The 144,179-nt window shown below is 45.1% G+C and overlaps 1 protein-coding gene across 1 annotated transcript; it reads right to left on the reverse strand.

Annotated features, from left to right (window-relative positions):
- Nucleotides 1-24,196: 24,196 nt before the first annotated feature.
- LOC138579632 (zymogen granule membrane protein 16-like) lies at nt 24,197-69,773 on the reverse strand. The gene is made up of 4 exons (XM_069649886.1): nt 69,703-69,773; nt 66,381-66,433; nt 26,710-26,842; nt 24,197-25,529 (listed from the first exon to the last, which is right to left on the reverse strand). The coding sequence occupies exons 1-4, from the start codon at nt 69,720-69,722 to the stop codon at nt 25,034-25,036; spliced, it is 702 nt and encodes a 233-aa protein (XP_069505987.1). The 5' UTR covers nt 69,723-69,773; the 3' UTR covers nt 24,197-25,033.
- Nucleotides 69,774-144,179: the final 74,406 nt, after the last annotated feature.

Here is a 144,179-nt window from a genome sequence, read left to right on the forward strand (position 1 = left end):
CTCTATTCTCAAAAATATCTGAGTGTCATCAGCGTAAGAAGGGAATTTAACTCGATGTCTCGACCATCGTTCTTCGCTTGCCAAGCCATTACAAAAGGGCAAAGACAAAATGCAACTCAGGCTTGGTCCCACTCCAAAAGGGGCAGTCCAGCCCAAATTGCTGGGTCACATCCATTCTGCACAAGACTACCAACACCCCAAAATGTTTCAGCCTTGTTGGGCTTCATCAGTGAGGGGTAACTTGGATCTTTAGGCCCAGCATGCATGGGGCCCATGCCTGGGCATACCCGTCCCACTCGGGAAGACTTATGCAAAACTAAAGAGGTGATGGCTGGAAGGTTTGAAATTAATTCTAACCTCTGGCATTGCTCTGGCAACCCTCCAGAACATTGTTCTTCACCTGCAAAGCCATTAAAAAAGAGGAAAGACCATTTGCAAATCAGGCTCTGTCCAGCCCCAAAAGGTGCAGTCCAGCCCAGCCTGCTTTGTCACATTCCTTCTGCATGAGACTACCAGAATCCCAAACATGTTTCGGCCTTATTGGGCTTCGTCAGTGAGGGGTAGCTTCGGTCTCTAGGCCTAGCAGGCACGGGACCCACGTCTGGGCATACCCATCCCACTCAGAGTGTCATATGCAAAACATAAGAGGTGATGTCAGGAAGGTTTGGAATTAATCCTGACCTCTGGCATTGCTCTGGGCAACCCTCCAGACCATCGTTCTTTGCCTGCCAATCCATTACAATAGGGGAAAGACCATCTGCAAATCAGGCTTGGCCCCACCCCAAAAAGGGCAGTCCAGCCCGAACTGCTAGGTCACATCCCATCTGCACGAGACCACAAGCATCCCCAAACATGTGTTGGCCTTATTGGGCTTCATCAGTGAGGGGTAGCTTGGGTCTTTAGGCCCAGCGTTGCCCGGGGCCCACGCCTGGGCATACCCGTTACACTCGGGGTGACTTATGCAAAACAAAAGAGGTGATGTCTGGAAGGTTTGGAATTAATCCTAACCTCTGGCATTGCTCTGGGCCACCATCCAGACCATTGTTCTTTGCCTGCAAAGCCATTAAAAAAGAGGAAAGACCATTTGGACATCAGGCTTGGTCAACCCTTAAAAGGGCAGTCCAGCCTGAACTGCTTGGTCACATCCCTTCTGCACGAGACTACAATCCTCCCCAAACATGTTTCGGCCTTGTTGGGCCTCATCAGTGAGAAGTAGCTTGGGTTTCCAGGCCCAGCAGGCAGAGAACCCAGATCTGGGCATACCCGTCCCACTTGTAGTGACTTATGCAAAACCAAATAGGTGATGGCTGGAAGGTTTGGACTTAATCCTCACCTCTGGCATTGATCTGGGCAACCCCCCAGACTAGATAAACACCCTTGGAAGCAAAAAATAAAAATCCACCCCATAAATAGGAAACCCTATCTATACTCCAAAACAAGTGGATTTGTGGCTGTAGCCTGCAGGGATTATAATTGCCTAGTGAGATGGTACACACTTCATAATAGTTCAGGGTATAATATGTTTTACCTTACTTCCCAGCAGGCAATCTCTGTCCTTTTCCTTTGTCGTGTTTCAGTATTGTACCTTGTGTCATATTGTTAACAGTGTGCTGGTTACTGCTTCAGGAGGCAGTCATTGTTCAGTTCCTGCTGGACCCATACAGACTTCATTCTTGTGAGTACTGTTTCCTTATTTGTGCCTTTGGGTCCAGACACAGACACCCACGCCTACTGCTCCTTTCCATGAACATTCAGAGTGGGGCCCTGTAACAGTAACCACCTCAGGAGGCTAGAGTTTCATCAGACCTGTTTCCCACATTCTGTGTCCACTACAATTGGGAACCTAAAGTGTTTGTCTTACTTGTACTCCCTGACCCTTTTTGTTCACTGCCTTTGTTGCCTGTCTAAAGTGCTTGCCTATACTTTCTTGTCTGCAGGATTCCTTACACTCCTGTCTGTTGTACACTTTTCCCCCCTCAGCATTGTGGGCACGTCTCTGCCCTCAAGCCCCTGACAACATGGCACGATAATTTGGATTTATTGTTTGGCAAATCATGTTGAAACATTAACTTAACGTATAAGCTCTTAATCAAATATGAGCTCTATTACACTTACAGTTTTCCCCTCTGTTGTTTCGGAGCGAGATTGATACAAGATCCCTAATGTTTACATCTATACTCTGGTGGACACACACCATTTCTTCAAGGTACCTTTTCATCATCTTTCACTTTTTAATTATGCCAAATGGCTTTACATTCTAGCTAAATAGATTTTATACTTTTAGCAATTTTCTGTTTTTTTTACTTTTTATTAAACAGTGGGTGAACCATTTGTCCCTTGCAACCACCATTTGAAGGTAATTACTATTCTATACAATTAATGTAAAAGTTTATACAAGCCTAAAATGAGCGGCTTAGGTTATTTATAAGATAGAGGTGACTATATTTTCTGACAATATTTAATTTATCTACTCTACTTGATAGCTAACAGATTTTAAAATAAACAAGCTCCCGATGAAGAGATTTGAATATCCCGAAACGCGTTGAGTGCAGATTTCAACAGAGCAGTGGAAATAACTGTTCTACACTGAAAATTAAACACTTTGGTTACAAAATACCTTCTAATTTACCAGTCATAAATGTGTTTATTATGAATATGTGCTTATAGTTCTCTATAGAATTAATTCTTTGAATTTATATAACAAATTTCTCGAATTGACTAAGCTCATCTACCTTTGACTGATTTCAGATCATTGGTGTGCAAGGGGGCTGGAGTATCCTCACACACAGGATACTATTTCATGTGCTTGTCATGACAACCTAGTCCCAGGGTTGATTCACGCCACCACCCCCATTCTCAATTGCTTAAACTACTTTAAATTGCTGCATGTCTTAGACAGAAACAGTAATTCAGGTGGGTGTTGGTGGCCAGTCACTGGGGTACCCAATATAGGCCAACCAATAACAAGCCCCTGTCCTAAACCAGAACCCTAGAGAATCCCCTTCCCTGATTGTCAAGAACTGTGGGATGAGATCTTCCTGAGCCTAGGAAGCTGCAGTGCCACTACTCATGAGTACGACAAGATGTGCATGCCCGACAGCTTCGATAGACCAGCAGACGAAGTCTACGAGTCTGCAGTATGTGGGAAAACTGTAATAGATCAGCGCAGAGCCAGAGACTCAAGGTAAGGACACCACTCCTCATAACTAATCAGAATCCCAACCGCAGCTTGTCTCTGACACCTGCATTTTCCATTAGTTCCACAAATATGCAAATAAATTCCAAAATGGCCACTACGGTAAACATAGACTACGCCTGCCTCATCAGCCTCCCTCTCAGGAAGCCACGATCCACAACTAATCCTGACCCTAAACTCTTACAGTTACATCTGAAAATCCTTATCCACAGTACCACCCGTAGTGAGGGGATATGATATGATATGATAGATCATTTATAACCCACCTGTACACAAGTGTTTCTAGGCACGACAAGACAATGCAGGGAAGACAGAGAGAGGACAAGGGGAATCTTTCTATATAAGCCAGGCAGCCCAGTGAATTAGTGTGGGTTCCTGGAGCAGGTTGTGCTTGACAGTCAAAGAACTTTGGAGAGCACGAAGAGGAAGGTGGAGCATTGGCAGTTTTGTAGGTCAAATGGGGAGAAGCAGCTAGAAGGGGGAGGAGGGAGTTTTTGAGAAAGAAAAAGTAACATGAAAAGGAGATGTGGGAATATCTTGGAGGAAGAGGAGGTAACATAAAAAGTAGGTGGTACAAAGCATTTGGAGGAAGAGAAGGTAACAGTCAATGGAGGTAGCAGTGATGAGTCATCGTCAGGAGGAGATGAAAGAGTGGCGGAAGGAGGGTTTTCGCCAGAAGAAACCGGTGATACTTGCAGGAAGCATTTGTATTTGTATTTATTTGGAGAACAGGGATGTCAATTTCGACCAGAAATGAGTTCCAATGAGCCATTTTCATATGGCGGAAAGATTCCCTAAAAAAGTGGCTGTACAATAAAACAAATATATGAAAAAGTGGTGAAGCTGTAATTAGGGGTGTGATAAAAGTGGGACATGAATTCGGAAGAAAACAAAGGTGACTAATAAATACACAAAAGTACATTATGATAAAGCACTGTATTGAGTGGTTGGGCCAGGTATGGAGGAATGGGGAAGAGGTTGGGGGCGGAGCTGTCACTTTTGCCAGTAGGAGCAAGGTTAAGTCACGCTTTGTAGAGATCCACATTCAGGCTGATTCTGATTGTAATGTGCACAGAGTTCCAATGGCGCTGGGCGAGTAGCGAGAAAGAGCAGAATGGTGAGGAGGCATGGGAGCTTGGGACAGTGAGGTTAAGTACAGAGGAGGAGCCAAGGGAATAAGATGATGAGCACATAACGATGCAGTCAGCCAGGTACTGAGAAGCAAGACCATCCATCGCTTTCTAGATGCCCCCCCAGATCTAGAAAGCGATGGATGGTCTTTCTGCACACCATCTGCATTGTAATAATCATCAGGAGTGGAATCACTCTCCTGATCATGATGCCACTGGAGAGGCTGGCCAGTGCATGTGGACGAAGACGTTGTGGTGAAAGGGGAGAGGTAGGGAAGTGGCAGAGAGTCCAGCTGACGGGGCAGTCCCCTTGTGATAGCAGGAGTGTGGGGAATGTTTGCCTCGGTCTCCACTGCCACCCTTGTCGCTGAGCTGAGCATTGGCACGGACAGTTGCATCGGTGCCAGTGGTCACCACTGTGGCTGTTGACTGTGGCTGTTGTGAAGGCACATTTGGCTGTGGTGTGGTGACTCTGATGGCAGGAGCATCACAGGTGCCGGAGGTGGGGATGGCTCAGCTGTCACCAGTGCTGGCAGGCACAGCTGCTATTGCTGTCAGGGCATTGGGCACTATGGTGGCTAAAGCAAAGATCCTGCCTTTCTTCCATTTGCCAGTTCTATGGCCTGCATCCCTAGAGGTGTGTCTAGAGGGTGGTGCTGGGGTTGTAGTAGTGGTGCCAGTGGTGCCTGCTGTGCAGCTTCCTTCCTGTTGCACCTGGCTGTTATGGCTACCTATGATGACATGAGTGACATGCCATCTGATGAACTGTGCATAAAGGGTTGTTTGTGCATTGCATTACAACTTTGTCCTTAGCCCACCCACTCAATACAGTTTACATTGGGAAGGGTGTGGGTGTTTCACATGTGACACCAGGCACTTGATGGCAATGCACCATGCAACTGGTGAATGCATATTGACTGCCTGAATGCAGTAGGTGGTGTGGCCCTGAAGGGATTGTGTAGTGGCCACGGGGGGGTGATCATGGTGGTCAGGCTGGTTGCAGCATTTCATTGAGAAGGCCACAGATGCATGCAGCACCCCTACAGTCCCTCATGTTACTTGTTTGTGTGTGGACGGGTGGCATATGCCAAACATATGCCTTTCTGACCCATAGCATTGTGTGTTTGCCTATGCCTATGCATGTGAGGGCGATGCTGTATGCCCATGGACACTAGAGTTGTTTGTCCATTCAGGGTACATATGGCTACTGTCCTCTCACTGCACGTCAAGTGTGCTTGGGTGTGAGTTGGCAGGTGGCATGCTCATTGATATGTGCGATTGTGATTTATTTTGCCAGCCACATAGTAAGCAGGTTGACTAGTAGTGGAGGCCCTGTGCCCTTTGTTGTGAATCTGTTTCACATTGCACTTAACAGTTTCAGATTAGCGGCCAGCTCAGAACTCAGCTGCTCCTACTCCCTCCAGACCGGCCAGGCGGAGGATGGTGCTGAATGTCTCCTCCTAGTGTGCCAGGACCAGGGGTGCCACAGTGCCTACTTGTGTGGCAACTGTCTCACTGTGGTGTTGGGCAAGGAGACTGTGCACCCTGGCTTTCAGATCATTCCACATTTTTTTCAGATCTTACACATCCCTGGGTACAGTGCTCACTGCCACCACCTTGTCACGGAACTCTGACCAGATCGTGGAGTTACTTTGATGTGTGTCCTTTAAGCTGCTGACCCCATACAAAGCATTACCGCTGGCCACCACCTCACCGGCCAGGACTGTAAGATCCACCTCTGTGAATTTGGGATTACAATGCCTCATTTCCAGGACACAGATTTTCAATTCCTCCCCTGACATACATAAGTCTTCAGTTTCCTTGGATGGCTTCTGCATCTTGAGATATTTAGTGGATTGTGTTTTTCAAAATGGCGACCGATCAGCTTCTCCTTTTCAAAAGGAGGTTAATTACACCTGTCGGTAAATCAACTGATTTTTAGCAGGATTATCCTTCAGTTATTTCACCATTCTTGATGGTGGTAATGGTAATTCTGCCGATTCTGGTGGAATTACCCTCGGGAACCCATTTACGGTGGAATAGAATTACCGCTACTGCCACTGGTCTGTGCGTGCTCCTGGTGACTTGTGATACAATCATATTTCCGCCAGACACCAAAGCGGTAATGGTAATTCTGCCAGGTCAGAATTACTGCCTAACTCGTGATGAGGCCCTTTGTCTAGAAGGAGGAAGGAGTAAAGAGGAAGGTCAAGGACTAGGTATAGATAGTAGCCGAGTTTGCTGAGCATGAGGGTGGAGAATAGGGTTTTCATTGAGTGGTGTGTAAGAAAAGTCCGAATTTTCTGAATTTTGAGAAGGTTGATATGCTGAGCAGAGATGCCAGTAGTGATGAACTGTTGCAGTTGGAGGTCGTTGTCAAAGAGGACCCCAATTTTGTTACCCTTGCGTGATGGCACAAGAAGGTCAGGTTAGACAGTGATATGAGACGGGAGTGGAGGGATGGTGCTGGATGCCGGGAGAAAGGTGAATTTCCTTTCCAAAGAAGTGGTAAATGGAGGAGGTGGCAAGAGTCAAAGTAAAAGCAGAAAGGCACAAAGAGGCCGGGTTGGCCGAATGGCAGGTGATAAAGGTGGGAGGAGACAAAATACTCTGGCTTAGGGATCCTTGGACAAACAGCAAATTACCTTTTGTGGCTATCCTCTTGGTGCCTTTGTAACAATTGCATGCCCATAAAATAAAATAAAAATCATAACATAAGTTGGGTCACTCCTCGCTCTCCTTGCCTTCATCAATCAGCCATTCATTGCTCTAAACATCCATCATCTCCTCATCACTTCGCTATGTGCTCATAATTCCTCCCATCTCTATGGGTCCACCAGGTGTGGGGTGTACATGGGACGCCATCCCTTTCCGATCATGCCTGCCCGGGCACCTTTCTTTCTCGTCTCCTTTTCTCACAGATATTTGTTACCTCCATCATTATTTTTTTCTCTTGCTGAGTTTTCTATATTCTCTCCTAATGCCCCTTTAATCCCAGCCTCTCAGGGTGTTTCTTCCCTCTCTTTGTTCTCTCACCTCCCTCTTTGGCACTTTCAACGGCTCTTTCTATGCTTTCTCCAACTGTTCTCTCACCATGTCCTCCTATTCTTTGACCACTCTCTCCATCAGCTGGTATATTTCTCTCCACCTCCACTTAGTCATTAACTGCCTCTTCCCCTTTAGTTCCACCAGCTCCTTGTCCTGATGTTATCCACCTTCTTCTATCTCCCCAACCTCCTGAGTCTCTATCTTTCTCTAACTTCTTCGGTCTGTTTCCTCGGTCTCCCTCTTCACAGCCTACTAGGTCTCTATCACATCAGCCCCCTCGACTTCTTCCTCTTCCTCCAACTCCTTAATCCTAGTCATCCCCTCCCTTCTCCCACAACCACCTCCAAAGCAGCCTTCATTTGTCCGCACTTTTCATCTCCATTATGATCCATCTCTTCACCTGTGTTCTTTTGAAACTTGCACAATGGTCAGCCAAACCTGACTTCTTTTATATGGGCCTGGCTTCTCCCCTTAGGACCTCTCATCTTCTAGGTGTCTTATATATTATTTTGCTGTATTAGATTGGTGTATTTGAACGTGCATAAAGTAATCTGCCTCTATCCTAGCCTCCTACCTCCCTTCCTGCTTCCTAACCACCTCTGCAGGAAGCACCCATATCCCCATAGCTATGGTAGTGGACAACCTGTCTGCACATGCATGCCGTGGACCCCACTGAGCAACGTGCTTCACAGGGTTTCCATGTTTCCAAATCCCAGCCCCTATAAACAGCCATGCTTGAATGCAGGGCTCATTATTTTCAACTTGGTATGTGTGCATTTGGATACCTCTTACCCCAGTGCCAATCTTCCCGCAGAAGTTGCTCTCACGTCAGCCTATTGCTTTGGAGACTGGATTTCTAAAAGGGGCAGCATTGATAGTTAGATGCATGCAATTTTTCCTGCCATGCTCTTGGAAGAGGATTGGATGGGCCAGGGGATCCTCCTCATGCCTCACCCGTGCCATGCATTATATAGCAGGTTGAGGTGCCAGGTGTCCTTGGTCAACCTATACTTAACTCTTACAGTAAGAGAGGGTGCTTAGACAAAGAGCGCATTCAGTATCTAACTGAATATGTTGTCTTTTAGTGGATATATCATATAGTATTAATACTAATAGTATATTTTATGGATGGGAGGAGATATATCCAGTGACTGTTACTGAAGGTGTCTTCCTTTAGTAACCAGGCATAATACTTGTGGAAGTGAAAACGTTTTATATATCATATATAGGAGGAGATTATATTTAGTATTGGTCACTGAGGGCAATGCTATTTAGTGACCACACCAAGCACTAGTTACTGGGAAAATGTCTTATAATTGTCAGAAGGTGGAAGGATATTGTTTTCACTTGCTTTAAGTGACTGTGCCATCTTTTAGCGTCCATACTAAACACTAGTTGCTTGTGATGGTTCAAATAACAAATATTAGAATTCATTTGAGGTTAGTGAGTGCATACAGTGTCTTTAACTGACGACATCATATTTTGTGGTCCAACCAAATACTAGTTGCCGAGGAAAGGCCTTATGATTCTTGGCAGCCAGGAAAATATATTCAGTGCGTGAAACTATGTGTATTGTCGTTTATTTTTCAAACAAAATGTGAGTTTCAGTGAAGAAGTTGTACATTTTTAGTAGGGACGAGTGGCTTATATTCATTGGCTATAGGTGACTGCACCATAGCCACTAATACCTGTAGCTTGGGAAGTTGTGAATAACAAGACATACAATTCCTTTGAGATGAAAGTGCATTCAGTGCCTATAACTTTGTATGTTGTCTTTTAATTGGTCATACCAAATACTATCTGCAGATAAATCTATATTTATAAAAGTAAAAATGTGTGGGTTTGTGGCTGGGTTTGTGGTGGAGCATTGTTCCTTATACAATTCCACACCATTCCACCAATCTGCACCAGATTTTGCATAGTTACCTGTTAGGACCCTCCGGACATTACTGGCTACATGACATGTGGACACCCGACCCCTTTCCCCAGATTTAAGCACAAGTCAAAATGTGTTTGTGGGTTTGTGGCTTGATGAGGTGTTGTTCCTTATACGATTCCACACTGTTTCACCAATCTGCACCAAATTCTGCATAGTTACCTGTTAGGACCCTCCAGACCTGACTGGCTACATAACATTTGGACACCCTACCTTCATTCATGAGACGGTTGCCTGAAATCAGGAAACGTCAATGTGGTCGTAGAAGGACTCAAATGCACAGTTTCTGTGACATTTGCACCGTAATGCACCGCAACTAACTGCATCATGCCAGGGTGGTGCAACAGGTGGGGAGAGAGCAAAGTAGGTCCCAGTATGCAGCAGCACACCAGCTCTCGGCTCTCCCAATGTCTGCTCCGGGTTATGTAAGCCAGCCACACAAGCCCATTCTCAGTGCAGTTTACTTCAGAGTGCAAGGCACATCAAGTGATAAGCAAATCGGAACAGCGACCTACAGGATCACCGATTTTCGAAAATTGATGAATGTGTTGGCATGTCTGTCCACAGAACCCACTTGGAGAATGGGTACTTTTTGCTAGTGTCTCATATTTCTTGGTTGACAAGAGGAGATAATCTCCAATGTCGTTAACTAAGTAGGTCATCCTTTAGTGGTCCTACCAAATGCTGGTTTCAGAAAAATCTTATATTTTGGGAAGACAAACAGATATTATATACTCAGTGGGCCAGATTCGTGGAATATTTGCCCGGTTCAAAGTGAAGTTGCACTGCTGAAAAGTCACTTTTCAATTGCAACACAAGCCCTGATTCATGGAACCGTGCAAAGTGTATTTTTGCAGTGCAAAGTCTGGGCAAAGTCAGTGCATAGTCATTTCTGCAGTACAAAATGACTTTGCCCAGAGTTTGCACGGCAAAAAGACACTTTGCACAGTTCCATGAATCACGGTGTGTGTCAGCAGTGCAAAGTCACTTTTCAGCAGTGCAAATTGACTTTGAACCAGGCAAATGTTCCATGAATGGGGCCCAGTGGCTATAGTGACTGTACCATCATTAAGTGGCCATACTAAATACTAGATGCAGCAAATAAGTTTTATTTTCGATAGTACGCAGGAATGGGTTATATTCTGTGGCTGTAAGTGGCAGCACTATATTTTAATGGAAAGACCAAATAATTGCTGCATGCAAAGTTGTGATGCAAGGAAGTACATTCAGTGTTTGCAACTGAGTCTGCAACATGTCATCTTATTGTGGCTATGCAGAAGTGACCATTTTGAGTGACAACAGATGCTGATCACCTAAAAGTGCTACGAGGAGAGGGCAGAATGTCGAGGAGGTTGAGCACACTGTTTCTGGGTTCGAAGCGCGAGTGGAGGTACAGCCAGTATTTACGGGTGAGCCAGGAAAAACAAGTGCAGAGGTGCAGAATTTGGGATGCTCCTGGTATTGTCTACTACCACCCACATACACTTAAAATGAGTCTGAGGATAACAATAATGATCAAGATAACGGTGGTGAACCATCTGAGACCAATCCACTACACATGAGTTTGGGAAACCGACCTAAAATAGGAGTGGAAGGAGGAGAATAAAGCCACAGTCAGAGCGACAAGAGGCAAGGACAAAGCTACTCTTCCACCTCTCTTCAGATTCTTTCTAAAACATCATGTCAGTTTTAAAAGTGGAAAATGTCAGCTTGTGGCAGGTGCACAAAGAAGTGGGAATACAAAAGGGAACCCGTTTTCTTAATCTGCTTTAATTATTTTTTAGTTTTAAAGGCAGGTTAACTGGAACAAATTGAAGAAATTACCCAATGCCTCGAAGGACAAACACACAGACAAATGGGATTAAGAACAAGAAAAGGAAAGTTGTTTAAGATTATTTAAACTGTTTTGGGTGCCACAAAGAGGAAAAGGGGAAGGAAAGGGAACGCGTTTTGCATTTTTTTTCACTAGATAAAGTTTGGGTAAAAGGAAAGACGACAAAGGGGGGTGCATAATAAACACACAAACAGACAAAAAGGCGGCAAAAAGACACTAATGAGCCCTCACATCTAATGCACAGCCAAGAAAAATCACCAAAATAGCACACTAAGAAACTGTGAAAATGGAGCCTATGAATTTCAAACACAACGGGTGTGGTGATACCTATACAGACCTCCTAGGCTACGGACGGTGCACCATCAAATTGAAGGGATGCTTAGTGTCAAGGAAGGTCTCCATAGCAAATGATGCGCCAGCCAAGAATCCTGAAAATGAAGGTGGACCCCTACTGGATATCACAGGTACTGAATGTGGACAGAAACCCGTGAGGACATTGTGGAACAGCACAAGGAAGTGTTCTCAGAGTCAGTGTCGTGGCTCCCAAGGGCCTGTTCAACGATCTGGAAGCCAAAGGAATCACAGAACCAGTTGCAGCAGCGGAATGGCTAAGGGTATTGCTGGACTGGAGTCGGAAGCGGCTGTGGGAAGTTCGTGTTCGTTGAGAGAGACAGTGCGGCTGGACTCAGCAGTGTGTCTTAGATCGCTTGGTCCATTCCTCTAGCTATCTCGAGAGGAAGTCATCGGAAGAGAGTGTACATGCAATGAAAGCCTTGTGTAGGTGCCAGGTCCAGAGCTTGGAAAAGCTGCGAAAAAACTTTGTGGAGGTGCCAGGAGCTACGAGGGTCTGGGAAACTGTGGAATGATTCTTTGATTCCGGCGGCACAACAAGAGGAAAGATCTCTTCATTAAGAGCCCAGTTTCAAGAGAAAGTAATTCTGCATTTTATAGTTATTTAGCTACCGGGAGTCTGTGGTAATTTCTTAGATCCCGGTTTCTAATAAATAAGAAGGGTTTTATTATTACTTTTGTAAACATTTTCAAGAATAGACATTGTTTTGTCAGTTATCGAGTTGATAATAGTATTACATTGAACTGGGTAGTGACCCAGGAGAATATAGTAGACTGTGCTGTATTACACTATAAGTAATTATCAAAATGCCATCAAACAAGCCGAGTGTCCAGTGTAAATACAACCTCCGAAAGCAGAAAAATAAAGCGAAAGAACAAGTTAAAAAGGGTGCTATAACATCGTTCTTTCCAACTAACGCTCAGCCCACTAAAAATTCAACAGTGCTGGAGGAACCAGAACTTGCACGACATAATAGCAGTAACCCTCGTGAGGAAACCACCTTTGGTGATGCAGATAACAACTCGCTGCTCGACCTTTGCCTTAAGATGCAAAAGGCAATGCCGCCTGCTCAAGCAGAAATCTCAGAGCCATCTCATGATAATCAGGAAATTAATGCAGAGGCATATGTGCATATGTCCCCACAATCAGCTAGATTGTCAGCATCACCCAATCTGGCTATAAGCATGACTGGAGCAGTTGCTGCAAATACATCGGTGACCAATGATGACTCAATCCCTTGCAATATGGAGATAGCAGAGTTGCAGTCGTCAATGGCTTCAATGCAGTTTGCAATGAAGATTTTATTAAAAATGTGTGGTCAGATTTTGGACAATACAAGACATAAAGTAGCTGTTGATGAAGGTAACAACAATACTAAAGAAGATGCGGAGGGGAATCCATCAGTAGCTATTTGAATACTGGAAGATCCTGTACTCACACCGGAGCCTGATGAAATTGCTGAGGATGACTCTGTAGTATATTTCTCCAGGAAGCAACGTAAACAGGCAAGGAGAGAGGCAATGAATAGGCGTAGAAAACTCTTGCCGCATCACTCCCTGAAACAGCTAATGAAACTAAACGGAGTAAAAAGTCAAAGAAAAGAGCAGCAAGAGCCAAGAAAAGTGCAACCAAGGGTGTGGGTTGTCTTACTAGCTGGCTAATTTCAGATAAAGTCAGTATACCCGTTGGAGAAGTAAGTATCAACTCTGTGCTGCCTCGGGCTGTTGATGCCTCAGACGCAAACTTGACCACCCTAAATAACTGCCCTGAACTGGCGCCGTTGGAAAGGGTGCCAGATTTATTGACAATGGAAAAGAAATCTGATTCTACTAAGCAAACTGGCAATCGCATCTGTTTCATTAAGAATTTATATCAAGAAATGGTACCCGGATGGTTAACAAGAACTGAATTACCCACCAGATTGCATTCAGTTCCACAACTTAGGGTACTTAAATCGGATGACTTTGAATATGTGGAGCCCCTTAAATGCCCTAATCCAAATGTATCTGCTATACAGTGTAAATTTTTGGTTACTGCCCAGTTACTGCGTAGCTACAAAGAGAGTTTAATGGCAGTTGACATTGAGCTTGATGCAGACCCAGAGAAAGAAGATCCGAACTGCATTAAGAATGATGACAATGAGATCATAGAGGTACAGGCTTTTCCTCTGCTTGTGCAAGGAAAAGAGATCAAGATGACAGAAATTCAGAATGTTTTACAATGGTTAACAGAATCATTGTCGATCATCGTGCACAAGCCTTGAGATTATACCATTGTCTCTTGGAATTGCAGGGGGTTTACTCACCTTTTTACCCCAAGGGATCGCTTCCACATATTGTGAGCCATACCTGCTTTTGTCTGCAGGAAATATGGTTGACTGTACCCATGATATTAGATGGGTATCGGATCTACCAATCAATGGCACAAAAAAGGGATAGGAGGCCGCCCATATGGGGGCCTAGTGATTGGTGTTTCGCAAATGGTCAAATCATGTCGTAAAACAGGTGGTTGCAATGACAATATGATAGCTGTTGAAATTGAAGGATGTATTGGGGGAGTACTGCAGAAGATTTTGTTGATTCATCTTTATAACCCTCCTGGGGCTACTTGGAGAGAGTCCTTGCAAGATGCTATACATGAACTTTTGGCACAGTGGTCTTTAGTCTCTGGGAACAACGCCATCATAATAATCGGAGATTTTAACTGTCATATTGGCGGGATGAAGGGGACATCGACTAATTCCCTATTAAAAACCAAGAGCTCAATGACTCACTCCATAGTTGACCCGGAGGGACAGTGTTGGCTGAATCTCTTTCGAATTTGGAATCTAGAAGTGGTGAATGGGAGAACAATGAGTGATTGCCCGGGGAAACATACGTGGGAAATTGTTAACTCTCAGAGTACGCTGGACTATTTTATCATAAATCCAGTAGTTGCCACCTGTGTAAAGGATATGAAGATCAATCCGAATGAGTGAAGCGATCATAAATCATTGACTCTCACGTTTGAAGTAAATAATATTCTCCCTGATCCTAAACCAATGGGTGATCTGGTAGTAAATCATGCTGCATCTTGTATACGCTGGTCAGAAGGAAATATAATCAATGCTGCAAATGCAGTAACATTTGAGAATGTTCCTAAGTATGGTGTGTTTGGATCTATGTCGATGGTTGCCATAGAACATTGTATCGCACTATTTTCAAGTGCTCATGCAAACTCAGCTGTAAGGAACATAGGAAATGATCACTCCAAAGAAAATCCTTTTGATCGGTATATAAGAGATGTAAAAAGAGAGCGAAGATCAGAAATCCGCTTGGCAAAGAAATCATGTCCAACACTTAAGGACTTCCTTTCTGCCTGCAAAGTTATTAAGAACAAATGTAGATACCTTATTAGGGGAAAGAGACATCTAGACAAGATCAATCACTGGCAGAAGACGGTCCATATACTATGTACCAAAAATACCAGGAATATCTGGGTGCTCTTGGGAGAGGCAAGGGGAAAAGGAAAAACACACTTGATCAATCCCATAGGAGCACAACAGTGGGAATATTTTTTGGAAAACCGAAATGACCCTGTCAGGAAAGACAGTCAAGTGGATATGCTTATTGCACCACTTAGACCTCCCTTTAAAGTGACCTATGACATGTTGTTAGCTAAGATTAAGAGACTCAAATCCTCACGTGCGCCCGGGCCTAATGGCCTGGCAAATGTAACACTTAAGAGCAAGCCAGAGTTCTGGGCTGGCTTGTTAAATATCCTGTTTGATAAGGTTTTAGCCGAAGGCATTATACAACCGTCATGGAAGACTGCCTTCTTAATACCTATTTTCAAGAAAGGCAATAAAATGGACCCTAGCAGTTATAGACTGCTCTCCATGCTTGATTGCACGGGCAAGATTTTTGCATCAATATTGCTCGATGAACTACAGGCATGGGTTGATAAGTCGGGTCTTCACTGTAAATTCCAATCGGGATTTAGACGTGGATATTCGACCTCAAATAACCTGATCATTATGGATAAATTACTTACGAGAGCGAGATCAAAGGGCAATCCCCCTCTGCATGCCCTATTTGTGGATTTTAAAGCAGCCTTCGATCTTATTCCTAGAGAAAAGTTGTGGGCCAAACTTAAGTTAGTGGGCTGCCCAGATGGTCTGTTATATTATCTTTGGCTACTGCACCACAATATTAGTGTATCCCTCAAATTAGATTCGCAAGGGAACATGACCAAGCAAATGATCCAAAATAGAGGGGTCAAGCAAGGGTGTGTTACAGCCCCACTGGCATATAATTTGTTTGTATATGACCTACCAATTGCTGTAAGGTCTGTTCATAACTGTCCACCTATGATTGGCGCTAATCATTGCCCGGTCCTGGCTTACGCAGATGATTTGATGATCTTGGACCACACCTTCAGTGGCCTACGTAGATCTACGGAAGCATTATGGGCATACGCAGACTCCAGTGGCCTAATTATCAACTGCGAAAAAACACAGCTGATGGTTTTCAGCAACAGGAGGATCGCTCGCCTGAGGTTGACTATCAAAGACTTAGAGATCTCTTATATTCCGCAGTACAAATACCTGGGTGTAGAATTTGATGATAAGGGAGATTATCCCTCTTGTAAACAAACGCGCATTATTAGAGCTGCGCAGATTACGGCCATGGTGCATCGATTCACCATTGACTATGGGGGATATACCATTTGGGCTGCACGACAGCTCTATACCCAGGTATTGGCAGCTATGATAACCTATGGTTTGGAGTCACTTTTATCTTTTGATTTAAGGTGGCTACAGATCATAGAGGGCAAATATTGGAGGAGGATTTTAGGTCTCCCGGGTTGTATCCCAATGGCCATAATCAGGTTGGAGTTAGGCCTTATGTCATTTAAATCAATTGTGTTAAAGAAAACGGGCAGAACTGTATATCACAATGAGTAATGACACCAATAACAGTCTGTTAAGGGCCATGAAACAGGAATCACTAAAAGAATCTACAACTTGTCAATTGAAAAAAAGCATGGAAACGCTCTTTAAGGAGATATGTTGGATACGGAGTAAGGGGAATGATATCATCAAAAAGAAACACGCCCTTGTTAGGCGTGTTGAGCTATGGGACTGGCTTGAGAACTATGCTCATCTGTATAGTTTGGAAAAGTATAAATCTGGGTCCCATTTGCTATATACTTTTAAGAAGCCGCAGTTGTATCTAAACCTATCTCCGTCTCCAAGACTGAGACGCTTTATATTGCTTCTGAGATTGGATCATCTGCCGGTATTGTCAGTTATGGGGACAGTAAGTCAAATACCATGGATTGATCGATGGTGTCGTATATGTAAAAACAGGGACATCACGGAGACTGCTAAGCATTTATTATTTGAATGCCCCGATTTGGCTGAGTTGTAGCTCAAATCGAATGGTAGATATGTATATAATGCAGACATGATAAAAGATCTGGCATTTTGGCAACAGTGCATTAATACAAAGAATATGAAAGTGTATATTTCAGTGTATAATGTCTGGCAAAAAATAGAGAGGTTTGTGGGAATTACCATATAGAATCAGAAACAGGTCACCATTTTCAAAACAATAGAATAGTAAGGAGTTTGTAAAACTTGGGAAACTGTGAATATATATTTTGAGAATATTGTATGTGTATATAATTCTTATTGATCATTGGATATTGATTAATTTGTGTGACTGATTAGATGATCTAGTGTTTAAATATTGCAAATGTATGTTTTTTTAAAAATTTGGTATCTTATATTTTATATTACTCTGATGAAATGTATAACTGAATGTCTTTAATATTCATGTAATGTGAAAAGTTTACTTGTAAACTGAAACACATGAAATAAATAATAATAATAATGGAATGGCTAAGTGCAGTGATCCTTCTAGAGCAAGCAAACCGGAGCAAACTCTGGTTGAGTGTTGATCTCCACAATTTGAACAGAGACATCCTCACTAGAGCGTGGTAACATAAAACAACCCAACTAACAGCTGCCGCCATGCCAGAGTATCTGAGCTGATGCTCATGCTAAAAAAAATGCTACCGTCTTCACCAGCTCAATATGCGTGTCTCATCAGATAAGGCTGCGCGAAAGAATCTGGGTCACTGACAGTATTCATCACCGAACTTGGAGTATGGGGATGTACTTGCACAATGGTAGTGTCTCAGAGGATAATGGGCATGTTCCTGAGGGATGTCCAAAAGGTGTCCTACTTCCATTACAATATCCTCATATCCAGGGAGGATGAGCACCAACCCAAAAAGTCATGAAGACAGTATTGCACTGGTTAAAAAAGAGTGCACCTATGGGAATGTTCAAAAGAAGAACTCAAATAGTTATAAGCCCTCTTAGAATACAACCTAGAGCTTGCTCCAAAGTTCTTTGAGAAAATAGAACCCATCTGGAGGCTGCTAAATAAAGGGTCAGAATCAGGGACATCATTTGGAGGTCGCCAGGGGTCGCAGGTTCGACCCCTGAGGTCTCCCTTGCTACCCCTAATGAAGAAAAACGTTTATTTTTTATTTTATTTGAATAAATGTAAAAGCTCCTGGGCTGTGGCCAGCACCATGTGGCTCTTTGTTTATGGAGTGGCTGGCTTTTTTGTTCAGGCCTTTTAAAAAAACAAGGTTCCACAAACCACCTTGAGCAGTGGCCCTAAATAAGAAAGAATAGGAATAACAAATAATGTGTCTTTCTGTAATTCTGTACAAAAATTGCTAGACTCATTATAGGTTTTTTTCAGGCACACTTCAAGGGTTGAGTCACTCATTTAGTCTGTTCTCAAACACAACTCAGTCTTTCATCCTTCTAAGGTCAATAAATGAGTTGCACCACAGGCTGGTTGTAAATTTGTTCTATATAAAGCGCTTAAGCGTAAGTGCTATATAATAACACATCATCATCATTTGGCCTTGGACATCTGCTTGCATTCACAGTAATTTGGTCATATGGGCCTATGCACACTGATATTAATGATACATATGGTGATCCATTCTTGTATGAAATGTATATCACATTATAGCGATAGTGTAACCATATTTTTAGTATTTTTCCAGTTTTGTCAAGGGGTGAAAGGTTGTGTTTCATCGCTTCCCATGATGTCACTTCGGGGTGAGGTCAAATTACATCACTTCCTGTGATGTCATCAGAGGTCAAGGGTGGTGTGATGTCACTTCTCCTACCCCTGGCATTTTGGACTCGAAGCTGCATTTGCAAAAATGAAGTTCTACATTATAAACACAGTGAAGCTGATTTCCGTGTTTGGCAGTAATTCAGAGGTAATTCTGCCAAATTACTGCCAAAATCAGATAAAGTTACTGCCACTTGGTCCCATGTGTTTACTACTTGATTACAAGTGATGGGTGGTGTGAGTCCTCATTTATTGGGGTTTTTGGCAGAAATAACACCTTCAGAATTACTGAGTGGTAAATTGGATGCTTTTTGGAGGAAAAGTGGAGGTAAATCCCCCACTTTTCCTCCAAAAATCGGTGAAATTACCACTCACTAATTCTGCCGGTGGCAATTCCATCAAAATGTGAAATTTAACGGTGCTGGAAAAATTGGGTAATTCCGTTACCGCCCTAAAAAGTGGTGGTAATGGAATTACTGCCACTTCTTTCTGCACCAACAAACTCAGAATGATCTCCAGGATGCCATTTGGCCTCAAGCTGGACACATTGATCACAGTTGAAGCCACCGTTTAGAGAACAGTGGCGTCCTTGGCCGATGAAAAGAAACAGAATGAAATCCCAGTTGACTTTGGATCCCAAACACTGCATCAGAAAAGAAGAATTCAGTCATACTGCCTCCTTGCGAGTTCTGCTGTGTGACAATATTTTGGTGGCAATTCTATTATCACCACTTTTTTGGCAGTAATGTGATTACTGACAAGTTTACTGCAACGCTGAATACTGACTTTGCAGGTGAAGTGGAGGATTTACTCGAGTCACACTACTGGAGGTAAATACTTCCTACAGACTCCAAAAACGGGCATTAGCACCACCTCACCAGCACTCCACATCATGCAGTATTGAGTGGTGGTAACGGTAAATGAGTTTGACAGTAATTTCAACCATCCATAGAAAGAAATGTTGGCCTGTGTATTGGCAGCGAACAGGTTTAGAATGTATGTATGGGCCTTGACATTTCACCGCCACACTAAGCACAAAACCTTCTGTACAAATACTCAGTCTCGGGGGTCCATTGATAGACACCAAAAATATAATTCAAGCATTCGGCTGCTTATCGATGCTAGGTCTGCGCCCAATAAATACCACAATAATAATAATGATAATAACATATCAAGATTTGTTGCAAAATGGTATGAGTACAGATTTACAGTGGAGCGAGGTCCTGCATGACGGAATGATCCGGGCACCCTCGACTGCCTGTCAAGGAGCCAGCACCCAGTTCATTCCTGGAAGACAAGGGTTTAGTAGCCTCCCTAAAAGACATCGCCAGGGAATGAAGCAGGCAAGCGGAGTGAAAGGCAGTGGCGTGATATGATGGCCTTCAACAATGTGCTACAGAGGGTTTGGCACTAGGGCGTTCATTACAAGTTTGGTGGTATCAAGCCCGTAAATCCGGCAGAATATCACCAAACTGTATTACCGACACCGGCACTCAGTCTGCCGGTTTCAGTGGTAAATCCCCATTCCATGGAGTCCCATTGGACTCTATGGGGGATTTGCCAATATTACCGGCTATGTTTGCCAGTAAGCTCTTAGCTGTAGTTGAATGAGGCACCTCACCGGCAAGCTTGTAGTTTGCCGGTGCGGAAACATGCTGGTATACATTAATACCGGCATGTTATTTCCACACCGGCCAACTTGTAATGAGGCCCTATGTGGTGGTGGGTTGGCCGAATGGAAAATTTGCCTACTCCAGCTCTGCAACCGTACAGGCAGATCGCCTTGTGAGAGAGCAAGTGGTATTCAGAGGTAACAAAGTGATCTCTGCCTTCGGACTGAGGCTGGTCGTTTTTGCTATGGTGTTTGAAGGGTATTTCGGACTAATCAAATATAGAACGAAAGAAGCGTATAGGTTGCCTGATGTGGATGATGACATAGAGAGAGCATTCAGTGCAATGAATGTTACACCAGTGACAACATACTACACACCAGGCAGGATTTTACTTTGTTTAAGACATGACCACAAGAACACTGATCCGCGTTTTGGAAGACTGCATGAGAAGGTAAGGATTTCCCAAAGAGCTAATTACTGATAGCAGAGTTCGGTTAGTACTGCAGACAATGGTAGCTTTTCTAAGAGAATTGAATGTAAAACAACCACAAAGCAGGTCTCCATCACCCCCAAGGTCAATGGCAAAGGTTTTGAGAGTAAATAGATAAATCTAAGGAAGCCTCTAGGTGGCTGTGCCATTCAACAATCACTTCTACTTACATGCCCTAGAAGAGGCTGCGACCCACAAGCTGAGACCCAGTATAGTTTCAAATGATGAGAGGGGGAAGAGAAGGGCCCACCCACGTTTTATGCCAACCCAGAATCTGGATGCGATATAAGATATTAGCATGCCAGTGGGAGATATACTGTGGCGTTAAAAAAAGAAATAGATTAAACAAAAGCACTACTATGATGACATGCATGAGGCGAAGTGTCCCTGCAAACACACAGGGGATTGAGTCAAAGCGAGAATGAACAGCGACGACGGAGACAGTATCCAAATCCACCCGTCATCTGCAGGCGCTCAGGGCAGGAAATAACTATGTACGCAATGAGAAAAACAGAGTCTGCAATTTGGAAAGAGTAGCTCTTCACTAAACGAGAGCAGGAAGCGAGCTGGCAAAAAGGGGTACTCGCCTCCTGCTGGAAGGCTGAGAAGCCCCACAAAGATGGAAGACCTCCAGAGGGAGGACACCAATCATGGTGAACAGACCAACATCTCACCTCACGATGAAGCATCTGGAGTGAGCGAGCAAAGCAGTCGTGCAGCTAGACATCATTCAGAGACCCATGGTAGTCTGAGTCCTTCAGAAGGATCTCTGTAGCCCTGCAACTAGACCTCATTCAGAGACTCATGATAGCCAGAGTCCTTCATAAGGATCTCTGTAGTCCTGCAGCTAGACATCATTCAGAGACCCATGGTAGTTGGAGTCCTTCAGGATCATCTCTGTAGTCCTGCTGCTAGACCTCATTCAGAGACCCATGGTAGTCAGAGTCCTTCAAAAGGATCTGTGTAGTCCTGCAGCTAGACATAATTCAGTGACCAATGGTAGCCGGAGTTCTTCAGAAGAATCTCTGTAGTCCTGCAGCTAGACATCATTCAGTGACCCATGGTAACCAGAGTCCTTCAGAAGGATATCTGTGGCAGCCTGTACGTGAAAGACGTAGGGCAGAAAAATACAGAGACAATGGTCTATAAAAACTGGACTGTCATTCCTCATGCATTTTGTGTAAAGGAGTCCTGCCGTGCACCACGCTCTACCTCCGCATCGCGCAAAAGAGTCAGTGTGCATGTGCTACAACCGTGCATGCTCCAGGAACCGACTATGCAAGAGATGAGAAAACAGGATACCAGCCACAGCTCTTCTCCTTCAGGGCTCCACGTGTGGCCCTTTATGTATATAGGAAGCACATTTCTTTTCAACACCAATAACAGTACTGTTTGCAGTTCACTGCACCTCCCTCTGATTACTAAGCGTGACTCACACTACTACAGCTGTGCAGCCTCTCACTCAGCCAATTTATTTATTTAATTAATGATTTATTTCACTCGAAATCTTGGACACCTCCATTTGCTAACTAGCTGGGCAGGGGATGGAACCCATATTGCAAATTAGTACCTGGCGCAGGGTTTTTCGCTTCAAACAAATGTACCGATTGGTACATTTGCGAGCCGTACCACCTTACCAGACGATAATCCCACATACTTATTTGTGGGTCCCTTGCGCTGGTCGGCTTCTTTTTATTTATTGTTTATAGTCGACCATGGAAGGGAGAAGTGACCACACGTATTCCCTTCTCCCTTTTCCATGGTGGCCATTTTCTCTGTTTACATTCTTTTCCAATGTAAGTGAATAGCCGCCATGGAAGGGAAGAAGGGACTACTTGTCGTCCCTTCTCCCCTTCCATGGCAGCCATTTTCTTTGTTTACTAGGACCGCCACGGAAACAGAAAATGGACTATGTTTTCTGTCCGCGGCAGGCATTTTTTGTAACCTTTTTATTTTTATTTTTTTACTGCGAAACATAAAGCGTCTCGCAGCCAGGGAAAAGAAAACTTTAGTGCCCCAGTCTAATGGGCCGGGATACTAATGGCAATAAGCCCCTCGACGGAGGGCCATTACCTTAGCGGGTAATGGCCCGCTGTCTCAAGACTTATTGCCTCAGTATCACATTGTTGGCCCCTGCTCTACCCTCCCAGCCCATTGCATGATTCCTAATGTAAGTTATGTGGTTATTAACTCATCAGCAGCAATAATAGGTTTTTATTCAGTGCTTCGTGCTATATTTGTCTTGCTTCTTAGCACGTAATCATTTCTGGCAAGGATTTTCCACGTATCTTTCTTGGAAGGAAGAAGGGTCGGTGTAGTCTTGCCGGAATTCGAACATGTGAAGTGCAGACTCGCGGCCTATCATTGGCGAATTATCAACCTATGAGCAGAGAAGTTTTTGTGGGAGGGCAAAAGGGGCACTTGCCAGGGGTCCCAACCTTGGACGGGGCCCACAGGGCTGCCTGATCTGAAGAAGTAAGATTCCATTGTTCACCAGTCTTAAATAGCACACGTCAGGATATTTTATGGGGTGCTGCTGAGGCTCTAAACCCATTGCCTTTCTGTTTTGACAAGAACATTCTGCCTTGATCAATTCATCATGTATTGCTTTCTGCGTTCACTGTGGTATGCATAGTTTGTGTGTTCCTTATGGCACAACTCTGTAGCATTCTTTCCTTCCTGTGGGAATTGTGTTGATCATGTGCAATAGGCAACAGTGAAATGCATATTGATAAATTGAGTGCCACAATTGTTCAGAAGTTAGCTCAGTGTGTTAAGCACTCATTGCAGACATATGTGTTCATATGCAACATTAGAATATCACATTCCAGCAAGGCTGGCTGAGTCTTTCCTATTTCTGACGTTTATAAACCTGCCTGCATATGTACTTGGTTTTGCAGAACAACATCTGCTTTATTAGCAATGTACCTGCACCAGATAGGGGTTGCTATCAAAAACTGACATATTATCCGTATGGTGAAGGTCTAGAAATTGGTTTGTTCAGTTGTGGTGTTGTAAAACCTAGGCAATCGCCTCCAACGATGAGCATAAACTTTTAGTCCAAGAGGTGAATCATTATCCTAATACAAGACTATTGAATGAAAGCATTGATGAAGATGATCCAGTGAACCTGGTCAAATCATCTTACTCATTTTACATTACTGTGCTGTCTTCTGTGAGGTTTGTCTTCTCGCATGCTGGTATCGTTTAGCCCATTACTTGATCTTTCTTCTTATGTAGGCCATTTGGGTGGAAGGGCTGGTAGAAGAGAGCGGACCAGATGTTGCAGGCCTCAGGCAAGCACATTGTAAGGTCTGCTTGTTTGACACAAGAAATAGTTTGTTTTTTGGTAAAAGTCAAAGGTTTTTATGCACATTTACACATGAAAATGTCACAAGCCATGGTTTTGGAAGTATTTAAAGCTTTACAATACAAAAGACAAACCCAGATTCATTTTTTTAAATCACATAGATTGGTATATTGATACCTATAGACTTCCCTTTGATGATGGAGAGAATGAAGCTAGAATCATTTCCATTTTGCATAACACCCCTCTAAAATAATTTGTTTAAAAATGGACATGTTTGATAATGTGCTGGTCTTCAAATGCTACTTGTTTATCATTCTGATTAGAGCAAGAATGAAGAGGGTAAGGGGACTTAAAGGGAGTAAACATGCTTATTATGCTGCGAGAAAGCATAGCAACCTATAGGTTGTGAGCGCGACGGGTGTGGGGTAGGGAGCACAATCCATATTCTTGAACCCTTAATTCCTTTGGTTTGGTGGAGGGGGGCCCTAAATATGTCCATGCCAAAGGCCCTAAAAGTGCTTAAGATGGCCCTGCCCATGAGCTAGCCACACAGGGAGGTGATATACATATAAAATGTTAAAAGTAAAATGGGGTTCTTTATTCCTCAGTAGAATCAAGTGAAGCATGTGGGTAACGTTCATAGAGTATGCGTGGTTAATGATCCTCGGATGTGCTGCACAGACCTTCCCACAGACCTCCTCAAGGATCCAAGGCGTCTAAACACAGTTAGAGGGAAGTAGAAGACCACTCCTGTGAAACGGTTGTACAGGCATTTAAAGAGCACAGAGACTGAGCTCCCCAGTCACACCCTAGTCATGATCTCCACAGAGAAAAAATCCCACCGTTGAAGGGACAAGGGCACGGAACTGCAACTCGTGTCTTGCTCGCAGGCATGATCCCTTCCGAGTGAGAGGATCATGAGCAAATTTCGCCAGGAAATTGGAATAACTTTCCACTCCCTGGGCCTGCCCACCTGTCACCCACCCACACCAGAGAGAGGAAGTCTGCAAATGCAGACCAATGATGCTGTAGACACCATATTGAATTTTATTGCATTTTCAGACAAAGAGATGACTTCTGCCTCTCTCCCCGCATCTGGAAGATCAGGACGTTCACGCTCTTCAGTTTGCCTCCACCTGGGCCAGCCGGTTATGTTTTGGTTGGAGGTTAAGCCACGGGGACGATCCCAGTGGAACCCAATGCTGGTAATGACAGAGACTGAGTAGCGCCCACTGATGTAGCGCAGGAATGTGTTGCCGTGGAGCGGGAAGCTGTTAAAGCTCGTGCCGGAGGGCTGGCCAACGCGGAACATGCGGCCCTGGTTGGTCAGGAAGATCAACTCGTTGACGTAGCTGCTGTACTTCGCGGAAACTTGCTTGATGTACTCCCCAGAGTCAAGGAGGACCTCCAGGTAGGGGCTTGAGAGAAGACCATAGATTGGGCTCCAATAGTTGCCATGCTTGATCTGGATTCTATAAATAGAGTAAGAAAATATTATGCAACTTTTGCTATGCTTTGTTGTGCTATTGTAGCGTGGAAAGGTAACTTATACTAAATATTGCCTGTATGCAAATTCCGTCCTGCTTAGAAGAAAGGCGTGTTTACAGAACAAATTAGTTTAAACCTAGATAATAATTTTATGTAAAACGTAAATGAGTAGATATGAACAGAAATTACATTTTTGTACCTTATTTCAGAGTTTTTTATTTATATCTGAAGCAACTGACTTGTGTGGAACTATAGCCCATTTCCTTTCAAGAAAAATGAAAAAAGTAAGAGATGTTACAATAAAACCGGAATTTTCACCTTTCAAAATGCTGGAGTCTTATTTACCTATGATAAAATGGTATGCAAAGCAAAACAAGAGGTTTTGTTACATTATGAGTGGGCATTTGACCCTGTCGGAAAGTGATAGCCCCAGTATTGGCTAAAAAAACAAAAGAAGAACTGATAAACACAGTGAGTGGCATTCATGCCGCCATTATGGGGCATTGGCCTCCTGCATGGGTACAAAATAAGCAAAGCAGGACGTTTTGCAACATTAAGAGTGGGCATTTGACCCTGTCAGAAAGTGTTAGCCCCAGTATTGGCTAAATGAAACAAAGGAAGGACTGATAAACACAGTGAGTGGGATTCATGCCGCCATTATGGGGCATTGGCCTCCTGCATGGGTACTAGGTAAGCAAAGCAGGAAATTGTGCAACATTAAGAGTGGACCAATCGACCCTGTCCCAACACTGACTACATAAAACAGAAGAAGGACTGATAAACACAGTGGGTGGGATTTATGCCACCATGATGGTGCACAGTACCCAGGCATGGGTACAAGATATGTAAAGCAAACCAAAAGGCTGATGGTGGAGGGCTGTTTGGTTCTGTGCTGCTGCACTAGTCACAGACCAGGAAGTATTAGATGTTCTCGGGTATCTTGGACAAAGAGTGGTAGGAAACAACTCAGCACCCACATAAGTGTTTTTTTCTTTTAGTGTTCATATTTGATTGTTTAGCTCCAAACAGGTAAGCAACACTTTAATATTCATTGCAATCAGGCCCAAATAGCACAGGTATTTGTTTTAAAAAGCTGAGGGAACAAACCTATTGAAGGGCTACTAGGACGCCCCTTTGCCTTATGAAAATGCATTTGAATCTTACCCTTGAATGTAACTGGTGCTCTCACGGATGCGCAGGCCTGTGATTGGACCATATATGTGTTGGCCAGAGAGCGTGAAGGCCGTACCAGATCCGCCGCCAAACTCTCCACTGAATGAAGAAATGCGCAACGTGACTGCAAGAGAAAACAAAGGATTTAAGACGGTCTGTCACATACTGGCGGCATACTCTCCACCTCCCTAGCTCAGTAACTCTCCCATACTTGCGGCATACGTCCCGGGAGGATAGCTCGGGGGCAACATGTTCTCACCTTGCAAGCAAGACGACACAGAACCCCACAAGTTCGATCCCCGTGTCCGCGCTTAGAAACCTCTAGGTATTAAGCATGTTATAACTAACCTACCATATCATAGTCTCTACCTCACTAGCTTACCCATACTGGCAGCAATCTCTCTATCTCTATAGCTCAGTAACTGTCCCATATTTCCGGTATACTCTCTACCTCGCTAACTCTCCCATACTGGCGGCATACTCTCTACCTCTCTAGCTCACTAACTCTCCCATACTGGTGGCATACTCTCTACCTCACTAACTCTACCCTACTGGCAGCATATTCTCTACCTCACTAACTCTCCCACACAGGGGACATACTCTCTACCTCTCAAGCTCACTAACTTCCCCATACTGGCGGCATTCTCTCTAACTCACTAACTCTCCCATTCTGGGGGAATACTCTCTACCTCTCTAGCTCAGTAACACTCCCATACCAGTCAGGATACTCTCTGCCTCTATAGCTCGCTAACTTTCCCATACCGGCAGCATACTCTCTACCTCACTGTCTGATGCTGGCAACATACTCTCCACCTCACTAACTCTCCCAAGTTGGCAGCATACTCTCTACATTATTACCTCAGGCTCACTAATCATCCCATACTGGCGGCATACTCTCTACCTCACTGACTCTCCCATTCTGGTGGCCTAATCTCTACCTCTCCAGCTCGCTAACTCTCCCATACTGGCAGCATACTCTTTACCTCACTAACTTTCCCATACTGGCAGCATACAATCTACCTCTGTAGCTCACTAACTCTCCCATTCTGGTGGCATACTCTCTAGCTCACTAACTCTCCCATACGGTTGGCATAATCTATGCCTCTCTGGCTCTTTAACTCTCCCATATCGGCAGAATACTCTCTACCTCTTTGGCTCACTAACTCTCCCATACCAGTCAGCATACTCTCTGCCTCTATAGCTCGCTAACTCTCCCATAGTGGCAGCATTCTCTCTACCTCCCTAACCCTCCCAAGCTGGCAGCATACTCTCTTCCTTTGTAGCTCAAACCCACTAACTCCCATACTGGCGGCATACTCTCTACCTCACTAACTCTCACATACTGGCAGCAAACTGTCTACCTCTGTAGCTCACTAACACTCCCATTCTGGCGGCATACTCTCTACCTCACTAACTCTGCCATACCAGTTGGCATACTCTCTGCCTCTCTGGCTCGCTAACTCTCCCATAGTGGCAGCATACTCACTACCTCACTAACTTACCCATACTGGCGGCATACTCTCTAACTCTGTAGCTCACTAATCTAGGGGCGACTGGAAAAAATGATCAATGGGATGAGTTGATTCAAATTCGCAAAAGACTGATACTCACAGAACTACATGCAGTTATTATGTTGGAATATTTAAAAAATCAGGTGTTACCACAGGGACTCATTGTGCGCAATGAGCCAAGACTCTTCATGGATAATAATGATTTTAAGTTGTAATAGAGTTATATCGCCAACAAAAGTGGCCGAGATTGGCTTATTTTGATTATAGAAACCGCTCAAGAGACATCGAAGATAATTGAAATTTATCTCAACTAATTACAGGAAGAATTTAAAAAGAATGTTGACTTGGATTCATTTAAATCCAAACTGGAGGCACATCTTAAAGACATTCATGAGTTTAAAGCAGACACTGCCAACGAGAGAGTAAAAAGGATGAGAAAGGATTTATCTAATTTCAATCATGAGAAAGGTTTTTCCTATACCAAAAAAGATTACACATTTGGAGGTGGTTGAGAAGATCAGAAACAAAATCGACGTCTACACTTTAGAAATACATCATATAGCTCCAGTGATGATGGAGGAGTGGAAAACGAGCATACTAGTAGACCAGGCACAAGCGGGACTACCACTGAGAGTGATGTACGCACTAAAAGGGGAAGAGTAGCCCGGGCCAGTTTCAAACACAGCAAAGATGCCCTTTGTTAGGCTGAGGAAACAACCGGCGAGAGTGGGAAACGGAACGAATGCAAACTCGCAGTATCAAACAATGGTAGTTAATCTGGTGAGTTATGCCCTGTCTGAGTTAGAAGAAATCAACCTCAACAAGGGCCTTAATGTTGTCATCTCCAAGCACCATAATCCATTCGAATTTACAGTGGAATTACTGAAATGGATGTGGAAGGTACATTTGAAAGAGTTTTTTGCTAAAAAGACAAGTAGCGAATACGATAACTATAGTGGGTTAAGGAACCCCTCTATATTTTGTCCGCATATACACACTCATTTAGTGGAATCCATTATGTTTTAGAAAAATGTCCCAGAAGATATGGAGAAGTTAGAAGCCAGTGGCATTCCCCACCATTCCAACTTTAGTGGGAAGGAGCAGGAGACCCTATGCCATCTGGGCTTCAATAAACATTTGGTGATCCGCCAAGCTGACAAAGGCGGTGCCATTGTTATCATGAACAAAGTAGACTATGTTGATGAATGCCTCCGACTCTTGTCTGATGAAGGGAGTTATCGTAAAATCGATAATGATCCCAGTACTTGACTGGTAGACATTATCAAGACCAAAGTGTGTCGAGCACTGGAATAACATATGATCAGTAAACAAGAAGCAGAGTGGCTTGTACGGGAGAATGGAATGGTACCTGTTTTTTACATACTACCCAAAATTCATAAACGTGTACAAGCCCCCGGGTAGAACCATTGTCTCATGGGTCAACTCTTACCTGCTTCCTTTGTCCAAGTACGTCAATTTTTACCTCAGGCCCTCATCCACGAAATGAAGAGTTATGTCAAAGACACTAGGGATGCTATCAATAAGATAGAGGGCCAGGCATTCAACCCATCTGTGAATGGACTTATGTGTTTGGGTATCCAATCATTATATACTAATATTCCCCAGAGGTCCACCTTGGAAGTGATAGAGGAGACCATCCTGAAACGGAGGGATGATCACCCAGTCAGTAATTCTTTCATTGTTTGGTGTACGGAGCTAGCAATTACCAATAATTGTTTCCAGTTTGATGGGAACTGTTATGCACACACCGAAGATACAGAAATAGGAGCAGCAAAGGCAACTAACTTGGCAAATTTGAACAACAACATGTTTGAAGAGACTATTGTACATTCTGGGCTTAATCCTTTTAGAGATCATCTGAAACGTTGGCTAAGGCATATAGACAACATTTTTATCTCGTGGTCTGGGACACAAGAGGAGGCAGTGGATTTTGAAAAATGGCTGAACAACCAAAATAAGTATTTGAAATTCACAGCCTCTATGAGTTGTACTGAAGTCAACTATCTTGACATTACCATATCTGTTGGTTAAATCATTTACTAAGGCAACAGACAAAAATCGATTGCTACATTGGACAATTTCTACGCCTGAAATGGAATAGTAGCACGAGAGATTCCTTTGAGATACAAGCTAATAAGCTTTCAGACAAACTGATGACCCGTGGTTACCCCACGAAACTTGTGAAGAGATCTGCTAAGAAAGCATCCAATAACCATAGGGAGGCTCTATTAGAACAACAGCCTAGAGAAAAGAAGGATAAAAATGTGGATTGTGTTAGAACTTTTAGTAAATTATCCTGACAAAAACAAGAATGTTATGAGTAACAACTGGAAGAAATTTCTCCCTAACTCCCTGCCCTTGCCCAGGATGGCCTTTAAAAAAATTGCAAATATCGGAAACATCATAATTAGAAATGATATTACGGCAGGACAAGAAACGGGTTTGAAACAGGGTACCCTATGCGGCCTCATGGCTGTGGTAGGTCACCATCCTTGTGTTATTTGTATTATGTGCCCTTTTACTAAGAAAGCTGGATCTGTAAACAGTGCGTTTCCGAGAGAATGGAAAATGAAGGAGCACACAAACCGTAACTCAGTGAATGTCGTGTATCTCATCACTTGTCCATGTAAACGGAATTATATTGGAAAGACTAATAGGAAGTGTAAACCGAGACTAATAGAGCATAGAATAAAAATTGAACAGGCTCCCATCATTAAACATTATATAGAATTTGGCCATTCTTTCAGAGATGTGCAATCGGTGATCCTAAAGAAGGTCAGAGGAGTCTCACAGGAGGCCATCAATAGAAACTTTCTCAATTTTGAAAAAAAATGTTTTTTTGACTAAAAGTCATCTAATTGGGCTGAATGATTACGTGAAGTGGCACAATGCGACCTTAGTGATGGGCCACTCCAGTCATGTTTCCGTGCTCTATTGGTCACATTAGTATCATCCCCTCTGTAAGAACAATGATTTAAGATATTATCAATGATGAGATGGTGTCCTCTCTGCTTGCAACTTTCTAAACAACTACCAACCTTTGGCTATTGATAACAGCCTGGTGTTCTGAGCATTATTACCATTGTAACAATAATTACGCTAGGGTCTGTTTTTAAGGGCTCTTGTTTGTCTTCCTGTATGCGAAATAGTTATAGACATTGAGCAATTATGGACATGGTAGAACTATATGGAAAAGAGCACATACTTTTATCAGAAAATACCCATTGTGGGGTTTTGCCTTATAGGTATATCCCCTTTCATCCCCTTGACTCAATCATGGATATGAGCCTTCAAGCCAAGCCGTTTACTTGTATGGGCCAGCCTAAAAAGCCATCACAGCGTTGCACATTCACACAACACTACAATGACGTCATCAAGTCCCATATTGTTTATATTAATGGTGGCAGCCATTTTGATTTGGCACACGCGAACCGGAGACGACTCAGCAATACTGAGGCTCGTTGTCGGTATTTGTTAAGTAATTGGAAGTCCTTGCAGGCGCCCTTAAGTTTATGGAAAACAGTATTGTTGTGGATAAAGGGGATAACAAGGGATCCGATAAATAAGTCTTTTTCGCTTCCTTCCCCCTTTTTTGTTGAAACTCTTGTAGTTTTATTTAATAGAGGGATACACCCCCACTACTTTCCAGCTGCCTTGGGTGAAAATGGCCTGGCTCTGGGACCGTGTGGTCGAGGTAAGCCCTGGTGAACACTACCAAAAGAGGATGACTAAGATTAAGCAGATCATGAACATTTGAGTAACTAAGATTGGGGTTATCGTTTGTTTTTTGCAGAATAGCGAGTGGACGTATGGATGTATGAATTTGATGCACCATAAATTGGTGCTAGCGTGATCAACATTGAAAGTTAAAGGTGTTCTTAAGGATTGGTCTAAGGCACACCAGTAAGATATGGATCAATTATTTCCCATATTCAAACATTAGGGGAATCTTAGAGTGTTCAAGAATAAAGTCAATCCCTGACCTTTTTTAATGAAGTCTATTTGGTTTTTGTATTTGAGGGGCTTTGAAAGGATTATGATGTACTGATGTGTCAAGTATACTACAGGTAACATAGTTAATCAGCACCAGATAAATGTCCGGCGGAATCAAGCCTTGAGGACAGAAACTTGGACAAGTTGGGCTAGTGGAGGAGCACAGAATTCCATATTGTCTGTACATTGCTCCAAATACTTGAGAACAAAGTAGTGCAAAGTGCCACTCTCTTGGTTTTAATAGGTGTGTAATGTTTAAAGATGAATTATTTTTCTATTGTATGTTTTATCTGTATATTTATTATACCATGTGTATGATTGTGTGTGCATATATGTTTAATAAAATCTATTGATGACATTGAAGATGTGGTTCTAAAATCTAATGATGGCGTAATATTGTTCAGTTCCCTTTATGTGATTTAATTGTTTAGCTTTCCTTTTCTTAATAGTAAATTGTGCACCCCCTAAGGCAGGAAGGCTTAATTCCCCTATGTGTGGCAGCCGTAGTTTCTTTTGGCGCACTAATCTCTACCATCACATTCTTGGCACAGATGAGACAGCAATAATTAAATCAATATTTAAACCCCAGATATATTGTAAGGAGTGGTAGGAGTGTGGTTTGTAGAGAAACATACACACTAAAAAAAGAAGGCATGTCAAAGTACAACTCTCTGCCCAAAGACAACAAAATGTAAAGTCTACAAAGGTTGGAAGCAAACATTAAGGTACAACATCACACTATAAATTCAACCCAAACCCACCCTAGACCTAGACTTAATGTAGCTATAGCACGGATGTGAACACAGCCTAAAGTGAGAATCACAGCATATCTCATATAGGCTACCTGAACCACAGCAGAAATGACCCCTCATTCTTCTAGCTGAACCATTTATTTTCAATGGATCGCTGGATGTCTGCATTTCTATGAGAACTTTTTGAATGTTTTGTACATTTTGTTCAAGTGAACAGTTGTTTATTGTATGTTGACTTGTTTTGTGTGTATGTTGTGTGTTTAATGCCAGTGAACATTTTGTATACATATGTGTGTGTATGTGTGTGTGGGAGGGCGGGGGGTGTTGAGGCAGCAAATGTTGTGTTCTGCAAAGTTTTTATCACTTTGTGGTCTCAGTCTTTTTGTGTTGTGTGTGTCTTGTTGGATTCAGGGGATTACCATGTGTGTTATATGGTTATAGTTTTCACTTGGTGGAATATTTTGTATTTCTTTATGTCCTAAGCTGTATTGTGTGTTGGGTGATGCAAATTAGCTTGTGCACGGTGTCGTATGCTTTGGATTTCTCAGTGTATTGATGTTTTTGTATACTCCTTATTGTACTCCGTTGAACCTTGGCTCGTCCCACTTCTTTCTTGTGTGATTCTTCACTAGGACTGTGTCTCCAGGGAAGATTGATGGCACACATAAACTCTGAATTGAGTTTGCAGTAGTATCTCCTTCTGTGTTCTGTTCTGCCCTGCACCCTTTTTGTCGTCACTCCAGCTGTCCTGAAATTACACTAAGACAAGATGTCATGCAATTCAAGTAATTTTGCATCTCAGACCCTAAGATTTCTCCTGTTGGCTGGGCATCACATCTAGCTCTATCTCTGGGTGTCAGTGGGGTGTGCATCCTTCTGCCTGTTGCTATTTCGTGCGCCCTAAGATGATGGTCAGAACCAGGCTGGTTTCTGAGTGCATACATTGCCAATGGAAGACAGTGTAGCCATCCCTTCTTTAGAGTAAGCTTCAACCTGGCTATCCTTTCCTTTAACAAGGCGTTCAGCTTCTCATATAACCCATTACCTTGCGGGTGATACGCTGACGAGAACTTGTGCTTTATACCAAGCAGCAAGCTGATTTGCTCAAATACTGCATTAACAAAGTGAGGGCCATTATCTGACATCATGACCTCAGATACTCCCCACCTGGGAAATACCTCTCTCACCAGAAATGTGGCCGCGCAGGTAGAGTCTGGGTGTGTACATAGACCTGCTTCTATCCATCTAGAGAATGGACACACCACAACAATTAGATACCTGTACCCGTTACATACTTGAATCATATCGACATAATCGACATGCAAGTGCTGAAAAGGTCAATTGGGCCTTGGGATGACTCCTCTAATTACTCTTAGTGTATGCCCAGATGTGAACTGTCAGCAGATTATACAGTTCATAATGAAAAAATGCAAAGTATTCCGCTAAGTTCGGTATAAACCAGTCTTCAGCGATCGTTGCTGCTAGATTCTCTTTTGACATGGGCGTTGGATAATGCAATTGTTCCAATGCTAATTTTAACAGGGCTATAGGCATTACTGGTTAACCAGTGCTTTCTTGTCGCCACAAGCTTTCTGAGGGTTTTAAAGAACACCCTCACCAGTTCCAGAGGTTCGTTTCCCCCTGTGGTGCTTCCCCTTGGAGTTCCCTTAACTGGGTATGCCCCATGTTACTATAACCCTCAGGCTCACTTCGTGCAACAATAATTTTTTTCATTACATCAGTTCCACATTCATTATGGTTTCGCCCTTGGATGCCCTTGGATGCCATACGCTTCGCCTCTGCTGCTTGATTTCCTCGTGAGCCAAAATCTGTCCCCTTCGTGTGGGCGGCGCATTTCAAGACCGCTATGCCCACTGGGAGCTGTAGTGCCTTAAATAGCCTATCCAATAGGGCTGCGTGCTGCACTGGCATGCCATCTGCTCAAAGGTAGCCCCTCCTCTTCCATTGCGCTAGGCCTGCGTGCACTGTAGGCGTCACACAGGCATAGTCACTGTACACCGTCACTTCCTGGTCTGCGTGATTCTCGATGTTGAGTATCAACGCCAATAATTCTGCAGCTTGTGCTGAATAATGAGATGGTAATTGTGCACTAATGAGTACTCGAAATTCTCCATTTGCCGTGTGCTTTATCACAGCGGTGCCTGTATATCTCTGGCCATCCTTTTGATCGATTCTCGAGGAACCGTCAACGAAGACAATTTCTCCTTCTGCCAATGTGTTTTCTTTCACTCTGGGAATTTCATCATGGAATTCCTCATAATTTGCACAGTCATGGATCGGCTCTCCTTCAGTGACTGGTTCTGGTATGAACATAGCTGGGTTCACTATCTTACATAGAATTATCTTAATCGATGGATTTGTTATGATCACTTCATGAGCAGAAGCTCTCTGAGATGTCAATGTGCCCTTTGGTGTCTCTAGAAAGGCAAATATTGCGTGCTCGACGAACAACGTCATGGAGCATCCCATCACAACGGTTAAGGCTTTTTCTATGGCGAACGCTGCGGCAGCTAAACTTTGTTCACAAGGGAAGTGGGTTCTCATCACTGGGTCCAAATTCCCAATGTAGTATGCCAGGGGTTTGTATCCCAATGTGGTTCCCTGTGTGAGTACTGCCGTCATAACGCTGCCATTTGTATGTGAATACAAGTAGAATTCCTCTGCATAATTGGGAATCCCTAAAACTGGTGCTGTGCAAATGGCTTTCTTGAGTTCAGCAAACCCTTCTTCCATGGTGGCAGACCATTCAATTTTTTCTTTCGTCACTTGTGCCTTCTTTAGGGCCTGTAACAAGGTCTTGGTATATGAGCTGTATTCAAAAACCCATGCCCTGACTTAATTGTAAAGACCTAGAAAACTCTGCATCTGTTTTATCGTGTGTGGCTTGGCTGTGTTCAGTATGGCTTCAGCCCTTTCAGGGGTAACCCTTTTCCCCTCATGCGAGATCAGCTGGCCTATGTACAGAACTTCTTGCTGACAATATTGTAACTTTTCTTTGTCAACTTTATTTTCTTTCTCAGCCAATATAGTCAATGGCTGAATAGAATCGTGTCTGCATCTTTCCTCCGTCGTGCTGCAAATTAAGATGTCATCCCCATATTGCAAGACAACACTCTCTAATGCAACATTGCTTAGGTCCATCTGCACAACTCTGTTGAAAATTGAAGGAGACTCACAGTACCCCTTGGGTAACCTCATGCTTTTCAGACGCATCTGTCTGAATGTAAATGGCATCAAAACTTGTGAGTCTTTGTGCAATGGGATTGAGAAAAATGCATTTTTCAAGTCAATCATCATGAAATACTGTGCCTCAACAGTTATATTATACAGGATTGTGGCCGGGTTAGGGACTAAAGGGAACTCAGCCTCTATTATTTATTGGGCGTACATCTTGAATTATTCTCCACGATCCTCCCTTTGATTTTTTTATCGGATAAACTGTGGTGTTGCATGACGACTCTGACATCACTAAGATGTCCTGTTCCATCATAGCAGAAATTGTCTTGAAAATGAATCTGCCTCCCTAGACATGGGATACTGTCGTGCCTTCGGCAAAATTACTCCTGGTTTCAATTTAATCCTCACTTCTCCGACTCCTTTCAATAAGCCTACGTCATAGGGGCCTGTGGTCCACACTGAGAAAGGCACCTGGGCCATGTCGTCATCAAAATATTCAGGACAGTTCTGTGCCAGCATAATTCTCTGGGGCACTTCTCTTTTGATCATCCTCACCCAAAAAATGAGATTTACCTCAACTGTTGCTTCCTCAACATCTGTTTGTTCGTCAAACAGATTGTCATCAGTGATGTTAGTCAATCTGTACCCTTCCTCAATGGCGATTACTGTGCACCATTGTCTGCCATCATCATCGCAATCATTGATCAGTGCCATTTTCCCTCGCACTATAGTTGTGTGTATCGCCAAGGGAAATACTTGTCCCTTTTCCTCGTGCATAGGTATTTTTGGCCTAAATAGAAATTCTACTGGGGTCCTCATGGTTTTGCCTGAAAGGCCTGGTAGCCCAGCCATTAACACACATACTCCATACGCGATTGTTTCTGGCTCCAATGGGATAGCTCTCATAGCTGTTTGTTCCGCGTATGCTCTAATCATCTTGCATATATTCAAATAATGCATTCCAGGAGTTGAACATACTATGCCCTTCTCCGTGAACGAGATTGTCATGTTTAACTTCGTCATTAGGTCTCGCCCCAAGATATTTACTGGGGTTTGTCTTGAATATAGCAGTGGAACATTCATATCACATTCTCCTATAGAGACTGGAGGTTCATTTGTAAAAGGAATACAACTTCTTGCTCCTGTGAAGCCCTGAGTATTTATGGCTTCGCCGGACAAGAAAACTTGCCTTCACGTATACACGAGCGTGTTGCACCTGTGTCTACTAGGACGGAATATTCCTTATCCCCTATAGCGACATCCACCCTTGGTTCCTCGTGAGAATTAGGTGTCACTGATAGGATATAACACATCAGGTTTCCCAGTGAGCTCTCCTAGTCCATATATAACTTCGTCCCATGCTGCGTGAATGGACTTCCTCCATCACCAGTGTTATCTCTCATTCAGAGTTCAATGCCTGTCCTGCACTTGTTGTCTGTGACAGTTGCATCAGCGACTGTTGAGACTGTCCTTTGCGGAAAATGTATCAAGTTCTGAGGTTGCAATCTTTGCTGTGCTCCTGGCGCTTGCTGTTGCACCGTGTGATTCTGTGCAACTCCATTTCCTCCTTGCTGGAAAAACACAGGTGGATTCACCATCCATACTCTTGTTCCTTGGTCGTTTTGTATCATGCCTTGACTTCTGCATGTGTGTGCTAGATGCACTGTCATCCCACAGGTCCAACATATTGGCGGTGGTCTGATTATTTGCCCATTTGACATATCCTGATTGCCATTTTGCATGTTTTGAAAACCTCCCTGATTGTTTTGAAAACCTCCCTGATTACTCTGCCATCCTCTTCCTTGAAAACCCATTACTGTCCTGATTAACCTGCTGTTAATTATTGACCTGCTGTATGTTCGAACCATCTGTGCTAGTTATCCTTGCCTCTTCAATAGCATACTTTGACAGTTTTTCCTGCACTCATTTTGCCTCCTTGGCTTTTAGTGTAGCCTCTTTTTTGCGATTCTTCTCCTGCCGCAATCTGCAATAGTGAGCTATGGTCAACTGTATTTCAGACCACGGTTTGGCCTCAATTCCTACCAATTTCATGAGCTGCTTCTGTACCTGATATGGCAGCCCTTAGCATAATATATGGTAAAACACAGGTATGGATTTCCCCCAAGATTCACTCGTTTCCAATACCCAAGCGTCTTGGAAATTCTGAATATAAAGCAAAGGATCCTCTGACTCCTTCATTTTTCGTGTCATTATAGCTCCCATGTCAGATGTATCCGGGTATAGCAATCGTAATGTTTTCCATACCGCGGCTCTGCAATTGTTAAATGGAGCTCCATCGTGTGCAGTATTAACTGTAGTCACGCCAGGGTAACCTGCACGTGTCCACACATCGTCAGCTCGATCACCAAGTATGGGGATTAAAAGACCCTTAATATCTCCAATAGCCAACGTGATCCCTCCCGTCATCTTTTCTAGCACATGTATCCATTTTCCGGCTCCCGATGTTAACATTTGCAGCTTATTGTTCAGGTTTTCTCGATCCATGTGTGGCCATGGAATATACTGTGGCCTCGTTCCTCCTTTCTCGAACAACGGGAATTGTAATACGTGGCACTCTTTTTCCTCTCTCATCATTTTTCTATCCACTGCAGGGATGATAGTCCTGCATCGCTGTCTACCTGGCAATGTCCTTAGTCAGCTCACATAGAGTGGTGGAGACACCCAACTCTGACCGTTAAATACTCCTTCGTGTCAGTCTGACTGTGTGGCTGACTTTGATGCTTTAGGTGCAGACTCACTAGAATCTGACCATCTTATCACTTTTCCTCCGGAGAAGCATTTTTCGCGTCTCCACCTTTCTTCCTTTTCCTCACATTCCTCTCTTTCTGCGTCTGATATTGTCTGTGCCCAACTCGTGCAACTCCTCTCATCTTCCTCGTTCCTATTTAGTGTCAACCTATCTAGGGACAGCTCTCTATTTCTACTACTTTGAGAGGCATCCTCAGTATCGTACAGCGGAGTGCTCTGAAGACGCTCGTCCTCCCCTTTCCCTTGGGGTACTTGTTCTAGCCCCATTTCATCATATATTCTATCGATCGTCTCTCTGATGCTTCTGGTGTCGAAGTCATCCTCAATATTTGCCCTAGACGTGCCTGGAACTGAATCATACTCAGGAAATAATTCTTCTATGTCTTCCCAATCTACTACTGGATCGGGTTTTTTAACCTCTCTTTCCAGAGATTCAAGATTGCACGCTCTCTGTGTCATGTTTCCTTTCTTGCTCCTCACGATACAATTGCTCTCGTCTCTTCCTATCTTTTTTCCTGATCCTTTCATCTCTCAATCCTTTTTCCTTTTCCTTCTCTTTTCTTTGTAAATCGTCTGGCTCTCCCTTTACCATCGAGTTTCAATAGAATCTGACCTCACATCCATTCGTTCTGTGTGAATGAAATGTCATCAGTTCTATCCTCATCTCCTTTGCATCTTTTGCCCTCTCTATTCGTATCTGGAGATGTACTTACTTGCGCTTGATCTCCTTTTACTTTCTCGCGCCTCTCCTTGTCCCTCAGGACTTTGGAGGTGATATTTTTATCTCTGTCTTTGTCTGGGTTTTCGTCACTGCTTTGCGTAGGTGATTCATATGCCGGGTTGCTCTATCCTATGGCTGCTTTAAGTTCCCTTAGCGGGTATAATCCTTTGTCTTTACTGACTTCACTTTTTGTTTCAGATGGGGCGGGTGGCACAGAAGGCATCTCACACCCCTCTGTGCATACGTTAAGTATCCAATCTAAGGGTGGCTCCTCCTCCTTGTCCTCTTGGTACATCTTCCAAAGTTCTAAACTAGCTAGGCGTTTGTCTAACTTTTTGCCAGTGTACGTGGCGTGCAAATATGTTGTCATGTGTTGCAGGACCTTCTTAGACAGCGATGCACCGTGGGGCCATGGCATAAACATTTTGTTGGCGGTTCCTTTAACCCATTCTGCACTGTACTTTTTCAGTTTAGGTGCATGTTTTGGCAACTGCTTACACAAGTGTATTAATGGTGTAACGTCTTCCATGTTTAAATCTGTTCACCTTCTCTTTATATAACACTTTGTTATGCTTTTACGCTTCTTAACCAACTCCAACAAAATGAGCGAGCACCAATCGTCGAAAGCTCCAATCTCGTTTTCCACAAAAAGAATGTTTTCTTTTTCACACAACAATCATTGATTCATATTATACAGTGTCTTAGTTAAACAATCGCGTAATTCTTGTGCTAATTCCTCCATAATTTCTTATTTTTTATGACGTCATAGAGAAAAAGGAAAGAAAAAGAGAAAGAAGAGAAAAATTAACATAAAACAGACGTGACAGACTAGACAGACTCCCGCCGGCTACACAGATCTCCTGCCCCTATGATTTACCTCGACATGATTGTAAACCCATTCCTTTCAAAAATCTCTTTAACCGTTTTGGTCTCCTATTTCGTCCTATTTTGTTCAGGACTTTGAATGCAGGCTTCTCCTAACCGCTATATTAAAGCGCAGGTATTTGGGCGTATCCTCTCTCTGCTCAGGTATCCTCCTAGTATCCTCCTGTATGCTCGGGTATCATCCCGGTATCCTCAATGTATTGCTCGGTCACCCTTGAGTCACCATTTCCTTCCCCATATATATATATATGTATATATATATATATACATTGTACTCTATCTCTAACTTTATTTTTGTCCCGCCTCCCACCGTTACCTTCCCTTACATGTTCTAAGGCATGCAACTTTTTGCCAAAGCGTTCAGTCTTTTTCACTCACCGTTCACATGTTTTCCTCTCTGGATCCTTGAGATCACTGCCTTCATCACCGGCTCTCCTGCTTTTCGCTCGATCGGCTGCTCATAGAAGTGGGAAGGGGTTTGTGGGTGAAACACAGGTTCCTTCAGATCTCAACCTGCAGGCTTTACAATTTAATCTAGCCACTATCTACGGGGAGCTTCTTAATCTACTTTACCGGGATGGCAAAGGACTCGTGATATTGCCGAGGACCTAGAGTTACTTTATGTCGACGCTCAATGGGTGTCTTGTCTAATCGATAATTGATAAACCATCCTATCTCTGCTTCCAAGTGCGCACTAGGACCCCAACCGGCCCATAAATCTGGGGGTTGCCCAATAATACTTTAAGATGAGTAGCAGCACCCGTGAGATGGATGGGGATGCAGATTAATACTCTAGCATCAAATCAATAATGACAACTCAATTGTTTGGCAAAAGGAGTCCGTTTAATGACAAGTACAAAAAACGGAGCTATTGCTTGATCTTCCTTCTCGCTTCAACAACTCCAACGTACTTCATAAAAAACACATCTTTTATACTAAAACCTCGTCTATTGGTTATATGAAGGTAACTTTAATATAGGTGCTATATCTGTATATGGTAACGGAGTGAGGGGATTGGATAAACAGTGGGGCATCTAAACCCTTCCTTCAAAATGGCTACTGTGTATGTCACTAAAAGTATGGCGTCTCATTGGTTCTACTAACTATAGGACGCTAGATTACATGGTCCACTATGATTGGGTTGGCGACAACCCACTCACACTTTTCCACTAGCTTAGCAGCATGCAGAATAGCCGGCCAGGTGCAGGGTGCTCATCTGCTGCCCCAGCCTTCCTCCAATTATTGCTACAATCAATCAAAACCTCAGTGCTCCTGTGTAAATTATTTCTTTGTGGTTGGCTCGAGACTGCATTTCTGTCTGGAAAACTTCAGATATCTCTGCATGGCACAAGGCCACGCATAGGTATGAAAGCTTCATTTCGTCTCGCTTGGCTGGTCACGTGATTCAGACACCGTGAAATTGTCTCATTCTCCATGCAATTTGTGTATTTGATTTAGTTTTACCCACCACCTGCCTTCTGTGGCTTATCCTGACCTCTCTGAACAGGATACTCTGTTTCTTGCTTCATTAATTGTATCTACTGTCGGTCCATTTCAGCTGATACGACCTTGGCTTCTTGGCTGTTGTGACTTGACTGTCGTGTAGTCAGGAGAGACCTCTGTCCATAAGTGCCGCACAGGGAGGGGCAAAAAGACTCCCTGTGCAACCCTTGAGGCCACAGGTGGGAGATCTTCTTCCTCCGGAACCGCAGACCCTCAGAAACCCCGGACCACTGCAAACAAAGCACCGGTTAAGTTATGCGCCCAACAACAACCACTAGTCAATACAATAACAAGTTGGAACAGTCTTACCCAGTGGAGCGGTGAGGTACTCCGGTATACCTATGGGGTTTTTCCGGGATTCTCCAGGACCCTCCCTATGAGGGAAGTATTGCCAGAAGGTCAAACGTACTTGAGATGGAACGGGCCCACCCGTTGTCAAAGTCCAGAACAAAGACCAGTGATCGTAGTGCCAGGGGTAAAGAAGACGAAGTCCAAAAGCAGTCCATGGTCCGTGATCGGGAGTTCCAAAAGACAAAGCCAGGGAGATCCAATAGCAATTCCGTGAAGCAGTCCAAGGTCGGTATCCAGGGATTCAAGAAATCAGGTACGTAGCGCCGAACAGTGTCCAAGGATTTAAACAGCTGTGAAGCGCCGGTTGCACCGACGTGGCTGTTTAAATACTGGCGCTTCGCTCCCCATCTGGACACGTGACCCGCAGCCTCCGGTCATGTGATCTGCTGCCGCACGCGTGCGCACCCTCCGGATCACGTGACCAGCAGCCATGTCTTGGGAACGTGAAGCATTCCTGGAATGCGGAAGTGCGGCTGCACAGAGTCGATCCCTCAATCTCCATGGGAGACGCCACTGAAGCGGGCGCCGCAGCGGGCGGGTTGCAAAATGCCGGGAACCATGTGGTGGCAACCTAAATGAGGAGGATACCGGTAAATCCCGGAGCTGGGCATGAGATTGGGAGGGGTTAGGCACCATAGAGGGGGGACTGGGAAACCTGTTGTGATCCCTACGAGTCATGACAGAGCCCCCCCCAAAGGCCCACGACACCGTGGGCAGGCAGGATTGTCCCGATGGAACCGGACAGCCAGACGGGGGGTGTGGACGTCCCTGGCAGGAACCCAAGACCGCTCCTCAGGCCCATAGCCCGACCAGTCCACCAGATACTGAAGGGAACCCCTAAAGACCCGGGAACCCAGGACCGCAGAGACCTCAAACACGTCAGGGGAAACCAGGGAGACCGGGGCCGGGGGGGCACGAAGCCACGTGGGAGCAGGACAGGGCTTGAGAAGGGAGACATGGAAAGCAGGGTGAATCCACCAGGACCTCGGAAGAACCAGCCGATAAGCCACAGGATTGAGAACCCGGGACACCAGATAAGGACCAACAAACCGAGGCAGGAGTTTCCTACACCCCACCAACCGCAGGTGTCGAGTGGAGAGCCAGACGTGCGACCCCACGGCATACGGCGGGGCTAACAACCGCCGCTTATCGGCCTGCACCTTCATGGATGCCCGGGCCTCGAGGAGATGGGTCGAGGTCTGGGCATGGACGGAGGCCAGGTCCCTGACACAGGCAGCCGCGGCTGGGTTAACAGTGGAGGACAAATCAGGGATAGGCAGGACACGGGGATGCTGACCGTAGAGTACATAAAAAGGGGAGAAACCAGTGGAAGAGTGGACAGAATTGTTATATGCGAATTCCGCAAGATGCACCACTCGCAACCAAGACGCCTGTTGCTGCAGGGTCAAACAACGCAAGTACTGCTTGAGGGTCTGATTAAGCATCTCGGTTTGACCATCCGTTTCAGAGTGGTAAGCCGACGAGAAGCGTACGTCTATACCGAGCAGTTTGGCCATTGCACACCAAAAGCGTGACGTGAACTGAGAACCCCTATCCGAGACGATGACCGACGGAAGCCCAAAGAGACAAAAGACGTGAACAAAGAAGAGCTTGGCCATGGCAGGGGCAGTGGGTATTCCTTTACAGGGAACAAAACGGGCCATCTTGGAAAACGAATCAATAACCACCCATAGAGTGTCAAAGCCCTGGACCCGAGACAGATCTGTGATGAAGTCTATGGTCACGGTGTGCCAGGGCCTGGGGGGAATGGGCAAGGAGACCCACAGCACGACCCCTACGATGCTTGCACCGTGTACAAATGGCGCATGTGTTAACGTAGCGCTTTACATCTTTCCTCATGGAAGGCCACCAGCACCATCGTTTGAGTAATGCCAAGGTACGGGATTGACCGGGGTGTCCATGCACAGGGGCATCGTGGGACCATTCGAGCGCCATGTTGCAAGTATCCGTAGTGGGCAGGAACAACCTATCCGATACAAAGGGCAGGCCATCATGGTACACCGGATCCCATTCGGATAGTTGATCGGGGTGTAAGATAACCCACTTTCGTATAGCATCGAGCAAGGGCAAGGATGGGGTGCATAGACACACTACCTTGCCGCAGTCCAGGAGAGTGTCGGGGTAAACAGGTAAGGCCACGCCCCCAGGGGAACGAGACAGGGCGTCAGCCTTTCCGTGAGCTGAGCCAGAACGGTGCTTGATAACAAAATCGAAGGCAACAAAGAACAAGTGCCACCGGACCTGCCTGCTGTTGACGCATTTCAGGGAGGCCAGATCTTGCAAGTTTTGATGGTCGGAATACACAGTGACCTGGTGCTTAGCACACAATAGATGATGCCTCCACACACGAAAAGCGTCCATGACTGCTAAGAGCTCCTTTTCAGTCACCGTATAGTGGGATTCGGCGTCAGTGAACTTGCGGGAGTGAAAGGCCACAGGGTGAAGTCAGCCAGAGGAGGGGCATATCTGTGACAAAACCGCGCCTAGAGCAAAGGAGGAAGCGTCAGCCTCCACGATGAAAGGCAACTCCGGGTCTGGATGCTGCTGAACGGGTGCGGTGGTAAATGCTGTTTTCAAGGCTTCGAAGGCTTGTTGGTGTGTGTCCGCCCATGAGAAAGGACTGCGGGGGTTGGTCAAAGAGGTGAGAGGAGCTACCAGAGAAGAAAACACAGAAATAAAGCGCCTGTAAAAGTTAGCGAAGCCAAGAAAAGATTGCAGTGCTTTCAGGTTTTTCGGAACAGGCCAATCCAACACGGCCCGTACCTTGGAAGCGTTCATGGCCAGCCCCCCAGGAGTGATAGAGAAACCAAGGAACTCCTTGTAGTCAGTATGGAACAGACACTTTTCTGGCTTGGCGAAGAGAGAGTGTGCCTGCAAGCGAGAGAGCACTTCGCGTACGTGCTGTACATGTACACTCAGGTTTCGAGAAAAGATCAGTATGTCGTCTAGATACACCACAACGAACACGTCCAGGATATCAGAGAATATGTCGTTCATGAACCTCTGGAACGTGGCCGGAGCGTTGCATAAACGGAAGGGCATGACTGTATATTCATACAATCCGTAGCGATTGCAAAAGGCGGTCTTCCACTCATCGCCAGGGCATACACGAACCAGGTTGTAAGCCCCACGCAGGTCCAAATTGGTGAAGATGGAGGCGTGGGAGAGACAGTCGAGCAGGGGCGTGATCAAGGGTATGGGATACCTATTTTTCACGGTGATGGCATTAATCCATCTGTAGTCTACGTATGGACGTAGATCGACCTCTTTTTTGGGGACAAAAAAAATGGGGCTAGCAGCTGCAGAAGTGGAGGGGTGGATATGACCTAAGCAGAGGGCCTTCTGGATATATTCCTTCAAAACCACATCTTCAGCGGGGGAAAGGGAGTAGATCCGACCCGTGGGAATGACACTGTCGGGTAGCAGATCTATCGGGCAATCGTATGGGCAGTGAGGCGGGAGTGCTTCTAATGAACCCAGATCGAATACCCCCGTGTAGTCTTGGTACTGGGCCGGTACAGATGTGGAAACCAGGCCGACTGTGTGGTGTTCTACCGGGGAACCCGAGGCTGTGGCGTCCCTGATGGTCAAGTGAGCAATGGAACCCAGAGCTTGAACGGGTGTAGCGTCCCCGATGTTGGCGGGAAGGCAGAAATGCTGACATAGGTCGGACTCGAAGTGTACTAAACCAGCCTTCCAGTCTATCAACGGATTGTGCTCCTGGAGCCAGGGTATCCCCAATATAAGACCGAATTGGGGCATCGCGATGAGATCGAAGCTCAAGGTTCCGGTGTGGATTGACTGGATTGTCAAGAGCATCGGGGCCGTTTGTTGTTTGATAGGTCCGGATATTAAGGCGGTGCCGTCAACCACATGTACCGGTTCGGGTAAGGGTTTGGCCAGGAGCGGTAGGTTCAGGGAATGCGCAAGGGTGATGTCGATGTAGTTACCCGTGGCCCCAGAGTCTATGATGATGGTAACAGGGTGTGAGATTCCGGGCGTGGGCTGGATAACTGCTTGTACATGGATCAGCCTGATGCGACCGAAAGCAGGTGTGGCATTCGTGGTAGAACCAGAGGTGCTCGACCCAGCCCCCGTGTCTAGGGTCGAGCGGTCCGAAAACCTGAGAACTTGAGTTTTGGTCTGCGGGGACATTCCTTGACATAGTGCCCTGGGAGCCTGCAATAAAAACAGGCGTTGTCTGTTCTTCTACGCTCTCGTTCTGCTGGTGTGATCGGGTTCCGTATGCCCCCTATCTGCATGGGTTCAGGAGTGGTATTGGGGTTAGCTGAGGCACCGGGCAGTGGAGGAAAACCTGCCTTGGTTCTTTCGTTCTGAACGCCGGGCGTCTACCTGTAAGGCTAAGTCCAATATGTCTTGGAATGTGGTGGGTAGCGAAGGAACAACAGCAAGAGCATCCTTCATGGCGTTGCTTAGGCCCCTGTAGAACACAACGGACCTCTTGTTTTCCGACCAGGAAGTTTCTGCTATCAATTGATTGACTCTAGTGATATACTCGATCAAGGAGCCCTTCCCTTGCCCCAGGTCCAGGAGTTCTAATTCACGGGACTGTACTTTATAACGAGTGTCGAACGCCCTTGACATTTCCGTAATCAATAGGTCGAAGTCATAAAGAGCAGGGTTGTCCTCCTCCAGGAGGGGATTGGCCCAAGCTGCAGCTGTACCAGCTAAGTGGGAGAGTGTAAAGGCAGCCTTAGTGGTGGAGTCTGGAAAAGCCCAGGGTCTGCACAGGAAGTGTAGTTTACACTGGTTCAAGAAGGTCCTGAACTTACTGGGGTCCCCATGAAACCTTTCGGGAGCTGCCAAGGGGAAGGGGGACGGTAGTAACACTGGTATGGGACCCTGGGATGGCAGGACAGGAGGAGGCGTGGGCTGTGAAGTCGATGGGACGTCCCTAAATTCAGTATCGGGAGGCAAGGGGTATCTGGTGCTTTGGATATGGTCCAGGCGCTGGTGTATGGCAGTGGTGGCTGCGGCCATATCAGCACGTAACACGGTTATGGCTTGATCATAGCAGCCAGGGATTCATCTGCAGCTCCCTGCATGACTACACGACAGGTTGGCTTCACAGTCTGTTGTGACTTGACTGTCGTGTAGTCAGGAGAGACCTCTGTCCACAAGTGCCACACAGGGAGGAGCAAAAAGACTCCCTGTGCAACCCTTGAGGCCACAGGTGAGAGATCTTCTTCCTCCGGAACCGCAGACCCTCAGAAACCCCGGACCACTGCAAACAAAGCAGTCCAAGGTCGGTATCCAGGTATTCAAGAAATCAGGTACGTAGCGCCGAACAATGTCCAAGGATTTAAACAGCTGTGAAGTGCCGGTTGCACCGACGCGGCTGTTTAAATACTGGCGCTTCGCTCCCCATCTGGACACGTGACCCGCAGCCTCCGGTCACGTGATCTGGTGCCGCACGCGTGCGCACCCTCCGGGTCACGTGTCCAGCAGCCATGTCTTGGGAACGTGAAGCATTCCTGGAATGCGGAAGTGCGGCTGCACAGAGTCGATCCCTCAATCTCCATGGGAGACGCCACTGAAGCGGGCGCCGCAGCGGGCGGGTTGCAAAACGCCGGGGACCATGTAGTGGCAACCTAAATGAGGAGGATACCGGTAAATCCCGGAGCTGGGCATGAGATTGGGAGGGGTTAGGCACCATAGAGGGGGGACTGGGAAACCTGTTGTGATCCCTACGAGTCGTGACATTGGCACGCTTTGCATGCATCTGAGTTTCTCTCTGTCTTTAGTTTTCAATTTACGTGCTGAGGGGCTCCTCTGCTGAAACCTTTAGTAACCTTTGGCTGATTCTGTTCTTGTCATAGTGGAAGTATACTTATATAAAATACTCCTTTTTGAGGTAGATATGTATAGCTGGCACTTGTCGCAATCTATCCTACTACTAAGCATAGCAAGCTGCACGATTTTCTTAGCTTTCTTGCGGTTCCAAGCATATGTACACGTGTAAACTGGCTGAATATCTTCATCGTGCTCATGGCATAAGCTTCATACCTTTGACATCGTTATTTCACTTTAGATTCATGATGTCCCTTATCCATGGTGTTTCGTCTCTTTTCGTCATTCGCAGGTTGTCATATCTTCTATATGTGAGTCAGTCTGGGTTCTTGTGACGTCACCATTCGTCTTCCTTTAGGACTTTCTTGGCTTCTTCAGGAATTGTATTTTGGCAATCATCAGTTTGTCTCTCTTGTCGATATGGTTTCCTCAATGGGTAGTTTACTGTCCAAGGTTTCTAATGTGCAGGTACTTCAATAGGTGCTGTCTGTCTGAAAGCTACTGGGCAGAGCCACACTGCGGCTCTCTGCTCGTTTATTTGCTCATCATGACGTTTCGGCATGAAAGTTCCTGGTACTTCAAAATGAACGATTTGGGTTCGAGTCATGCTTGGGACCTCCTCTACACGGTCGAGAGGTTGGAATTGACAAATGGTCTATTAGTTAAGTTGGCATGTTGTCTAGTGATAACACTTAGATGTTGTCCTGTGGTGAGGTTGATAGGAGGTTAAAAGATTACGTCAACGGGATCCAGTGGCTATGCTGTCGGCTAGTGGTTCAGTACAAATGTAGTTTGGTGGTTAGGTTGAGCTGTGGTCTGTTGGCTACATGGAAATTTGGCCGATAGACTAAGTTAAGATGAAGGCTCCATCAGAGATTCGTTCTCTCTAGAGCTACACAAACGCATAATGGGAGCACAACGGGAGCTCCCACTGAGAGGCTAGGGGGAAGCTGAGAGAGGTATTGTGGATGGGCAGTTTTCACACCTGGTTATTCAGAATCCCAACCCCAAGCCTTTGCTGGTAAACATGTCATGTTGCACCATCAAGCTCCCCTGGGTTGCTTTCCAATTACCACTGTTGTGAAAACAGGCGTACCGGATTTGGAGCGGAATGTCCTGGATTCTCCAACATCCTTGATTAACAAAGCATCTCACTGAGTAAATACCACCAACAGCAGGAATCCGTTTAATCCAGACTATTTTAATATGGCTAGAAGAATTGATTGGGTAGGAACTAGGTGGGGGGACTGGGGTGGCGATTATGTTGTCATTTCATTTATTCAGCCTAGTGTGATGCAATAAATATTAGCTTTGAGTTTAGCAAGAACATGGCAAAGTGGGGAAATTCTAGTTTAGACATAGACTTTCTTCTATCTTCCAGGGTCTATTAGTTTAAGGGAGATGGAGTCATGTAAAGTATTGCAGAATAAAAGTAGCAGTCAAACCGGATATAGCCCATAGCAGGGTATTCCTAGACAAGACTCTGAAAATACAATCCGGTATCGATCATACAGATCGTTGGCTTTAGCTGCACTTAACGCTGTTGCAGCAATCCCACTAAGCGATACTTATACTGTATTCACCTCCAAGAAGGATAATGACTGACTCTATAGTGTTGCCAGGGTAGTTTGCAAACGTGGACCTATATCACTCCAGATTGGGGTGAGATAGCCTCAATAGCGTCTAGTTTAATGGTAGACGAGACTGGGTGTCAATCCACTTTGACGTCACCTTCTAGAGATCCTAACCTTTTTGAGGAGATCTTAGAGCTCTCCGATGTGTGTACACAGATTATACAGATCAGACAGTTGGTTAGAAGCAAAAGGGAAAAATGGCATCCTGGAATGTAGCCAGAATGTCATCCCTGGTTCATACTACGGCATTTTTAATCATTTGTTAAAGGGATGTATGCAGGGACGTCATTTCACCAAAATGCCAGGGTTAGCGGAAGTGACATCACATGACCCTTCACCCCCTGGTGACATCACAGAAAGTGATTTCATTTGACCGCACCCACGAGTGACATCACAGGAAGTGATGTACATGACCTTTCATCTGTTGACAAAACAGGAAGATGCATTACATAGCATTGTTCCTCAGTACAGTAAGAAACATATGATTGCAATATCACTGTGATATGATACACATTTCATACAAAAAAAGATCACCATATGAAGCGTTAATATGGTGATCTATTTTGGCAGTGCATATAGGCCCATATTACCAAATTACTGTGAATGTAAGCAGACATCCAACACAACAACCTGGACTATTGTACATCACTCGGGCTAAACTGTAAACAGAGCATCTCGAAGAGGCGTAGACCCCAGAGCACAGGCATCCAGTGCCTGTCAAGTGTCTGAGCACAGACTGGAACCAGCAACTGACCCACAAATCTCCAACCAGAAACACCATGGTCTGAAGGATTGCCCAGAGCTGTGCCAGTGGTCATGAATGATTTGAAACCTTCCAGCCATCACCTTTCTGTATTGCCTATTTGGTTAGTAACCCACAGTTTTTTTGTTAGATGGGTGTTAGAGGGGAAGGATGTGTTGCAGGTCACAGTAATTGCAGTTTATGTTTTATTTTTAAATGTAAACAGCAGCAGCGCTATGATATCAGCCCTTTTCTTTGGTCCTTTTTATCTTGCTTAATGCCAGCGTCCTCCAGCTTCCAAGCGCTGGAACAGGAACTGAACCCATGTTGCACTGCATCCTCTTGTTCCCAAAGCAAGTGCGTTGTCCCCGAGTTATCCTTCCAGATATAATTTTTTTTTGCTTGAGGAAGCAACAGATGGTTTATTTCAAAGGCGGAGGGCAACTTCATGTAGATTAATTATCTCACCTTACGTCTATCTACACTGTTCCTGTGATGCAGGTCTGGCAGATCTGGGTCAGGTCACACAGTGCCCAGGCAGGATTGGTGGCAGAAGCCACTGGGGCACACCCCTCATCAGAAGCACAGTGGCTCACTGCATATGCAAAGAGAAACACTGATGAGCTTTGCGTTCATGCTGTGCTGTGACTGAGTACTGCAGGCTGTTCTTACCTATTCCCAGCTGGCTAGACATACCCCTCGTAACCTTCCTGTTGCTGCACTACTGGGTATGAGCTGCACAAACAGCCCTGCCGCTGAACCCAACCATTCAGGCATTCTTCACTAATAGACTGACAACCTGTTAGTGATGGCGGCTTCACGGTTTTTCCTGCATCCCTGCTATTTCTCCAGCGAACGAGATCTAGATTCCAGCTGAAAAAAGCTATGGCACATTTAGCTGCATTTACAAATGCCTTTTTCAGGCGCAGCACCGATATCTGCTCTTGCCACTGTCTCTTTGTCCAGTGGTTCAGGGGTAGCGAGGACCGGTCTATGGGTAGCAGAGGGGTAGCCTGGGGTAGCAGCTGCTACCCCTGGCTGCCCCCAAATTCCGTCCCTGGATGTATGTTATATTGATGGGAGAAACTTGGGCTGTGAATGAAATAGTCTTGGAAGGCTTAAAATCTAGGGGACGAGAGTCTTGCGGCTACTGATATGCGTACCCATTAATTTGGATTTTTTTTACGCAACACAACTTACACTCGAGAAGCGTCACGGCAACACTACAGCCGGACGGATCCCACAAACAGAGATACAGCATTTATTGAAATGGAAGAAGGAGTCGGAACACAGCAGAGTCTATTAGCAGGTAGATACCTAAAGTTTATTGGGGTGTCTTCAATGCAAATTTAGGCAAGGTTTGCCAGATGGCTTTTTTTACCATAATGAGGACTCCGTATATGTCATCCCCACACAATACATTATTGCCGATGGGTTAGATAACAGGGGTTTGAAAAGACACACTTTCCACTATGAATGTGTTTGCGTCCCCTTAGTGGTCACTTTACGGCTGATCGCACAGGTAGAGTTTTGTAGCTGCAAGGGGGATCTCAATGGTCAATAACATCACTGCGACTCTGGCATTGTCGTCAGCAACTTACTTTGAAGTTCAGGGTATTCCTGGCAGTGGCCATTTTCTGTTGCAGTAACGTTGGAGTTAAATGACATCACTAAACAGAGGGCTGGTGAAAATATTCGGGAGGGCCAACTAACAGCCATCGGTGATGGATAAACTGGTACAGACCCACATGGCAACGACACAAGATCGTACATCTGTGCGATGGGTGTGAGGGATATAGCAAAAAGAACAGATGAACGTGAGACCCCAACTGATATTTTAGGGCTTATGTTGCTGTAGTTAATCTCGTGACACAAATAGTTTTAAATAAGTGAAGTTACAAGGTGGCTACCCTAAAGAACAAGTGTTTTTTCAATAGAGTGTGAACAAGGCTTTAAAATCACCTGGTAACCAGCAGGAAATACAGAGGACTTTCTTAAAAACTGAATTTCAAGAAAGCAAAACTAGCACAAAAGGAAGAGGGCTGTTTTTGTTCTTTTTTAAGAGTTGGCTGCAGGAGATCACAATTCAAGGAGATTCTGGGAATTGGTAGCTCATGGCACTTACGTAGCAGATGGAAAGATAGTAGTCTCACACATCCCGCTTCTTAATAGATTAAGTATTTTGGGGCTATAAACTCAACAGGGAAGAACGAATTGGACAGAGGCGGGCCTCTTTCCCCACCCTTTCATCTCTCAAGAGAAGATAATAATAGCACTAGATGTAATGTCCGCACTTACCCTTGAGGAATTCAAGGAGGCAATTATCCTACAGAAGTCAGGTAAAGCTCCAGGCCCTGACTCCGTCCCAGTTGACTTCTTTAAAATGGATAGTGAAGTATGGAGTTTAATATTGCTGAGTGCATCTAATGCAGTTGCCAATGGTCAGAACCCACCTGTGTCAAGGCCGATGGCGATGTAGCCCCGATTTATATCAAGGGCTGTAAGGAAGAACCCACCTCTTATTGGCCGATCCTTGGATTGGATTACTCTAAACGGATATAAGGGAGGATAATTCTACCCAGGATGATGGAGTTGGTGGAAGGCAATGATATTCTGGCTCCTCGGGTGTGACGGGGGAACTTTATTAAACTTTAAATCTGCACTTGATTTAGGAAGAATATATTTACATTCTGAGAGCACAGGCCGGATGCTCCGGCTTCCCCTTCATTGCTGCTACCCGAAGGAACTCCCTGCTACCCCATCTCAGAGGTATACCATCCCACCCATCCTTTGGCAAGGCAAGTAAAAAAATACTGTTCATCTAAACCAGACACTCCAACATACTCCAATACGATGAGTGTAACAGTACCTTGTAACTAAATTACCTGTAACCACTGTATGCTGTACTGATTCATCTCAATTTTGTCACACTGATTGTAACCTGTAAGCAAAGTATGTACCTGTAACCAAGACACCTTCTTGTAACAGCGCCTCGATGCCCCCGGGCTACCAGTGCGGTTTATAAACGCAATACAAATAAAAATAAATTGAGTGGAAGTGTTCATTGAGCCTTCATGGGTCCCTCAATGGCTTTTGACTCGGTCGGTCGGGGGATGCTGTGAGATATCTGGAGGTGAATGGGATTTGCCGCTTGATCTCTAGAACCTATTGATGGAACTGCATATTATCAATGCAGCATGTGTAGGCTATGCCCAGGAGGCGCTTGCACGGATAGATTTAACGTATGTCGCAGATACGGGAGGGGGCTTCCGTGCCCCACCGCTTTCTAACATTTTATCCTAACTCATTTAATGAGCTACTTAAGGCAGCAGAAATCGATGTCCCAATGGTATTGAGAGTCAAATATCCCTTGTCTGGGTATACTGATGACACAGTGCTGATTGCCAGAAACCCTAATGTACTCCAGCAATTGATATCAGTGTATCCTCATTACATATCAGACTGGGGTCTGGAAATCAGTCTGTTTCAATCAGTGACCTTGGCCATAGAGACTAAAGCAGAAATAGCCCATGCCATAGGTTCAAAGTAGGGTGGACTGGCACTCAATGGTAGAGCAGAATGTGTGGCCTTAGGGGTGATGACCAATAGGAAAGACAAGTATTGAAGATGGCACAAAGTGTGAATGACATATTTAGTTTGGTGGAAATGATGCCAATTAATCTATAAACATGACGCTGAAAGTCTATAAGGCAAAGGTCAAAGCTTTTGTACCATATGGAGCAGGCATCTGGTGCATTGACAAGTAGTCAAAAATAATATATATATATTTTTTAATTATTTTTATTGGCTAGATTTAGCCTTTAAAACAGATAAAACAAGATTATTTATCATTTCAGCGATTCCACATTCTACATTCCACATTCCATTTGTGCGTACGAGATTTCAAATCTCGAGCATTGACCAATCGCTCATCCCAGCATTGGCACTAAAACATCATGCTCCTTCTTGGTCTTTAGTCCTGATTTGCCGCACTTTGAGCTTTATCAGAAGCACACTCCCCAACTTCTATGTTATTACACCAACAGTTTTTCCAGCAAATTCAGAAATCGGATTAGTGCATAGTTTAGGTGCCTCTCTCGGCAATCAAATTGTGCTTTCCACCACTCCTCCACACTTGGGGTTCGATATTTTGCTAGCTGAGGCCCCAGAGTCTGTGATCTTTGCGGGAGCAGGCTCTTGCAGAACAGTGTCAGGTGTTTTAAAGTTTCTTTCTCTTGTTTACAGAATCTACACTCAGTAGTAGTGGCTTCTGATTTTCGTAGTTCACTTAGCCACTCCTTGGTTTTGAGGGCATTTAAACTGAATTTTATAAAAAAGAGTCTACTGCTGTTGCCTGGACACAGTTCGATGTGATTCTGCAGTGTGTTCAAGTGTCTGGGTTCATTCGGAACATCCTTCATCAGAATGTTAGAATTTCTGTGGGTCCCGGTCAAAATCCAGTCTAATCTGCAGATTTTAGATTTTGCCAAATTTGGATTATCGTGTAGTGTTTTTACATCTATGTCATGAAACTCCAAGATTTCTTCACATCGTTTATGCCAGAGTGTCATAAAGCACGCAGGATTTCCTTTACCTGAGTTATGCAGTATTTCGAATTGCACCGCCACTTTCTCTACTGTCACCTTCCGAAAGAGACTCAGAAGATTCCAGCTGACACGTGCATTGATTGAAATTAGATTTAGTTAATGTCTGATGCAGGCAGTAGAAGTTCCTTTCGGGAGTTGCAAGACTCTTACCCAGAACATGTTCTCTAGGGTTGACCATACATCAAAAGAGCATCCAAATGCATTTTCCGCGCCAAATATTAGAGCCGGTACTACCTTTTGGCAATAGAAATTCCTTACTGGTTTCATGGAAAATTTTCCACATTTCTTGTGTAGGACACTGGCTTGGCATGCAAATTGACGACATTTTGTTTTGGTAACTTCTACCCAAGGACTGTCATTTAGATTTGCGTTGATTTGCATGCCCAGGTATCTTGTGTTTATCACGTTACTGAAGCATTCCTTCCCTAAGTACCATTTGGTTTTTTTCTGCTTTAAAGTTTTCAGGTTTTGCAGGGTCAAGACCTCACACTTTCTGTTGTTAAGCTGTAGGCCATTTGCTCTTACATACCGTTCCACAGCATCCATCTTTCGCTGCCGGCCTATTGGTGTAGTGTCCAGTAATATTAAGTCGTCTGCGTAAAGCATCCAACTTAGTTGGGATCCGTTTATACTTGGCGAGAAAGATCGAACGCTGTTAATGGATCTTCCAATGTCAGATAAAAAAAGATTAAATATGCATGCGGCCAGTGGGCAGCCCTGCTTTATGCCACAAAAGGTGTTAATTGCCTCAGACAAGGTGCCTTTTTGGTCTAGACGGACTTGAATGCTGGTTCCGTTATGGAGTTCTTGGATAGGTGCTAACAGGTTTTCTGGGCACTCCCACATCTTCAATTTGTCCCATAATAGTTCTCGATCTATACTATCAAAGGCGTGGGACAAGTCTATTAGGGCTAGATACACTTTGGTACCGGTCCTTATAGATTCCATCTTGAGTACATTTATCAGGAGGAGATTCAGCCCGCAGCCTACACCCTTGACAAAACCCGTCTGCCGTGGATCCATGTTCTTTGATTTGGCTGCCCATTTGACTAGTTGTTGCTGTAAAAGAGTCGCATAGACTTTCCCCAGCACACCAAGGAGTGCTATGGGGTGATAGTTTTTGGGGTCGGCGCGATTACCTTTCTTAAAGAGAGGAATAATAATCGCGCTTTTCCATTGTTTAGGGGTTTTACAGGTTGCCGATATCCTCTTGAACAAGGTGTAACATAACTCCGTCCATAGTTCCGGGTTCTGTTTGATGGTATGATTCGTTAGACCATCAGGTCCTGGGGCTCTTGAGGAACTAGCTTTTTTTATTATCTCAATTTCACTCTTCTCAAAATTTAGGTTCCAGTTGTTGAGTGTGGGGGCTGATCTCGTTCTTGCGTCTCCTCTTTTGTTATATAATGTGGAGAAATGTTTCACCCATTCGGCTTCTGTTATTACATTGGCCAACAGTGCCATTTGCGGTGCGCCTTCATTGTTGATCATTTTCCAGAACTCCGACAGGTTTTTATTTTGAAGTTTCTCCATCATTAGTTCTGAATATTTTTGCACCATTACTGCTTTGTGGGATCTAAGTCAATATTTAAATTTTTGCTTACATTCGCGTTTTGCAGTTAGGTATGATTTACTGTCCACTGTTGACAAGTGCCTTATTTGCATTCTCATTTCTCTCTTCCTTCTCATCACTTCTAAGTCGAACTTGTGTTTTGGGACAAACCCATGGGCTTTAAAGCCACGTTTGTTTTCTTTGTAAGAGGCTAGTAGATGATTGTACTTGGTTTCATCTTGCTCCTCCACATACAAGCTTATAATGGTCTTGACGTCCATCTCTTTTAGTCTCAGCCTCACTCTATTGGGTTCAACCATAATTGGAAACATCCACGCCAGTGGTTTAAGTCCGTCAGTGAGGGCTACAGACAGGATCACTAGATCATGATCACTATGGGACATGGAGTACACCAACAGTGATTTGGGATTTTGATGTAGTTTCTCGCTGATGTAGAAGTAGTCCAGTGTGGAGTTCTGGTTGCCTCTGGCCCAGGTTGGTTTGGCCGGGATGTCACCAGCAATGTTTCCATTCAACAACGCCATGTTTCTTAGCTCCATCTCTAGTGTCCACTGTCTTGCTAGTTGTATATTAGCTGTGTTGTTCAGTTTTGGGTCGTTGGATGTCATTAAACAGTTCAGGTTTAGATCTCCGCATATCATAATATCGGCCATAGGATCTTCCTTTCGCCACTCATCTATGATGGTTGATACTTGATCTATATAGGTAGTTGTGCCAGCCGCTCTATGATTCCAGTACAGATTCATAATATGTATCAATTTGTTGTCTTCGTTCTTCTTTCTAATAGATGTCAGCTGAATGTAGGGGGTCGGATTCTTGGTATTAATAATGTGAAAGCCACAACTTTTTTTTACAAGGGTTAGAAGGCCTGCCATGGGCATGCCCGTTATTTGTTTAATCGCAGGGTTGAAGGCGACTTTATACTCGCCTACAGTTGGGCACTCAACCAACCACATCTCTTGTAAACACACTACGTCGAGGCTAGCTAGTCAACTCTCTTGAAACAGGTGCGAGAATCCTCTTGTGTTCCATGATCCAAACTTATATAGTAGGGTTTTTTCTTCTGGTTGGCGTTAGCTTTGAGTTGTCTTGTTCAAGGCACATGCTAGCCATCCCCACTTGGTAGATTCCATATTCTCGATGTTTCTATCATCACTTATTCTACTTGTGTTACTAAGTGTTTGGATGTTGGTGAATGTTATTTGAATTTGATCTGCCAAGTCACTGGACTCCTGGTTTGAATTTTTATGGTCATCATCTGTTACAGGGCCTCTAATGCCCTTTTGTGAAGCAGCTTAAGGCATTCATTCCAGGAGCTCACTCACTCTTACTTTCTTCTCTAATCTGAGATCTAACTGGGGTTCTGGGGAGATGGATCTAGGGTCTTTGTGAGGCCCTTTGTTCACTAGTTCAAAAATGTTAAATCCCAGCGACATCAACTCAGGCGTCGCCTCGAGAATGATACTTGTGATCATTCTTGATCTCAGATGTAGGATCACTTGGTCATTCCAACCTTCTTGAGGGAATTCTACAGTTTGGATGTCATTGGATTGTATAGTCCTTAAGTAAGGTACACAGTGTAGAAGGCGTAGCACGTTATTTCGATTCAAGATGAGATTGTCACGACTCTCAATTCTTTCCACTTTCACCTTATGTATTGATGTACTGTTTTTATTGTCTAAGCGTACTGTAGGGTGCGTTGATCGTGAAGATGAATTCTGTTGCGCCTGAATCTGCGCAGCTTCCCAGCTCCTGTAGTCACCCATCTCTCGGTGTTTAACTGTATCAAAATTGCGATTATTGGTCTGACCTCCATGATTGTTAATCATCGGTGTATGTTGAGATGTGAATTTGAGAGCACTTCTCTCTGTTATTCCAAAATCATTTCTTTTCATGATTAACCTTTCTCGTCTTTCTTTCATTGTGAGAAAGGTCGGGCTAACAACGGAGGTTGGCTCTTCTTTCTCCTGTGTGGGCTTCGGAATCATCAGGCATGTTCTTTGAGTGGATTTTTCAAGGGGTACTGACAACAGTGGCAAGGTGCATTCTTCCATTGATGCTTTTGCAGCCTCCCGCGCCAAAGTGTTTGAGCTTGCTGGGGTCGGTGCGGATGGGCCAATGATCTCGTCTCCTGTCACTTCTATTTCTTCGTAGACGGACAATTCCATCAGTTCCTTAATTTGGTCCTCGCCCTCATTTACTTCTGCAGCTTTCGACTCCTGAAGTTCATTCGCCGTACCCTTATTTGCGGTCATCTTTCCCAGATTTGTTTTTGCTTCGCTTAAGTTCTGATTAACCGTAACATTTACAGTTTTTATGTTATGCAAGAACTTTCTGGAGTTATTGCATCGTCAGAGTTTTTTAATACATTGTTTTTTTGTATTTTTTACTTGCATGGGTTTAGTGACCAGATCTTTAGGTTCTTCAGTCAATAGGCTTCTACTCCCCTTGAAGATTGGAAAGATGTCATTGTTCCTCTCATCTTCTATGTCAAGATTACCTAATTCGATGACTTGATTGGCTTCACCTCTGCCAGGATCAGTTGAGGTAGTTGGCGTTTGTGGGTCGCTGGAGGCAAGGTTAGCCACTGATCTCGTTTGCTCCAAAATGCTATCAAAGCATGGTTTGTTTGAATGACCAGGGGTGAGACCTCTTTCCGTTGTCTCTTGTTCAGATATTCTTGGAGGAATGTTTTGTGCATGAATTGCTGAAGCTTTGTTCACCTTCAGGGCTTCCTGGTTCGCTCCTGATTGATGTGGGGTGAGTCTATGGTTCTCTAAGGCTGGGTCTTGTGGATTCACGGCATCCATGGTTAGGTCTATTTGAGGTGTCAGGATGTCGCTCTTGTTGACGTTTCTGCTTTGAGAGCAACATGCTTGATTGGTCAGACAGACCCCTACAGTTGCGGTAAAATTCCTGGCAACAAAGCAATGAGTACTTTATATGGTGGCTGAAGAACTCGGCTCCTGTTCTATTGATTTTGAGTTAGTCTCCATTCTTATTGGTTCAGTAGCAGATTTCTTAACTTTGAGGAGGTTTAGAGCTTCTCTAGTAATATCGGCTAACATCTTCTTCTCCAGCCCATTCATTTCTATTTGATCCATCATTGAATTTAGGGTGGCCTCAATTCTCTTATTAGATTCCCGTTGTAGCTGGTTGGTTAATGTAAATTCCATATCAATGCCTACCAGTTTTGAATTTATCAACGCAACCAGGGTGGTTAGGTCTTTAAGATTCCCATCCACTTGCTCATATAATTTTAAGAATGGTGCAATTGAGATGCCAAGCAATGACATGACCAGTGGTTGGATCTCTCTCATTAAGCAACCTACCAGCTCCGAGCTGTTCTCCTTAGTCTTGCATTGTGTTCTTAGATATTGTCGAGTTTTAGAGTGCCTTGAATGGATAAAGGTATGTTACGAGCCGGACGAATCAGAGGACGAGGACGATAAGGTATTAATCTTTCTTGTATTGGAATCACCTCTTTCAACTAAAGATGAAGTAATAGATCGCCTTGTAGGTGCATCCATTGTTTGCCGGCCTTTCCTCTGTGAGCACGGCAGAGTGGGTGACACACTATGTTCAATGCGCCTTCGTTTTCCGTAGGCATTTTTCCACTTAGATAATGGTGATGCACAAAGTGTCTTCTTCATTGCGTCTGCAATGTTTTCGATTGCCATTTTAGCACATGTTTTATGACTCGCAGCAGCTGCGTTATCTTTAAAGACGTCGCTGCGTGCTTTGTTTATCAGAGAGATGTCATTTAGTATTTTATTTACTAGATCTAAGGAATATCTTCTTTTTGGTTCATTAGAGGTAGATTCCGTACTGCATAAGGTCACCATTGCAGAATGGGGAGCTTGTGTGAAAAGTTTGTCATCATTTTGTGTGGCCTCGCTGGGGGGACTCCTAAACAGATGCGGATTGTCATTATGATCACTGTCATTGCTTCTTGGGTACATCAATGAGGCGATGTCAGTCATCTCCGCGTTTCTATAAGTCACGTTGCAAAGTTCCTCTTCATGGCGTTCTGTTTCGGGTGTACTTGTGGCCATCTCATCACCCACCATTGATCGTTTTTGTGCAATCAACGGGGTGGTCTCTCTGGATTTGGGCGAAGAACTCCTAGAGACCTCAATCTGTGGGGCCGGGTACGTCGTATTTTGCAATTCGTCACCTACAGTTGCACCACTTCCTGGTGTGAGGGAGGGTCTGCGAGGAGGGCCAGAGAGTATCGGTTCACACTCACCAATGCTAGAACTCACACAACAGCAAATAGGAACTCCATCTCGGGCTTCTTCCATGTATTGGGGGTCCAAGCATAGGGCTACGGGACAGCTCGCCGATCGAGCGAAGTATGCAGAGTGCGATTGCCCAAAGACCATGTGGGTGATGTGTGGGATCAGGCCCATCTCCTTTGCATTGATGTACTGGTCATTAGTTTCAATTCTTTCCACACTTTGGCCTTGTAATGAATCGCCAAACAGGACCATGCTAACAGTGTTTGTCCGCCCCGCTGGGTCAGAGGTGGGGTTGGTCGAATGGGTAGATTTGTTTTTATTTGCCGTTACTAAAGATTTCCATCGCTGCAGTTGTTGTTTAGTCTGTGGATGAATTTGAGCGTCGCCGTCAGGTCTATCAGTAGGCGATGGCTTGCAGCATAGTGTTTGTTTCAGACGCTGTTTCCCCTGTAAGGCGGACATCCCGCACCTAAGGTTTTAAGGCAGGGGAGGGGGACAGAGGAAGCTGCGGGGTGCGAAGTGTGTATAATTGTACAAATTGTACAGGCCAATTCGATGGATATTCGGGACCCCCTGCTATCTTCAAATTGTAGGAACCAGTGGGATCAAAGGAGTCAAACTCCCGCAGTCTCCCAAGGTCAGGTTTACAACAACTTTTGTCATTAGCAAGGAGTGTTGTACTTTTCTTCACTTATTCCCCTTATCAGGGTCTTAGTCGCTCAGCTCACCTTTCTTTTTACGATCCGTTCAGGACTGGTACGGGCGCCCAAAACTCTCAAGCGAGTCGGCCTTGGATTTCAGACACCCGGCAGCCGTCCACGCCGAACAGCCAAACAGTGCCAGCCCTTTTCACTTCCAGGGCTTCTCGCCGCAAGGGCCATGGGCTGGCTCCTTTGTAGGGGCACGCCCACTACGTGTGCAGTCAGCTGATCAGGTGATTCTCAGAAGAATTAAAGGACCCGCTCCTCCTCGCTCTTCGATGCAAGAAAAGTTCCAAGTTGAAGGTAGTTTCACACAATTCCACGGAGCACAAGCAGTGTGCAGCCAAACAGTGCCAGCCCTTTTCACTTCCAGGGCTTATTAAAAAAATATTGTCGCTTCCACCTTCTGCACCTTCTTACGCGGCCCTTTTGAAGGTTTGTTGGAAGATGATATGCGGGTGGCACTAGCAATATTCTTGTTGAACAGAGAGACAACCCTTAGATCAATATTATCTCATGCCCCCTTAAGAAACCTAAGCACAAGTGATGGTTACTTAAAGACCCCATGGATGAAGGCAGCACAATCATTACCCCCCAAAGAGGAATATGGCCGACATTTTGTAAGTACAGCACCCTTATCTGATATGAGGTGGCCCAAGAGACAGAGGCGGACGGTTCTAGAGTTTAGAGGAAAATCATGCTGGTGTGGATTCGTTGAAAGTGAACAATGTGATCTATAGCAGAATTATGAACTTAACAAATGCACGAGCCGATTATTTGCTCCGCTGGTCTCGAGGATATATGCGCGTGTGAGATTCAGACTTAATCTGGTACAGTTAAAAAACGGTGACAAGGAGCTGGTCTAGAACTCAGCTGCATGGCCCAATCTTCCCAGGTGGTCATAAAGCTGTGGAGACGGCCGGCATTTTCTTTTTTTTTCCACTTTATGAAGCTGTAAAACCTTGCACTTTAAAATGGATCCTAAAAAACGATTGCACTCAACACTGCAGGGTAGTCCTCGTGTATGTTTTATTGATTCCTATACCTCATATAGTCTGGGTTTACAGATATAGTCCCATCTTCTATCAACACCCATGCTGTCAATTCTTCTCACACCCCAATCCGATGGCTGCCCGTATGGCTAACCTGTCTTGCCTGTTGGTACCAACCACACACCGCATAGAGACTTTCCTATTGGCACACATAACAGGTATTTCTAACCTGCATCTATCAACACCAAAGGTTTCTGCATCTGCCTTCCGGCTATCCGACTAACACACCCTGCCCTCCTTTCTTACAGAGCCATGCGCAGCCAGGCCAACATTATTGGCAGAAATGCGTTATATAAGACCACTTTATATTACATCACATTTTGGTATCTACATTAAGCAGGCGCTTAAGGGTCATAAGAGAGTGATCAACAAACATACTAATCTGGTGGATGTGGGACTGGTTCGTTATAGTTCCTACTTTGGGAGAACTGCCAATCCGACGCCACCGGACATTTTGTTGTGTTGTTTGATGGTATTGGAGGGGAAGAAAATGCACTTTGTTTTAGATACTGCGCTTTAAGAGATTGGCATGCCGATTGATATACGTACAGCTTGCCTGTTAATTTGAATAGAACTTGGTATGGGCAGCGGTACTGAAGGAACGTTGAGCTTCTCCTCTGCTGGCTATTTGAATACTGTTTTCACATCAAAGTAGCAGTCATTTGATGGATACAGTATTGGATAGTTTAATACTGTTGTAGAGGCTTTTTTCAGAAATTCTTTTAGGGAATGTTGCACCTTTTAAATTGCTTTTTTTCTCTTTTATGTGTGGGTTAATTGCTTTTTCTCAGCATGGCGACTTTGTGGCTAAGGCGGGTGTATTTGAGACCTATCCTGTTGGAGGCTGGTATTTACTCACTTGGACCAGCATTGCTATTTTTAAGCAGGTGTTCTATTCCTTTAGTAATGTGTGCTGATGCTCGTTATTGGCTTAGAGCCTGGCTGCTTGGGAGGAAGATATTGATAAAGTGATGATTTCCTCCGTTAGTTTTGCATTGGTGTTGCGAAATCAATAAGCGTCGTAGGCTTTGAGCATAGCTCTCCTAGTTTTAAATGTCTTTTAATAATGTTTTTGATGTAATCATTTGAGATATGGAAGAATTCTAATTTTAATGTTTTCTTGTGTAGGTTTTATCATATCAATATTATGTATTTTATGATGTGTTTGAACCTGATGACTTTTTGTCGAATAAAGGTTTTTCAACAGGTAATTGCTTTTTAGCTCAATGTAATTTTGTATTTTTTTAATGTCTGTACTTTAATTCGTTGTTTTAGTTATCCAAATAAAGTTACCGATTATAATGACGAAGTCCTATAGTCGGGGTGATGTGTGGCCTAATGGCTAAGTGCAGATATGGCCTAGTGATTGATTGGGCGGAGTTGTCCAGTGGAACAGATGAGATGCAGTTTTATGGATACATTTAGATGTGGTCTAGTGGGAACGTAGGCATGTAATCTAGTGGCTAAATTTAGATGTGATCTAGTGGGAATGCTGGTATGTAATCTAGTGGCTAAATTTAGATGTGATCTAGTGGGAAGGCTAGAGTATAATCTAGTGCCTAGGTATAGATGTGGTCTAGTGGGAACGTAGGCGTGTAATCTCGTGGCTAAATTTAGATGCAGTCTAGTGGGAATGCTGGAGTATAATCTAGTGGCTATGTTTATATGTGGTCTAGTGGGATTGCAGGAGTGTAATCTAGTGCCTAGGTTTAGATGTGGCCTAGTGGGAATGCTGGAGTATAATCTAGTGGCTATGTTTAGATGTGGTCTTGTGGGATTGCTGGAGTGTAATCTAGTGCCTAGGTTTAAATGTGGTCTAGTGGGGATGTAGGCGTGTAATCTAGTGGCTAAATTTAAATGTGGTCTAGTGGGAACGTAGGCCAGTAATCTAATGGCCATGTTTAGATGTGATCTAGTGGGAATGCTGGAGTATAATCTAGTAGCTAGGTTTAGATGTGGTCTAGTGGGAAAGCAGGTGTGTAATCTAGTGGCTATGGTTACATGTGGTCTAGTGGGAACACTGGAGTGAAACCCAGGGGCTAGCTTTTGATCTGGTCTAATGGGAACATAGGTCTGTAATCTAGTGGCTAAATGTAGATGTGGTCTAGTGGGAACGCTGGAGTGTAATCTAGTGGCTATGGTTAGAGGTGGTCTAGTCGGAACACTGAAGTGAAACCTAGGGGCGAAATTTAGATCTGGTCTAGTGGGAATATATGTGTGTCATCTAGGCTACTTTTAGATGTGGTCTAGTGGGAACATAGACGTGTCATCTAGTGGCTACATTTAGATCTGGTCCAGTGGGAACATATGCAAGTAATCTAGTGGCTAAATTTAGATGGGCTAGTGGGATTGCTGGAGTGTAATCTAGTGCCTAGGTTTAGATGTGGTCTAGTGGGAACATTGGAGTGTGGTATAATGGCTACATTTCGATGTGGTATAGTGGGAACGTAGGCATGTAATATAGTGGCTAAATTTAGATGTGATCTAGTGGGAATGTTGGAGTGAAATCTAGTGGATAAATTTAGATGTGGTCTAGTGGAAATGTAGGCGTGTGATCTAGTGGCTACAATTAGATGTGGTCTAGTGGGGATTCTGGAGTGTAATCTAGTGGCTAAATTTAGATGTGGTCTAGTGGGAACGCTGGAGTGTAATCGTGTGGCTAGGTTTAGATGAGTGGGAACATTGGAGTGTAATCTAGTGGCTAAATTTAGATGTGGTCTAGAGGGAATGTTGGAGTTATATCAAGTTGCTAAATTTAGATGTGGTCTAGTGGGAACCTAGGCGTGTAATCTAGTGCTGGTCAAGTGAGAACGTAGGCATTTAGCCTAGTGGCTAAATTGAGATTTTGGTCTAGTAGAAAAGCACAGACTGTTTATTGGTTAAGCTGAGCTGTTGTCTGGCAGTGAAGCTGAGATGTGGTTGAGTGGTTAACTTGAGATGTGGTCTAGGAGTAAATTGGAATGTGGTCATCAAGGGATGCTGGTATGTGGTCTGGCATCAAAGTTGGGATGATGTCTAGTGGTTTAGTTGAGAAGTGCTCCACTGTTAAGCTCAGACCCGATCAACTGGCCAAGCTGAGATGTGTTCAAGTGACAAAGCTGAGACTTTGTCTCTCTAGTGGTTAAGCTGACACTTGGCGCCATGCTGAAACTGAGATGCGCTTTGGTAACAAAGCTGAGATGTGGTCGTAGTTTAGCTGAGATGTGTTCTAGCGGTTAAACTGAGATGAGGTCTAATGGTGAAGCTGATTTGTGGTCCAGGCATTAGCCCGAGATCATGGTTAAATAGTCATATGTGCATCCCAATTCCTCACTTTAAAATGAGTGATCCTGGGCAAATAACTTAATCTCCCCATGCATTAGATCCCGTTTCTAATGAAACTGGAGTGCCTAGAAGTTGGCCAACCCCCCTTTTTTAGGGCAACATAAGCGCCAGGGATGCTCATAACAAACAGTGGGCCCCATTCTGCCCCCTGCCCACCCTCATGGGAGCCAGAGCTGAGAGGCTACATTTGTCAAAGGCCCTCTGCCCTCCCCAAGGCATTAGGACTGCAGGACAGAAGGCATGGAGACTCACCAGCAGAGGAGACCGTCGGTGCAAAGAGAGCGAAGGCCAATAGCAGGTGCATTCTGTGGAGAGATGGCGGATAAGAAGAGCGTTAGAGCGCACTTTCCATAAACAGCAAGAGAACTCCCCCTGCCCCCAGCCAGCCCTCAGATACAAAGCAAGGGACTAAATGGCCGCTTTCCATAAACAACAAGAGAACTCTCCTGCCCCCAGCCAGCCCTCAGATACAAGGCAAGGGACTAAATGGCCGCTTTCCCTAAAAAACAAGAGAACTCCCCCTGCCCACAACCAGCCCTCAGATACAAGGCAAGGGACTAAATGGCCGCTTTCCATAAACAACAAGAGAACTCTCCTGCCCCCAGCCAGCCCTCAGATACAAGGCAAGGGACTAAATGGGCGCTTTCCATAAACAGCAATAGAACTCCCACTGCCCACAGCCAGCCCTCAGATACAAGGCTAAATGGCTGCTTTCCATAAACAGCAAGAGAACTCTCCCTGCCCCCAGCCAGCCCTCAGATACAAGACAGATACAAGGCAAGGGAATAAATGGCCGCTTTCCATAAACAGCAAGAGAACTCTCCCTGCCCCCAGCCAGCCCCCAGATACAAGGCAAGGGACTAAATGGGCGCTTTCCATAAACAGCAAGAGAACTCTCCCTGCCCCCAGCCAGCCCCCAGATACAAGGCAAGGGAGCTTTCCATAAACAGCAAGAGAACTCTGTAGGTAGCATACGAGGACCCGGGCACCCTTTGGGCGCCCGTGCCAGCCCCCTAGTGCACAATGCATGCTTTCATTGGTACCGGATATCCTTCCGCGTCATCCATGAACTGTGGCAAACAGGTGGCCCCAGCCCTCGCATGCAGGCTGTGGAGTTTATGGCACCTCCGAGGGGTAGCGGCCATCAGCCGGAGCCGCCTTTGAAGGCCTCCCAAAAGCGTAACCCCAATAAATACATAAATGAAAGCCGACATGAACCAGAGAGTAAAGTTATATCAGACGAACAATGCCTCTTGTTATGTTCTGTTCTTCGTGAAATAAGTGAACTGAGCCACACGTAGGTATAGGAAGCTTTACTAAGTTGACACGAGATACAAGTTTACATTAAGAAGTGGATTAGGTGTAAGGGAAAGGAAAGACATCCACCGGCCCCCTTCATCATTAAAGCTCAGGCCCCAACTGACCCTGTGGAACACACAGACACAGTTCATATATAACATTCCACTCTGACATTCCATACGGGGCTCATACATACAAACTTATAAAGTAGGAGGAAAAGCACAAACATAACACATCTTCCCCCTTTATAACATAAGGAAACCAATAGAGGAAGAATCAAAAGAACTCTGTAGAAATGATCCAAGAAAAACATCTAACCCAGACTGTACTCTCCATCACCACAACTTCCATACCAAGCAATATGCTCAGAGCAAAGCTGCTTGCTCAACTCCACCAAACCTTGAACTAGCTTCTGTAATCTAAACTCCAACACATACATTCAACCAATTCCGTAGCGGGCCCACAACGGACATCAAACAAAGGGAACCAGCCCTCACTCACAAAACCAAACCAATTACTCAGACACAGTCCATATATTATCCATCAGGCCTTAACAAGGTGTGCAAGGACACCATAAAATGTTAAACACCTCCACCTGTACCCACCAACACAGGATACCAATTCCCACCAATAACAACATCACCATATTTCACGCTCCCAAGCAAGCGTGAATGGGACACAGATCCCTATACACTATCACACCAAATAGTCAGAAATGCACCTAGTGTGAAGGATACCAGTTCCACCAGAACCAGAACCTTTTACCGGGACCATACATCCCACTGACACACCAACTAGTCATAATGCACCTAGTGCGAAGGACACCAGTTCCACCAGAACCAGAACCTTTTAACGGGACCATACATCCCACTGACACACCAAATAGTCATAATGCACCTAGTGCGAAGGATACCGGTTCACCCAGAACAAGAACCTTTTACCGGGACCATACATCCCACTGACACACCAAATAGTCAGAAATACGCCTAGTGCGAAAGATGCAAGTTCAACCTGAACCTGTACCCTTTACCGGGACCGCCATCCCCCTTAAAATTTGGCAATCACACTCATCACATCACCAAAAGACATTTACAGGTTCTATTCATGCAAGCTTCGGTAAATTGCACATATAAGTATGGAAAACGAGAGCTATACACTACTTATCGAGTCCATGTTCTCTATAATACAAAGTCCTTAGCTAAGATGATCCTGTGGAAAGAAAATGTCATTAAACATTTATACCTCAGCATAAATTTCAACTTCACCTTTAACATTTCCCCACTAACAAAGGCCACGTCATATAAACTCATTAAATTCATACTCTCATTCAGAGACAGCTGACATCCTGATCATCATACACACTGTCGCAGTATATTTCATATTGTCCCCCACTTAGACACCTCTGTGAGGAACTAGACCCCAAAACATAACTTTAAAATGACAAGCCTCACATGACATTTTAACTCTTCGCAATATTAATATCACAATAACACTTTAGGATATCATTACAGCAATTCATATCCTCTTTTCTTTTCCAAACGGAGAAAACTCCCCCAATCAGCAAAGCGTCTTTGACACTAATTGTTGACACGAAAAATAACTGGGTCGATATGTCAGCTAATCATCACATATCACATTTCTCCTCAAAATACATGTTGCACTTCGACAATAAAACATGTTTTTTTTTTTTTTTTTTTTTTTTAGTACCGTTTACAATCCAAGAGTGCTGCATTCCTCTTCTCACAAGCAGCATACTGGCTTTACCAATGCCAGAAAACTTTGAGCGCCTTAAACAAAACACCCAGTCAAAAATAGAATAGAAAAAACAAAGACCCAATCAGAAGAGCGTCTCTGAACTTCACCGAGGTATAAAAGCTCAACTGGTATGACAGCTGAACAACATGTGGCGCTGTTTGACTGTGAACATAACCTCGGACAGAACCATTTCCAAACAAAGGTTGCTGCACTCCACTTCTCATCTGCAGCATCACAGCCTTTCAAAATTCAAGAAAACCTTGAGCGCCCCCAAAAAAAAAAACATGACAATACCTTGCATCTCCAAAACGGTAACAGGAGAGTTGTATTAATCAAAGCATTTTCTAAAGTCATCCAAATTAGTATCTTTAACCACGGAACATTTCCCTTTCATATGCAGTGATGGTTCTATTCATCATGCCGTAGTGCAGTACATGTGCATATTCCAATGTTGTCCTAGAAGATCTTTAACTCACGGAACATTTCCTTGCTGACCCAAAATATGTGTAATCCAAAATACCTGCGCCGTATTGTTGACATCTGTTTGAAATCCGGACGTACATTATACAACACGGAGGTTGTTTCCTGAAGTTTCTCTTGATGACCTAAGCACGTTATTGTACGTTGAAAGGTGCTTTTACACACTGTAGAATTCCTCCAAACCCGGAAATAGGGCAAGTACATAGCACGTAGAGAAGTGCTTTTCTCTAAACACACAGAAGCTCGTCATGATTGACACCATGGACAGCTCCGTCCTGGAACACCGGCATTAGCATTCCAACGAACGAACAACATCGCCAATACCCCAGGGATAAAGTTGACGTCATCATAATGAAAACAAGGAGAGCCACGAACAGAGCTCTCCGGGCCAACCGTCACGCATGGTACCACAGGTGGGGTTTCTGCCCGATATGACAGACGACACTTTCATATCCCCAGCCGGGCACGTGGGCAATGTATTTTATTTAAATCGCCACGCAGCTAAAACTGTAACTTCCAATGGATAAATGTTCACTTGCTACGCCGTGATATTTTTTTTTACATGAATCCGCATATGCTACGGACATTTCTCCCAGCCTCTGCGCGCTGTAAAAATGGGACGTGTACATTCCCAAAGGCATTTTAACTCGAAATAACAGCCACGCAGCGCAGCCCTTTCTCAAATGAAACAGTCAAAGGGCGCGCTCACCTTGGGGCCGGGGTGGCCGGTGGATGCCTCCTATGGGACATGCTCTCTACTTCAGCTTTCTGTCCCTTTGTTGCTCCTTCTTCCTTCTTTCCCGTTTTGGTTTTCTTCTTCTTTCTTCTTTTTCTGTTTCTTCAGCACCCAACTTCAAACACTCCCCAAGATCCCATCCTCGTCGCCAATGTTATGTTCTGTTCTTCGTGAAATAAGTGAACTGAGCCACACGTAGGTATAGGAAGCTTTACTAAGTTGACACGAGATACAAGTTTACATTAAGAAGTGGATTAGGTGTAAGGGAAAGGAAAGACATCCACCGGCCCCCTTCATCATTAAAGCTCAGGCCCCAACTGACCCTGTGGAACACACAGACACAGTTCATATATAACATTCCACTCTGACATTCCATACGGGGCTCATACATACAAACTTATAAAGTAGGAGGAAAAGCACAAACATAACACTTCTCTTTCTGGGACTTGCAACTGCACTGTCAAAGGCTTAATGACACCCGACAAAAAAAGTGTGTGGCAAGGTCACCGGTTTGTCGTCATTTTTCACACAGCCACACTGCTTAGTAACATGCATGATGTGAAGAACATGTGAAATAGGCTTGCGCGTGTGAGACAAGCACTGACATCATTTTAGGGTGACCAAACGTCCCGGTTTTGCTGGGACTGTCCTGGAATTTGGTGCTCTGTCCCCCTTTCTCGAGGTTATGTTTCCAACAGAAACTGCAATGGTTCCGGTTTTTTTTAGTAGGTCTTCATAGCTGTCAGGCGGGAATGCACAATCTCGCACAGAAGAAATGCTTCATTTTACAACTTACGATAGTGTTAGTTTGTGATAAATTAGTTATATTGTGTGTTTATTTGAACTGTAACCCTTAAACCCCCTTCTCCCCCAACCTCTACTGAAGTGTAGTGCCTCGACAGCCACTTTTTCAAGAGTTAGTCCATCGTGTTTTATTTTTTATTTATTTGGATTTATAAAGCGCACAGCGGCCCTTAGGCATCGTGGCGCTGTTACAGAAAGCTTACTTCTAGGCGATAGTTGCAGTTAAAATACTGTGCATAGAGTAATGACCGGCAAGGGGACAGTACAGGCTCCTTGGTGACAGTGGAACAGAATAGAAAAACGTGTCAGCATGGAACTTCTCACAGAAAACAGTTGTTAACATTACAGGGTTGATCCGGAGCTGTTACTCATTACAGACCAGTAGTGGTAAGTGTGCCTGGCAAAGTTAACTGAAGTGTTTGGTTTTCAGCGCTTTACGGAAAACGGTGTGAGATGTTTCAGTTCTGAGTGCAGTGGGCAGGGCGTTCCAGTTTTTAGGTGCAAGGTGTTGGAAGCTGGCCCCTCCTGCTTTGGTTCTTATGTAGGATGGGACGTAGATCTGGTTGGCAAGGTGCAATGTTTTTGGTCTGGATGATGAGATGGGGGTGATCTTTTCAGAGAGATGGGGGGTCTTGCACGAGAGGCACTTGTGAATGTACTTTTATGTTAGTTGCCCTGTCCCGGTTGTTTACTTTTTAAAACGGGTCACCCTACATTATCTGGACACCTCAAAATGTGGGATTGATTTGTGACTGTTTGTTTACCTTTCCAGAGGCACATGAGTGCAGAATGGGAGTTGGGGGGTTAGGTTTGGGGTGGTGGGAGGATGCTTTCAGGCACACGCCTAGCGCGGACTAGCCATCTCCTTCGCATGTATTAGAAAGTCTTGTCAAACACTGTGGTGCATTCCCCATTCACCCGAGTGTCTGCTGCCGTCCACCCACAGAACTGCCCGTTTACATGCGCTGCTGGTTGTTTTCGGAGCTCTCAAGTCTCTTGACTCGAGGACGGGTTTAGTATCATGCGGCTTTGGCTACGCAGACAGGATTGTTGTGTTCACTCTTGAGTGCCTTGCCTTTTGCTGTGCTGTGCCATTCACTGTATTGTGGCTTCAATGGGTCTCCAGCTCTGCCACATGCTGCGCCAGCTTTATTGTTCCTCTTGTGTGATCGTGCTGGGTTCCCGACTTGTCTCAGATTTTTTTCGGGCTCAGTGCCCACCCCTCAAAAAAAGTGGCCCTCAAATCATCACCCGTGAATCGCATCAATTCACGACTTTACAGAAAATGCTACATGTGGAGGGCTCATGTGTTTGTTACATTACAACACAACTCATAAAATAACATTACTTTTCATACAGTTCTGTGACAGGGTCCGTCCACAGCTCTGAGGCGCAGGAGTGGCATGAACCAACCACCCCCACTGCGGTTTTGGGACCTGCTGCAAGTCAATGCTTTTACAGGGCTCCGCCACCCCAGTAGGGAAGGAGCGTTAGGGTGACAATGGTTGGATAGGAGGGGCTATAACGAAAAGAGGACCCAGGGCTATGGCCTCCTCAGCCCCTCCACACCCTCCCTAGCAACGCCTTTGCTCATGGGAACTCTTTGAGCTCACTTAAATCAGGCTTATCAAACTTTGGACTTGAAGTGCCTGCTAGTGTTTATCAAAGCCGTCTTCTGAGAGTTAATAGCTTAATTCGAGTTGCAAACCACTACTGGTGTAATAAAAATGTCTTAACCAGGTCATCCTAGAGCCACTTGAATTATAGGCATTCTGTGTGACCTGCTCTGAAGTCCTGTTAAAAACAAACATTGGCAAAGCAACAGTTTGGACTTATGCACAAGTGGCATTTCTCAGGCATTGTTTTTTTTCAAATAAACAAAAATATAACAACAATTGCATAGATGATATCGACAAGAAACCTAAAAGCATCTGATACACATTAACAAGCACTATAACATATCAGATCAAATCAGTACCAAGGTTATTTAAGAAAGATAAGAAATAAAAGAGGAAAAGACGAAGAAATAAAAAGAAAATAGAGCAAAGATTAAAGAACCTAAACATAATTATACTCTCAAGCATTGCTATTGGTTAATAAAGCATCATATAATAAGTCAGAGAGTGAACCATGTTGGTATTGTAGCTCACAGTCCAGAGACCTAATAGTCCAAATAATTAGGCATACATCACCTCTCAAGGAAACTTCCCCAAATGTCCAAACATTTCTCAACGTCTCCTGAATCTTTGTAAATAGCCTTCTCATAAGTGGAAGCCGTGAGTAGTTCTTCCACCCACCCATCAATGTTAAAGGAGCTGCTTGACTTCCACATTCTCAGTATCATCCTCTTGGCGATCATATACGCCCGGAGCAACCAAGTTTTCTCTCCAAAGGTAGAATCATCCAACTGAGATTTGTCACCTAAAATCAGAAGGGAGCCGGATAGAGGGATTGTACAGTTCAAAACCAGTCCTAATCTTTCACATACATATTCCCAAAATGTTTTTGTTTTCGGGCAAAACCACAACAAGTGAATGAGGGAGCAACTTGCACCTTTGCACTTCCAGCAGAGATCATCCGCCAAGAGTTGCCTCCGAAATCACTTAGCTGGTGTCCAGTAGGCTCTAAAGAGAATTTTTGTTTGTGATGCCCTAAGGCCCCAGTCCAAACTCATCAAGCGAATGTTCTCGCAGCAGCGTTGCCAACATCTTTGATCAATGTCCTCTCCTAGCTCTTCTGCCCAGACAATTGGCAATCTTGGATCCCCTTTTCTGCATGCCTTCAAGAATCCATATAATGTGGCAGCTGGGTGGAAAGCACTTGAACATGTCTGCAGTGCCAACCAGGCGACATTTTGAGTTGTCAGTAGAGGTATTTCAAGACAACTTGACACAATAGTTCTCAATGTCCTGTATTCGGTGAATGTACAATCCGCCATGTTATGAGATTGGCAAAGTTGTGTGTACGAGATCCAATTCCCCCCTTCTATAAGATCATGTATGTACTTTATGCCCATCAGGAACCATTCCGGCCCAAAAAAACTTTTTCCCTGACATTTCAAGGCAGGGTTGAGCCAAATGGAGGCATTCAAGTGCCGATAAGGATCTGCATTCATACGCCTGGATATTTCACACCAGCAATCCTGTAAAAAACTAGTCAAAGGATTAGCTTTTTTGGATTTACTTTTCTTAGAGGTCAACAGAGCTTCCGGGTCCAGCTGGGATACTGCACCACACTCCCACACCAAATTGCGTGGATGTTCATTAGCAGATTCAATGAACTTGCATAGATGGCGTGCAGAGAAAGATAGATGGTTTCCCATCCCAGATGAATCTCTGCATAGCATTATCTATTTCTTTAAAAAAGTTCCCTGGTATCCTGATTGGTAACATTGACAGAAAATAATTTGTTTCGAGAGGCCCCATTTTCCAGATCTGATTCTAGCTTGGGAACGAGCAATCCAAAGTTTATCGTTGGTAATTTCATCACCTCAGCACTAATCCATATGCCCAGATATTTCATTTTATCTACACACCATCTGAACTGAAACTGTGCACAAGTGGCTTGTTGACACAGATTGTTGATGGGAAGTATTTCAGATTCACCCCAGTTGATTTTATAACCGGAGACTCTTGAAAACTGCTGAATATCACTCATTAAGTGAGGAATGCAGGTAGCTGGCTCTTGAAGGGCAATCAGTAGATCATCTGCGTAAAACCAGATCAAATTGTTACGATTGCCACCAATTATTGGTTGTAGATGGACATCTGCTCTCAAGCATATTGCTAGTGGTTCCATAGCCAAGATGAACAACAGAGGTGAGAGCGGTCAGTCCTGTCTTGTACCTCTGTGAAGCGTGAACCTATGAGAGATGTGGCCATTTGTGAGAACACTCGCAGACGGATCATTGTACAATAAATGCACCCATCGTTGAAAGATCTGACCAAATTTCATTCTCTTCAGGCATGAAAACAAGAAGGTCCACTCCACACAATCGAATGCCTTCTCAGCGTCCAGCGAGATCACTGCATTGGCTACTGGCTGAGTGTGTCCTTTTTCAATTGACAATAATAGGCGCTGCATGTTATCCGCTACAGCCCTTCCAGTGACAAAACCAACCTGATTACCTGATTTTTGTTATTACTTTTTCCAATCGAACCGCCAACATTTTTGCCCAAATTTTGCAGTCGCAATTAATCAGACTTATCGGTCTGTAGTTTTCACATTTTGTAGCGGATTTATCTTTTTTCGGCAGAACAGTTATTAATGCATGGCGCATTGAATCGGGTAGCAGGCCAGTATCAAAAGCATTTTTGTATACATCACATAAAATTTGTAAAGCTGAATCAGATAACATTTTATAAACTTCACCAGGCAGGCCATCCGTTCCGGGAGATTTACCCATGGTAAGTTTTGAAATAACAAATTGTAAATCCTCAATTGTGAATTGTCCATCAAGACTAGCTGCTTGTTCTTCTGACAAACAAGACACCTCACATGAATTAAGATATTCATCAATCTCCGCCACTTCACATGTCAGCTCAGATTCATATAGTTTTTCATAAAAGTCACTAAATAATTTGTTAACCCCTTTTTGTTGAGTTTCAATTACGTTATTTTGACATTCAATTGCACTAATGAAGCGATTACTATCAGCCACCTTTAATCTGTGCGCCAACAACTTTCCCGCCTTTTCTCCATTTCAAAATAGTTAATTTTCTGTCTGAAAAGTGCATAATCTATTTGCGAGGAGATGAGTTTATTCAATTCATATTTGGCTTTTCTCAATTCAATTTTTGTCTCTTCACTTCCCGTGGCAGCAAATTGGTTGTCTTATCGCTTAGCTTCCTATGTTAAGCTCTGCATCTCTTGAGCTCTCCGTTTTTTTTGCCTGCCGGTTTTTGATATTAACACTCCACGGACAAAGCATTTCAAAGCTTCCCAGACACTGGAAATTTTAACATCAGCAGTCCGATTTATTTGAATAAAGTTATCAATTTCTTCTATAATCTCCTCTCTGAATTGGTCATTTTTGAGAATACTGGAATTCATTCTCCATCTTGCGGATTTAGTCAAAGTATGATGCAATGAGAGCTTTAGGGATATAGGAACATGGTCCGACAGGGCAATTAGGCCAATCTTGGAATCATAGCAACTTGAAGTCACTTGTCCTGAGGTCAGGAAAAAGTCGATGCAGGAGTATGTATCGTGACAATGAGAATGAAAAGTGTAGTCTCTGTCACATGGGTGTTCCAATCTCCGTATGTCCGACAAGGTGAATTCCCTTATTAAACTCTGAAATGCTATATTGTTTCTCTTAGGGTTTCTGGAACGATCCCCATTTGAACGATCCAGTGCCGGATCTAGCACCTGATTGAAATCACCCGCCATGACAATCGAATCCACATTGTAGTTTTGAAGCAATGCAGCAAGCTCATGAAAGAAAAGTGGATCATTCAGAGTTGGAGCATACACATTACACAAGAGTATCGTAGCATCCTGCACTTTGAGCAAAACACATATAATTCTCCCCTCTTTATCCGACTTGCTCGAGAGGACTGATATTGGCAGGTTTCTCTTAATAAGAATCGAAACACCACTTTTACTAGAGTTAAAAGTGGAAAAGAATGTTTCACTAACCCAACCCCGTTTCAACTTTTCAGCCTCAAGATCGTTCGGATGAGTCTCTTGGAGGAGGGCAATGTCACATGAATTTGATATCAGGTAAGATAAAATGTTGGACCTCTTGGCCACAGTCTTTAGTCCATTTACATTCCATGAAACAATTTTTAGATGATCCACAATCCTAGCATTCATTGTAAACAACTTTTTCTGGATCTCACAAAAATTATCATGTTTAATTTGGAAAAATAGAAAAAGTACATGGAATAAAGAGGAAAGAAAAAAAAGACGGAAACCAGATCCCCAAGAGGGCATAAGGGAGACAGGTACTGTACGTCACAAATAGATGGCTCACTATAAAGTCGAAACAACAAAGTAGCACGTTAGTGTAGTGTTCAGAAGAAACACTATAAAGTTGAGAATACAATAAAGCCCAACCCCAACACTCCTACCACCACCCTACAAATCCATTAACAACTTACAAAAACTAAATCATACTATTCAAAACAGGAACCTATATTCACTTTATCCAACTCAACCATCCAGATATCCCACATCGTGCAAGTGATCAAAATGATCCTAAAGCCTCGCTTATATGGCTTATGTAGACCATTATTAAGACTTAAACCACAAGATCATATTTTTGGTATAAAACATTCATACCTCTATATGGCTGCCTCCATAGGATAGAATAGAATAGAGAGGGCACCACCACAACCCTCGCCCACAAGGTGTCACCGGGCTGGGAAAATGGGAAATGGTACAAAACATCAACCATACTTGTGCATAATAATATACATCGTTTGCAATAAACTTGTGTACATGGGGCTGCGCTTAGAAGAAAATTTGAGTTTTAAATAACATTGGGCCAGTGATATCGAATGACCATACCTTTCTGCAAAAACAGCCCCAACTAGACCATGGAACTGGGCATTGCCCTAGAAGCCGATTGTTTCAATTTATCTAAAGCCTTCCAGCCACCAACGTTTGGATTTGCCAAACCAGGCCTACCAGGAACTCAAGTATGTATCAGAATGCAGTTTAGGGCACTAGTTTTTGACACTGTATAATGTATAACATAAGAGGAACCACACGGATATTTGAGCAAGCTAGTTAGCACTAGCACCATATACGTAAAGACCCCTAAATATAGAGCAGGCCTCTATTGGTATTCTGCCTGGTATTGGTAGCTACAAATAGCTAATTGCAAGAAAGTTACATTAAACAATGAAATTGCACATTCGCACTTTTAGCCATGTTACACCATCAACATTATCATTGCTATGCAATGATTTCTACATGTAAGAGCCCTACACCAAAAGACAATAATTTAGATGAACACTGTGTGATCTTGGCAATATGCACAGTATAAACAGCTGAAAGAAACTGTTAACATTAAGGTGGCAATCACCAGAGAACTATTTTTCAAAAGGGGGTCAGATACATTGCTGCATTGCGCAGAATTTTAAAATCGCAATTCTCAAGTGTAGACACCCAGCCAATCATACATATTGGCATGTGCAATAAAAGAAACAAATGCGTTTACTCAAGGTAGGAGATGTCCCACTAGTGGATCCCTTTCAATAATTCAAGTGAGCACTAGATCATAATTCTATTGGATTGAGGTAAGAAGCTGCTAGTTTCAAACCATAAACCACAGAGGCCAAACTGTTAGACGAAAGGTACTATCAAATTGCAAAAAATTGACTTTTCATATTTTAAATATATACATATATGTGCTTTCAACTCACTACCTTTAACATACATCACGAATATATAACATATATTATAAATGTTCACCCGCAATAAAAATGCATTAATCATGACATTATGTCAACACAGTCTGAGCAAAACACTGGGCCATCCATCTGCAGGGGCGCAAAAGCTGTAACATGTAATGAAACCTTACACGCTTCCATGAACTGAAACGAAATGACAGCAAAGGCATCAAAGAGAACATTCAGGTAATATGTCTTCAAAGTAAATGTCGGATGAACCCTTTAAACGTGCCAACACGTGTAGACATACTTTAAACAAATGCAAAACAGCACCTTCATGAAGTGCACGGCAGTCACTGTAAATATCATCCCGTGCTCACACACACAAACAAACAAAAAACGTTGCAACTCTAAAACAAAAAGTTTTAGGATGAGATGAAAGGGAACTCCTAAACGTTGCTGCAGATGCATTACCATATAAACTTCACTTCAGACATGGGCCTCATCACGAGTTCGGCTGTATTCCCGGCTGTAATGCCGCCGACTGTAATAGCCCTAGCAGCAACCGGGCCGGCTGTATTACCGCCGGATCACGAGTTGGGTGTTAACAGTAAATCCCCATTCCCCATTGGGTCCATTGGATTCAATGGGGTATTTTCAGCGCTAATTATGCGGACTAATACAGCCGGCGGTAATACAGCCGAAAACAGGGGATTTTCACCTCCAGAGAAAGGCTGGAGGTAAAACAGCCCATTTAGCGCCCAACTCGTGATAGGGCCAGCCCTTAAATGCGGCTGTAATACCGTTACCACTGCATTTAAGGTCTACAGCCCAACTCGTGATGAGGCCCTATTATAGACAGCCGCAGTGCTAGACAAGTGCTCCAACAACGGATTGCCTTTCTTTTTCGCATACTTTATTACAGAGATTCCATACATCAAAGCACTCCCTGAAAGGTGCTTTCTCCTAAGTCAACAAGCATTACATGAACTTCCGAATACTAGTACGAAGGTTCCACTCCTAACACACAAAACTGGCAGCCAGTAAATAAATAAACATTCATATTTAACTTAGCGCAAACCCCTCGCAGTGTTAATGTCAGCAACCAATCCCGTCTCCCCAAACATCTCAGAACTTTGCTGTGCAGTAATCCTGCAACGCAGCCAACTACAGACTCTGCCTCATAATATTAAATGAACACTTCCTGAACTTATCAAACGTTGCACGCAACGTGGGCACGTTGATACTCAATATGTCAGGTTCCTTATTCTAAGCCCACATGTATTGAAGCCAATGAAGCAAACAAAAGTAAACATTCGAACAAACTCACGCAGCACCCGTTAAACGGTAATGAAATACCAATTGAATTAAAAAATATTTTAAGCTTTAAATATTTATATAATTATGAAAACAAAACACATTATTTTAAAACAACAATAAAACCCACCTGTTTTAAAAAGCCAATTAGTTAAAAACAAAGTAACAAGAGCATAAGTTAAGTTAATAGTTAAACATAGGAGGAGGATGAAGAAAAACTTCTCACGATGCTTTTTGACAGGGAAAATTTCTGATCCAAGTACAAGCTTGTTCAGGATTGTCAGTGAGCTTTATCCCATCCGGTAAAAACAATTTTACAACCGCAGGTTTCATCAATGTATTTTTGAATCAACGTTCTCTAGCCAAGCGTTTTGCCTCCAAAAATGCTTTTCTTTTTATTGCCACATCCTTTGGGAAATCAGGATAAATATGAAATTCGTTTCCATGCCGTTAGAGTTTCCTTTTGCCTCGCAATCTGCAACACCTTCTCCTTTACTGAGGTTTTCACAAATTTCAGAATTATTTGTCTTGTTTTACCACATACCTCTCAACCATTTCTGTTACAAAGGCGGGTGAAATCACCCGATTTTGTTTTTGGCGGGTGAGACGCCCATTGGAATTAATGGGCGTGCAGGAGGCTTGGCGGGTGAGTCAGCCCTTTACAGGGCGGGTGACAACCGCCAAAAGCGTGTGAGTTGAGAGCTATGCCTTTGACCCACCCCCAATTCTATGACAAGACAGGAGGCTTATGTTATGCATTTCAATCTTTACTTGGAAACCACAGCAGTAAAGAAAAACTTTTACAAACAAAAAAGTTTGAAAACAGAACTAAATAGAGTTCAATGTCAATGCAAGGGGGAACTCCCCAATCCATCATGGAGGACAGGTCATGCCCTGCAGGAGGCCAATGAGCAGGGACCCTTCCTTATATAAGTCCATTACTCTAAACCCAACTCCTCTTTCTCTGCTGCTGACACCACAGCTAAGTCACTCCTTTCAGTTGTGTCTTGCATGTAGTCAGTAGTAGGCCTTAAGGCTTTAAATAATATTGTAAATATATGTTGTAACTATATGTTAAGTTACCTTTTATTATAAAGGAAGCCGCGTGCGGCCGTTGCTTTTGTTATGGTGTCTTTTGTTAGAACGTAGCAGTAGATATTTATTACGTGTGTAGCTCATGTTTCATGGGCATTGAGAAATAATGAATGATGAAAATGGTCGCTCGCTGTTCATATATATTTGAAAGTCATTTGAACTTGTACGCGCCGGTCGAGCTGAAGCCTCGGCTTCTCTCTCCTGGCGCACGCGAGCATAGTTGATTAGTATTCAATGGGCGTGTCGCCTTTTAGACTCCCATTGAGCGCTGGTCGGGAAGAAGCGACAGCTGTTGCTTCAGACCCGGCGCGCGCGGGTCTCTTGATTGAACTCGGGCCCCTTGGGGGTTTTTACAGTTGCCTGGGAATTACAGGTGCAGCAGGATGTCGGGCTGGCCCTGCCCTCTATGGCCCTATGTTTAGTAACCATGCTTGTTGCATGTGTAGGTGTAACAAAGCCTCTGTTCAGAGACAGGATAGCTCAATGATAGAGCTGCAAGACTTCCATGCAGGAAGAGCCGGGTTCGCTTCCTGCCATATACAGCACATATTAATTTATTTTTATTTTCATATAATATATATTTTAAGATATTTTAAATAATTCTATTTTACAATGTAGGTGTTTTGATTAAGATTCACCTTTTGGCTCAGAGTTTCAAGTATGAATTGCCTAATGGGGTTGTTGGTTCAAAAAATCTTCTATAACGAACAGAGGCAACCCGCTGGTCTTGGAAGCAGCCCACGCAGAACAACCAGGGTTTGAATCCCAGATACTCCTTAGGCGCGGACATATTTATATTATTAATGTAGTTCTCTCTAAATGTTTGGTACTTTTGTAATACTGGGGAGACAATGACATTTGCTTTCCTTTAGTGCTGGGGGGGAAAAGAAATGTATACTGATAGACTGTGTGTTCGTTATGTTAAAAAATGTTGACCGTGCAGTGCTAGAGCTGGATGCGCTGCCAGCCTGCAATTTTGTTGAAATGCTGTAAATGGATAGGTCCTTACCTTCATTTTAAGTGTGCAGTTGAGGTACACTTGCTCAGTGTATTACTTGTTTAAAGTTGGCAGCTTTGTTTAGTTGCTGCATATGGCATAGGTCGTTACCTTCACTGTAAGTATGCCTTAACCTGCTCGGTTTCAGTCTTTGCCTGAGTTCTAATGCAAGGTTATCCCCTCGTGTACTGCTGGTTGCCACACCCTGCTAGGGTGAGCAGTTTGAGGTGCACTTGCTCAGTGTATTCCTCACTTAAGTTGGCAGCTTTATTTACGTGCTGCATTTGTCATAGGTCATTTCCTTCCCTCTAAGTGTGCCATAACCTACTCGGTTTCAGGTTTGCCGGAGTTCTAATGCGAGGTTACCCCCTTGTTTACTGCTGGTTGCCACACCCTGCCAGGGTGAGCAGTTTGAAGTGCACTTGCTAAGTGTATTCCTCACTTAAAGTTGGCAGCTTTGTTTAGGTGCTGCATATGGCAGATGTCATTGTTTTTCCTGTAAGCGTGCCGTAACCTGCTCGGTTTCAGGCTTTGCCTGGATTCTACTGCGAGGTGCTCCCTCGTGTACTGCTGGTTGCCACACCGTGCTGGGGAGAGCAGTTGAGGTGCACCTGCTCAGTGCACTCTTTTGCTAAACAATATGTTTAAGTGTTGACTGGAACACATTTGCGTTTTTTCAGAATTATCAGTAGCCCGGATAGCTCAGTAAGTATCAGCTTCTATAAGGGCTGGGGGCTCGGACCTCTGTGAGGGCGTAACACCTCTTCTTTGGATATTTTATATATTTTATATATTTTATATTATTTATGTATTAAATACTTTAAAGAAAAGAGTGTGAGGAGGTAGTTATAAACAGACTCATGTGGGGGTTGTACCTTCCCCTCTAGCCAACACTATGGTGTTAACCTTCGTCTTTTAGTTAAAAGTCTGGTGCCCTTTACCTTAGTTAGTTTTAGGACAACTCAGTCCTTTCCTTAGGTTTTTGCTTTCCCCAATAACAATTGCTCCACCCAATACCCGTGCTGATTAAGATGCAGAAATTTTCTCTCGACATGAGGAAGACAAAATGATACTTTATGCTCCTATTGAGGTTTGCAGGGCTTGAGGCTCTCTTTAGTGGGGAGGTGTTTCCCTTACTATTTGTCCCATTTTGACATTCTTTTTACTATTGAACTATAGAACACTTTTTTTTTATAAGTGGACAGATAAAACTAAGTATGTCATGATAAATGCATTGAAATGAGAGTAATGTATTTGCCCGCCGAGTTTCAATATAAATGCTCTGCTTGACTGCTTCACTTAGTATGTGTGTGCTGTTTCAAGAGCGCATAATTTACAATATAGTGTACCAGTCTGAACTGCCAAAATATCTGATGTACACTTCTGCTTGCCAATGCGATTACGTGCCACAAATACGCAAATCCGCAGACTGAATTTGCTACGAGTCGTGTAATGCAGAATGCTGGCAAGTCTGCAAGTGTCAGCAGGGCCAAGGTGAAGTGAATACTGTGCGTCATTTCGGAAGTGTTACTGGGGTTGTGATGCAAGAAATGATGAAACCCCTGGCAGAGAATGAAGAAGCGAAGAGCCACGATGGCAGAAAATGCATTGTAGATGTGCCTAGTCACGGGAAATGAACGTATCCATTTACAGATATATGTTTTCCTCATAGAAGGGAAAGCATTATTGATGCTAATGTTAGCCAATGTACATGTACTAAGAAGAATGGAATGTAATACCATTATACCTGACTCCTGGAATGGTTGGGTGGGGCTTCATACTCGGGCTCCCATCACCCTCACCTCTGAAGGGAGCACAACAACACTAAACTCACAAGCAAGCCATTCCCTTGGGCCCAGAGATATTCACACCACGCACACAGTCCAGTTCCGCCTCAGCCCAGAGGCCAGCACACTCACTGCACCCACATGCTCACTGGCAGACCCGCCTACGACAACAACACACTTTGAGCCCCACGCTCATAGACCCGCTGAGCCCCAGAGGAACTAACCCCTCCCGTTACGCACAGCACGCACACACAGGCTACCTTGCCAAGTCGCACAGACCATCTCATTATTTTTGTTCAGTTAATCTAAGAAAAGGTATCACATCATGGATTGCTTGCTTTTATTGTTCATTGAAAGTCTTTACCAATAAGTGCCCGTTAAAGCCGTTACCTTACATCGCGTTGATTTGTAATTTATTTAGCGGTTTGAAGCGCTTGTGTAGAACCTTTACGCACAGGATCACCCAACTGAAGCTGGCACTGACTCCGTTATCGACCTCAGAATCATAAAAGGCTGAGATGGCCTTGCCGGGATTCAAACCTACCGCAGGTCCAACACAGAGCGCAGCAGCGAGTGCTCAACGGCTGAGCTATCATACCAACATGTCGTTCAGTTGTGAAGTGCAGTGAGGAAACAACATTCTATAAGGAAAATGTGTTGTTTTTGTGCTTAAACAATGCTGCTTTCTAGCAAACTCTCAGAGTAGCACCTGACCTTGCAGCGCTGCTTGCCACAGAATACGTCTTCATAGCACATTAACATTGAATACGTTTATGGCAAGCCGCAGTTTAATAAGAACAATAGTTGAAAATGGAAAATGTAAATCCGGGGTAAGCTACTTGCAGACCGAGACCAGAGAACTCACACACTCAGTCACAGCCCTGCTTGAGTCCAGTAGTTCAGTTGCAAGCATGTCAAAGGAAACACCACTATTCCACAATTCCAGTAGCAAAAAAATGCATCATGGGAAATGTGGTTTTGGGTCGGTTCAATTAGATATACCTACTCTAATACAAGTTCTAGTGTGGGAATGTGGAGAACATGGGGTCGCTCTACACACGTGGCCCTCCATTTACACCAAAGGGCTGTAGGCCTGAGGCAGGCTCCTGTCCAGATTAGTTCCCAGGGGAACCGATGCAATTGATCCCAGGCCTTTCGATCTAGTGCTAACATAAGGCAACTCTAGAAGGCAGACAGTCACAGGAGGGGTGGGGGTGAAACACAGGTTTATGATTTTCAGTTGCTCTTACCAGGCTGGCCCGAACACACCTACGTGTCGATTACTGGTTAAAAAACATCACATTACCAGGAAAACAAGCCACCTGGTGGCATTCCAAGGCCCCAAGTGCAAACCCAGACTGCATCTGTTTGTAGCCTGCAGTCCACGTCCACTCCCCCACAGTGGTTCCCTTTAATTTATTTTAAAGGCAAAAGCACTGCCAGGGAGTTTAAAGGAATATAGGCAGAATGGTGTGGTGTCCCCGCCGATGAGTTTGCCCCTTAACTCAAAAACTGTTCCAGAAAAGAGGGGTTTGTGGCGGGCCAGACAGCAGCAAACCTTTGGAATAAGCTGCTCCATCTCTGGGCCCCAAGTACTGCCTTGCAGGAAACAAAAGGGTGTCTGTTCCTTCTTGTTCATGGCATTTGGCTCACATGATCACTTGGGCCTGGTGCCTCGGTGGCTGGCCTGTTGCTGCTGTCATTTGGCTGTACCTTTCTTGATTGGCTCGTACCATAGAACAAACTTGTCGGACAGGTCACCATACTGGGGTCAATTATCTATTTGGCCTGAAGCGACTGAACGCCTCCCATGTGTCACCATTGCTCATTTACGTACTCACCCACTAAATTACACCCCAGCCCTCCTTCCTCCTAATTAGGAGGCTAACTGGGAGACCCAGACAATCTTAGTGACTGCCTACTACTATAATTAACTCCCCTAACTTTCTATTCTTGGCCAATTTGTTGGAAGACAGGTGCATTGTAACGCTCACCTGATTCCCGCAGAGGCGCCGGTCTTGACTGGGTGAATGCCGTATCTTCAAAGGTGATGTGTAACACACGGTTGGCTCTTTGGGCTGGACCTCTGTGCACTGTATGTCTGACTCGAAGAGTAAGATGTCTGCAGATAGAAAATATGGGATTAATGAACTGGGGTTATTGGGTGCCTCTCTCCTCTTCCCTTTCTCTTCTCCTGTAGAACCCCAAAGGTTAACGCCCTCACCTTAGGTAAGTGAACGCCGAGCTCTCCATCTGCCTCGGGGCAGGGTGCCGTAACCAGTTTCTTCACTGGATAAGGGTGCAGGCCTCTTGACCTCAGAGGACTGCTGTCCGTCGTTAACTGCACGAACGGTAAGTTCTGGGCACTTCAAATGTCTTAAAAGTCTTTTGTAATGATATCTCTTGTTTTGCAGGGTTCCGGCGATGGCGGATGGCGGGCTGATGAGAGTTGAGGATCGAACCCGCGTGAGGAATAGAAGCGCCTGGAAGCACGTAAGTAAGCACTTGTAGCCTGCTTCACGATGCGCACTAACTGTCCCTTTTATCTTGCAGGTACAAGTTCGGAGCTTTAGAGAAGCTGAAGGGTGCTGGAATACCCACTGGATTCGGCGTGGGAAGGAGTAATGGCACGTGAGTAATAAAGTTGCCCAATGTCTTTAAACGCACCTTCTTTTGTCTTTCAGATGCGGGATGCAGCGCCGAAGGCCTCCGGAGCGTGCGAAGAGCTGGTAAGCTTTTGTCTTTCAGATGCCGGAATGCAGTGCGAAGACCTCCGGAGCATGCGAAGAGTAGGTAAGCCTTTGTCTTTCAGATGCCGGAATGCAGCGCGAGGCGTTGGTGACAGCCGATGGACCAGGTAAGAGATGCGCTGCCACTGAAGACCGTAGTGCTAACCTGTTCTTTCTTTGTCTTTACAGGTGCTGCTGAAGACTGGATTCCAGGATGGTAAGCCTTTGTTCCCTTAGGCCCAGGATCAGAAGCAGAAGACACGATGAGCGTTCTGCTGCAGAGAATGCAGAATAACACAAAGCAAGATTCATCCATCGGGTGTGGTTTAAATAGCCTCCTGTAGTGCTTAGGTGTCTCCTTCCACAGCCACGCCTAGGTAAGAAAAGAGTTCCTGCTTTCCAGAAGAGTTCCAGTGTTCTGAACCTAGGGAGCGTCTCCTGCCCCACCCAACAGGAAAAGTAGTCCCAAACAGAAGAGGATCAGGGGTTCAACTGGCAGGTAAGTAAGCAGCATGGTCTGCTGCAGGTAAGTCCACCCAAGCATTATGAGCCCGGCGCTTCCAGCGCTGGGACTGGGCATCTTTATGAGCCTGGTGCCACTGGCGCCAGGACAGGGTCCAAAAGGTCCCAATTGGGACTGGCTGGCACTCGGAACCGGGGTTATGGGTCTGCTTCCAAGGGAGTCGGGCAAGTCCTGATCTTTTGGAAGCAGAGATCATGACAGCACCCCCCCTCAAGGCCCCTCCCAAATCGGGCTTCTCCGGGGGTTTGGGCTTGTTAGGAAATGTTCGATGAAATCTTTTGATTAGACGAGGCGCGTGGAAATATTCTGCAGGTTCCCAGGATCTTTCTTGGGGACCGTAGCCTTTCCAGTCAATTAGGTAAAATAGTTTAGATTTGGAGATCTTGGAATCCAGGATGCTTTTGACTTCAAACTCGAGTTCTCCATCAACTAGAATAGGTTTTGGAGATGTAGTTAGTCGGGTTTGAGGTTGCACGGGTTTTAATAGAGAGACGTGGAAGACCGGATGTATCTTCATGTGAGGGGGCAAGTCCAACTTGACCGCTACTGGATTTACTATGGTAGTGATGGAATAGGGACCAAGGTATCTTGGGTTGAATGTGCGTGGTCCTTTTAGAGGTAGATATTTGGTGGATAACCAGACTTGATCTCCTACTTGATATTGGGGGGCTTCCTTCCGATGTTGGTCTGCTCCTTTCTTGTATTGTTCTTTAGCCCTTTGAAGGTGAGAAACGGCTTCCTTAAAGGCTTGGGTGATTGTAGAATGCAGGTGGTCTACTGCTGGTGTTCCAAGATCTTGGAGTGGATCCAACTCCGAGGTTCGAGGATGACTACCGTATAAAAGAAAAAACGGGGTCTTCCCAGTTCCCGAGTGGACAGAGTTATTGTAGGCATATTCGGCTATCCAAAGGATATCTTTCCAAGTTTTTTCAGTTTGTTGTAGCATGCAGCGCAAATACTGTTCCAGAGTTTGATTGGTCCTCTCGGTTTGTCCGTCGGGTTGAGGGTGGTGGCTGGTCGAAAGTCTCACATCAATCTGAGCCGACCGACAGCAACTTCGCCAAAAATGAGAAATAAATTGACTACCTCGATCCGAAATTAGAACTGAAGGAAAACCGTGCAGTCGGACGATGTTTTCGAGAAATTCTCGGGCCAGAGTTGCTGCTGTTGGTAAGCCTTTGAGTGGAATGAAATGCGCCATCTTGGAGAATAGGTCCACGATTACTAGGATCGTATTGTATCCGGAGCATGGAGGTAGATCGGTGATGAAGTCCATAGAAAGCGTATGCCAAGGGCGAGGCGGGATGTCAATAGGGCGTAAGAGGCCGGCTAGTTTTTCCTTTTGACTCTTGTTTTGGGCGCATACTCCACAGGACATTATAAAGTCTCTGATATCTTTTTTCCAAGACGGCCACCAGAAGTAGCGCTTGATCTTTTCCGAGGTCTTGGTCATACCGGGATGTCCTTCCATTAAAGAATCGTGATAACAAGAGATTACCTTTTTCTGTAAATCTGTGCTGGGCAGGTATAACCGTTCTTGGAAATATAATAGGTTGTCCTTCACCGTAAAGTCCTTTCCCTGCAGATGCCAATTCTGTATGTCTGCTGGAGTTACCAGTAGCCTGGCTTTATCCTTAACTTCCTCTATGGATTGTGTGGCGATTACACCTAGAATTCTTTGTTCGGGAATGATAGGTACAGGTTTAGGATTGATCAAATGTTCTTCCACTCCCATCCGAGAAAGGGCATCAGCTTTACCGTTTTTTGTACCAGGTCGATAGGTAATTATGAAGTCAAACTCGGCAAAGAATAGTGCCCAACGGAGTTGCCTAGAGGATTGAGCTTTTGCGGTTTTCAAATATTGCAGGTTTCGGTGATCTGTAATCACAGTAACGGTGTGTCGGGCCCCCAGAAGATAATGCCGCCAAGCCTTAAAGGCGGACTTGATAGCTAGAAGTTCCTTATCAGTAATAGTGTAATTGATTTCAGGAGGCGAGAATTTGCGGGACCAAAATGCCACGGGATGCAACTGATTGGTTACTGGGTCCTTTTGTGATAGAACTGCCCCCATGGCAAGGCTCGAAGCATCAGTTTCAACGATGTAGGGGAGTTCTGGGCGAGGATGTTTTAAGATCGGTGCAGAGATAAATCTAGTCTTCAAATTCTGGGAAGCTTGTTCCGCCTCGGTAGACCATTCAAAACGTTTGTTTTTCTTTAACAAGGCGGTGAAGGGCTGGACTATTCGAGAGAATTCGGGGATAAACCTGCGGTAAAAGTTAGCGAAGCCTAACATGCTTTCAACACCTTTTACGGAGGATGGCGATGGCCATTTGAGAATTGCATCGACCTTCTTTGAATCCATACGCACTCCGCTAGGTGATAATATGAATCCCAAGAATTCTACTTCAGTCACGTTGAAAACACATTTTTCCAACTTAGCGAAAAGTTTGTGTTGACGCAATCTCTCGAGGACCATTTTCACGTGTTTCCGATGTTCAGTTTCCGATGAAGAATAAACGAGGATGTCGTCAATGTAAACAACAACACATACATCTATGAGCTCTCTGAGGACATCGTTCATAAAATATTGAAAGGCGGCCGGGGCATTGCAAAGTCCGAAGGGCATGACCTGATATTCAAATAGCCCATACTTGGTGCAGAAGGCCGTCTTCCATTCATCGCCCTCTTTTACTCGTACCAAGTGGTAGGCTCCTCTAAGATCCAGCTTTGTATATATGCATGCTTTTCTGACTTGGTCCAGGAGTTCAGGGATCAAAGGTAACGGATATCTATTCTTAACGGTGATCTGGTTCAGGGCGCGATAATCTATACAAGTTCTAAGGTCCCCTTCTTTTTTTGGAACGAAGAACAAAGCTGAGGAAGCAGGGGACTTGGAAGGACGAATAAACCCATTCGCTAGGTATTGATCCAGGTATTGTCGGAGGTGAAGATTCTCAGGCTCGGTGAGGGCATAAATTCTACTACAAGGAGGAGTAGATCCAGATATCAGGTCTATCTGGCAGTCATAAGACCTATGAGGAGGTAGAGAGTTAGCCTGATCCTTCCGGAAAACATCTTGGAATTCTAGGTATTCAGGAGGTAACTGGGGAGCCTCCGAGGAAATTGCTGCCAGTGAAACACCAGGTCGAGGGTGACAAGTAGAGACACATTCTGGAAACTGAACCGTTCTTGCTCGCCAATCGATCTGAGGATTGTGCTTCTCTAACCAAGGAATTCCTAGAATAATCTGGAACTGAGGGGCCTTGATCACATCAAACACGATCTTCTCATGGTGTCCATCTTGACTTAATAGCGTCACTTCTTGGGTGGTATGCGTTACTGGTCCGGAGGCTATCTCCGTACCATCCACCGTAGTAATGACGTCCTTTACAGCCTTTGGACAAAGAGTCAGATTCATCCTCAAAACCATTTCATGATCCACATAATTGCCGATGGCACCGCTGTCGACGTAAGCTTCAATCGCATGTAATCGATCCGGATGTTCAGGGCTAATGAGGACCATAGGTATCACAAAATGCGAGGTCACTGAACTGGTTTTAACGCTCGGCAAGAGGACCTCTATTCTTGTCGGGCGAGGTCGTTTCCCTGCTCAGAGTTTGTGACCCTGGTAACTGCAGCTCCTACTGCCTTCTTGGCTGGTTTCACCGGACAGTCTCAAAGAAAGTGCCCCGAGTTTCCGCAATAGAGGCATAATTGCAGCTGTTTTCTCCTTTCCCGCTCCTTTTGTGTTAGTGGTCCTTTCAGGCCCCCTATTTGCATGGGTTCCCCGGAGTCTACTCCTTTGGTAGGAGTTGGTGGTTTGGAAAATACTCGAGCATCAAACTTGGAACGATCGGCCTTCCTGTTCTGCAGTCTGTGGTCAGTTTGAACGACTAAGTCAATATAGTCCGAACAGTCTTGCGGGGGATTCACTACTTGGGCTAACACATCTTTGAGCTCTCCACGTAGACCTCTATAAAACAGCGTAATCCTTTTGTCCTCAGGCCATCGAGTTTCCACTATCAGTCTGTTGAAAGACGCAATATAAGCCAAAAGGTCTTGATTACCCTGTCGCAATGAAAGGAGCTCATTGTCCAAGGCCTGCCCCTGTGAATGTCTTGCAAACAGTTTTTCCATACTGAGCTGAAAAGCTTGAAAATCATGGAGAACCGGATCATCTTGATTAACTAGAGGGATCGACCAGTCTGCCGCATTGCCACTAAGGTACGAAAGCACGAAAGCTACCTTAGCTTGATCAGTTGGAAAGGCTGCTGGCCGGCATAAGAAGTGCAACCGGCACTGATTAATAAATACTGCAAACCTCTTTGGGTCACCAGAAAATCGTTCGGGCGGAGCCAGAGGTACATTCCCAGGTAGGTTGATCTGCACTGGGTTCGTAGAGGATGTTGAAGGAAGATTTGCCCCTGATGCGGGTAACGGAGTTTGTCCGGCTTGTGACTGTAGCAATTGTCTAGCGAGATCGTCTGTTCGCTCCTTGGAAATAATCAGCTCCCTTCTTAGAGCATTCGTTTCCTGATGGGCTGCATGCACTTCTGCTCTTAGTTCCCCAAGTAACTGGACTAGCTGGTCGGTATCCGAGGTTTCCATAGCGCCTGGGTGGGAGTTTTGCGGTAGGCTTTGTGTTCTGTAACGCTCACCTGATTCCCGCAGAGGCGTCGGTCTTGACTGGGTGAATGCCGTATCTTCAAAGGTGATGTGTAACACACGGTTGGCTCTTTGGGCTGGACCTCTGTGCACTGTATGTCTGACTCGAAGAGTAAGATGTCTGCAGATAGAAAATATGGGATTAATGAACTGGGGTTATTGGGTGCCTCTCTCCTCTTCCCTTTCTCTTCTCCTGTAGAACCCCAAAGGTTAACGCCCTCACCTTAGGTAAGTGAACGCCGAGCTCTCCATCTGCCTCGGGGCAGGGTGCCATAACCAGTTTCTTCACTGGATAAGGGTGCAGGCCTCTTGACCTCAGAGGACTGCTGTCCGTCGTTAACTGCACGAACGGTAAGTTCTGGGCACTTCAAATGTCTTAAAAGTCTTTTGTAATGATATCTCTTGTTTTGCAGGGTTCCGGCAATGGCGGATGGCGGGCTGATGAGAGTTGAGGATCGAACCCGCGTGAGGAATAGAAGCGCCTGGAAGCACGTAAGTAAGCACTTGTAGCCTGCTTCACGATGCGCACTAACTGTCCCTTTTATCTTGCAGGTACAAGTTCGGAGCTTTAGAGAAGCTGAAGGGTGCTGGAATACCCACTGGATTCGGCGTGGGAAGGAGTAATGGCACGTGAGTAATAAAGTTGCCCAATGTCTTTAAACGCACCTTCTTTTGTCTTTCAGATGCGGGATGCAGCGCCGAAGGCCTCCGGAGCGTGCGAAGAGCTGGTAAGCTTTTGTCTTTCAGATGCCGGAATGCAGTGCGAAGACCTCCGGAGCATGCGAAGAGTAGGTAAGCCTTTGTCTTTCAGATGCCGGAATGCAGCGCGAGGCGTTGGTGACAGCCGATGGACCAGGTAAGAGATGCGCTGCCACTGAAGACCGTAGTGCTAACCTGTTCTTTCTTTGTCTTTACAGGTGCTGCTGAAGACTGGATTCCAGGATGGTAAGCCTTTGTTCCCTTAGGCCCAGGATCAGAAGCAGAAGACACGATGAGCGTTCTGCTGCAGAGAATGCAGAATAACACAAAGCAAGATTCATCCATCGGGTGTGGTTTAAATAGCCTCCTGTAGTGCTTAGGTGTCTCCTTCCACAGCCACGCCTAGGTAAGAAAAGAGTTCCTGCTTTCCAGAAGAGTTCCAGTGTTCTGAACCTAGGGAGTGGCTCCTGCCCCACCCAACAGGAAAAGTAGTCCCAAACAGAAGAGGATCAGGGGTTCAACTGGCAGGTAAGTAAGCAGCATGGTCTGCTGCAGGTAAGTCCACCCAAGCATTATGAGCCCGGCGCTTCCAGCGCTGGGACTGGGCATCTTTATGAGCCTGGTGCCACTGGCGCCAGGACAGGGTCCAAAAGGTCCCAATTGGGACTGGCTGGCACTCGGAACCGGGGTTATGGGTCTGCTTCCAAGGGAGTCGGGCAAGTCCTGATCTTTTGGAAGCAGAGATCATGACATGCATACACTACACAGCTTGTTTGTTTACCAGACTTTGGAGGATCACTGCTTGCATTCATTCCTTGGCTTCATCTACCCCCCCGCTTCCCCACTCCGAGCCACTTCCTTTCATCCTGACATACAATCCGCCCCAACACCTTCATACCTTTCTCGATTTGCTAGAACCCCCACTGCCGACCCCCACCCTCCCTTTAAATCGACTTCTTTCCCTCCCCTTTGGTCCCTAGTTTGCAGGGCCTTTTGGCTTGCCAGCAATGATATCACACTACACCCCTTTTAGGCTCATAAAAAATAGTCGACCATGTGTCTTCCCATTACATGCTAGAAAGTTGATAATTTAGTGTACCTGCTGCCACAGCTGCCATCACGACAAGTGGATTTCAGTAATGCATTTTAAAGTGAAGTTTCTTCCCGCTTATGAGGATTGGTTCATGCATCTTCACATTAATACAATAGACCTCCAGCCGTAGATCCATGCACTGTTCAGGCAATATAGCATGCTGTGCTCGGCCAATTGGCTGCTGTGTGCTTCAAATATTTGTGAAATTGTCGGTAGCTTACCACTTTGCTTGCAGTGAAGGGTGGTATGCTTCGCCCAGTTCCTTTCCCAGAAGGAAACTTGCAGAAGGGATATGCTGAGAGAAATGACGGTGGCTTGCCGCCTTTTTAGTTTGGGCATTTAGGTGTTGCTTGCGACCTCTTTAAGCCGAAACTACTACACTAGAGTACAGATAGGGAAAAATGACATATGAGCAGCAGGGCTGGACTAGTGGCCAACAGGGAACGCTGGAGATTTGGTGGCACCGACCTGCGAGTGCTAGAGGGCCTGGCCTCCATATCTTACCACAGGCCTTAAAGGGATAGATTGCCTTACCCACTCACATGGCAGGGGAAGTTTTGTCTAAAGAGATGAAAACTAGTGCCACGTTAAGACTGACAAGCTTAGCAAGCACTATGGGGTTCCCTTCCATTGATGGTACCTTTTTTTGCCCTGGGTTTACAATTCACAGTTCCAGTCAGAAAGCAAACGGTGCCGGCTCTATGAGGTGTAGTACTCACACTTGCCTGCTGCTGTGGCTTGGAGTTGGCAATACTGGCGGCCGGGCCGGGCCGGCCTCCGATTCACCTGTGGTCCTCCTGGTCCACTCAGCTGTGGCCTGGGCAGTCCTCGTCCTCCTATGGGCACGCACTGGCAGCCTCGTCCAGTCTGCTCCGACTCGATTGGTGGTGGACGACGGTAGCCCGCTCTCACTCTGGGTCCTCCTGGTTTGCAGTGTGTGTGGCTCAGCTGGGCCTGGCTCTCTCTGGTCTGACTCACTGTCTGCACCATTGCGAATGCGTGTGGCCAAAATCATGCCCAGCCCAGGTAAGGGTTCAGAGGCCCAACTCCCAGCAAATTGAGTCAATCACGTGGTGTGACTGACGGTGACGCACGTGCACAGCACCTGGCAGCACAGAGTCTATCCTGGGTGGCCCAATGCAGCCAAATGTTTGGCCCCCGGCCCGCCCTGTTTTCCATGGATTGGCGGCCCCACAGCCCCAGGCACAAGTTGCATTTCAACTTTGCAAAAAAGTTCAACAATGTGTTGTTACTTCCTGCAAAGTTGAAAGCAACTGTAGTGTGAAATGCCAAGTGGCGGGGGTTGGGCACCAGGCGGCCAGCAAGCTCGCCTCTGAGCCAAGCCCTGCAGGCAGGCAGTCTCTGCCTGTGACTGCCCCCCAGGGTCAGGACTCACTCAGTCGGTGTTGCTTGTTGGCTGCTTTTGCTTAATTGCGCAATGCGCAATCAGCACCAGCCGGCCCGCCCCGCCCGAACGAGCACCGCACGACACCGGCCCCTGCAGTGGCGGCAGGCCGTGGCCACCTAGATCTTCGTGATATGCATCTGCAGACTGCATGCATTGCAACATGCATGCATCATTAATACATTATGATGCATGCATAATGCAATCATCAATGCAAGGTAACACCATTTCTGTTACCTTGCTTTGATGAATTATTATGCTGCAGTGACTCTGCAGACAGTGTCAGTGCCTGCCTGCTGCCCGGGTCATGACTCGCGATGGGCAGGGCCGCCCACCCACAGGCAGCCCCTCGGCACGCACACCGCAGACAAAGAAGTAAAATAAATACAAACATTACAAAAAAAAAGTCCCAGTGTGCCTGTACGAAAAACCAGCCCCGAGGGTCCCCAACTTCGTTCGGCCACGGGCCGAAAGACAAGACGAAAGGGCCAGTCCAACCCTATTTGTTAGGAATCAGCTTCTTTGGTACCACTATTCTACTGCCGTTTGCAGAATTATTTATTCATTGCAACTATTCCATGTGCCCTTCAATTGTGATATGAACAGTGCGTTAATGCAGTTGCTTTGGAACTAATGATGCATTTATTTCAGAGTAAAGCCCATTCACAGGTCACAGATAATTGTAGAAAGTAAGCCAGACACTTTCGAGTTAATTACCTTTAAGTTTATTTGTCATACCCGGCGCCCCACCTGCATCCGCTCCGCATGCATCCAGCCAACCACCCGCTTTCTCCAACGCTTCTTTCTCCCGAGCTTCCTTCATTCAAACCCCAACATTCTAATACGCCATACAACCACGCGGATGCAGGCTGAACACGAATACAGTAAAATACATTTAAAACATAACATTAGTATACAACACCATCCCCCTCCTAAAATAGAAAAAGAAACAACCTGTAATATTTTATACAATATAATAAAATGAAATATTTTACCAAAACACCATCCCCCTCCTAAAATAGAAGAAAAAAAAACCTGTAATGTGATATACAGTGGGATTAAGACACAACAATGAATAAACATGTTATGACCAAAAACATAAAAACATTTCTCAACATTCCAAATGGATGAATTCATTATATAGTCCTTTGACCACACAGGATGTCTCTAAATCCTACCTCTTTGTAAAAAAGAGGCATGTGGAGATGCACTCTCATCACTCTCATAGTCTTCACTCTCCTCCTGTGTGAACTCCCCCATATTTCGTTCTTCCACCTCATTAATAAAATCACTCACACTGCCTTCTATAGAATTTACTTGAATATCTTCATCAAATAATTCAATAGACCTTCACCTGACCATCTCCATTTGCTGACCCTATCCATGTTCCATACAGTACCATCTTGAATTTTGACTGCACGTCCAAACACCTCTTTGACTTTTACCGGATCAGAATATTTGGATTCTCCCTTCTTTACCACATGTACTTTTTTTTCTGACCAAATCACCTGGGACAATCTTTAATCTGTTTTCCTGAAACTGTCTGTCATTTCTTTTTATGACATTTTCTAAACTCTCTATAGTTAACCCAACTTGGGTTTAACAAACTGTTAGGAACTCTGCCCCTCATTAACTCAAAAGAGGATTTGCCTGACTCTCTTCTAATAGAAACTCTACTGCTCCAAATTCTATCTCTCAAAGCATCTTCTACCAACATATTGTTGCACAAAGCCAATTCTATAGTTTCCACAACAACTCTATTACACCTCTCGACCATCCCATTGGTTGGGGATGATATAAAGATGAACATTACCATACAATTCCTAAATGTTTTGCAAAATTCATCATTTCTTTGCTTTTGAATTGTACTCCATTATCACTTATTGTGGACTTTGGAAAACCTTCCCTTCTGACAATCTGCAGTAGAAATTTTATTATCTCTGTGGTATCCACTGAGTATTTACTCTCCGTATCTGTAATTTAATGAGATGTATGACTTATGATTTTTTCTTGTCCCATTTCTGAAATTTGAGATAGTACTGCACCTAACCCAGTTCCACTAGCATCTACTGTGAGCTTAGTTTGTCTGCCAAAGACAAAACCTCCTAATTCTGCTGTCTCACTAATACTTTTTCTTATGAAATTTGTGGCATATTTGCATTGTTCATCCCATAAAAACTTTACATCTTTTTTCATCAACCTCCTTAATGGTTCAGTTATACTAGCAACATTTTTTACAAACCTATTGTAATACTCGCATAATCCTAAAAATGATCTTAATTCATCCTTATTGATTGGGTCAGGAGATTCTCTGATTGCTTTCATAACTTCTACTTTGGGTTTGTATCCCTTTGCATTCACCACATGTCCCAAATATTCAACTTCACTCACTTTAAATTTGCATTTTTGTTTCTCAACAGTCAAACCCTTTTCATTCAATCTTTCCAGTACATCATTCAGTCTACTATAATGTTCTTTAGCGCCTTTCCCAAATACAATGATATCATCTTGATATACCAACGTTCCCCTGAGCCCTTTCAATATGTGTGCCATAGTTCTCTGAAAAACAGCAGCTGCTGACACTAATCCGAATGGCATTCGTTTATATCTATATAAACCAAACAACGTTATGAAAGCCGTGATGTCTCTGCAATCCTCAGTCAGTGCAATTTGATGGTAGGCATTAGATAAGTCTAATGTGGTGAAAGTATCTGCACCCTCAATGCAATTTAACATTTCTGAAATTATGGGTAACAGGTACATATCTACAATGATGTTCTTATTCACATCTCTTAAGTCCACACATATTCTTAAATTGCTGTTTTTCTTTAAAGCCACTACTATAGAACTTATCCGTTGTGATGCCTCAATTTTCTCTATGATATCTTCAACTTCAAGTCTGCAATTCTTGTTCTACTTTGTCAATTAAAGCAATTGGTATCGGCCTGGCTTTCTTATGAGCCACTGGTATTGCATTCCTTTTTAATTTTATTCTGTGCATGACATTTTTGAGTAATCCCAATTTTGTTTGGAATACATCTTCCCGGAACTTTATCTTGTCCTTTAATTTGTTCGTCATTGCTTTTTACTAACAAAATTGATTCTTTTTTGCATGGGTCTAATCTGATTCACAGTGCTGCTTGATCTCTCCATCCAATTACATTCACTCCCTTCTCTGCCACATATACCTTAATTTGAACCTGGCGACCTTTGAACTGCACGATGCTGGTAAACCATCCCTTTATGTGAACTGTAGATCCTTCATATCCTCCTGGGTTTTTTATGTCTGGGGTTTTGAAAGTACGTTTTAAACCTTTGCTCATTGATCTTTGCCAAGTTCCTTTTGTGATGATTGTGTACGGTGAACAACTGTCTACCATGACCATTACTTTCCAGTTATCCAGGATAACTTCACAACGTGGACACTTTAGCTCTTCGCCAGGAGGTTCTCGAATCACTATAACTCTTTCTTCATCTGATTCTTCTTCTTCTTGTACTATTGATATTCTTTTCTTGTGTCTACACACGACTGCAAAATGTCCTTTAATTCCAAAATGTCCACAGTTTTGTCCAATCGCTGCACAATTTCTGGAGTTGGAGTAATGTAGCAACCTACCACAGTTGAAACACCTGTCCCCATCTTTAGAGTGTGGCGACGAGTACATCTTTGAGTCGCCTCCTTTTGTCCATGGTTTCTTTAAATTCCCTCTGCTTTCTTTATGTTCATGTCCTGAACTCCAACTTTTTGTTCTGTTGAATTTGTTCGTGCCTTCATCTGTTTTCTCTTTAGCACATACCGCATTTACTAATCGTTGTCCTTCTGTTTCTATTGGTTGCTTGCTGTCAATCTGTGCAGTACTTTGAGATGCTTCTAATTTCTTGCCTTTCATTTCCTTTGAACACAAATGACTGTGTTCCACTCTTTTTGCTATTGCCAGGGTTTTGTGTAATGATGCATTTCCCACCATCCATAATCTATCTTGTATTATTGGATCTCTGGCATTAATTATGATTTGGTCTCTTATTAATTCTTCCAGGGTAATGCCATTCTCAAAACGACATGTTCTCGATAACATCTTTAAAGCTGAAAAATATTCTTCAATGCTTTCATGCTCTTTTTGTGCTCTTGTATAGAAATGGTACTTGTTGATGGCTACATTTATTTCTGGTGTATAATACTTATCCAATTGTCTCAAAGCTTTTTCATGTTCATCACTGTCTCCTGCTTCCTCAACAGTCAAATCAGGAAGTTCTCTATACTTCCTTTATTTTACATTTATACATTTTTATTTTACATTTATAAAGCGCTCACACAGCCCGCAGGCATCGAGGTGCTGTTACAGGAATTGGTTGTTTTTCTTAGTTGCGTATTTTTTTTGTCTTAGTTACGTATTTATAACACGCTTAAACACCCAGAGGTTTCTAAGCGCGGACCCGGGGATCGAACCTGTTGTTGCTTCGTGTCGTCTTGCTTCCAAGACGCGCACGCTGCCGCTGGGCTATCCTCCCGGGACAAACCTGTCCTTCTAACCCTAAAGCATGTAATAATAGTAGTTATTTCTTCTGAGGTGTCAGTCCTTCTTGTTGCACAGTTTTTGTGTAGTCTACCCAGAATTCTCTCCATTCTGCCCAGGTAACTATTGGTTGCACTGGAACAGGAAAACAATTTGCTGGTGGCTGTATGCTTATTCCTTGCTTATTTATTCCTGTAGTTTTGTGGTTTGGCAATCTTTTACAATTCTGAATAGTCTTTCCTAATGTCTTTTAGCCTTATTGATTTATCTGCTATTTTGTTAGGTATTGCAGGCATATAGAATGCATTTGTGGTGAAAAATGTTTTATTATCATTTTATTTTCTTACTGTGACGAGTGGGAAGAGGATTCGTTCATTTGCTATTCATTTCCTTGCCTGACTTACTTGTTCTGAGAGCAAAATCACGTGTTTACAGTACTCTTTATCTCCCTTCCTCTAATTATGGGAAATCTGTATTATCACGTACCATAACGTGATGATGTGTCTTTGGCCCCTTTCCCTCTCACCATTCAACTTTTAACTTGCGATCCAGTTCCCAAACACTTGGAACAAATCTGACCGCTGTGAAATCCGCACAGAGGAATGACAGTTGCCTCCCCCCGGAGCTCCTGCTCTTGCTTTCCTTGCGTGGGTGTCAGCTCCGCATGCATCAAGCCAACCACTTGCTTTCTCCAACGCTCCTTTCTCCCGAGCTCCCTTCAATCAAACCCAAACATTCTAACTCGCCATACAACCACGCGGATGCAGGCTGAACACGAATACAGTAAAATACATTTAAAACATAACGTTACTATACAACAATAATGCATATGGTTGTCTTAATCTTTAGAGGCTCCGTCTGGTGAGGTCTCCAATCACGGGTTCAATTCGGTTTGCAAGAAGGTCGCAATGCGTACCTTTGATAATAGCCAAGAGTAATGTTCTATCGTCATTCTAACTCGTGTACACTAAAGAAGGCCATACATATACTGTGCTTTATGTACTTGAACAAGTTGTGTGTTGACTTGATCCTGTGCCTGGCAGTCTACACACGATATTGATTCAATTTTCAGATCATTAACGTTTTTCATCTTGTAATCTCATTTCATATGCTGCTGTTAGTGGTTTAGCCTCCAAAACGGGACTGGTAGCTGCACAACTACTTTAATTAAATGACAGATAGGGAAGAGGCGGCTACTGACTGTGGGTTTGTGCACGGAAGTGGGTTAGCTGGTGGGTGTGGATTTGTTTGGGCTAGGGGAGGCTAATGACAGCCGAATGCAGCTGGAACTTTGGGCAATTGAAAACGGCTAAGGTTGCCCAATGGGAACCGGCATGGTAAACAAATTATGCTGGCAAAGTGAGGTAATGGTACCGGCAATGTGTGGCTTTGATGATAATAGATCATATGGGCCAGCATTTCAGGTTTTAAAGCATTTGACAATGTTACACATGGACATTGCTTCCAAAATTTGTGTAGGAACTTGCCTCTCTGCACATGAAAAGTGGATTGGATTCTATATATTGGTCTCTGTGTTCTACAGCAACCGCATACCAAAATGTCAAGTGCTTAGGATGGTTATAGCTGGTTGATGCAATGGCTTGTTTAAATAGTACAGATAAGTACCACATGACTGTTGTCCACCAAAGTAATGACTAACTGAACTGGCAGACAATATGTTGCATGATTACTCTATAGATGGTTGTCATACAAGTTGTTTACAGTATAATTGAGGTCCTAGATGAGTACGGTTCAGAAGTAACTTGGTATAGTTCTTGGCAAATGACAGTAAAATGGACAGTGCAGGGATGCACAAAGGGACATTTGTTAATAGTTAAGATTATGGAGTATCTAAAGTTGGCAGGGTCCAAAAAGATGTAGATATCACAGAATATGTTTTAAGAGAGAATGAAGAGGAGAATGTTGGATAGGTTGGTGGCATTGTTATTGTAAAATATGTGGTAGCGCCATTACTACGATTCCAGGTCGATTCTTACTGGAAGAGGTGAAAAGCGCTAGGGGATAGCAATTAGATTAAGTCATGGGGCTAGGATAGTTAGATTAGGATTTGGTATTAAACAACAAAGGATAGAAGGGGAATTGAAGTGGTTAAGATAATAATTACCAAAATGGAATCTATTAATATTTGTATAGTTTAGTTCTACTATGTAATACATTTTAGAGGTTCAGGTACGATGAAATTAAGTTACTCTGGGCGCTTAATGAAATTCAGAAGTGAAGGAAACTAGATAGAATAAGGGGAGGGGGAGGGACAGAGTTCTCTCTACAAGTACGGATGGAGTTACACGTGAGTTGCAAATGACAAAACCAGGGTGTTATATGTTCTGTTGAGTTTCATTGTTGTTTGTCTCTTAGTTTGTATGTTTCGATGTTTCTACACATTGGTGATATTGAATAATTCAAATATGGCGGTTTATAACAAAAGGAACTTGAAAATAGTTTCTTGGAATGTTAATTGTTTGAATTCTGCAAACAAAATAAAAAGAGTATTAAACAGGCTAAATGAATTGGGGGCAGATGTAGACCGCCTGCAAGAAACACATTTGCTGGAATCAGAAGCGGAGAAACTGAAAAAGGTTGGGTGGGGACAGTCTTTTGCTCTGCATTTACATCTAGCTCAAGAGGAGTGAGTACCTTGAGAAGAAAAAACTTGCCGATTTCTGTGCTAGATTGTAAAAGGGACACATGATGGAAGAATTGTATGTATCATATTAGAAGTACAAAATGTTTCATATTGTATTTGCAATGTTTATGCACCAAATGAGGGGATGGCAAATTTTGTGTCTCCCTCACACATTTTATACAGAATATAAACCAACCTAATGTTGTGGTGGGGGGAGATTTTAATATTACACTTGACCCAATGATATATAGCTCTGTAAACTCTGTGAATATGGAAAGTATAGTGAAACAGATTGCTATGACAGATTTTATAAAAGAATGTAATCTTCAAGATGTTTGGAGATTTCAACATCCCCAGGATAAGCAATACACCTTCCATTCAGGTTGTCATAACATGTTTTCAAGAATACGTATGCTACTCACTTCTGGTTAATAACCCAGATTACAGAGATGGTGAAATAAATACAATTTTAATCTCTGATCATGCGCTGGTTTCTCTTGAAATGACAATAACATTCCCACTATCGTGAACAAGTGCATGGAAATTGAATGTCATACCATTGGATGACATAAAGGTGGTGGACACGATTGTGAAGTAAGCAAGGTTTTTTGTGGAGAAGAATTGGACAAATGAAGTGGATGCGGAATGTGTTTGGGAAGCATTCAAATGCTACATGAGAGGCATGTTAATTGGTCTCTCTAGTAAAAAGAAAAGAGACAATGATATGGAGGTGAAGAAATTGAAAGAGGAAATTGTGGAAAGAGAGACAATGAAAAATTATTCAAGAGACTTGTGCTCTGCACTTGATAGCAAAAAGAAGAAGTTAGAGAAAATAGATATAGAGAAAACTGATGTACTTTTGTTTAACACGAGAAGTAATTATGATGAAGGAAAAGAAAAAAGTCACTGACTCCTTGCACACCGTCTCAGGGTCATGGAAAATGAAAAATCTATTATTGCTATTGAAGGCATGAAAGGAGTTTTAACACTTGAACCAACTGAAATCCACTGGGAATTTAAAGAATACTATTCCAAACTGTACACCTCAGAAGTAAAGCTAAGCCAGGATCTCGTGAAGATTTATGTAGAAAATTGCAATCTAAAAACAGTGAAACTAGAGGAAAGATTAAAATTGGAGAACGATTTGAATATAGAAGAGTTTAAGACAGCTACATGCAACCTAAATTCAGGAAAGTGTCTGGCACCGGATGGTCTTCCTGCTGAATTACACAAAATTATGCCAGATGAGGTATTTGATCTGATGTTAGCCATGCTGCATTCCTCACAGAGAAAAGGCGTTCTACCACCTGCAACTCGGCACGCCACTATCTCATTATTTTTAAAACAAGGAAAACCATCTGTGAATTTGAGCAGCTATAGGCCAATTAGTCTGATTATTACAGATAATAAGATCCTCGCAAAGGCCATACCGATGAGACTGGAAAGATATTGCTGGAGGTAATTGATCAAGAACAAGCTAGATTTGTAAAAGGGAGACATGCCTCTGAAAACATGCGCAGACTGATGCTAACCCTATGTGAAAGCAGGAAGTTACCAACAGAAGTGGCAGTACTATCCCTGGATGCCAAAAAAGCGTTTCATTGCATTGAATGGGAATACCTTATGACAACTTTAGAAGGGTTCAGATTGGGTGAAAACATGCTGGGATGGGTAAGACTGCTGTACTCTAAATCAACAGCAAGTATAAATACAAATGGATTTTCCTCAGAAAATTTTGAATTGGGTAGAGGAACAAGACAGGGATATCCAGTTTCACCCGTACTATTTGCCCTTGCAATGGAACCATTAGCAGCAAGGGTTAGAGGAGATCCCTTGGGTCCAATTTGGAGGTGCCTTACACAAACTTTGGCTGTATGCAGATATATGCTAATAGTGATTCAAAATATAAGCATATTGGTCCCGGCAACTATGAATCAAATCGACAACTTCCATGTGCTCTCTGGTTAAAATCAGAGGCAATGCCAGCATCAAAATATTGCACTAGTCAAGATCTTAGTAATTATTGCTTCAAGTGGTGCCTGGAGAAAATACGATACATGGGTATTTGGCTAACAAAGGGAGTGTGTCGTATGATGGACGTTAACCTGCATCACGTCACTGAAATTCTGAAAAATGACCTGCAAAGGTGGAATGAACTAATGTTGAGCCTTTGGGGGAGAGTGAACCCAATCAAGATAACCTCCGCTCCTCGTATTAATTATATCTCGAGTATGAATCCGATGGTGGCAAAGAAGAAGACAATGAAGAGAATAAAGAGCCTGATACAATCTTTCCTGTGGGATGGGAAACAACCTTGTTTAAAGATATGGAAATTACAAATTTCAACCGATAATTGAGGATTGGTGGTCCCAGAATTTATAAACTATCATCTTGCCTTCGGGCACGACATTTATTCCATTCATTGAGAATTCTTCAGATGCTTGGACACATGTAGAGAATCGTAGGTGTAGTCCACTTGCACCAAGCGCCATACTGACCACAGAGGATGCACATGGTTGCAAATCATATGCACGAGTGTAATTCCTATGGGAATGCTGGAAAGGACTCATGAAGCAAAGTAAGAAAGAAGACACCTGTTCAAAGTACATTTTGCTGTGGCTGAATTCAGAATTTAAGTTGGAAGAGAGAGCATTTTTGTGGCCTAATTGGTTCTTGAGTGATGTTTAATGATTGGGCGACCTTTTTGGCGGAAACCAATGGATTTCTTTTGAAAGTCTCAAGACCGAGAAAGGACTGAGGGACTGCACTTTTGGTGAATATCGAAAACTGAAGAATGTTGTTGCAGATAGAATTCCAGAAGAAGGCAAAGACTGGATGGATTGGCTGAGAGATTTCAAGATTGAACGACATATTGCATTGAAAGTATATAAACAACTGGCACAGTAGAAGGTTGCAGATAGAAATTTACTGGACAAATGGTCAGAAGTGAGTGTGGGCAGATGGAACAGCATATGTAGGAATGTGAATTTGACTTCATTGAATCTAAGAGAAAGAGCGAGACGGATCAAGATATTGAATAGGGTGTACTGGACACCTCGAAAACTGTTTGTCTTACCAGTACAATGAACACAATTTTAATAATAATAATAATAATAATAATAATAATAATAATAATAATAATGTAGGTATCATACTGGGTAGGAGGAGATGATAGCTGATTTGTCTTTTCCGCAAACATGCTGGTTCTTAAGAGCTTCACTTTCAGCCAAAATAATGATACTTTGTAACTGGCAGAGTGAGACGATTCCATCAGTTTCTGCCTGGATGACAGATTTGCAGCACATTTCAAAGTTAGAGAGGGTGATCTTATATAAGAACAAAAAAAGTAACCTTTATGAACAAATTTGGAACAGACTTTTGGATATGTAACCCAAGAGTTGCTATATTTAAAATGGTTGACAGCATATCTGAAAAGATGTGAAAGATGATTGGAATGTTATTGTATATATTACCTCAATGTGTGGAACAGTGTTTATGTGATATAATCTGCTATTATAAAGTTATTTAAATGTTTGCTTTAAAAATGTAATAAAAATGTGAAATAACATTTGTTTAAAAACTTTTCAAGTAGGGGCACAAACTAGAGACTCTCCTGGACCCTCTCAGGGTGGTGGATGCCCTCCTCATTCTGGAAAGTGAGCCAATGGCAGTTAACCTGTACTGACTCTCCTCTGATGTCGACCTGCGAGCCTACAGGCCTCCTTCGATCTATATTGCCCTGATTTTCATCTCAACCATCAGGGGTAAATAGATATTATTCTTATAGTTATTATGGTCTTGTACAATGCTCCTTATGGAACACACAAAAGACTATGGGCCTCATTAGGAGATTGGAGGCAGCCATGCCCTTAAAAAGGGCATGGCTGCCTCCAAACTCGGGTCCGGATCCGTGGTCCCTGGTCCCTGAATGGGGAAATACCGGACCATTCCGACCTTGGAGGGCCAGGTATTTCTCCATTCAGGGAACACCGACCCGGGCCATCCCCATTCCCATTTGAGCCCCCATAGGGCTCAATGGGAAATGGGAACATGCTAGCAACGGGCCCGTTAATGACAGGCCCATTGTTAGCATGCAGGTCCCCTCGCGGGACCCGCAAAGGACGTCTGGTCTGACCAGACGTCCAGAGCGTATCCCGCAAGGGGACCTCGTAATAGGGCGGTATGGGGTTAACGGCTCCGGCGCCTTTACCGGCGCAGTTAACCCCTTACCGGCCTTCTCCTAATGAGGCCCTATGTGATGTCAAAAAAAAAAGAGAATGACCCGTAAAATGATGTTTAAAATCGTGCATGATCGACATGGTAATTCCCTGCCAACCACATACGCATGTCACTGTTGATATGTAAGATGTGCTGATATATAAAGCCCAACTTAATTTAAACATTACAAACGAGAGGGGAGGTGTAATTGATAGCTCAAGTGACTGAGCATTCTGATGACTCTTTTTAGTCTGCTCTTTCTGAATGGTAGACATGTTAGCTCTCATTCTTTTAGTGTATATGGTCTCAGGTTGCACATCATTTGACGTCAAGCTTGTATTTTCTTTAGTGTAAACTTTGTTGTGCTTGGAGGTGGCACCCGGGGCACTTCTGCAAGCTGCCTGAGCCCGGGAAGCTCCATTACACATCAATAACATGAAAATTGACATACCTGCCGGCTGCCTTGCTGTGTTCTGCATCCACGGTTCCAGTGCCGTTGTGGCTCGCTCGGATATAATTAACCCGATCTTTGTTTCGGATATAACGGAAGCACCTGCCGGCAGGGGTATTGCTAGGTCTGGAAAAGATCTGGGGCTACGCCAATGTCGGGGTTATCATGACTCAGGGCCAGCTAGCCTTCTGGTTGTACCCCCTGACATTCTATCTGGAGCTAGAAACGAAAGCCCCATAAGCCACCCACCCTAGCAACGCCTCAGCCCGCCGGTCACCAGCTTTATGTTTTCTATAACGAGTCAGTGACTCGAATCTTTTCTGCCTGCAATCAGTGGCACTGCAGTGGGCCGTGATGGCTCAGGCTCCCTACTTATGGTTAGTACTGGCTGGCGGCGGGCCAGCACAATGGTGCGACTGGGCACTTACATTTTAAATAAAATTACATTTTTGGAGTGGGCAGGCACTACACGGAGCGCTGCTGCCTACACGTGCAACTGTCAGTCGGACTCGTCTCCAACTCCAACGTGTCTTGGGGGTTGCATTGCAGCCCAGGCAACTCCGCCTCCACGCCCAGGCTCAGTGGCTGCCTGCGTGCACAGTGGTGCGAAAGATAAAACACATGCTGCCCTTTTGTCATGCACAAACGCAAAAGGAAAGTCACAAAAATGAATGCCTTCTTTATCAGAATTAGATATTGGACCCTGGTTCCAGTCTGCATTTAAAATTAAGCTCACTGACAGAATGAGTGATAACTAGGGTGGAGTAATCATCTGCTATCACAGGCTAAGGAGCAAGCACCACAATTCCACAAACATGGATATCTTGCTATATTGTTCACATCACATACAGCAAACTAAATAGTTTGTCTACATGAGCACAACATTAACTATATGTATTAAAACAGCAGAATAGGGCTTTGAATTTCACTTGTATGGCATGAGAGGCCGCTAACGGAAGGGGTCCCATAGATAAATAAAACTTCTGTTCTCTGAATTAGTTTGTTGAAAAATTGAGACTTTCTTGCTTCAGTCAATTGAAACTCATCCGTTTGCAGGCAGCACACAGTATTTGTGTTAGGTAGACTGTCCAAGCTTAAAGGGAGCTCCCAGCAAAGGGCAGCCCGGAAGTGAAAGGAACGTGTGGGGTCACCGTTCGTACTCTGCTGCTGGGAGCTGTTAAACGGTTTCTTGTAGCACAGCCCTTAGAGTAGGGTCTGTATGTACGTACACTGTATCTGAATGAAGTGCTAGATTTACCAATCTGAAAAAATTTGTTTTTTTTTAAATCTGTCATACCTTTTATTTTTAAAGTGTTGGGCAAAAGAAAGAAATAATTCAGTATGCTTATTAGTGGAAGTTTAAATGACAAAATACTATTGGTAGAGCAGATGGGAGCATGGTGTGAATTTAATTGAGGATGCAGCCAGTTGATGAAGGGTATATCGGGCTCACACCTTGGTCCCCAATCAACTACGGGTAGACCAGGCAGGTGCCCAACCTTGTGTACCCTGATGTTACATGGAAACACGAGTGCCTAATGGCTTTTGTACTTGACAAGATGTCGGTCACATGCCTCTACAGATCATGTATTAAATGTAGCGTCCACTGAAAGCATTCACTGTACAGCACACATCTATTAAAAGGAAGGAAGGCTCAATTTTTATTTAATTACTGTTACTTTGCTTGCAACAATACGGAATCGGTAAACCGTTGCAAACAAGGTAACAATAATTGAATAAGAACGCCATTGATTATGGTATTTATGCCGTATTACTGGTACACCGTTTCATGCCTACCACCCATTTGCAGATGGCCAGACTGTACACTGCAGCTGCCTCGTGTTGTTTCACACAATGTGAAAGGGTGGGAGTGCAGGGTAATGGAAGTGTCACAAAGACATTGGGAAAACACCATCACAGGAAGGTGGCGCAGGCTTGTGCAAGCAGAAGAGGGGCGGCACCAGCAGACCTGTGGCTATATAATGCAACAAGAGTCGCTTCCTCTGGAGCAAGGAGGAGAGACACGAGACAACCTTAACACTAAGTCATCAGGTCCTGTACCCCTGATGCATCACAAGTAACCCATGCTAGTACATCAAGCGTAAAGCACACTAAGCCGATTTGATCATGAAAGACTTGTTTCAGTGTGATACATGGGGAAACATAACATATGTGTAGTTAATGCAAGTTAGACACAGTAGTCATTACAGTGCACTTTGTGCAATCACAGACACAAATGCCACTGTCGCAACTGGTCTGTCCAGTTAATAGCACTACAGTTACTTGTTTTGTTTCAGTGTGTGAGCTATTCACACTGCATCCACCATGTTTGGATGTACCATCTTGCAGCTTCTGGGGACCCCGATTCGAAAGCTTACATGGAGAGGGCAGCGGCGGGAGGCCACCCCTTTCACTGGGCAAGGAGAAGGCCAATTGAGAACTGCTTCAACTTTTCAGTTATCCATTTGGATTCCTTTGGGTGACAATATGAATCCCAGGAAATCCACTGAGGTCATATGAAAGGAACATTTTTCCAATTTTACAAAGAGCTTGTGTTTTTTTTAGTTTCTGGTGGACTTCTCTTACATGGGTTTTGTACTCTTGGACCGACCTTGAGTGTATAAGAATGTCATCCAAGTACACTACTGTGCAGATGTCGAGTAATTCACATAAAACGTTGTTCATACAATTTTGGAAGGCCACTGGGGTGTTACATAATCCAAAGGGCATGCTGGGGTGTTACATAAGCCAAAGGGCATGACTTAATATTTGTATAATCCATATTTTGTGCAGAAGGCAGTCTTCCATTCATCTCCTTCTTTGATTCTCACTAAGTGGTAGGCTCATCTAGGTCTAATTTAGTAAAAATCTTGGCATCCTTAACTTGATCGATAAGTACTGGGATAAGTGGATGGGGATATCGATTCTTGACAGTGATCTGGTTTAGGGCATGGTAGTCTATGCAGGTACGAAGGTCCCCTTCTTTCTTTGGGCACGAAAAATAGAGGCGATGCCATGGGGGACTTAGAGGGCCGAATGAACCCATTGGCCAGATAATTGTCGAGATAGGTCTTCAAATTAATATTTTCTTGTTCAGTTAGGGCATAGATTCTGCTGCACAGGGTTTCTGAACCAGGAATCAAATGGATTTGGCAATCATATGGTCGCTGAGGTGGCAGCACGTTAGCTTGTTCTTTTTCGAATACCTCTTGAAAGTCTTGCTATTCCGGAGGAAGGGTCCCTGTCATACCTAAAGTGGGTGTATTGTAAGGAATCTCTGGTAACCCTTTCTTCAGGGTTCCACCTTGAACATAGCAGGAAATCTGCATTCCTCTGTGAAAACAATGGTCTTGGCTCACCAATCAATCAGTGGGTTGTGTTTTTCTAACCATGGAATTTCTAGAATCACCTTAAACTGTGGAGCACAAATCAGGTCTGTGTGGTAGGGGTATCTGTAGTAAGCATGTGTGCTGTAGGAGTGCATTTCATAGGAGCGCACATTTTAGGAACATGTGTCATAGGAATGTGTGTGTGTTTGTGTGTGTGTGTGTGTGTGTGTGTGTGTGTGTGTGTGTGTGTGTCATAGGAGTTTGTATCCTAGAAAGTGTGTGGTAAGTTTGCATCGTATGAATGTGTGTTGTAAGAGTGTGTGTGATTGGGGCAGTCCCGTAAGGGCACGTGTGGTACATCCACATGTTGTAGGTGCAGATGCAATATGTGCTGTCATAGGTGCACATTTTGTAGATGCGTATATATCTTTTCATGTTCATGCCTGTATGTAATTTGTAGCTCCTGAAAACTCACATCAAAGTAAGCCCTGACTTTTGTGCCAGTGTTCAAAAGATGTAAATTGTGTAATCTATGAACTGTGAAAATCATGCGCCCCTTGGTACTGTTCGTATTATGAAAAATGTACATTACATCCCCTGAAAACTAACATCAAAATAAGCCCAGACTTTGATTTGAGTTTTTAGATGAAAACTGTGAAATGTGCAAACTGAGGCGTATATCACTTCTATAGTTCATACTTGTAATTAGTTCCTGAAAACTTTCATCAAAGTAAGCTCTGACTTTCATGTGTTTTCAAAAAATGTAAATTGTGTAGTCTACAAACTCCGAACTTATACGAACTTTGGTACAGTTCATAGTAAAAATGTATACTGGTTACATCCCCTGAAAAATAACATCAAAACCAGCCCTGACTTTGATGTGTTTTCAGATGTGAACTGCATAATGTACAAACTGTGAAACTCATAATTATATTGGTACATTTGGGGTGAAAAGTGTACATTTATTCCTTCACCTTAAAACTGACATCAAAGTCATCTTCTAACAGAACCTTTTCCATCTCGTGGGGCGGGAAAACTTTGTATACCCTTCCCCTTGAACATGGTGTTCCCCAAGGATCTGTCCTAGGTCCATTTCTATTCTCTCTCTACACCTCATTGCTTGCTCCCGTGATTACCTCCTTTGGAATTTCGTATCACTTTTACACTGATGACACTCAACTTTTCCTCTCTTTCTCATCTTTTACACCTGAAATCCACTGCACTTTTTCTTGTTGTCTCTCCGCCATTAAATCTTGGATGTCGTTGCACTTTCTTACCTTAAATGCTGGGAAAACCAGGGTTTTATTTTTCCTGCTAACTTTTTTTCACCTCCACCTTCTATTTCTTTTCCACCTTCTACCCTTTCTATTTCCTCTACTGCGTGAAAACTCGGTCTTTATCTGGATTCTAACCTTTCTTTTACTCATCATATCTCCATTACATCTCGTTCTTGTCGTTTTCATTTGCATAACATCCGTAAAGTTCGCTCCTTTCTTACCTTTCATGCAACCAAACTGCTTATTTCCTTTCTTATTTTTTCTTGACTTTTTTATTGTTCTGTCACACTGTTTGGCCTTCCTTCTTCTCAGCTGGCAACTTTGAAATCTATCTACCACTCCTCTGTCCGTTTACTTTGTCTCCTCTCCTATCGGGATTCTATTTCAGCATCACTTGTCTCTCTTTGTTGGTTACCTTTCCACTCTCAAGTTAAATTTCATTTTCTCTGTCTAGTCTTTAAATCTCTCTATGGGTTAGCCCCTGACTATCACGTTGATCACCTTCATCCCCCTGCTCCTCACCTGAAGATTCTTCTTGGCTTTCTTGGACACTGGATGGCTTCTTCCGTAGTACCTTGGGATGTTCCTTAGATGGTTTCTCCTTTGACTTCCTGTCATGCAAGTAAGGCCTGGCTCCCTCGGAGGCCACCTCGACAGGGAGTGGGACCTGTCTTGAGGGGAGCCCCGAGAAGCCAAGCCCCAAAAGACAGGGAAAAAGCCGATGGATGGCACCAAAAAACCCTGCAGACTGTTCCGGGAAGGATACTTGAGTCGAGTATAGTTGCAAGAGGCTGGCCGGTAAAGTTCTGGGGTGACTTTCTCTTCTCAGGATCAAATAGGAAGCAAACAGGCAAAGCCCCAGGAATAGTGTACAAATAAAGTGTCCGGTGTATTGGGAGACGTAGTAGAGTACTGTAAGCTGTCACAGAAGGATCCGTAACAATTTCCAAAGAGAGCGATGGATGCAGAAAGGATAGAAAGAGAGAGAGAGCGTAGAAGCCAGGTATAGTCACAAACCCAAAGGATAGACAGAACCCCGAAGCTAATAGAGGAGAACGCGAGGAGGCGCGAGAGTGGCGGAGGAGACCGCGAGTCGGAACGGCGAGGCGCCGAAGGTAAGGAAACAGATAGAAATGACGAGCGGCAGACGCCACAGAAAAGAGGAAGCAAGGCAAAATCGTAGGCTGAGCAAGTAGAGTAATGCGCAGGTAGAAAACGGTAGAAGGCTGGGAGGAGGCTACTCGGAGGAGTAGCCGAGCGAGCGTATCGTAGAAATTCACAGATACAACGCGCAGGTAGGTGGGCGGGGCTGGTTTAAGTAATGGTGGCCGCCATGTTGGTTGAGGGCTAGGCCGTTACTGTCAGGTTCTACGTGGCAGTGCTTTCCAATCGTGCCATAGCTTCCAGGGGCGGATCATGACACTATCTCGGTGCTCTTCTGTCCTTTTACACTCCTTCCCGTTCTCCTCGTTCTTCATGTCTTTTTAAGCTGACTGCTCCATGTCCACCCTGCGCTCAGTCTCGCTTTCATTCTTTCCAGCTTCTTGCTCCTCTCCACTGGAACACTCTTCCTTTTTCTCTTAGATCTTTTACTGTATTCTCTCTTTTTCGGGTCTATTTGAAAAATCATCTTTTAAACTGTCCATGATTGTCTGCTTTCAGAATTGATATATGAACCTCCCTCCTCATTTCACTTTTTTTTTTACTGTTGTTTTAATCTTTCGTGCAGCAATTTGGATAAAAGCGCTATGTAAGCTACAATAAAATACAACATAAAAATACAAATACTTGCCTTTGATGTGAGTTTTTAGGATACGTTAACTCGGTAATGTACAAACTTTAAAACTAATACGCCCTGCATACTGTTTGTATGAAAGATGCACATTAATTCTGCACATGCATAGATACATCTTAAATAGTCAGTATCTCAAAATTGGCCTAGTCGATTTTCAAAATTGTTTCTTCAGTGCACCAACTCCAGATGAAGTCTAGGCACATGCAAACAAAATTGGTAATCAAAGCAACCAATTTTGAGATATTTGGGCCCAGAAAAATGATTTCTTTCCTATGGGAAAACCCCATGTTAATAGCAGTTCTAAAACAATCAAAGTGAATATTTTGTTTAAGTGTGAAGGCGTTAATGAACAATTCTGAAATGCTTCATGCAAGGTGCTTGCCTTGAAATATTACTATGGAATATTCACATATTTTTTCATGCAAAGGTGCAGAAGTTTAAGTTATTTTCTGAAACTCCATAGATAGTTTGTCTTAACCTTAACTATGCCTTGCACTAGCGTGAAGGCATTATATATATATATTCACTAACAAAAACATTGTTAAAGGGACGTTATGGATAAGTTGCACTAGCAAAAACCTATGAAATTCTATGGAAAAATGTTGTTACAGAGACGTTATGGTTACGGGTAAAACCGAAAATAACCTGAAATTCCACAGTTATGGTAGGCTAAGCAACCATAACTCTTGCCACCAGTGTGCACTGCAAGGACTAACACCCATGACATCAATGATGCCATCACAAATCTCATTTATGACATCACTGATGACATCACATGTGCATTTAGTTTTAATAGGAAGCCTCCACAAGGGATTGTTATTGTAATGGTGGTAGAAAACTATGAAAGATTATTGGAAGAACTATCATGAGAGAGGTAGTTCATGGAGGAATGCATTGCTATACACACCATTGTATTTCATTGTAGATGAAGGAACTTCTTCGAGGGGATTGTGTCCTCCGACGTATTCCACATCTATGACAGGTAATGACCACAGCTGTGCTGCTTCGGAAAATCTTTCGGCGTAGGTGTCCTGCGTCGATGACGTCGATACGTTGTCCCTCGAAGGCCTCCGTCGAAGGTCGACATCACCGGATGTTATATATAGGACGCACGGTGCCCGTAGCCTCAGTTCCGTTTTTTCCGCAAATGTGTTTGCAGGGAATCTCAGCGTGCTCAATTCTTCTACTTCGAAAGCAAATTTTTCTACTTCGAAAGCAATGTCTTCGTCTTCTTCTACCCCAAAGTCGAGTTTTTAAAAATGTCGGGACTGCGGTGCGAAGATGTCCATCACGGACCCCCACGACGTCTGCCTCTGGTGTCTCGGCGAAAGCCACGCCACCGACGACTGTGATGGGTGTCTAAGCCCCATAAGTCAAAATCTGCTGGGCTTTCAACTGACGACTCGAGGGGCGACCCTCCGCATTAGCGAAAGTCTAGGGGGTCTCGGTTTTAGAGTGGTTCCAGCCATTCCTCATTCTTTCTAGGCATTTGCGGGAAGCGCCGTCACCGGTCGCCTTCCCCGTCCTCGTCGGAGGACTCTGCCAGAAGGCGGTTGACTTGTCCCACCAAGTCTTCGTCGCCGGCCGAATGGGAGGCATTCTGCCAGCAGATGATGGCGATTTTCGAATCGCAAGGCACTGTTCCGTCCGCACCTAGGAGAGAAGCTGGCAAGGAATGGGCTAGGGCCACCACTCCCACGCCTTCGGGTTCGGGCGGTCGGTGCGATCATCGGGAGATGTCGAGGTCCCGATCAAACAAGGTTGATCACCGTAGCCATGCCAGATCCAGGTCCCGGTCCTGAACGCCATCAAGACCGTTGGAACCTGTGAAGCCTTCCAAGAAGACGTCGACGCCATTGGCAACGTGTCCATCGAGGGACTCTCTCGAGGCTCTGGCTTTGAAGAAGTTGTTGACGCCATCGGCACCAAGGCTGTCGAAGGACACTCTCAGGGCTCTGGCCTCGAAGCAGTTGTCGAAGTCATCGGCGCCTCGGTCGACATTGACACCGATTCCATCGGCGCCCTCGACGCCGTTTGTGGAGAATTTGCCAGCGGTGCCCCGGAGGGCTGTGGAAACTCTGAGGAAAGCTCTCAGTAAGTCTGTGAGGCCTGTTTTTGAGCCCCTCTCTGTTCCTCCACCCATATTGGATTTATTCCAACCTTTGGATGATATTTCGGAGGTGGAAGAAGGGTCTGATGAGGAGATGGTTGTGTCTCCTGATGTCCCTGATGACCTCTTGTCTCGTCACAGTCAGATGGAAGAACTCCCTCAGTCCTTGCATAACGCCAGTGGTCTTGATACCTCTCCGGAGGTGGAGTTTAGCAGGCCTGAGCTTGGTACGCATGCCGAATCCTCATATAGGCATCTCATGTCGAGGGTGACTGAATACTTGGGGTGGTCTGCTCCACTTGTTGATTTTCTTCAGGATGATCTGATGAATATCCTGGACCAAGGTCCACCCACTGACCCGGTGTTGCCATTTCATATGGCTTTGCAAAGAAGGGTGGCAGCGGCTTGGACTGCTCCGGAGAGTCTCACAGCAGTGAATAAGTCACTTCCGAAAAAATACCATCCAGCCAGTGGTGACCCCTGCTACTTGTCAACGTACCCTACTCCGGAGAGTTTGGTGGTGCAGGCGGCTACGGCCCCCGTAAAGCAGGCTGCGTACCCTACCATCCCTCCTGATAGGGACGACAAGTGCTTTGATGGTTGGGCGAAGAAGGTATTTTCATCTGGGGGTATGGCTTTGAAGGCAGCCAACTCTGTTTGTGCCTTGGCAAGATTCACTCACACTCTGTGGAATTGTGCATCCTTGGCGGGTGAGCATATTCCCGAAAGGGAGGAACGGGATGGTTTTCTAGCCCTCGTGCAGAACGGCAAGGATGCAATGTGTGAAGCTGTTCAGTCGAGTTTGGACACGGCAGACTGTGTCAGTCGGTCCATGGCTGCGAGCACCGTGATACGCAGATTTGCGTGGTTGCGGAAGTCGGGGTTTGCTCCTGATGTGCAATCCCAGCTTCTCAACATGCCCTTTGATGGTGTCCATCTGTTTGGTAGCAAGGCTGACTAGAGCTTTGATAGGTTGCAGGCCTCCAAAGCTGCAGCAAAGTCTTTGGGCGCTGCAGTACGGCAACCTCTGCCTTTTCGTCCTAGGGGACAGCAATAGAGGGGAGGTTCCTTTCGGTACTACTCTTCCTTTGGTAGATCGAGAGGAGCTGCCAGTCAAAGGGGCCAGTAGGAGTACCAGAGGTGGAAAGCAAGTTACTTGAGGTGCCAAAGCGGCTCAGGCAGTTGCCTCTTTGCCCTCAGGCAGTGCCGCAGCCGCGTCCGCTCAGTCATGAGGCCATGTCCCATGGTTCGCCGGTTGGTGGCAGACTTGCGCAGTATCTTGGAGAATGGCGTGCCATTACTTCAGATGTGTGGGTTCTGGAGATCATAACCCACGGCTACTGTCTTCCCTTTCGGCAGAGGCCTCACGACAATCCACCGGGGAAGCTTTCTTTGAAGCATCTGGATCCGCTCCTTGTGTAGGAAATCCTATCCCTGCTGGAGAAAGACGCCAAAGAACTGGTGCCTGTAGCGGAGAGGAACAAGGAATGGTATTCCCCTTATTTTTGATCCCGAAAAAAGACGGGCGATTGAGACCCATCATGGACTTGCGTTGGCTGATCAAGCTCCTCAGGAAGGACAAGTTGAAGATGGTAACTCTTTCTCAAGTCCTCCAGGCCCTTCAACTTCAGGATTGGTTGGTGTCTCTCGACCTCAAGGATGCTTACTTTCATGTGCCGATTCATCCAAAGCACAGGAAGTACCTGAGGTTCGCGGTTGGCGACTCGCATTTTCAGTTTCAGGTCCTGTCGTTCGGATTGACCTCCGCCCCGAGGGTCTTCACCAAGCTGATGGTGATGGTGGTAGCTTATCTCAGGAAAGGGGGGATTCATGTCTACCTCTACCTGGACGATTGGTTGATCAAGGCACATTCTCCCGAGCAAGCCCTGGATGACCTGTCCATCACCTGCCACTCCCTTTGCAGGCTGGGCTTCTCCCTCAATTTAAAGAAGTCCCATTTGACACCCACCTAGCGGCTCCAATACATTGAACAGTGCTCGACACTTCCCTGGGGTTGTGTTCGCCTACCCAGGTGAGGGCTCATCACATTCTGCAGATGGTGGACAAATGTCAACGTGCCCAGAGTCTCCAGGTGTTCAAATTCTTGAGGTTCAGCCTCATGGCATCCTGCATTTTCCTGGTGCCAGAGGCCAGGCTGCGGATGAGATCTCTGCAGTGGGCTCTCAAGATAAAGTGGTCGCAGTTCTCCGGAAGGATGTTGGATTTGGATCCCGTTCAGATTCCACCCTCGGTCGCCCAGGGTCTTCTGTGGTGGGCCATCAAAGGCAATCTGATGAAGGGGGCTCCATTTTGGCAATCGTGGCTGGAGGTGACGATCGTGACGGACGCATCCCTCACGGGTTGGGGAGCTCATGCCAACGAGTTGACAGCCAGGGGCCGTTGGTCTCCGTCGGAGTCCAGACTCCACATCAATCTGTTAGAGCTGAGGGCCGTCAGACTAGCCGTGAAGGCTTTTCTTCCGTTTGTGCGAGAGGAAGAATGTCCTGATTATGATGGACAATACAGTGGCCATGCACTACCTCAACAAAAAAGGGGGGCAGGGTCACTCCCTTTGTGCAGGGAGGTGATGCAGCTCTGGTTCTGGGCCATTCAGCATAAAATTTCGATCTCGGCAGTTCATCACGCGTTGACATTCTACAAGCAGTCCGCTGAAACAGCACGCTTTGACACTACACCACAAAGCGTCCACTCCCTCCAAACCGGAATTGGCAGACAAGTCTTCTTGGAGGGCATACACACACAGATCTTCCACAAAGCCATCACCCACGACGAAAACTGTGTGTCTTGCCACATTTGCCAGCCGCATTACACAAAGTAATGAGAAAAGTGAATGAAGTCCTTTCCTGTGACGCACACCCAGAGTACCTGATTGGACAAAGGCCATAGTCCCATTCCCGTTGACCACCATGGTGAGAAGCGCAAAATGTGCCATGTGCCTTTCCACAATGACCGCGAAGGCCATGCCCGGTGAAGCAAGGGGACTCCTTCTCCCTATTGGTGCTCTTTCCTGTAATGTACACACTGAGCACCTGATTGGCCAAAGACCATAGTCCCATTTCCATTAGCCAGCATGCTGAGAAGCGCAGAATGTGGCACATGCCTTTCTCCAAGTACCGTGAGGGCCGTTCCCCAGTAAAGCAGGAGGAGTCCTTCTTCCTATTGGCACGCTTTTCTGTGACACACACCTGCAAAACCCCTGTATGAGGCTTTTGTGATGCGTGCAGGCGTAGGGGAATAACTTGCAACCAGGGTAGGGGCAGTTTGTGGTAAGGGGCGACTCTTAAAAGAGTCTGTTTTTTTTGTTTAGATGCTTCTACAGAAACATATTTTTTTCTGTTTCTATTCGCTTTTGTGTTTTCTTATGCTCACATTATTACAGTGAACTCTTCACCGCATCCTGTGGACGAGCAAACAAAACTGCATTGCCAATGGGTGACAACAAAATGCCATTTTCTTGGAAAAACTCTACATTTGCACAACTAATGAGGTCATTGTTGCAGAAGAACATTCCACAAGAGGACAAAAAAGTGTACATGCTTCTGTTGTTGCGTCTGTCTCGGAGCAACATCCATGAGCAGTGGCCCATACTCTTCATGGTATTATGGATGAGAAAAACACCTTGGCGGTGGGAAAAAGTGTCCTCATGACATCCAGCAATCTCCTCAGTCTACTGAACAAATCTAAGCAAGCTAGGTAACCCATATGCAGGCCACCGTAATGGATGACGATAACATTTACTACTGGAAAAGTGGCAAGGTCTTTGCAAAGTGCATGCATATTGGCTAAATTGCACTCATAAACAGTGTTCCTTGATGCGTCCACTCCTTCCAAACCAAAATTGCTTTCAAAGTGTCTTTACAGGGCATAGTTGTGCAGATCTATGACAAAAGGATCAACTACAGTGAACATAATGCGGGTCGCCATGTCAGCAACCCTCAGTACGCATAGTATAATGTACAACAGTTTCACCTCCCCTTCCTGTTAACCACACCCACACTACCTGATTGGCTAATTCCCACACTGCCATGGCAATTAGGCAAGGTGGTGTAAAGTGCAGATTTTGGCACGTGCGCCTCCCAAAGTAGCGCGAGGACCACGCCCATGTAAAGCTGGACCAGTCCTTCTTCCCTTTGCACTATCTTCTCTGCAGCTCTACTTCATTGGGTTACGCGTAAATAGGCACACACGCATCCACCAATCGCCATCATCCAACACTGTCACTCCTGTACAACACTTGAAATGTACCGTTACACATTTACAGTACAAATGCCGTGCCATTCCAAAGAACATCGAATACACAGTTCGATGAAAGTATGCACTATTTCTCCATCTGCATACATCAACATAGCCACCCAGGATGTGGCACGTGTACTCCTGAAAGTAACGCATAATCCACTACCTTTTCGGGATAGTGAGGGGGGGATAAACAATATCAAACTGGGTAGGGGATCCAGTCTTACATCGTAGATGTATAAAGTTTTTTTTTCTTTTTGACGTGCATGCAAGTAACTTTTTTTGTATTTTCTCTTTATATGCGTTTCTGTTTGCCTCTCCTCACATTTTTACCACATTCTGGTCAATGCTTTTTGCACAGTGTAAAAGAAAACAGCATTGCCAATGGCGCTCAAATAAATGCCATTTCTACGGAACCACTGCATATTTTGCGACCTCATGATCTCATAATGGGCGGAGAAAATGCCAGCAGTCTGCATAAACTCACCCATAATTCTGTTTATAGCACACTTTCCTACCTCTGGCTGGGGACAAATTACAGCTCCATGGACCCATACTCTTCTTGGTGTTATGCATGAGAAACCGACCTTGGCAGTAGGAAAAATATGCATCACTGCAGTCAGCAACCTCTTCAGGTGACGGATTAATCGACCATACGACATGTAACCCAAATGTAGACTTCGATAGAGCACTGCGACAAAGTCAACGTTCGTGATGGACGCCACATATCTGCACAGGCGAACCATCCTGCCGAAACTGCAGTCACCCTGATAGGCCCAGAAAGCGTCCATTCCTTCCAACCCAAAATTACCAGCAATGCCTCTTTGCACACAACACCTGTGCAGATGGCGCACAAAGGTATCACCGACGATGAGCACTGTGCGTCTCTCCATCTCGACCACCCACACGACACAGTATTTGGATGAAATGGTACCGCCCCTTCCTGTGAACCACGTCCTAAACTCCTAATTGTCTATTTCCCACAATTCCATTCCCCTTTCCACCCTGCTCATAATGGCCGGATGTGAACATCCGCATTCCCATATACAGTGATGGCCACGGCCCAGTAAAGCTCAGACAGTACTTCTCCCCTTTGCACGATCACTTTTTGCAGCACTCCCCCATTGGGTGTTGTCAAATTTTCAAACACGCATGCAGCAATCACATACAATACCTCTGCATTGCACACTGTCATTTATATACATCACTCCATATTTACCGTTAAACACTCTCAGTACATGTTCCGTTTGATTGCAAAGCCCCTCCACCAGACACTTCTGCTAAAGAATGCACGATTGCAGCATCCACAAAGATCCTGAGGTGCTCCCAGCACACCTTTGGCCATGCACACAACATTGCAGCCCTTTCCACACCCACCACAACACTATATATCCAAGCAAGCAACCACGTGGGCACCTAACATTATGCAGAAACATAACATACGTAGCAGCACTTCTACCCAACTCCCCCACACCATAAAACACCCATTCACGAAAACGTGTCACACTTAGCAGAATCCATAAACATACCACAGCCTGCACCACCCCTAGGCACTGCCATTCACAAAGTATTGTGTCACTGGCAACCTATGCACAACAGCTTCACAACATTGGCCCTACTTCAATAAATCTGCCCACAGCAGATTAACCAACCACATATAAGCTGCACTTCAACCATAGCCACTTACATATTCACATTACGTACACACTGCACCCTGTGGCCACACTACTGAACTTCTCCCTGCACCATCTCCTGCCACACACCAAATACTGTAGCATGTTGCAACTATCACCACAACCATGGAATGCACAATACACGCTTTGCAACTCACTTGTGGTGCTGTAGCACGTCGACAATGTGATCCACACCCATTCTCCAAAGATCACCACCCTGTGCCTCATGCACTGTCAAACCTGCATTGCTCCAGTGGGTGTGCTCCTTGTACACATTCCCTGCACCGTAATGCAACCATGCATGTCACCAACTAGCACTATGCACATATGCACCACTGGCACCAGCACTCCCAACCAACCTCCACACCGCAATGGACATGCACAGTGTTATATGCAACAGTTACCAAAATGTATAAACATTACACTGTCTCTGGCACCCCTACACCCTTTCATTCACATACTATTGTCTTACTAAAGTATTGTGTCACTGCCAACTCAACCACAAAATGTTTACAACAATGCCCATACTTCAAGCATTGTGCACACAACACACTATCCAAGCACATATAAGCTGCCCTTCAACCACACCCTCAATCATACTCACAGTATGCAAACACTGTACCCAGTGCCCACACTGTGTGCCTTTTCACTGCAGCATCTCCAACCACAGCACACCGCCATGGAGCTATGCAGCAACAAATTGCAACAGTTACCATAATGTACAAACAAAACACTCTCTGCTGCATCACTGTGCACTTTTAATCACATACTATGGGCGTACCCACTTCCATTTACAAAGTATTGTGCCACTGCCAACCTACCCACATTCTGTTTGCAACACTGGCCTATCACGGCTGAAATGTGCTCCACAACCATTCCTTACATGTCACCCCCCTCTAACTGATGCACATTAAAAAATGCAGTACTGCCGTGGGTGTCCTCAAGGCTGTCGGCCATGCACCCAACAGTCTAGGTCTTGAACACACCCACAGCAACGTAATGCCACCATGCATGTCACCATGTCAGCAACTAGGACAATCCACATACACACCACTGCCACCAGCACTCCTACCCAATCGTTACACCGCCATGGCGGTATGCAGCAACAAATTGCAACAGTTAACATAACGTCCATGTGGGCAGCTAACATTATGCACAAACATCTGTAGGTAGCGGCACTTCACCCTAACTCCCCCACACCATAAAACACACATTCACGAAAACAGGTCGCAATTACCAGAATCCACAAACATACCACAGCCTCCACCACCCCTACCCACAGCCATTCATAAAGTATTGTGTCACTAACCACAACATTTTCACAACATTTGGCCTACTTCAACAAATCTGCACACAGCATAGGCCTTGAACACACCCACAGCAAGGTAATGCCACCATGCATGTCAGCATGTCACCAACTAAGACCATCCACACACACACCACTGCCACCAGCACTCCTACCCAACCTGAGCACCACCATGCAGCTATGCATCAACAAATTGCAACCGTTAACATAATGTAAAAACAAAACACTCTCTCCTGCACCCCTGTGCACTTTCATTTGCATACTATGGGCGTACCCACTTCCATTCACAAAGTACTGTGTCACTGCCAACCTACCCACATTCTGTTCACAATATTGGCCCTACTGCAACCAATCTGCACACACCACACTATGAAAGCACCACCCTCTACTGAATGCAGAGTCAAACATGGGTTCCTGTGGTGGGTATGTTGCAGCCCGACGCTCTTGAGTGCATGCCCTACACACTACGGCCTATGGCCTTCGGCCATGCACCCAATAGTCTAAAACTTCCACAGAACCACTGCACCTTCATTCACCCATCCATGACACCATGTGCCCAACTACCGCATTCCATCTGCAGCGCAGAGCCACCCACGCTCCCACCTAACCTATGTCATGTGCAATTCACTCCCCTTCTGCAATTAACCTGCTACCACTCACCACGAAAAGAGGTTGTCGCAAACAGGTTGCGGCAGAAGCTATGGGACCGTTTACGATAGCGTCCTCCAATCACCACACAAAGTACTCGCCTACATATGTCACATGAACCACTTCTCAGTCCCCCACCCGTTCCCTCCCTTATTGCCGCCAACACATTTCGTTTGGTACATTTTCAAGACCCTTCCACCGCCACACTGTCCTCCGATGCACCATGGCGGCTTTCCCAAAAAATATTGACGCACACCACGCTTCCCTCCAGCCAACCTCTGGCCGCGTCTAAACATCTCCGACAGCACGCCGTACCGTGAGCCAATGAAACTTCTGTCTGCGGAAACGGACAGGGAAATGGGTCCGCAGAGTGGACCCAGATATCACTAATTTTTTGGGATGTGCATTTCATTTCTTTGCAATAAAAGTAATGGTTGGATTTCCACCAAACACACAAAAGCGTGCTTTTTGACCAAAGCCCCCGCCACAAAATTGGTGAACATCCGTCCAATCTATAGCCGTGCGCAAAGTTTTACCCCATTCAGTCTATGGGAAAAAATAATAATTTGGGATCCCACTAGAACTTTGCCCCCCTCCCCCGCAAGAAACATCATCCAACGTGGCGAAAAAATTCAGAGCCGGCTATATACTTTTTTGCCAAGGTTTGGTGAGGATTAGTCCAGGGGGAGCAAAGTTAGAAGCCGCCGAAAAAATGCTCTTCCGATGAGTTTAGCAACTTAACCGTAATATATACCAGACAAAGCCCATGTAGGGTGAAACGCGTCATTTTCGTGTGTCTTGCTGCTGCTCTCTTTGTCCACAACTATATATCAATAAAGGACTTTTTCTTTGGACAGCAACTATGGCTGAGATATGGATTGAACTTTCATTGTCAGTGCAACAAATGTATTAGCCGGAGTGCCGCTACGCCTCGGAATGAGTTTCAGTCTACTTTTTCTTTTCCTATGGATATATATATATATGCACATTGGTGTATATACATGTTTGGTATAACATATATGTTATTTATTCAAAACAAAATCTACATTTACAGGATTACAGGAGTATCATTCTTATCCTCTCAACAATTCTTTAATGACTGGTATTTGTTGCCATTAATTATCTGAGTTTAATGAAAACTTCCAAAAAACAATTCTATAAGGCTCAATTTGAAACCATCTACGGGTTTATGAAATGTATATATTTATTAGTGATCCATTGTGTTTAGATGAATGTTGTTACCTATATAAAGGGCGTTTGCTTTTGAAAATATGCTATCTATTAACTGTATTGTTCCTTCTTGGGTTTCTGGAACTCGTATATCCATTTAGCTTCTTTCTGTCCATTTTATAACATGTATTTTGTTCCATACTAATGCATATGATTTCGTTAGTGTTCGCTATTTTTACTTTTTTTTGTATACAAAAACGTATTATTAGGTACTCTTCACAAATGACCACATTATCCTTCTCGGGGGCCCTTCTACTGCACCCTGACACCGCCAGCGCATACGTATACAAACTTAGAAACGTGCGCACGTTGCACATACCACTGAAGGCGTACACACATTCTCACACTCATGAATGCATGGATATTTCAAATGCACCTCCCTGGCTCTGGCTTTTGGGGGGGCCTCAGCTTGAAAGCAGGAAGTAAAGGGATTGATACTCCCCGCCCCTTACCCCAGTACCCATATGAGGCCACAAGCGCATCAGAGCAGACACCATCGTAGCTTGCTATGGTTCGGGACTCAAGTTTGTCGCCTTATGCAGCGCCTGCCCGTTCTGCGTCTGGGTGAGAACGGCGTCCCAGAACATGAGCTGTGCTGCGCATGCCCATCGTGCGTCTGGGTGAGAACTGCGTCCCAGAACATGAGCTGTGCTGCGCATGCCCATAGTGCGTCTGGGTGAGAACTGCGCCCCAGAACATGAGCTGTGCTGCGCATGCCCATCGTGCGTCTGGGTGAGAACTGGGCCCCAGAACATGAGCTGTGCTGCGCATGCCCATCGTGCGTCTGGGTGAGAATAGTGCCTCAAAACATGAACAGTGAAAAGGCGATTCTATCCATAGACAAAGCTGGCGCTGCCCAATAAGAGAGTGCCTTTGTCATGTTGACGTATCCTGGACAACGGGGGCGGGAGGGACCCGGGCGGGAAGAGAAAGGGAAGTGACGCGGGAGGGGCGGGGTGATCAGTTCATGTTGGAGCACGAATAAAGATAGAGGTTTTCCAGCACCGCTCCGTGTCGGCCTGTCATTGCTGCGACCCGCGCTCGCTCCCCTAACCCCGGCAAGGGGATACCACAATGGCGATGAGGATGGGATTCTGAGCAGCAGGGTCCCCTGAGAGAGACGAGCGTCGTGCATCCGCACGCAACAGCGAGTAGAACGCTCCCCGACCGGCGCCCACAGCAGCCAAGAGGCACGTGGCGTCGCCGCAGCATCGGGGTGTCACGGAACCCGACAGACAGGACGCGGAGAGAGGGAGCTCGTCTAGGCTCCTCCCTGCTCAAGATCGAGTCACGGAGAGAAGATCCGGGCCGCGGCGGTGAACACGGAGAAGCAGGCGAGTGCACGTGCGTGTAATGATACGCGGCAGGGTACGGTGCGGGCCCCTCCTCCGTAAGCACACGTGGCCAAGTGCCTAGTCACGTTCGAGCCCCGACCCACGCCAAGAGAGGGAGAAGGCACTCGCGCAGCCACAACCCAGGGCCTAGGACCAGGCCAGGCCCACGCCAGAGACACGAGGAGCCCCACACAAAGGAAGTGAAGCCAGGGAAGCATTTCAACAGGCGTGGTGCTCATTGATGGTGCTCGTGCCTCATAAGGCGGCCATCACACCACAACAGCGGAATCACGCATAGGGAAGCTACGCTCCCGTCACCATGTCTGATCAGGATGCAAATCAAGACGCAGGAGCTCCAGGAAATGGGCCCCCAGCACCCCAAGAACAAATGCTGGATCACGTGCCCTACCAACTGCCGGACACACTGGCTGCCCAGATGCCTGGAGCCTTTGACGTGACGGACACGAGCAACATGGGCCCCAGGTGGACCAAATGGATTCGGGACTTTGACCTATACATGGGGGCCACGGGGCCAGTGGCGGATGCAAGGCAAGTGTGTCTACTAAAGCTAGCGATCGGCTCCGCCACCCGAGACATCATAGACGAAATGCCCCAGGACTCCATAGACTCCATACAGAAACTAAAAGACGCCCTGGCAGCATATTCCGCGCCTCACACCAAGGTCGATTACGAAAGGCACCTGTTCCACACCACAAAGCAGGCAAAAGGGGAGACCATGGACGCGTATGTAATGCGACTTCGCACAAAGCTCAAACACTGTGACCTTGCAAATTATTCGAACACTGAAGCCCTCAGATCGCAGATAATATCGGGTTGCGAGTCCCAAACATTCCGCAGGAAATTGCTCCAGAAGTCCCGCACGCTAGAGGAAATACTGGCATTGGCCAGGGTCGAAAGAGCCATTGACTGTCAAGTAGAAAGTTTCGGGAGCACACCACTGGGCGAAAATTTTAACAAATTACACCTAGAGAAAAAGACAGAAGAACTATTCTGCTACAAGTGTGGGTTCGAATATCCCCATGAAGGGACATGCCCGGCCGTAGGACAACGCTGCACCTCGTGCGGTGAAGAAGGCCATTTCAAAGCGGTATGCAGACTGTTCAGGGATCGGGGGAGAGAGAGGCCCCGAGACAGCACCACTCGCTCGAGGAATCGATATGGGAGGACACCGAGCACGCACTCGACCCCAAGTAGCACCTCCAACCCTCCAAGTCAACTCGGAAGTGACCAGAAAGATAAGGACTCCGGCGACGACCGCCAAAAGCGGAGAGAAAGGAGACGATTCGTGACACGGGCCAAACCCGAAAGAAGATCAAGGCGCCATGTCCGCTATCTGGTCGAACAATCCCCCACCGAATCAGACCCTAGTTCTTCCGGGAGTGATCACAATAAGAAGGCGTACGTTTACGCTTTAGGAAATCCCATAGCCACGGCCCATAGCCCCACCCTCATCATCAAGCTGCAGGAAAGACCAACGGAATTCCTCATCGATACTGGCGCCACCGTCAACGTGGTAAGTGAACAAGTATATGCCGAACTAACCCCGAAACCAAAGCTCCAGCCAGCCACTGTTGATATCTACGCTTATGGTGCAAAAACTCCCCTTAAGTGCGTAGGAAGGTTCAGCGGGCTATGCCGATACAAGGGGCAAGAGATGAAAGTCCCGATCCACGTCCTGGCCACCGAAACTGACAGCGGATGTGTTCTGAGTTTCAAGGCCGCCGCAGACATGGGCCTGATACACATCTTATATAACATCATGGTCCACAAGTACATCGACCCGATTGACATGATTAACAACTTATATCCAAAAATATTCAGAGGGATCGGGAAACTCAAGAACCGACAAGTGAAATTTCACATAGACGACTCCATATGCCCAGTGGCTCAGCCATATCGAGGGATCCCTGTCAACATCCAACAAAAGGTGGAGGATGAGTTAAGGAAATTGCTAGAACAGGACATCATTGAAAAGGCCTCGGGAGCAACCACCTGGGTTTCTCCCATCGTCCCCGTCCCAAAGAAGGGATCTGAAGCTATCAGGTTGTGCGTCGACATGAGGCGTCCCAACCAAGCAATCCGCAGGGAAAGATACCCTGCGCCACGAATAACGGACATGATCCATCTGTTAAACGGAGCCAAGGTGTTCTCAAAACTAGACCTCCAGAAGGGATACCATCAGCTGGTTTTACATCCCAAGAGTCGCAACAGAACCACATTTGTCACTCACGTTGGTTTGTTCAGATATAAAAGGCTGAGCTTTGGGGTGTCGTCAGCCGCAGAAATCTTTCAAGCCGAGGTCCATAACATCATAAAGCACATTCCCAACTGCCTCAACTACTCGGATGACATTCTGGTGTTCGGGACGGACGTAAAGAGCCACGATGAAACCCTCATGAAGGTGTGTAAAGCTCTACACGATGCAAACCTCACACTCAACAAGGACAAGTGCGAGTTCCGGAAGAGCACGCTAAAATTCTTTAGCCACGTGTTCTCAGAGGTGGGGATGACCCCAGATCCGGACAAAGTCTTGGCTCTGAATGACACAGCAGCGTCAATCAATGTGTCGGAACTTCGTTCATTTCTAGGCCTAGCCAGCTACTGCAGCAGGTACATCAAGGATTTCACCTCGGTTAGCGTACCTTTAAGGAAACTAACACACCAGAACAAGAAATTCGAGTGGACCGGCACATGTCAGGGAGCTTTCGAAACCATCAGGGAGAGGGTTGCAAAGGCGGAAAACATGGCCTACTACGACCCTAACCGGAGAACAGAACTAACAGTTGACGCCAGCCCCGTGGGATTAGGGGCCATTCTGGCTCAATTTGATCCCAAAGACCCACAACAGAGACATGTAGTAGCCTATGCCAGCCGCATCTTATCCGCCACTGAACAAGCCTACTCCCAGGCTGAAAAGGAAGGATTGGCGGTGGTGTGGACATGCGAACCCTTCCACTTATTCCTGTATGGAAAGCTATTTCAGGTGGTCACCGATCACCAGGTGCTACTGTTTCTCTATGGCAATCCCCAAGCTAAGATGCCCCCTAGGATCGCCCGATGGGGGCTAGGTCTGCAAGATTACGCTTTCAACATCATTCACAGACCAGGGAAGGGTGAAACCCCTGCTGATTTCCTGTCAAGGAGACCGAGGGGCGAGAGCAGACCTGAACCGTCTGTGGCAGACCGCTACCTCAGATATCTGGTTCACCAAACCACGCCGGAGGGGGTTAACACAGAAGAACTGGCAAGAGAAACTGAAAATGACCCTGCATGCCGCATCATATGTGAAGGTCTCACATCTGGACAATGGAGGAGGGCTCAGGAGAGAGGAAAAGCGGCAGGAGGCCAAACATGGGAAGAGGTGGAACGACTTCTCCTCGTGAAAGAAGAGCTAGCCGTATCAGAGGACCATCTCCTACTCAAGGACTGCAAGCTAGTGATCCCAGCAACCATGCGGGAGAAAGTCATCAACCTGGCACATGAGACCCACCGAGGCATTGTCTCCACACAGCGCATGCTGTGCCAAAAGGTGTGGTTTCCACGAATGGATGCCCGAGTAGAGGCCGCCCTAAGAACATGCCCCACTTGCTGCATCATTACACCTAATTGACATCCTGAGCCACTACAAATGTCCGAACTTCCGCAAAACATATGGGAAGCGGTAGCCGCCGATTTCTTTGGACCTATCGAAGGGGGAAGATATGTCCTTGCAGTAATGGATGAGTACTCCCGATATCCAGAAGTACAGCTGATCTCGTCCACGGCCGCGCATCTTGTCGTTCCAGCACTGGACTATATTTTCTCTGCCTATGGAGTGCCCAAGGTGCTCAAGACAGACAACAGGGCCGCGTTCTGTGGACATCAATTTGCCCGGTTTGCGGAGTACTTGGGGTTCTGACATCGGAAGGTGACCCCGCTTTGGCCGCAAGCCAATGGGATGATCGAAAGGTTCATGGCCAATCTCAAGCGGGCCCTACAGATTGCACGCCTCACGGAACAACCATACGAACAGGTACTCAATCAACTACTACGGGACTACCGGGGAACGCCCCATAGCACAATAGGGAGGACCCCTGCCGATCTCATGTTTGGGCGTAACCCTCAGACCCAAATTCCCCAAGCAGAGGCAAGTGCACCACGCCCGGCGATGGATGCGGAGGTCTGAGAGCGGGATGAAGCAGCAAAGAACAGAATGAAGGAATACACCGACGCCCGCAGAAAGGCCCAGACATCCCAAATAACCATAGGGGATGTGGTGGCCGTTCGACAGCCCTCGACCCATAAGCACACGCCTGCATTTCGGGAAGAGCCCCTTCTCGTTACCCAGAGGAAGGGGTCGATGATCACTGCACAAGGCTCCACGGGAGCAATAACCCGGAACTTGTTCCACTTCAAGGAACTCCCACCGCCCGGAACAAGACGCCTGAGCGGCAGGGTACAAGCCCCACCAGAGGAGGAATACAGTGATCAACAAGGAGAAGATCCGTGGGACGCTGACGAATCCGATCAAGATCCAGAAGCCGAGACTGCCGCGAGCAGACCGTCACCAAGGGCTGAGCTGACACGACCACAGCGAGTCCGGAACAGACCTCGCCGGTGGATCGAGGAAATGGACTAGAGACTCGCCAGATCATCGCCTGTTGCGAAGAGTGTGGTAACCGTTTAAAAAGGGGGGAGATGTCATGTTGACGTATCCTGGACAACGGGGGCGGGAGGGACCCGGGCGGGAAGAGAAAGGGAAGTGACGCGGGAGGGGCGGGGCGATCAGTTCATGTTGGAGCACGAATAAAGATAGAGGTTTTGCAGCACCGCTCCGTGTCGGCCTGTCATTGCTGTGACCCGCGCTCGCTCCCCTAACCCCGTCAAGGGGATACCACAGCCTTGCACAGCAGGACGGCCCAGAACACAGTTCTCGTCTCGAGGGCAGCGTTCTGAGGCGCATTGTTGCGCGGCTTCCCAGGCCTGTGCATGGATTCTGACGCAGTAATTAATCAAGGTAAATTTGCAGCCTCCTCTCCCTATTTTTTAAACTGTATTTTTAAAACAGGGTGAAATACAAATCTTTTCTCATGTGAAAACACGCACACACCATCACTAACACTCATCATCTGGGATTACAAATTGTGGCCACAACATGACGGATTATAAAATAATGACCGTGTTTGAGCGGATTACAAAATAAGGAACATCAGGCTCCCCCTCCCCCAACAGTAAAAAAAAAGCACACACCACATCCACCCACTGGCAGAAACAGACACAACAGCTAGCAAGCAGACAGGCCAGGTTGGAAACAGCAGTGCAAACTTCAGTCAGAGAAAATACAGCTCAGACGGCGGTTCATTCCTCTCTCACATACAAGAAAGCTTCAAGATGAGCACCGGCAGTGCCAGCTTCCTGCACAAAAAGAAAAGAAAAAGCACAGGCAGCTGCTCTGCGGGCATATCCACACGTTGAACATGTACAACAGGGGAAGCAGGAATTAAACTTTCCTGAAATACGTGAAACATATATGGCGAAAGCATTTGCACTGCACCACTCCATTGCCCATTAGCATAGCTCTCAACTCACCCGCTTTTGGCGGGTCTCACCCACCTTGAAAGCAGGTGAATCACCCGCCAAGTCCCTCATACGCCCATTCACTTCTATGGGCCTCTCACCCGCCAAAAAGAAAATCGGGTGTTTTCACCTGCCTTGGTGACAAAAAAGGTTGAGAGCTATGCATTAGTCAGCACCAGAAGTGCCCCCTCACTTGCAAAGCACAGGCGCAGCACGAGTGCCACTAGAGCAAGCCTCTCGCGGGCATATAGCAGGTGCCAAGGGCAGCAGTTGAAGCTCCCCTCACAAGGAACAGCTAAAGGACAGAGTGCAGCAATGGAAGCTTTCTCACATACATGGAACAGATGCAGCATGGAAACAGGCACTGCAGACCAGTACAAGTTTCTCTGAGACAGAACCGGTCACCCCAAGCAGCGGGTCAGCCATCTTCCCTCCTGCGCAACACAGCATATCATAGACAGCAGCATTGCTTTGCATTCTTCCAGCACCAGCCAACAAGGTGGCACACTGATCACGAACACAGCATGGGTGGATGGGGCAGTGCAAGCATTCATCACACACCAGAACAGATACGCACACGAGTGCAAGCGCCCTCAAATATAACGGGTTAGTGTGGATCCCAGCAGGGCAAGATTCTCTGCCAAGTACCACGTTATCATGGGCCGAATCTGTGCACATTTCTACTTCCACTCAGGAGGGTCTACAACCACTTTTTAGGTCGCTGCACCCGAGTGCAAGAAATGTCATAGAACAGGGTATTGGTCCCATGTTCGTTCCCGGTAGAGGGGCTCACACCCTTCTTTTCACTTTTGTAAAACTTGGGGATTTACCCTAAGCAACCAAGGGTAATCCATATGTGGACCCCTTGCTCTCTGTGCTTTAGAGAGGCTCAGCTTCAGCTCCCTGAGAAGGTCCCATAAGGCCGAAACATGTGTCTGGGTTTGCTGATGGTACTCTTGTTCAGAGGAGAATTGACTAGCATTTTGGTGCTGGATTGCCCTTCTGGGTGGGACAAAGATTGATATGCAAATGGATATTTCTCCTCTGTGAAGGGTGAAGTGAGCTAAAACGTGGCTGTAGACCCTCCAGAGTGGAAGAAATTCCAGAGACCAGAGTATTTGTCCCATGTTCATTCCAAGTAGAGGGACTCCCACGCTCCTTTTCAATTAGGTAATAGGCATGTTTTTACCAGACACTGCTATCATATACCAAGGTACTCACGACAATTTCCAGCATTTGCGATCGTATGGCCAGGTAGTACCACTTTTTGGTTTTAGTGCCTGGCAAAGGCGTATTCCATGCCTCCACAAATGCTGAAATAGTTGTTTTTTCCCAGTGCTTCTTTCTTGCTGCCGTTTCACTGCCATGTTTGTGTCCACAGCTCACATGCCCTGAACTGGATGGAGCCTGTCATCTTATTCTGTCGCTCATGCACCCCAAGACCAGAAATCCAAGGAAGTCAATGGGCCAAGGGACGTCATTTAGGGGTCGGCAGGGGTCGCAACTGCGACCCCTGGGGTCCCCCTTGCTACCACTGTGGTCTCCCTTGCTACCCCTAAAAAGTTTTTTTTTAAAGTGTTGTTTAAAAAAAATATTTAATGCAAGCTCCTGGGCTGTGGCCAGTGCCATGTGGCTCTTTGCTTCTGGAGTGGCTGTTTTCTTTGTTCAGTCCTCTTAAATAAAATGAACAGGGGTTCCACAAGTCTAACACTTTCAGCAGTGACCCTAAAAAAGAAAGAATAGGAATACCAAATAATGTTTCTTTCTGGAATTTTATACAATAATTGCTAGACTCATTAAAGGTTTAATTCAGGCACCCTTCAGGGGGCGAGTCAGTTCAGCCTTTCATCCTTCGGAGGTCGATAAATGATTACCAACACAAGTTGGGTGATAGTGTCTGTATATTTGTTTCTATATAACAAGCTTAAAGCGTAAGTGCTATATAATAACACATCATTATCATTTGGCCATGGATTTCTGCTTGCATTCACAGTAATTTGGTAACATGGGCCTGTACCCACTGATCTTTTTTTTTAAAACTTGTATTTATTAGTTTTACATAAATAAAACAAAAGAAATAGCAATTGAACATTATAACATTCCCTCCACCCTTCCCCCTCCCTCCCCTCAGGTCGGATGACATCATATTGTCCCGGGTTCCACTTACGCGTTGAAGATGTCTGAAACTTTGATATTATGGGGGCACCACTGTTCCATAAAGTCTGACTGGAGGTATTGCAAGGTCCCTTCCCATTCCTTTCCGAATTTGTCTCCAGTTCCTTGGATTTTGTGGGTGATTTTCTCCACTGGGCCCATACTTTCTGTAGCCAGGTATAGGTCAGTGGGGTATTCTTATTCTTCCAATTTTGTGCTATAGTGGTCCATGCAGCTATTAGAAGTCCCATAAAGCTTCTCCATTGTGTTTTACTGTATATCCTTGCTGTATCATCTCTGATTCCACAGAGCCACACTCCCTCTCCAAGCGACCCCACATCCGGGAATACTTTACCCATTTCACTTCTTACTTCTTCCCAAAAGGGTTTAATGCCTTTACAGTCCCACCATATGTGTCTCCATGTTCCCACTTCGTCACATCCTCTCCAGCATTGATTTGGCGTGTTTGGGTACATTGAATGGAGCCTCTCTGGGGTATACTGCCACTGTGTCATAATTTTGACCCACATCTCCCTGGTTTGTGCCGATTGGGTCATCTTGGGGATCTGCTTCCATAGGTCCTCCCACTGTCTATTCGTTGGTTCCTCCCCCAGCGTTCTGCCCCACTTTATTCTACATGACCATTTAATGTCTTCCCCTTGTGTGTTTATGTATTTATACAGAGTAGATACCCACTTTTTCTCCCCCGTGTTGGTGATGATGTATGTCTCAAACCCTGTGAGATCCCTGGTTGCTGCCTCAGTGATTGTCGGGGAGTTTAGCCAGTGTTTTAGCTGCTCATATCTATATCTATCACCTTTGGGGAGATTTGAGCCTGTTAAGCAGGATTCTAGTGATCTAATTTCCTTGCCTGCAAACATCTCGCCAATTTTGGTTATGCCCGCCATCTCCCAGCTGTCGTAAGCCCCTTGTTCCATCCCCGGTGGGAATTGTGGATTTCTGCAGATGGGTGTAAAGGGTCCCAGCGCCGTGGTCATTATACCTTTTCGTGTTTGGCTATCCCATGCTTTCAGCGTGGTCCTCATTATTTTGCTTATCCCTACGTTCTCATGTCTGTGCTGCCTCTGTTTCCAAAGAAGCTCTACCAGTGGGGTCCTCGCCACGGCTCTGTCTTGTTTGGCCCATATCTGCTGCAGATTCTCCCCCACCCACTCCCTCAGGACTTTAAGCTGTGCCGCCTGATAGAATTTTTTAAAATGGGGGAGCGCCATCCGCCCTTCTCTGGTTGGGGCCGTGAGTACCGTCCTAGCTATCCTGGGCGTTTTCCCTTCCATACAAAGGATGTTACCAATTTTGTTAGGGTTTTGAAGAACGTGTCGGGGACACCCACCGGGAGACCCTGAAAATAGTATAGTACCCTTGGGAGGATAGTCATCTTGACTGATTGTATTCTGCCCCACCAGGATATCTGTAGTTGATTCTATCTGCCTAATTCCCTTCGAATTTTTGTGATTAGCGGCGGGTAGTTTTCCCCATAGAATTGCTCAATTTTTGGAGGTATTATTATTCCCAGATATTTTATACCTTTTTCTACAATCTTAAGGTCCTGTATCTTTACTTCCTTTTCTATGTTTGCTCTGTCCCCTGCCAAGATTAGGATCTCTGATTTTTTTCTATTAATCTTTAGGCCTGAGATGGCCCCGTAGTTTTCTAATTCCCTCACCGCGGCTGATAAAGTGGATTCGGGGTCCTCTAGGGTTATTAGCATATCATCCGCGTACGCAATTACTTTATGTTGCTGTCCGGCCATATCTATCCCTTTAATGTGTCTTGACTCCCGTATTTTTATTAGGAGAGGCTCCAAAAAACAGAGCGTACAGCAATGGTGAAAGGAGGCAACCCTGTTTCGTTCCTCTTGATATTATTACCTTGTCCGTAACCTCGCCATTAATGACTATTCTACTGGATGGGGAGTTATAGTTCGCTCTAATGCTCGCAATATACTGTTCCCCGAACCCCATGCACTTCAGAACTTTGAATAAAATTGACCATTCCACCCGATCAAAAGCCTTCTCGGCGTCTACCGACAGTAGTATCGCTGGAGTGTGGGATATACCTATTTTTTCTACTAGATGGGCGAGCCTCCTTGTGTTGTCATGGGTTTGCCTGCCGGGAATGAAGCCTGATTGATCCTCACTAATTAGTTTTGGGAGTAGCGGGGACAGCCTTGTTGCCAGAATCTTCGTATAAATTTTCGCATTCTAGATTAATCAGGGATATTGGTCTATATGATGCAGGGTTAATTGGGTCTTTACCTGGTTTGTGGAACACCAGCACTTTCGCTTCATTCATTGTGGGGGTCACATTGCCGCTATCTTTCAATGAGTTCAAGAGCCTGGTTAGGATCGGGGTCAGTATGTCTGAGTATTTTTTATAAAATGGAGCCGTAAACCCATATGGGCCTGGAGCTTTGTTACTTGGGAGTCCATTTATTGATTTACTGACTTCCTCTTCCCTAATAGGGGTCTCTAATGACTGTTTATCCTCTTCTGATATTTTCGGCATCTGTAGGGCCTCTAAGTATGAATCTTGGGCGCTTGTATTAGGGCGTTCAGTGGAGTAGAGATTTTGATAGTATTGCCTCAGTGCTTTCCCCATGTCGTGTGTGCGTGTTTTAGTGTCCCCCTTCGCATCGCATATGGCCTTGATCATTGTTTCTTTCTGTTTTGCCCTAAGTTGTCTCGCCAGGAGTCTATCTGCTTTGTTCGCTCTAATGTAATATCTCTGTTTCATATAAAGTAGATTCCTTTCTGCGCCCTTTGTGCGTAGCATCTCTAATTGGCCCTGTGTGTGTTTCAGTGATTTTTTCAGAATCTTAGTGGGGTGTGTCAGTATTTTCTCTTGGATATCTTCAATTGTTTTTTCCAATTCCTTTTCCCACAAAAACTTTTGTTTATCTCTCGTGATTTTCAGCGCTATCATCCTCCCCCGCAACAATGCTTTAAACGCGTCCCATACTGCGCTCATTGCTACCTCCCCAGTGTCGTTTTGTATGAAGTATTCCTCTATCATTTCCCTTATGGACTCTCCGGTAACTGGGTCCTGGATCAGCTCCTGCGGTAGCTTCCACCTCCAGAGCCCATTCTTTCTCCCTGGGAAAGTCACGTCTAACCATAGTGGGGCATGATCCGAGAGGGCTATTGCACCCTTATCTAGCCCTTGTATCTTTCCCAGTAGTCCCACCGAAACCCAGAAATAGTCGATCCTAGACATGGTATTATGAACATGTGAGAAGTATGTGTACCCCCTCTGTTCGCCCTTCAGTTCCCTCCAAACATCATTCAGGGCCATGTGGTCCATTTGTTGTCTCAGACGCTTTGATGGCACCCCCTGGTCCTGTGTGTTCCCTGTACTCCTATCTAAATGTGGGTTCCACGCCATATTAAGATTCCCTCCTATGATCACTTCCCCCTTTGCAAAGACTTCCAGTTTTGACAGGACGTCTCTAACAAAACCATCCTGTCCCTGATTGGGTGCGTACATTGAGGCAAGTGTAATGCGAAGTCCCTCAATTTCCACATTGGCGAAGGCATATCTTCCTTCTTTATGTAAGGTTATATCTATCAGTTTAGAGTCCTTCGTTTCTTTTACCGCAATTAGCACCCCAGCTTTTTTTTCCGCTGTCGTTGCCTGTGCCCATATTTTGTATCCTTTTATCCTTGTTTTCTGCTTATCCCTAATTCTAACATGGGTTTCTTGGAGAAGCAGTATATCTGCCTTCCCCCTTTTGAACTGTTTCTCCAGTTTCGCTCTTTTTGTTGGGTGATTCATGCCGCTAATATTGTAGATCAATATGCGTATCATCCCCATTCTGTTATGTTCGTGTGCCATTGCCTGGGGTCCCCTTCTGTGCTTGTTTAGTTTCTTTGATTCTTCCGACCCTTTCCCCTCACTCGAACTTCCCCCTCCCTAACATTTAACTTTAAACCAAACAAACTGTCCCCCGAGTAGGGTGAGGGTTCCTATTGATGCTTGGGCGTTGCGCCCTTCGCTCCCTACCCTCCATACCCTCGGGGGGTATGTTATGGGGATTCCTAAACCCCATTGAACCATTTGTCTTTACCGAGTTCCAACCCGTCGGGTCTCGACCAGACCGCCATCCGTGAATTGTCCGTTCAGCTCCGTTCCCATACTCCCCCCCGACAGGGTCTCAGTATCGGCGTTTCCATGTCTGTCCCCCAAGTATATGCTTTTCCTGAGTTCCTCATGGTACTTTTCTCCGGGTCTCCCTCCCTGTATTAGCCTTCTTCTGTTTGCTGGTTTCCCAGCCCATTGGTTTCTCGTTCGTTCTCTCCTGTTTGTGGCCTCCCCCCATTCCATCTCTTCATCTTGTAGTCCCATAGTGCTGAGGCCTTCTTCCAGCGTGGTCACTCTTCTCTGTTTTCCTTCCCATGTGAATAGTAGCCCAAATGGGAAGGTCCATTTGTAGCGGATTTGTTTTTCTATTAACACTTTCACCAATGGGGCCAATGCTCTTCTTTTTGGGAGGGTTACTAGAGCCAAGTCCTGATACAATTGGATGTCTTGCCCATTCATTTTAATATGCTCCATTTCCCTGGCCCTTCTTAGGATCTGTTCTTTCTGCGGGTAAGAAGAGAGAGCCACCAAGATATCACGTGGTCTTTCCCCTGGGGCCCCAGATCTTTTTGGTCCTACCATGTGGACTCTGCCGACTCCGATATCTTCAGTTTCTTGCGTCCCGAGTATGTCTCTAAACACCTCCTTTACCGCCTCTTTCAGATCTTTGTCTAGCACTGATTCCACCATGTTCTTGATTCGAATGTTAGAGCGCCTGGAGCGGTTCTCCAGATCCTCACATTGTATCTCCAAGTTGTGAGTGTCACCAAATGTTCTTGTGTTTCGCTTGTTTGTCTCGTGTCTTCTTCAAGACTTTGCACAGTTTTTTCCACCATGTCGGTTCTCTCTTCAAGGTTGTTTATATCGATTCTCATGTCTTGTACCGCTTGTTTCATTTCGTTCTTCATGGTTGCAAATTGTTCTTGAACTGTAGACATGAACTTTTCTTGCAGGTCCATGAACCAGGTTTGCATGTCTTCCCTAGTCAATGGTTGTTGATTCTGGGAGAGTGTTTCCGCCTCACCCATGGGCTCTCCCTGGGTTCTCCTTCGCGCTTGCGATGTACCCTCTGCTGTCCACATTTGTAGTATGTCTGCGCCTTGTTTCGTCGATTGAGGTGTCTGTTGGGTGGGGTTACCTTTCCCTTTTGCCCTTGACATGGTGGAGTGCTTAGTTAGAGTGTCAGTGGGGCTTCTGCGCCCTCGTGCAGCCCTCCGGTAGGCCTTCCACCAGTTCGGTTCCCCCGTTGTGGTTTTGTGAGTGGGGGTTCTTGCCTTTGCTAGGCGTAATGTCTATAATTTCGCTCCTTCCCCCGTCGTCTCGTCGTGCCAATATGCTTATGGCCGCTTATCTCTCCTTTTTCTGATTTCCCCTCTGCGCTTTCCCCCTCTAGCTTATGGGGGATGAGGCTCCTGTATCGCTCTTTCCTCGTTCCTGGGTCGGGCTGCGTGGGGGGGTCTTGCGTGGTGTATACTTAGTGATATGGGTGAACCCTCTGCCAATCTGATGGCTGTATACTGCGCCATGCAGGGGCTTTGTTATGGATGTCACTTTTAAACACGTCTTTTTTATTTTTAACGCATGAATTTTGGTCCCCCCCCGGGGTAAGTATCCGTCCTTGTATGCGCTGGTGGGCGCTTTGTTTGCCTCCCCCCCGGGTTGGCTCACCTTTATCGCTTCAGGCGCACTGTTTCAGGGCGGCCCCCTCTTCTCTTCTCCAGCGGTCCGCCCTGATCTCCCTGGCACCGCTCCTCTCCCTGGCCGCAGCTGCGGTCGCGGCGTCTCCATTCTTCACCTTGGGCCCTGCTCGTCAGAGCTTGCAGGGGAGGGCGGGCTTTCTCCGCGGGGTCCAGCGGAGCCTCCGATCCTGCTCCCACGTTGGCCGCCGCCTCGCCATCTTCGTCTTCCGCGCTGTTTGTGCCTCTTCGGCGCGGGAGAGTCCCGATCGGCCCCGGAGGGGGAGGGGCCTGTCTTCCTTTCTCTTCGGTCCTTGTCCCGCGCTCGGCATCGCGTTCCTCTCTGGTGGGGGGGACTTCAGCTGTCGGGGGGGCCGAGAAACGGGCCGTCACTGCTTCATTTCGTGCTTTATTTTGGCGGCCCGGGCGGAGCGCTGTTTAGATGCGACTCCTCACCCCGGCGGCCATCTTGGATCTCCATTGGTTTTTTTTTTAAAACCGTAATCTGTAAGATTGCACAGGTGTGTGGTAACGTGTAGGTGTCACTTCATGGTCCAAACAGGCATGACTGTCATACTGTAACAAGAACACACTGTTAAGAAGACGTAGTGATAAGAGTTGAGCTTGTCAAATTAGATCTGTCCGACAAAACATTTGTAGCAGACAATTGACAGGTTACTTTATAGTCCAATATTTTGCAGTTGTTGCACAGCTACATCTCTTGGAACTGCAACATTACACAGACATCTGCCGATTTAATGCTGTCTATCAATTGTCCAGGTGAAGTAATAGGCAGGTTCCGAGGAAGGAATGAAGAACACTAGCCATCCCTGCCAAAAAGGTTTTCCAGCTTTTGTGAACAGCCATTAATACTTTTTGGAATAGTCAGTTTTCACCCATTAGCTTTTACAATATAATTCTCTTGTTTTTTTCACTGCATCTTCTCTTTCCAGATTCCAAAAGTAGCTGCTATTTCTCCTCTACCTTTCTTTTTAATGCCTCAATTATAGCTTTTCGTTATTTCATAAAAATGTTTCCTGTGTCTTAATACTGTTTCTTGGCTAACTAGAAAAGCATGACTCCTTGAAATCCTTTTCTTCACGTATTTCTCTTCTACTTTCATCGATACCCTCTATCAGCAATTTCCAATTAACTTCACCAGGAATTGCAAAGGCTCAAATTCCCCATCCTTTCAAATACACAGAGAATTGTCTGAATCAAAGAGTGCCATGATGATTTCAGTTATTTTGTGCCTGCGTGACTGGGTCAAGTGCTTCACTGGATTTTTCTTGCTGGGAAACAGGTGGTTAGGTCGACACACTGACGCTTGGAGCGATGCTGCGTCGGAAAGTCCTAATACAGATGTCAGGATTTTTTATGGTGCCATTGCCGCTGGGGACTTTGCTGTCCAAGATGGGATGATTAAGCCAATTTATGTTCCTTCTATACCCACTGATCTTAACGATACATATGGCGATCCATTCTTGTATAAAATGTATATCACACTATAGTGATATTGTAAACATATTTTTCGTAGTGTACTTAGGAACAATGCTACGTGATGCAACTTCCAGTTTTGTCAAGGGGTAAAACGTGTTCCATTGCTTCCCGCAATATCACTTCGGGGTAGGGTCAAATGACATCACTTCTTGTGATGTCATCAGAGGTCAAGGGTCATGTGATGACACTTCCGCTACCCCTGGCATTTTGGTGAAATTATGTCTCTGAATGGGCCTCATTATAAGTTTGGCAGTAGCCTTGCTGGTAAAACCAGCAGGCTGCCGCCAAACTTGCACATTTTTTCGCCACCCAGGAATTGGCAATTCCCGGGGTATTACAACCCCGGCACACCCGGGAATTGCCCATTCCTGGGCGCTGGATAATATTCTTCCCCATTTCCATTGAAATGGGGAAGCCGGATGCACCGGCACCATTCGTGAAAGGTGCCAGTGCATGCGCCATGCTCTGCTCGTGGGTGCCGGTACACCCGCCAGGTCCGACAAATGTGTCCATCTTGCCGCCCCAATGTACCTTTCGCAGAGGATCCACCTGGTCTCCTCCACAAGACCCACTAGATCACCCTATGCCAGCATGCTCTCAGTACCCAGGGTAAAATGGACCAGAGCAGGGGGCTCCAGTTTCCCGTACCTCGCTGCCGTACACTGGAACACCCTCCCTAGCTCCCTGCGCTCTGAACCCTCACTGACCGCCTTTCGGAAAACCCTGAAAACGACCCTGTTCATCTAACAATTACATGGCCTAGCCCTCATAATTGTATTGTATGATGTATTATGTGATATATCTGATCACAGGTCACTGCCTTACTGTTACCCAAGGCACATCCTGCTCACATTGTAACTAAGTCTTCCTGCAAGTAACAGTGCCACAATGCCCCTGGGCTGCCTGCGCGCTATATAAATTTAATAAATAAATAAATAAATAAATGGCGGGCACAAGGGCACCCACAAGCAGAAGTGGTAGTTTGCCAGTCCGGTAACTACGGTACCAGCAAGCTTACCGGTACCTTAGTTACCGGACCGGCAAACTCGTAATGAGGCCCAATGACACTTCGAAATTAAACAGAGATTACAAAATTGCCAATCATCTCATTCTAATGGAGCGTTCCTTCAGTGGGAGAACACATTTCGTCAAATCTCAAAAAAGACACTTTTTTTTAAACTCTGAGAGCTATTTTTAAAACTGCCCCTCCATTCCTCACCTGATGGAATATAATTGGTTGGTTTTAGTAATAAAAGGCATGCTTTGATATTTGATATCTTTTTGAAAACAAGCTTGATTGTAATTTTCTTTCAAGATCGAATCAATTATTATTTTGATCCCCTAAAAGTGGGGGCCATAGGCCGGAACCTACATTGCCTAATTGATAATCCGGCACTGCCCACAAGTACAACACTCTTCTAACTATGTCCAGTCTGGGCCCCAAAGAGTGCACTTGATGTCAGTAAGTGGGCAGGGAAGAATTGGCAAAGTCCAGCCCAGGCGCATGTGTAATCAGTGCACACATGAGTGCGCGGTCCAAGTTCCCAGTGAGCTGTGCTTGGCAGCACTGAAGCAGCTGCAGCAGCCTAGAGTTATCTTGGATCGCTGGCAGTGCCATGCCAAAATAAAAGGTGAGAGGCGACCAAGGCATTATCAGTGTCCGTACAGCCCACGCTGTGGGACCCATTACGAGTTTGGCGGTGCAGTAAAAAAGTAGCAGTAATTCTGTGGCTGACAATTTTAGGGAATTACGTGGAGGCTGTAGGTCTTATGGAACATTGATGTCCTTTAATGCTGTGGGAAGGAACGGTGTTCTGGATAATATGAACTACAAGTCCCAGGATGCATTATTTGCAATGCATCATGCCAGCATTGCCACAAATAAGTCAGGCCCCGGGAATAAGGTATGATCAATGCCACAGAGCGTCAAAGAAGAACATTTCAATAGCGGTGACACTGAACGATGACACAAAGGCTGATAAGATCCATGGATATGATATGCACCATGGCCCAATGTTAAAGTGCTTTTCATCGCATGGTGATAACAGTGTGGTACTCGGAGGGTTGATGTGGGTGAAGTTCCTGCAATCGTGAATTGAAGTTTACAGGCTAGCGCATTATGGGGTGCCGCTATCCCCGCAATTGATGACAGCTTTGGAAAAAAGCATGGTGGCATCAACGAGAAGCACTGATACAGAGTTATTAACTAAAATAAAATAAAAGCCATGTATTTTGTTGCGGAACCTTTGACCGCAGAAGTTTTATTTTCTCAATTGCTTGATGTTATGTGTGTCTGCCAGCACAGATATAGCAGAAGCCGTGTAGCAGGTGCTGGCCCTTTCCGTATTGCAGCAGCCACCACTGCCCAATGTGCTGGAGTAGGTCACTGCAGACTGCTGGGTAACGTGAGTGCCTGGGGCTGCCCTGCTCCCCACATGGGGAGCGAAGCAAAGGAGAGTGGTGGCATGAGAGAGACTAGAGACAACGAGAGAAAGGGAGGAAGGAGAGGGCAGAATTGAAGGGGCAGAGACCGTGAGCTGTACACGGAAGGGAAAGGAGAGAGGGGAGAAATGTGAGCGGGGAGCCCGAGGGGAGAGAGAGCATGAACAAAGGCAGACACAGAGAGGAGACAGTAGGAGAGAGGAAATACCAGAGGAAGAGGGTGTGCCAGAAAGAAAGAGCGAGGTAGAGGCTGGGACTGAATATTACTCTTGATCGTTTATAACATGGACCTGTTACATGCAAATGAGGCATTGACTGGCATTGCTTGGCACTCATGGGGCATTTGAGGATGTGCTTAGCATCTGATGGCAGAAACTGGACACGTGGGACTGCTCGTTACACTTTGTGACTAATACCATGCAAACGAGGTATTAACTGGCATTGGATGGCATTACCAGGGCAGGCGTGGCTGTGCTTGGCAAGTGGGTGGGTTTAGTAAAGCAAAACCCACACAGACTTAACCCAGGTATTCTTAGGTATTACTGGTGAAAAGAATAATCACAACTGGAATGTGTCCACCATGTTTTTCCTAATTTCTAATGCCTTGTAATTATGTCCATGGTTTCAAATAATTCAACCAAGAAACTGTAATATATCTTATTACTGAAATGATCGAAACTTGAGCCACTTCCAGAGTTGCTTCAACAGAAAAGAGCTCTGCCAGCAGGAGAAGGAGTTAAACTCTTTGTTTCAGGGTTGAAGTTGTGTTTTGAGATATGTTTGTTGGTTATGGTGGGAGGTAGGATGATTTAGAGGTGGTTATTGTTGTCCCACCTTACCTGACAGACCACCCAAAAAAAACTGCAGACGTGTTTGACTTTGTAACCGGGAGCCAGATTGCACTTATTCGCTTATATCCGCAAACAGCCTTATATCATGCAATGTTAGGTATATCCATTTATGCTATGCCAAAGCACACATTCAGAGACCACAATTTACAGTCAATTGCCTGGTGACTTACCTGTGCATGCCCAATGGCACCTCAAAATCACCCCAACAGTAGCATCACTAAACTTTACCCAGGATTTTGGTACAAC

Source organism: Ambystoma mexicanum, chromosome 3p, assembly GCF_040938575.1.
Source record: "Ambystoma mexicanum isolate Mex_15411 chromosome 3p, UKY_AmexF1_1, whole genome shotgun sequence".
Lineage (NCBI taxonomy): Eukaryota > Metazoa > Chordata > Amphibia > Caudata > Ambystomatidae > Ambystoma > Ambystoma mexicanum.

Bases quoted from the DNA above. Each gene is read 5' to 3' on its own strand.
- LOC138579632 (XM_069649886.1), bottom strand. From the start codon at position 69,722: ATGTCAACAATACGGCGCAG. The intron at 66,434-69,702 runs GTATTTTGGATT...ATCTCTCCACAG, and splicing joins ATGTCAACAATACGGCGCAG to AATGCACCTGCTATTGGCCT. The intron at 25,530-26,709 runs GTAAGATTCAAA...CTCTATTTATAG, and splicing joins AGCACCAGTTACATTCAAGG to AATCCAGATCAAGCATGGCA.